This window comes from Lynx rufus, unplaced genomic scaffold (genome assembly GCF_022079265.1).
Source record: "Lynx rufus isolate CCGP_SWC_20201006 ecotype Redwood Valley unplaced genomic scaffold, mLynRuf1.p SCAF_17, whole genome shotgun sequence".
Classification (NCBI taxonomy): Eukaryota; Metazoa; Chordata; class Mammalia; order Carnivora; family Felidae; genus Lynx; species Lynx rufus.
The window spans coordinates 11,654,297-11,761,670 of NW_025814831.1; the positions used below are offsets into that span (position 1 = coordinate 11,654,297).

Sequence of the window (107,374 nt, forward strand, 5' to 3'; positions counted from 1 at the left end):
CAGAAGGCCAGTGGACTGGGGACACCAAGGACCGTCCAGGGATGGCTTAAGTACACTCTGCTTCAGGCAGGTGCACCCGCCTCCCAGTGCCCCTGCAACTAGCATTTCGTTTCCCGTAAGGAATGGAGCATTTGAGGAGGCCCGGAGAGAACGCCTGCAAGTGAAAGAAATTGACCAATCACAGTGAAGCCTGCCGTGGACAAGCTCCTCCCACCAACCCTAAGCTCCAATCAGCTTTCTAGTTCCCACTCCGAGGTAGGTGCGTCCAGCCAGTGGCCACCGGACATTTGACAGCGGCCAGAACAAACAGAAAGAAGGAAATTGGGGAAAGGAGAACCACGCAGGAGGAGAACTTTAAAAAAAAAACCACACAAATTATTATTAGCATCCTCAGAGTGATAAAAGCATGATAATAACAACCGTTGTACCCAACACACAGTAATCTTTACAAAACCCGATGAGGCAGATGTAGTGGGTACACTTGTGTCCCCACCAAAAGATACATTCAACCCCTAACTTCTTATTTGGAAATAGGGTCTTTGTAGATAGAATCACGTTAAGGTGGGGTCACATGAGAGGAGGGTGGGCCCTACTCCATGGACCGGTGTCTTTCTAAGATGAGGGAAATTTGGACTGGAAGACAGGAAGACAGGAAGGACTTCACGTGAGGGAAGTGTCTACAGGCTGAGGAATGCAGACAGCCATGAGGGGTCAGCAGGCGGCATGGAGCAGATTATCCCTTGGCCCTCTGGGAGGACCCACGCTTGATTTCAGACATCTGGCCTCCAGAAGTGAAATAATAAATTCCTGTTCATTTAAGTCATGCAGTGTGTAATACTTTGTTATGGCAGCCTTAGAAAACGAGCGCAGCAGGTACTATTGTTTTAATCCCCATTTGGTGGATAGAAAAACCAAGACCTCACGGTGCTAAGCACCTGCCCAGGGTTCTACAGCTGCTGAGTGGGAGCCCGGCTTTGTCATCCAGGTACTCTGTATCCAGAGCCACTAAAAATCCTGAAACAAGAACAGGATGCCGTCTGTTTAAAAAAAAAAAAAAAAAAAGGAACATCTGGGGATAAAGTCAGAATGCTTGGAAATAAACACATGACGGTCTTCGTGAGAATTCAACAGAAGGGTAGGAAGATTAACTGAAGGAGACGTGCATTTTATTTTTTAAAAAGTGATCTCTGCACCCAATGTGGAGCTTGAACCTACAACCCCAAGGTCAAGAGTCACACGCTGTACTGACTGAGCCAGCCAGGCACCAAGAAGATCTAGAAAGTGGAGGAAAAGGCAGAGAAATTAAAAAGAAGAAGATTGAAGTTTCAATAGCCATATAATAGGAGAGGAGGAAGAGCTAGAGAAAGCGGAAGGACAGGGCAGTGGAACGGGAGGAAGTGACAGGCATTGGGTTCTGGACTGAAAGGGTCTGTTGAGTGCCCAGGACAGCGGGCGAGAATAAACCCACTCTGGGACCCCACACGTGCTGGTGAAATTTCAGGATGCGGGGCGCAAAGAGAAGAGGTGACAAGAGAGAAAAGGATGGAAAATCCAAATGTTGGTGGGATTCTCAACAGCAGCCATGAAGCCAGGACTAGTGAAGGAATGCCTTCAAGATTCTGAAAAGTGTTCCCAGTGTAGAACTGTGTAGCTAGTGGACTATCAACTCAGTGTACTGCCAGGGAGATGCCCCGAAATGCAAGGTCTCAGAGGGTGTACCTCCTGGGCTGGCCAGTCGCCAAGATGGTCCCATGATTCCTGTCTCCTCGTATTCCACCCCCTGCTTCCACGTTGCGTCAGATCTGTGCAAAATAGCAGCAAGTCGATGGTACGTCTCTTCCAAGACTGAGTCATAGAAGACACTGTGGCTTCTGCCCTGCTCTTTCTCTCCTGGTTCGCTAGCCCTGGGGAAAGCAAGCTGCTCCGTAGTAAGGACACTCCAGCAGCCCTGAGGAGAGGCTCACACGCCGAGGAACTGAGCCAACAAAGCACTAAGGTCTTCGGTCAACAGCCATGTGAGTGAGCTGTCTCGGCAACGATCCGCCACCCCCACGACAGGCCCGCAGCTGACTGCGGCTCTGGCTGACGGCTTTACTGCCACCTCCTGAGGGACTCTGACCCAGAACCACCCAGCTAAGCCACTCCCAGGTTCCTGAAATGCAGAAGCAGCGTGACATCATGCATAGTTGCTTGAAGCTGCTACATTCGGGGGTAATTTGCTATCTGTATCGCCTTAGAGCCAATGAAATACAACGTTTGACTCTTTAGGTGCAAGGTATACGTTTGGTTGATACAAAAACGACAATGATGACAGAGAAGAAGAAGGAGAGAGAGGAGAAGTAGGAGAAGGAAGGAAGGGAAGGAGGGAGAAGGAAAAAGGGAGGAGGAGGAAGGGAGGGAGGAAGGAAGGAAAGAAGGAAGGAAGGAAGGAAGGAAGGAAGGAAGGGAAGGAGGGAGAAGGAAAAAGGGAGCGAGGGGGGAGGGAGGAAGGAAGGAAGGAAGGAAGGGAAGGAAGGAGAAGGAAAAAGGGAACAAGGTGGGGGGAGGAAGGAAGGAAGGAAGGAAGGAAGGGAAGGAGGGAGAAGAAAAAAGGGAACAAGGTGGGGGGAGGAAGGAAGGAAGGAAGGGAAGGAGGGAGAAGAAAAAAGGGAGTGAGGGGGGAGGGAGGAAGGAAGGAAGGAAGGGAAGGAGGGAGAAGGAAAAAGGGAACAAGGTGGGGGGAGGAAGGAAGGAAGGAAGGATGGAAGGGAAGGAGGGAGAAGGAAAAAGGGAGTGAGGGGGGAGGGAGGAAGGAAGGAGGAAGGAAGGAAGGAAGGGAAGGAGGGAGAAGGAAAAAGGGAACAAGGTGGGGGGAGGAAGGAAGGAAGGAAGGAAGGAAGGAAAGGAGGGAGAAGGAAAAAGGGAGGGAAGAGGGAAGGAGGGAGGAAGGAAGGAAGGAAAGAAGGAAGGAAGGAAGGGAAGAAGGAAGGAAGGAAGGGAAGGAGGGAGAAGGAAAAAGGGAGTGAGGGGGAGGGAGGAAGGAAGGAAGGATGGAAGGGAAGGAGGGAGAAGAAAAGAGGGAGCGAGGAGGGAGGGAGGGAGGAAGAAAGGAAAGGAGGAAGGAAGGCAAGGAGGGAGAAGGAAAAAGGGAGGGAGGAGAGAAAGAGGGAGGAAAGAAGAGAGAAGAAAAAGAGACGCAATGATGAAGTCTGTGTCCATAGGACAGTGGCCTCACTGCTGCATGGCCTGGACCCGCCTGGACCAGGATGGCGTAAAGACGAAACACAACCCCAGGGTAACGCGGAAGAAGCACAACTCTCTTCTTTACCACGAGCCTTTGTTCATGCTTCTGTCGTCCTTAGGGGATCTCACAATTAGCAACGAAGCAAGGACACACTTGCGAGCAACAGCGGGCCACCGCGAATGACCAACTCCCGGACAGGCAGAAGACGGGATTGTCCGAAGCAACCCGTGACATGAATGTCCACTCATAGCGTCCATCACTCACTAACAGGCTTGTCTAGTTGCAGATCTGTCTCCCCGCCCTGTGAGCTGTTTGAAGGAGGGAACTGTGCCTTTCGTCTTTGAACTTTCCGGTGTCTCGTACAGTGTTTGGTACGCAGTGGCGCTCAATAAATACTCATAGGAGGAAGACAATGACTGGGTTAATGAACTCCGGTTGAGGAATTAGTGGGGGACGGGGGCGCCTGGGTGGCTCAGTCAGGTAAGCATCTGACTCTTGATCTCAGCTCAGGTCTTCATCTCAAGGTTGTGAGTTCAAGCCCTGCATCGTGCTCTGCACTGGGCATGAAGCTACTTAAAAAAGAAAAAAAAAGAAAAAAAAAGGAATTTGTGGTCGACAATAGAATCATACTCTAGCTCTGACTTCACATCAGTTATGACTCGTAACTTGCTACATGATCGTGTTCAAGTGAACTCTCTTGAAGCATGTATAATGGGTACATTGGGTTCTTGTGAAAGTTCAGTTTTTCACGACTAACTGCCTGTGGGTCTCTTTTTCTTTTTTTTTTTTAAGTCCCTAATTAAAAAATTGCTCCCCTCCATGGAAAAAATACCTCCTGCAGTTGCCAAGCCCATTATCTAAGCTGTGAGCACATCTGGTTCTCGCAGCCGGAAGTTCAGAGGTGGCTGTTTCCAGGCTCAGTGAGTTCAGTAGCCCATCAACATTATCAAGAACCCCGACTCTTCCCACCCCTCCCCTGGGCCATGTTTGGGGCCCAGCGTCGGGCCTCAAGCTGCTACCCCGGGGACACAGACGGGAAGGCCAGGTAACAGAGCTGAGGACAGACAAGCAAATCACTGGCTCAGATCATTTTCCGTACTTGGCAGAAGCAGAAGTGGGAACACAGAGAGGTTAAGTAACATGTTCCATGTCACACAGCAGAGCCAGATCAGTCTTCTTTCCACTGAGTTATGATGTGTCCCGTCTCATACCTGTTCTCTCTCCAATAGCAGCGGTCTCACCCTACCCCTTGGCTGGGAAGGAGTAATGGAGATTTGGGAGATACCACCTTCTCGTATCACGTGACCGTCAGTTTAATGCTGGATGTTTGAAAGCCTCCCTACAGTAGCTACTTCCCCTGTGCTGAGAATGTGGCCCAAAAAAGGCCCTGGTAGACATTGACTATGAACCAAGTATCAGGCCATATTAGTGAATTATGGTTCATGATGTTCGATGTGATAATAATACTGAGGTTATGTAAGAAAACATCCCTCACACCCCTCTTTTTTGACATGCAAATGGAAGTATTTATGAGTGACGCGACATAAAGTCTGCAAATTCCTTTAAAATAGAAGGTGGGGGTGGGGTGGGATAAAACTAGGATGACAAAATTTTGACGGCTGTTACAGGTAAGGGCGGGGCACATGGTACGTCACCGTTCTCCATACTCCTAAGTGTTTGGAGATATCGTAATAAAAATTTAAAACAAGTGAAAAACAAATTTCCAAGTAAATGACAACACAGCCTCCTAGGGAAGCTGTCCAAGGTCCTGTAGAGTTAGTGATGGAAACAGAGGGTGCTAAAAATAGCTGAGAGTTATTTGGTTTCTCCACATGACATCTCTGATAATTTATCATCGAAGCTCACACTCACTCCGTTTGTTCTCTGGATGCCCTGGATGGAGCTTTGGTTTCGAGGGGAGAAGGGAATGTCCCCCAGCCCTCCATGAATACGTCCTCTTTCAAGTCGTGATGTGGCCTGGGAAGGAAGGGCTTTTCCCTGCCCCACCCCCACCCCCACTGCGGCCTCAGTTTCCCCATAGGACATTACGCATGCGGCTCCCCGCTTGGACTCCCTTATAGGGTTCTTGCCAGGGTCAAATAAGGCCTTTATTTTCTTGTTCAAAAGTGAGACATGCTCGTTGTAGGATATTTAGAAACCAAGATAATCAAAATAAAGAAAATGAAAGCCACGCACAACACTGCCCCCTCCCAGCGTAGAGCTAATGTTATTGTTTTAGTATATCGCCTTACAGATTGTTGTTCACCATACATACGTGTTTGTTGTTGCTGTTAATTTACAAAAACAGGCTCAAATTACGTAGAATTTTGCGTTTTAACTTACCACGTCGGGAACACCTTTTCCTATCATCACAAATTCTTCCACAACGTGATCGTATAGTGTAATCATCGCACTGCTTTCCGCTCTGGGACTCTACTGTAACTTATTTAATCAGGGTCCTTGCGGGAGTTTCTTAGGGCCCCATAACAAAGTGCCACCATAGGTGGCTTAAAACAAAAGACACGTATTTTCTCATGGTTCTGGACACCAGAAGTCTGAAATCAAGGGTTGGGTCCTTCTCAAGGGGTTCAAAGGGAGACTCTGGGGGGTGGGGCACAAATCAACCCACAAAACCGTGCTAGGGGGGCTCAGACACCTGATCTCTGAGGGCTCGCCATGTGCCTCATGTGCGGACTGCCAGCTGGTGCTACTCCGGAGGTCATTGCTGCTGCTGGACAGCAAAAGACAGCCCTGTGTCTTCTTGTTCTCGCGCCTTCCGTTCTCCACCTTTGCCTCCCCCTGGCCAGCTACAAGCCAACAAGGCGTCCGGAAAACGTAGTTTGCATTACAGAGCAGAAATGGGCGGAGGGGAATGGAATCGACAGGCAATAAATAAATGTCTTAAAGGCTTTCGATACGTAGTATTCTATCATCTTCTAGAAAGTTTATACCAACTCACACTACAAGTTACTGCTAACAGAGAGAGCATGGAAACATCTAGTTCCAGAGTTTTGTAACACCGGATGTTATTACTCAGAGCTTTGACCTCAAAAAATTCTTCCCTGTCTTCTTTTGCGTTTCTTGATGCTGAATATAGTTCTTATGTTTTTGGCCATCATGTTTATTGCTTGTTTTATGAATCATTGAAATATAAAGCTAAAATAATTAAAATGTCACATTTTATGCCCTTTACCCATTTTTATGACAATATGCGCTTTTTTCTTACCAATTCATAACACTGCTTTATGCATTAAGGATATTAATCCTTGCTCTACAATACATGCTGCAAATAATATTTTCTCATTATAGTTTGACATTTTGTTTTATTTATAGCATTTCTGATGTCAGGCTTTTCAATTTACACGTGGTCAAATCTATTAATCTTTTCTTTCATGCATTTGCCTTTGGTTTCATGCTTAGAAAGCTCTTCCCCAGGCCAAGATTACATAAATATTTCTATTTCCTTTATGGTTTCTACATTTGTAGCGTTAAAATTTTGTTTTACATTTCAGGTTTTACAGGAGATTTATTTGCAGATACAGTATAAAATTAGAAATTATTGAATAATGGATTTTTCCCTCTAGAATTTGGAACATCATCTTTATCCTCTGTTAAATTCATTTACAAACATACTTTTCCACATAGGTATGAATACACAGAGGTGAATCTCCCTCTATTTCCGCACTGCCACTTTGACTCCATGAGTCTATCTGATCATGACACCGTATCACATTTTCACAAAAGTGTAAACCAGGTGGCGATTGCCTCTGTACCCCCGCCAGTGCCTAGAATGGTGGCTGGCACATAGTATGTCCTCAAGAAATACATGTTGAATGACTGAATGGACTACTTCTGTGCCAGAACCATGTCTCGGTTTTGTTTTTAAGTCAGGCTTACTTAGGTATAACTCACATACGGTAAAATTCTCCCTGTTTAGTGTCCAGCGTAGTGAGTTTAACACACACATACGGTCAGGGAATCACCATCATAGTCAAGATAAACAATAGTTCCCTCACCTTCAGAAAACCTCTATCACGCCTTTGTTTAAATTAGTTTTTTATTTGAAATTGTCTTAGCCATTTTTATTAAGTTTTTAATTTAATTTAATTTTAAGTCGATTTTTATTTATTTCGAGGAAAAGATAGAGGGGCACCTGGGGGGCTCAGTAGGTTAAGCGTCCATCTTTGGCTCAGGTCATGATCTCGCAGTTCGTGAGTTCGAGTCCTGCATCGGGCTCTGTGCTGACAGCTCAGAGCCTGGGGGCTGCTTCGGATTCTGTGTCTCCCTCTCTGTCAGTCCCTCCCCCACTTACCCTGTCTGTGTCTGTGTCTCTCTCTCTCAAAAAATAAACATTAAAAAAGTTAAAAAAAAAAAAAGAAAGAAAGAAAAAGAGAGAAAGCGGGGGGAGGGGAAGAGAGAGAGAGGGAGACAGAACCCCAAGCAGGCTCTGAGCCGCCAGCGCAGAGCCCAGTGTGGGTCTCGAACTCACAAACCACGAGATCATAACCTGAGCCAAAGAGTCAGATGCTTAAGCAACAAAGTCGCCCAGGCACTCCAAGCTTTTTAATTTTAGGATAGTTAACATACACAGTTGTATTAGCTTCAGGTGCACAAAACCATGATTCAAAATTCCTTCCGTTACTCAGTGTTCATTATGGTAAGTGTGCTCTTTACATCTTAACCATTTTTAAATGTAATGCTAAGTATATTCACATCGTTGTACAGTGGATCCCAGGGCTTTTACACTTTGCGAAAGTGAAACTCTGTACCCATAAAACAGCAACTCTTTCAAAAAAAATTTTTTTAATGCTTATTTATTTTTGACAGACAGAGACAGAGCGTGCGTGGGGTAGAGGCAGAGAGAGACACACACACACAGAATCTGAAGCAGCTTCCAGGCTCTCAGCTGTCAGCACAGAGTCTCATGCAGGGCTTGAACTCATGAACCGTGAGATCATGACCTGAGCTGAAGTCCGAGGCTTAACTGACTTAGCCACCCAGGCGCCCCGGACAGCAACTCTTTTAGCCAGACCCAGCCATCGGCCATCCCCATTCTGTGTTCCGTTTCTAGGAATTTACTACTTCTGACCTCACACAAATGAGATTGCTCAGCATTTCTCTCTCTTTGTGACTGGCCTATCTCACTGAGTGTAACGTCCTTCAAGTGCATCCGTATTGTAGCACGTGTCAGACTTCCTCCCTTTTCAAGGCCGAATAATATTCCACTGTATCTATCATGATCTATCATTGCCCTTTTGTGGTCAGCTCCTAGCCCTCCCCAGAGTCCTGATGGATCTTGTCTTCTACAGTTTTGTGTTTTTCAGAATGTCATATAAATGGAATCACGTGGTATGTAGCCCTGTGAGTCTGGCCTCTCTCACTCAGTGCAACGCGTTTGAGGCTCATGCGTGTTGTTTTCAGTATTGGTAGGTCATTCATTCCTTCTTCTTGTTCCGTGATATTTCTTTGTATGGATGTATCACGGTTTACCCGTTTCCCAGCTGGAAATAAATTTGGGTTGTTCCCGATTTTTATTAAAAAGAAAAAAAGCTTCACGGAGCATTGTTATAGGGAAACCATCCAGGAAACTGCCACAGGTACACCAGTCGTGGCTGGAATGAGAGGAGCACTAGGTGTTCCTGGCACGTGGAGATAAGATTTCCCCCTGGGGGACGCCTGGGTGGCTCAGTCGGTTAAGCATCCGACTTTGGCTCAGGTCACGATTTCACTGTTCATGAGTTGGAGCCCCGCATCGGGCTCTCTGCACGGAGCCTGCGTCGGACCCTCTGTCGCCCTGTCTCTCTGCCTCTCCACCCCCCTCAAAAATAAATAAATGTTAAAAAAAAAAAAGGATTTCCCTCTGGGAGTGAGGGCAGAAGGGAGCCACACGCAGTAGATGTGGAGGCCGCATGTGGTATCTGAAGGCTTGTGGGAAGCAGCCAGGTCCTGCCCACCCAACTGGGCCGGGTGGGCTCACAGGTAGGGTCGCGGGAGGTAGGGGCATTAAGGGCATGGGCCCTGCAGACAAGGAACTCTGGGTGTGGATCTTACCTCTGAGGCTTCGTCCCTGGGTCACTGGGGCAGCCTTGAGGCCTGTTGGAAGCCTTGGTTTCCCGTCTGTAAAATGGGGGCATGAGAGCGTAATTCCTCACCTGAAGCAGTTAGCGCCGCTGCTGGCCCAAAGTAAGTGCTCAATAATTGCTACTTTTTATTAACTATCATTTCGGAAAGTGAGGCCAGACCTTGAGAAAGAAAGTGACGTATGGATGAATTCGGCTGTGTTTTTCTGAAGGAAGAGGGTACAAACAGTGCAGGTGGTTATGGTAGCTCTGAAACATGCCTGCAAATTGTCCAACATTCTTCTTTCCAAGAGATGGGCCTATATCCTCTCCCCTTGAATCTGGGTGCACTTGTAACCACTTCCACCGATAGAAGAGGGCAGAAGTGAGGCCACGTGACTTCTGAGGCCAACTCTACCTCATACGCAGGACCTCCTGCTTTCCTAGCCCTGAACCATGATTTTTGAGAGAGAGACAGAAGGAGAGTGGAGCAGGGGCAGAGAGAGAAGGAGACACAGAATCTGAAACAGACTCCAGGCTCTGAGCCGTCAGCACAGAGCCCGACACGGGGCTCAAACCCACGAACTGCGAGATCGTGACCTGAACCGAAGTCAGACGCCTAACCGACTCAGCCCCCCAGGCACCCCCCTGAAACACTATTCATTAGTAGTCTGACTATGCTGATGCTTGAAGTTCCAGTGGGGCTACCATGTGGTGAATCCCTGAGAACACACAGCAAGAAAGAGGTCCAAACAGGCATCTTGGCCGGGGTACCACAAGTATGAATAAAGAAGCTTCCAGATAATTCCAGCCCCCAGCCATGTGAGTCACCTGTAGCCTCTGGGTGTTCCTAGCTAACGTTCCCTACTGAGACATCATGGAGACAAGCCATCCCCTCTGTGCCCTGTCTAAATTCCTGACCCACAGTATTTGTGCACACACACGTACACACACACACACACACACACGCAAAAGGTGGATATTTTATGTCACTAAGGTTGGGGTTGTTTTGTTACAAAGCAATAGATAGCCAGGATGGCCATCTAGAAGGAATCAAGAGTGAGAAAGAAAAGGAAGCCAAATGGGGAAGATTCATCTGTTTCTCTAGCAGCTGGAGGGAGCCACACCCACCTCCTCCACTCAAGAGCCATGAACAGTGTTGGGAGAAGCTACCGGATGTTTCTGTAGCCTCAGTGAAATATCCCCCAAGAATGCATAAGTTTGCTTCCTCTGCTTTTGTGCCTACAGAAAACCAATGGATAACTAACACAGCCATGAAGGCCAGGAATATTCCAGACACCAGAGCAGTTATATCAATGTTGTAAACAGATAACCCAACTTTCTGGCTGGTACCTCAGTCTCTTATGACTTTGATATTTGTGACTCAAGCCCCACTGGACCTCCTTAGCAGTCCAGAGGAAAGATCTTGGGCTGAGTCTCAGTTCAGGCTCTAAGTCCCAGACACTGTAGGAACCCTGGCAAGGCATTTGGCCTCTATGAGCTCAGTTTTCCTGTCTACGAATTGGGTCAAGGATATATCCTTCACACATACTACTGTGGGGGGTTAAATGAGATAGTGTCTGTAAAGGGTCTAGCACAGTGTGTGACTCATAATAAACCCACTGCTGATATTGTTTAATTGTCTCCCTTCCCCCAGCAACATGGGGAGCAGATTCTGGGCAGAGGGATCCCCTAACCCTCCCTCCCAGACCCCAGCACCACCCTCAGAAAGCCTGGCCACGGCGGCCAGCAGAGTTGCTCTCCGACTCCCGCCCCTCCCGCTGCAGTGATGCTCGCACAAGTGGAAGCTAGCTGTTGGCCCAGCTGTCGACACCCGCTGGCTCTGCACGGACCCGTAAACGTCTCTCCACTCTGCTCCTGCCCCCACAGGCTCCGAGGCTTGAGAGGCTGAAGAGCAAATCAAATGGAAGCCGACAGAGGACGGATCTCTGGGATGATGGAGTACAGTCTCCGAAGGTAAACAGCTCTGTCCCATCAATTTGCAGGCCAGGAGAGAAGACAGAGCTTGGGAAATCACAGCCCCATCATCTCCTGCAGCTCATGAAAGTGATCAACAGCCCTTCGGCCCTCATTTTAAAGATTAAATGGGAGGAAGCGTGACTCCGTCGGATTTCAGCCCAAGCTGCTGGCGGCCCTGAATGCCAGAGAGTGTGATGGATTGAGTTCCTGAAACACAGAAAGACAACAGGAACCTCCATATTTCACTGGAAGAAGCCAGTCAGACAGACCCTTGTGCTCCCGTGGGGGCTCAGGCCCACGCTCTGGAGCCTCGGTTTCAGAACAGCAGGGAAATCTGTTTTGGTTCAGCACACATTAGGCATCCAGTAAATGAAGGAATGAATCAGTGAATGAATGCATGAATCTTTGTTCTGTCTTTCTAGCCATGAAATCTTGGGGAGGTCACTTTGGACAGGTCAAATGACCTATCTTAGCCTCAGTTTCCTTATCTGTAAAATGGGACCAGGAATATCTACCTTGCCAGGGTTGCTGTGAACGTGAAATGGCATCATACAAGGAAAACAGAGTAGCTGGCGCCTGGTACAAGGGAGAGGCAAGGGAGAGGTCAGGTGAGAGTGCCAGGTGTGAGCCACGGCCCAGAGGGGTAGGATGAGAGCCAGGAGGGCAGGCAGGGTGAGGGATGGCTCTGTGGGGCACAGTCCTGAGGTGTTCGGGGCAGCCCAGGTTCACCATTTTCATTCTTTGCCCTGCTCACTTGTCTGTGTCCCGTGGGTCCCAGAGGAATCATACAGAAGGTTGTGACCTGTGCTTAGTGCGCCCTTTACTCTCAGTGGCATGTGAATGGTACTCACAAAGGATCCGGAAATGGCAAATCGCTTTGTCGGGAATGGTTCTGAAGGTGTCATGGAGGGAAGGGCATTCGTACCAAGGCAGGATGGACAGGGCATGGCCGCTGGGGCAGGCGCCCAAGTGTGTTTATGGACATGGTACGCCTTCTATGGAGGCTCCAAAAGCCAGATGAGGACTTCACACTTAAACACCAAGGCACTGGGGAGCTATGGAAGGTTCTGGAGCAGGAGAGTGACTACCCCAAAAAAATAAAACCCTTAGCTTTGTTAAAGTGGTGTTTTGATTCTTCCACAGAAAGGGGTTAGCGGTTCAGCATTAGTCTCTAGAGCGGAAAGAGGGGAGAAAATATCAGGGACGTGGTAGGATGAGGACGAATCATGGGCTCTGGGTTCAAGCCCCCGCTCTCCTCCTCAAGGACACCAGGCCCGAGGTGAGTCACTTCACTGCTCCAAGCTTCGGCCTCCTCTGCCTGGCACCTGGAGGGCTGTGAAAGGGTCCCAGGGCAGCAATGCTAGAAGGGGCCCAGCATAGGCCCCAAAAAGCAAGTTTGAGCTGCATTCCATTCATATTTTGGGTTAAAATAGAGGAGTGGGAAACCTGGGGAAATAAGTTATTTTGAAGGGTGGGGGAGGGGAGGTGGCAGGACCGGGAAGTTCAGGCCTTTGGAGGTGGGTGTCCCCCGCCTGCCCTTGGGGAGTGTTCTGTGGGCGATGCCTCCTCATGGGGCCTAACTGGCCCTGGGTAGGCCCCAGGGTTCTTCTCTGCCCCTCCAACTTCTCCAAAGCCCCAGGGGCCTGTGGGCTGAAACAGGCTAAGTAAGGGTTTCTTCTTTCATTGGGAACGGCTTCTTCTGGGCCAAGGCTGCCTGGTTGCAGATCCAATCGGAGCCAGGGTTCCCGAGAGGCCCCCTCTGTGGCCCACGTGGCATCGGGATCGTAAAACTATTCTGTTTCCCCAAAGATGACAAGCGGACTGAGAGACAGGAGGTGAGGGTGACGCCCCAGCCTGGTGACCGGGATCTGGGATCGGGACTCGGTGTGTTGGCATAAAATCCTCGATGCAGAAGCCACGCTCCGCAGCTTGGCAGCCGCTGGCCTTGGCAGCTGTCCAACGTCCCCAGAGCCACGGAACTGACCGCCTTTCTGCTGAAATAGGCTGGGCCTTCCCGAACAGGCAGAGTACTATGAGCCCAGGGTCCACCTGTCAACACTCAGCTCAGCGGGAGGTACTAAGTCAACAGGTCCCGGCAAGATCTGTTTTAAGAAACACAGTGAGGGAAGCAAGCTCCCTCACCACTCACGGACTCTCCTTTGGACCCCCTGCGACAGCCCCCAGCTGTTTCCTCCACCTCCAGACTCCCCCTCTGCCCCGCCCAATTTAACCCTGAGCTTGCGGCCAGATTGGTCCTTCCAAACTGCAGCTCTGGCCTAGTGATTCCCCAGCTCAGAAAGTGTGCTGGGGCTGCAGGCACGGTCTCCCTGCCTCAAGGCCCATCGCAAATGCCACCTCCCCCAGAAGCCTCTCCGGATTGTATTCCGCCTTCATAACTCCTGTCATATACTGTGTCACATACCAGAACCCATCCCAAGGCCGGGGGTGTAACACACAGAGCCAAGGAAGAGAGGACACGAGGAAAAAGTGGTTCCTCCCAGGGAGAGCTGACGGCTTCCCAAGGAGCCCACACCCACCCAGCCAGGTGTCGAATAAAGGAACATAGTCTCGCGAAGGGTCACCCACCATAACTGAGAGGCCAGAGAGGCCACGTGCTGGGCAGGTGGTGTGTGTGTGTGTGTGTGTGTGTGTGTGTAAGGGAAGCCCAAGGGATGGGAATATCCCAGGTCGGCAAATTTAAATCAAATCACAGAGTATTAGAACTGAAAGAGACCTCAGACCGTCCAGTCGGACCCTTTAGACGGAAGGAGGCTCAGAGAGGGGTTGGATTGCCGGGTAGAGACGTGGGAATCATTATTTAGTACATCCGATCATTTGGTCATTTATCCTTTCAGTGATCCGCCAGCCTTCCCAGGCCCCTGTTAGATTTCAGACTTCACGCCGGATTGTGGGCACCCAGGGTTGAAGAAGAAATGGCCCCAGGTCCCGTGAGGCTGAGATTATGTGGGGAGTCGAAGGGCCAGGCTGGAGGTCAGCCTGAGTAGAGGAGGCGGGTAGAGGCCCTGCCAGGGGTGGCAAGGTAGGTGGACAAGAAGTGATCCTGGAAGGCTTCCCAGGGGAGGTGATGTCTGGTTTGGGTATGAGAAATGTGTAGGCACTTTCTGGAGGATCGAAGCAGAGTTAGCATGTCCCCTGCGTGCGGACTCCCTGCCCAGTGCTCTTCCCAAACACCTGTGCATGGCGGCATTTTACCGTCTCAGCCCGGAGGTTAATTGGAAGACATGGGCCCTCTGTCACCCCGATTTGGTCCAGCCTTCACAGAGCCACAAGCCCAAGACCACTGAGGCCCTGTGAGGATTGCATGATTGGAAAGGCCCAGTCTGACTCAGGGAGAGGCCCTGTGGGGAGACAGAGACCAAGGGTGACTCTGGGGCAGGCCTTGTGTTAAATGATTAGACCCACACGCAACTTGACTCTTGGAGTAGAGAAGACTTGAGGGTTCGCTGGGCCATTTCGCAGATGAGAAAGCTGAGGCCTAGGCCGGAAGAGCTTTCTGTTCAAGGCCACACAGCTATTCAGTGGCAGAACTGGGACCAGGCCAGTGTGCTCGCCTGGGCAGTAGTCAAAGAAAGCAAAGTTTATTCCCTCCAGAATCCTGGAGATATCACAACACGCGATTTTTTTTTTCAATATATGAAATTTATTGTCAAATTGGTTTCCATACAACACCCAGTGCTCATCCCAAAAGGTGCCCTCCTCAAAACCCATCACCCACCCTCCCCTCCCTCACACCCCCCCCCCCAATCAACCCTCAGTTTGTTCTCAGTTTTAAGAGTCTCTTATGCTTTGGCTCTCTCCCACTCTAACCTCTTTTTTTTTCTTCCCCTCCCCCATGGGTTTCTGTTAAGTTTCTCACGATCCACATAAGAGTGAAAACATATAGTATCTGTCTTTCTCTGTATGGCTTATTTCACTTAGCATCACACTCTCCAGTTCCATCCACGTGGCTACAAGGGGCCATATTTCGTTCTTTCTCATTGCCATGTAGTACTCCATTGTGTATATAAACCACAATTTCTTTATCCATTCATCAGTTGATGGACATTTAGGCTCTTTCCATAACTTGGCTATTGTTGAGAGTGCTGCTATAAACATTGGGGTACAAGTGCCCCTATGCATCAGTACTCCTGTATCCCTTGGATAAATTCCTAGCAGTGCTATTGCTGGGACATAGGGTAGGTCTATTTTTAATTTTCTGAGGAACCTCCACACTGTTTTCCAGAGCGGCTGCACCAGTTTGCATTCCCACCAACAGTGCAAGAGGGTTCCCGTGTCTCCACATCCTCTCCAGCATCTATGGTCTCCTGATTTGTTCATTTTGGCCACTCTGACTGGCGTGAGGTGATATCTGAGTGTGGTTTTGATTTGTATTTCCCTGATAAGGAGCGATGTTGAGCATCTTTTCATGTGCCTGTTGGCCATCCAGATGTCTTCTTTAGAGAAGTGTCTATTCATGTTTTCTGCCCATTTCTTCACTGGGTTATTTGTTTTTCGGGTGTGGAGTTTGGTGAGCTCTTTATAGATTTTGGATACTAGCCCTTTGTCCGATATGTCATTTGCAAATATCTTTTCCCATTCCGTTGGTTGCCTTTTAGTTTGGTTGATTGTTTCCTTTGCAGTGCAGAAGCTTTTTATCTTCATGAGGTCCCAATAGTTCATTTTTGCTCTTAATTCCCTTGCCTTTGGGGACGTGTCAAGTAAGAAATTTCTGCGGCTGAGGTCAGAGGGGTCTTTTCCTGCTTTCTCCTCTAGGGTTTTGATGGTTTCCTGTCTCACATTCAGGTCCTTTATCCATTTTGAGTTTGTTTTTGTGAATGGTGTGAGAAAGTGGTCTAGTTTCAACCTTCTGCATGTTGCTGTCCAGTTCTCCCAGCACCATTTGTTAAAGAGACTGTCTTTTTTCCACTGGATGTTCTTTCCTGCTTTGTCAAAGATTAGTTGGCCATACGTTTGTGGGTCTAGTTCTGGGGTTTCTATTCTATTCCATTGGTCTATGTGTCTGTTTTTGTGCCAACAACACGCGATTTTAAAGGTCTTTTAAAACTCACAGAAACAAGCAAAAAAGAATGAGAGCCTGATAAGACATATAATCAAGAAGAAATATAGAGGTGACCGCTTGTGAAGGTCTGCTGTTGAGCGTGTACTGCATGAGGTTCAGTTGATTCCCCTTCCTCCAGGATGGCTTCCCTGACTCCCCTCTGGCTGTCGTGGAGCCTCCGGTGAGCATCCTGGAGCTGTGTATCTTCATCTTATATCTTCATCTGTACTTGAACCTAACAGACCTCTTCTCCATGGGACTGGAAGCTCCTTGAAGGCAGACGGTGTCTCCTTTATTGCTGTGCTCCACTTACCCAGCACACGGTAGATACCCAAGAGACAGGTGTAAGTGAATGACTGCACAATGAAAGAGTGAGGCCTCTTTCTGCAGATGCAGGCAAAGGAAAAGAAAGTCTCTTTTCCTCTTCTGTGAATTGAATCTCCCTCCACCCATCCCTCCATCCATCCCTCCACCCGTCCCTCCTCCCATCCATCATCCTTCCACCCATCAACTACCATCCATCCATCCTTCTTTCCGTCCATCATTCCCTCCCTCCATCCCTCCCTTTCTTCCTCCTTCCTTGTCCCCCTCCCTCCCTCCCTCCCTCTCTCTATCGTCCATCTGTCTGTGCATCTGATAGCATTTCTAGAGGACCACCACAGGCAAGCCTCTGATTTAAACAAAGGGGAGTGGGGCCTGGTGTCTAAGTGAAGAGCCCTCTGTTGGCAGGGGCCTTCCCAGAAAATGATCATCAATGTTTTGGAGAAAACAGTGGAGTCATTTAGAGATGTGATTTAGTCAATATTTCCTGGTCCCTGAAATTTGTCTCTGTTAAATGACCAACAGAAGGCCGAGGTCAGGGAAGCACCCTGACAAGACTGGAGAAAACTCAGTGTGACATGTGATGGGGGAGAAATCCACCTGCTGGGGTGAAGCTGCCGGAACCACCAGGAACCTTTCTGTTATTAGCAATCACTGCACTGGGGCTTCTGACAGTCAGCGCACGGTCCCCCACTCCCCAAGCTCTGATGCAAGCAGGGACAACAGACCTCAGATAATGGCAGGACAAATCCCCGCTGCAGGAAGCCTTGGCCCCAGCTTGCCTCAGGTCAACTGCCACGTGGACCAATGCCCCTGAGGACCCTCCTGCCCCCGGGGAATCTGACCGAGGGCGGCAGTAAAGTCAGTAGCTACATATTCTCTGCAGAAAGACATGCCTTCAAGTTCATTGCTCCCTTGAAGATCCTGATTGCGAAGTATCATTCTTCCCCTTTCCCAGATAAGAAAACAGAGGCTCAGGAGGGTGGCCCGATTTGACAAGGTGATAAAGTTTGTAACCGTCAGCAGGAAGGGAGGCTCAGTTCCCTGACTGATCCCCTAACAAGGCCTTCTGGGGATGTGACTCAATATCAGGACATAATCAAAAATCCTAAATGGCATCTTCGAGTTTACTCCCAGAGTGAAAACAGCCCAGTGCTGCGCAAGGAATGAAGAACACACCAGGACCTAGAATGACCCCCCCCCATGGCCTTCCATTACCCGAGCCAAGGATAGGGGCAATGCCCCCTTTTCGAGGTTTTTCGAGGCTGATCGAGCCCTGTCTTCGTTCAAGTTCTGTATCACGCAACTCAAAGCAAAAAGGCATTCCCGAGGCCTGCCAGCTGTCATTTCTATAAGGAAATGAAAGGAACCAGGGATGTCAGGGGAAGACATTTAACCTGGAACAGAGATTTGCGGGGGGTGGGGGGGGGCACCTGAGACCTGTAAATACTTCAAGGGGTTGTTACGAGGGAAAGAAATTAGAATTAATTTGAACAATAGTTACTGCTCACTGAGCACCTACTATGTGTCAAGCCCCGCACTAGGGGACCTTCATCTTCATAATCAATCCTCATGGCAAACGCAATGGGGGTCCAACTTATCCTCATTTTATTTCTTTTCTTTTTTCTTTTTAATTTTTTTAATGTTTACTTATTTTTGAGAGAAAGAGACAGAGCTTGAGCAGGGGAGGGGCAGAGAGAGAGAGAGAGAGAGAGAGAGAGAGGGAGACACCGAATCGGAAGCAGGCTCCAGGCTCTGTGCTGATAGGCTCTGGGCCCACTCGGGGCCCAAACTCGTCGTGAACTGTGAGATCATGACCTGAGCCGAAGTCAGATGCTCAACCGACTGAGCCACCCAGGCGTCCCCAACTTATCCTCATTTTATAGGTGACAAAGCAGAGGCCCAGACTTGGCATCCCTTGCCTGAAGTCAGAGTTCTGATAAGGAAGGGGGTGGGATTTGAAGGCAGCTCTGTCCTAACCTCTGTATTACTCTACCTGCCAGCAGTTAAAAAATAATAGAATAAAACAAAAGGCAGGTGGCTTCCCAGGGCAGAACTGAATCCGATAGGTAGAAGTCACAGAGAGGAAGCCTCTATCTGGATTCAAGAAAGAACTGAATGCTGCCCGGTTGACCCCAAGTGGATCCACTGGTGAGACTCCCGTCCCAGGAGGTATGCAAGAAACAGCAGAAGCCGCTCACCAGGGATGACCTGATGGTCGGTTGGCTCCTGTGTCTGAAGCCAACAGAGGACCCTCCCCCCTCCCCCACCACACTCACCAGGGGTGAGCTCCCAGGAGGGGACCTCGCCCACGCCTGTCTCAGCAGCGCTCCAGAAGCAGCCACGTAACAGCCCCACCCCCGCGGGCGCCTGACCCGTGGGTAGAGAAGCCCCCCGGGCGGGGGGGGGGGGGTTCCCACGCAGGCTGCACAGTAGCTGAGTCAGGAGCTGCCTTGCTGTCACCACCGCCCCACAGCCCTGCCCACCGCCCCTGAGTGTCATTGTGTCACCCCCGCGTGCTCTTCTCCAGGCGCTGTCTTCCGCCTTCGCTGCTCTGGAGCACCTTCTGAGTGCCTACTGTGTACCAGGGCCGTGGTCAAGAAGCCGGTCTTGGAGTCCAACAGTGCTGGCTTCCCCACCCCTTTCCCGTGCCTCGGTTTCCCCATCGTCAGGACTGAGAGTACATGGCCCTGGCTGACGGGAGGACTACAGGAGCCGATGGACCTAAAGGGCATAGAAGGGTGCCTGGCACGCACCGGACGGCGGTCGCTACTGCTCAGTGAGATGGCAGAGGTGATCCCGCTTCAATAAGTGAGGAAACGGGCTCACGGTCACATGGCCGGCAAGTGGCAGAGCCTGGACTACAACGCACGAAGTTCAGACACCAAGTCCAGGTGGCTCGCCTCCCTCCTCCGCTCTTGGGGTGGGGGGGCGCCCAACCTCTGGCCCGCCCCAAACCTGACCGTGCCTCAGCCCCAGCCAGCAGCGCCCCTCACCCATGCTGTGGCTCACACCTGGGGGGTGTCCCTAACGGCCCTCCCTCCCTGCTGCCCCCACTGGGCCTTTCCAGCCAGCTGCGGGCGGGGCTCTCAAAGAAAAGACCGCAAGGTTATGATACAACCGGGCAAGGGTTGGTAATGGCAGAGAGAAGGTAACGGGAAGCCGGAGAGCCTGGGATTCTGACCTGACTAGGAACCTGCAGCTTCTCGACGGAGCCACCTTGACCCTTTCCTGCTCTGTCGGACGGGGTCATGTCACGCCATCTCCCTCGCTGGGTTACTGGAGGGATGAAATGAGATCACACGTGAGAAGTCACCCCAAGGGTTGGTAAGGACTGAGAGAAATAGGAACTCTGGTGTGTGAAATGGTGTAGCTGCTGAAGAGAGCGGTTTTTGGCTCCTCAGAAGGTTAAACACAGGATTCCGTGTGACCCGCTCTTAGGTACAACCCAAAAGGATTCAAAAGAGACTCAAACGAGTACAAATATGCACATGTTCGTAGCAGCACCGTTCACAACAGCTAAAGGGTGGACACAACCCAAATGCCCACCGAGGCATGAACGGGTCAAGAGACCGGTCTGTCCATATATAGAAGGTTATTCAGCCCCAAAAAGGAGTGAAGTTCAGATATGCTACCCCACGCAGGCACTTTGAAAACCAGGAAGCTGGACACGATAAGTCACATACGGTAGGATCCCACTTCTATGAATGTCTGAAGTAGGTAAATCTGTGAAGGCAGTAAGCAAATTCGTGGCTGCCTGGAGAGGAGAGACTGGGGGGCGGCTGCTTAATGATTTGGGGTTTCATTTGGGGGTGACGAACATGCTTTGGATCTCGTAGAGGCGGTGATTGTGCGATGCTGTAAATCAGCTAAATACCACCACATTTTTCTCTTGAAAGAGTTGATTTTAAGTTGTGTGAATCTCACCTCATTAAAAAACCAAAAAGGGGCTGAGGCTGCTGGGTGGCTCAGTCGGTTAAGTGCCGGACCCTTGGTTTCTGCTCAGGTCATGATCTCGAGGTTCGTGAGTTCAAGCCCCCAGTCGGGCTCTGTGCTGTTAGCACGGAGCCTGATGGGGATTCTCTCTCTCTGCCCTTCTCCCGACTCGTGCTCTACCTCTCTCTATCAAAATAAATAAATAAACGTAAAAAAAAAAGGCAAAAAACAACAATAACAAAAAAACAAAAAGGAGTTTGCACCAAGTGCCTGATATGACGGAGTCAGACAATTGACTTCAGGTCGCGGCTCAGCTGAGCTTTTCAGAATTTTCTGCCCTGAAGAGGAACAGAGAAATGGGTGCCCCCTGGAGGGGGTGTGGGGTGAGATGAGGACATTTTAAATCTTGGAGATCCTCACAAAGTCCTTGACAGGAGAATGGGTAGAGAACACAGCACAAGACAGGGACCCTTGCTTTGTTGTCCCTGGGGGGCAGGTGAAGCGTGTGGGCCCAAGGGCAAGACCATGAGGACAGCTGCGTCCACTTGATTCCTGGGTGAGGCAAGGCCACCAGTTGAGAGGGGGAAGCCGGGAACACGTGTGGGACCGAGGGCAAGTGTGACATTAACTCAGACAGCATAGGGAGTGTGGGAGGATTTGGGGGCAGGGCAGAGGCACCCAGGGCACCTAGAGGCTTGGGCGAGTGGCCAGGCTGTGGATCACATGGTCAGGGTGCTTCTCCAATAAATAACGCAGTTGGGGAACATCTTCCTGCACAAAGCCATGTTTACGTTGCACGCACTAGCTTCTCAGAACCGAGTTTTCGGGGTGCATGTGGATTGAGGCATTAGGAACATTTTGAAGATCTGTGACCGACGCTGAAAGCGTATTGGTAACTTGCTTTCCCCAAACCGTTCAGCTCTTGCCGCCCCAGCAACCTAAAAGAGAGGGTTCTTTGCTGTTCCACCGCCAGAAGGCCGTCCTGTCATTAAAAACCAAATCCTTGGGGCGCCTGGGTGGCGCAGTCGGTTAAGCGTCCGACTTCAGCCAGGTCGCGATCTCGCGGTCCGTGAGTTCGAGCCCCGCGTCAGGCTCTGGGCTGATGGCTCAGAGCCTGGAGCCTGTTTCTGATTCTGTGTCTCCCTCTCTCTCTGCCCCTCCCCCGTTCATGCTCTGTCTCTCTCTGTCCCAAAAAATAAATAAACGTTGAAAAAAAAAAAACAAAAACAAAAAACCAAATCCTTCCTAATTTGATAGGAAAGAGGAATATTTCACTATTGTGCTCGCAGCTGTTCCATTTCTTTGATTCATGTTGGAGTGAAACATGTTTTCATAAGCTTATTAGCTATTTGTCTTTTCTCTTAGTATAGATTGCCCTTTCGTGGCATATTTAAAGAGTCTCCAAGGCAAATCTCAGTGAAACAATGGCCACACAGCCCACGAGGAGCGAAGCTGGGAGCAAGCTTGTGGCTATTTATTTTTCCTGGCAGCTGTAATGGGCATGAATAAACAAAAAGCCAGTAAACTGAGTCAGGGCCACAAGCAGCATATTGGAAAGCTAATTTAAGATCAAAGGCTTTATTTAAACCGTCACCCCTCTCCTTATTACATACACACCGACATACGCAAACATACGCCAACAACAGTGAGGAATTATTTACGGGGTTCTCTCTCAGCTGAGCTTTTTGTGACGACTTTTATTAATTATTGAATAATCCAATAAATAATTCATGATTTTCCTGCTGGGAAAGGCATGATCAAAAACTCATGAGTACAAGTCAAGTCAACCCACGGTCTTCCTGAAGCTGGGCTAAACCCTGATCGTATTTCCAGGCAGGGGTGAAGGAAGGCATGAGCATGTGTATGTGTGTGCACATACATTTGAGAGTGTGCACACCCCTGCATGTTTGGCAACGAGTGTGGAAACCTGTGTGTAAACAGGCGTGTGAGTGAGCGTGCATATGAATGCACGTAGAGCATACTGTGTGAGTGCACGAGTGGAGGTATACATCTGGGAAAGAGTGAGTGGAAAAGGGATTTCTCTGCTGACTTCTTATTCTGCACATTGTTCTAACAGCTTTGGTCTCCGGTGGTGAGACTGGCGCATGAGTCAACTATTCTCCTGACCCAGCTAGGGTCATTACCTGCACAGATGTCACTTAATGGAAACATCCAGATTTCAAGGTAAAATAAAAACTATGCATGCACTGGGGACCGGTAAGGAGCAGGGCAGGGGACAATGGGGAAAGATAAGGAACATGGCTTCCACCTTTTCCCCCTTGATCCCCCAAGCTGGGCTTCTCAGTGCTTGGTGCCTGATGTTACTGGGTCAAAAGGTTGGAAGAATACAAAAGATAAAGAGAAGCAGCAGCTCCTTTGAAAAGGAAGGCGAAGCAGGCAATCGACCCTGACCTCTGTGGCATCAGCATGGTTTCTTTCTGAGCCCTTTGGGGAGGGGCCTGGGGCTCAGCCTGAGGATGTGATGGCGCCTGCGGCCAATCTGAATACCCTGTGTCCCGCAGTTGTTCCTTATTTAGTGTTTCTGGGCTTCTACTTACCCCATCTTCATAGGGAATCCCTGCCTGACCGTCACTGGGGGCCATCGCTAGAGCTTTGCAGAGAAGTGAGGGCTGCAGGCCTGGGGTCCCCAGGGCCTCTTGGGAGGTGGAATGAATAGGAAACAAGGGATAGATCTCAGTCCGCATCTGGTCTCTACCACTCGCTGGCTGTGCGACGGGGCCAAGTTGCTCAGTTTCCTCAAGGGGAAATGGGACACTATTAACTATGAGGTGGGAGGGGATGAACTAACAGGATTGTGTGGGGAACTAAGTGGGCTGACCCTGACACAGTGCCTGGCAGCTAGCCGGGTCAGGATAATAGTTTACTCATGCACTGCTCATCCCAAGGGGAAGCACCTGGGCATCCTCCGGTCCCCCAGTGCCCCAGGCTGGTGTCTGGTTGTATTATTGATTACTGAGAAACACGTGGTAAGAACTCCAGCTCTGGCTGCGGATACAACACTTCTCCGTCCAGTTCTCTCTTCTGGCTTCACGCATTTTGAAGCCCCCATGTGCCAGCACATTTATGATCGCTCTTTCTGTTGTATACCCCCACTTTATCGTTATGAAATGTCCCTCTTTCTCCCACATAATGGGCTTTGCTCTGAAGTTTTCTCTCTCTAATATTAAGACAGTCACACAGCCGCTTTCCTTGGGTTACCATATGTGTGGTAACCCATCTCTTCCCATCCTTTAACTTTTAACCTATGTCTTTGCAGTTAAAGTGAATTTCTTATAGACAGCATGGAGTTGGGCCTTGCCATTTTTCCAGGCTGGCAATCTCTGCTTTTTAACTGATGTGTTCAATTCATTTACATTTAGTATAATTGTTGTTACGGTTGAGTCTAAGCTTATGACCTTGCTAATTTTTTTTCTACTTATCTTAGCTTTGTTTGCTTTTCTATTTCTCTTGTACTGCTTTCTTTTGCACTCATTTTATACTTTTGCCTTCTATTTTATTTCCTCTACTGCATTTTTAGCTATACTTCTTGCTTTATTTTTACTGGCTGCTCTGCGGATTCTAATATACAACCTTAACTTCCCACAGTCCACTAAGAATCAGTATTGTACCACTTCATATTTTACTCTTCATATTTCTCAAATTTAAAAACATTACAAGAGTACAATTATATTTACTTTCTCATCCTTGATGGTATTATTGTCACAGACTTGACTTCCACATGCATGATAAACCTGAGATTACAATGATATCTTTGCTTTCAACTGTGATGCGTCTTTGAGAAAATTAAAAGAAGTAAAAGCTAGTATGTTATATTTGCCTACATCTCTACCATTTCTGATGCTGACATTTCTATCTTTAGATTTGAATTTCCCTCTAGATTCCATTCAGTCTGAAGAACTTCTTTCAGTATTAACTGTAGCATAGGTCTGACAGTGACAAACTTTCATTTATCTGAAGCTACCTTCATTTTCCCCTCATTTTTAACAGATTGACTGAGATTCAATTCACATAGCACATAATTCATCCATTTAAAGTGTACCGTAGTTTGGGGTACGTTGCATAACTGATTTTTCAAACTGTGATAAATAATTATAGAATTTTCCATTTGAACCATTTTTTTAATGTTTGTTTATTTTTGAGAGAGAGAGAGAGCGCTCCAGCAAGGAAGGGGCAGAGAGAGAGGGAGACACAATCTGAGGCAGGCTCCAGGCTCTGAGCTGTCAGCACAGAGCCCGACACGGGGCTCGAACTCACGCACCGTGAGATCATGACCTGAGCTGAAGTCGGACGCTCAACCGACTGAGCCCCCCAGGCGCCCCTCCATTTTAACCATTTTTAATGTACAATTCAGTGGCATTAATTACGTCCACAATGCTGTGCAACCATCACCACCGTTTCCAGTACTTTTTCATCACCCCAAATAAGAAATATAAGCATTAAGCAATAACTCCCCATGTCTTCCCTTCTGGTTTACGTTCTGTCTCTATGAATTTGCCTAGTGTAGGTACCTCATATAAGTGGAAGCGGGCAATATTTGTCCTTTTGTGTATGCTTTACTTCACTTAGCATATCTTTTCAAAGATCATCCTTGTTGGAGCAGGTATCAACAGTACTTCATTCCTTTTTAAGGCTGAATAATATACTCCATCGTCTGGCTATACCGCATTATCCGCATCCATCCGTTCACAACGGACGCACGGGTTGTTTCCACCTCTCGGCTATTGTAAATACTGCTGCTGTGAGCATGAGTGCACGAACATGTTTGAGTCCCTGCTTTCAATTACTTTGAGTTCATCCATATTTTTGAAAGGTATAGAATTCTATGTTGACAGTTATTATTTTTTTTTCTTTCTCTGCCTCAAAGCTCTTATTCCAGGGGCACGCGGGTGGCTCAGTCGGTTGAGGGTCCGACTTCGGCTCAGGTCATGATCTCGCGGTTTGTGAGTCGGAGCCCCACATCCGGCTCACTGCTATCAGCACAGAGCCTGCCTGGGATCCTCTGTCCCCCTCTTTGCCCCTCCCCCACTCACACACACACACTCCCTCTCTCTCTCTCTAAAAAAAATTATAAATGTTAAAAAAAAATAAAGATCTTATTCCATTTTCCTTTGGGTTTCCACTGTTTCTGATAAGATGTGAGCCCTGATTTTTGTTGTCCCTCCAAGTGTGATGTGCCGTTTTTGTCTGGCTGCTTTCAAGGTTTTGGTCTTTATATTTGATTTTCAAAAGTTTGACTAAATTGTTGTCTAGGTGTGGTTTTCAAAGGCTTGGTGAGCTTCTTGGATCTGCCAATTAACGTTTTTCATCAAATTTCATCAAATTTTCATCAACTTTTATTTCTCCAAATACTTTTCTGCCTTATTTTCTGTCTCCGTGCCTTCTAGAACTCTAATCCATGTGGGTTACACTGCTTGATATTGGCTCAGAGGTCACTGAGGTGCTGTTCATTTATTTTTAATCTTCTTTTTCTTTTCTCTGTTCTTCACATGGGATATTTTCTATGGACTGTCTTCAAGTTCACTGACTCTCCAATCTGATGTTGGAGAGTGAATGTGGATGTATCATCTCATTTTTCTGGGCTAAAACATTCATAAGGTTTCTTTGTTTCTGTTTCTGCTGTGATTCATCATCTGTTTACTCAATCAGACCATCTTTCCTTTCAAACCTTTGAAAATATTTATAATAGCTTCTTCAATGTACCTGTCGGCTAATTCTAACATCTGGGTGTCTCTGAGTTCCTACTCACTTCTTTCTTTCTTAATTATTGGACACACAGGGACTCAAATAAAATCTTCTCACTTTTTATCTGTGTGACCAGGAGTGGACCAGGCAGAGAAGGAGGCAGGAGAGAGATCTAGGCCTAGAGATAGGGAAGAGAAGGCCCATTGGGGACATGCAAATTAATGAATTCCTCTGGGTCTCAGTTCTTTCATCTGTGAAATGGGAATAATAGTTATCCCACAGGATGGCTGTGAGGACCAAGGAAGACAATGTAGGTCAATTGCTCAGTGTGTGCTCTGGCTCCAGCTGGTCCTCAACAAATGACATATGTCGTTACAATTGTTGTGTGGATTGGCCCCTGCTCCCTCAAGGTACCCTGGGTTACCCCACCCACCCTATTCACCCACTCTACCAAAGAGATCCATACCCCTTTTATAAACATCACTGTTCAGAGCTTCATGAACCATGAGCACCTTGATGTGACTGGTGGGGTGAGGCATGTGCCCCTGTCCATGGAGTCAGAGAGAACTAAGCACCATGAACAGTCAGCCGGAAGAAACACTGGCCGAAGAGTCTGCAGGACTGGGCTTTCATACGACCTTGGGCAAGTCCGTCATCTCCCTGAGCCCCCCAAATCCTCTCTTGTTAAATGAGAATAGTGACACCTACCTCTTGGGGTGATAAGGATTAAGTGGAATAACATGCTTAGTGTCTAGAACATAGTAACCCTCAGTTCATTGGCGTTGGTCTTCCTCATTCTGTTTATCATCATCTTCACCATCACCAGTATCTGCCTCCCAAGTTCACTGAAAGAAACAGTGGGCCAGGAGTCATGCATTTGAGTTAAAGGGGCTGGGGAGGACTGGGAATGACTTCAGATAGGAGAGGGCCACATGGGGAGGAAAGCCTAATGCATGAACCAGGTACTTATGGTCTTAGGGCAGAAGCAATGAGTAATAATGAGACATTGACGCCATGAAAACGAGATGTCAGTAGCACATTACAGGCAAAGTGTAACTGCAGCCTCCACGAGACCTGATACAATTCACGCTAAATGCAGTATGAGCTTCAATTACAGCCTTACAGGGCTGGAGGCACAGGGGCCCCCAGGTTTCCTGGCCTATGGAGAGTTCCCAAAACATTGCAGCTTCCTCCCCCATGTAACAAACTGTATGTAATAAGCTGTTCAGACTGTATAACTGCTCCTGGCTTCTCCAAGAAGGGCCGCTTCTGTTGACAGCAACAGGTGCACACTGAGGACCTACTGTGAGTCAGGGACACGGTAATGAACACACTTTGTCCCTACTTTGGAGACCTCACACCCTAGTAGGAGAGCCTGGGGTGAGCAGATAATACAAGAACGTGCGGTTGGGAGGTAAGCCCAAGATATTGAGGGCACAGGGAAGGGGCAACCAACTCCAGATGGAGTCATCAGAAAGAGCTTCTTGTAAGAGAGAGTTCTCATGAGCTTAATCTTGAAGGCCAATAATAGCCACCTTTCATTAAACACCTATTACGTGCCAGGCTCTTCACATACATTATCTTACTTGATCCATAGGACAATCCTGCGAAGCAGCTGTTATCATTCTTTTTATGGAAGGGGACACAACTCCAAAAGATGTTAAGTTGCTTTACATGGGTAAATATCATTTTATATGACTAGGTCCCTACATTAGTTTAGAGACCAGGGCCTGGTCCTAGAAAACCGGTTCCTTTGGTGGAGGCCCTGAGACCCCCCACTCTAGATGCAGTATACATCACGGACAGGACACCTGGGATCTTATCCAATCTGCCTTTCAAACCTGAGGCTGCCAATTTCCCAGATCCATCCACCAAGCTGAATTTTCTTAGGCATGGACACTGGCCCAAATTGGGTCCAGGTGCACTCCAATACCTGGACACTGGGTGTGGCTCATGGGATCTGCCCTTAGGGCCAGTCCAGCAGGCCAAAACAGCCTTGCCATTTTCCCCTTCCCAAGTTTATGCCCAAGTTCCCAGCCTGCTTCATGGCCAAGAGAGGGTAACAGCATGAATTCCCCATTTGGCCCACCCACAGTGACAAAGTCTACCCAATAAGTGACTAATTACGTATTTTAATTGGCTTGGTGACCACCACCATCCTGGGCTGCCTCCCCAATTCTTTTCCTCCCATCATCCTCTTTAGTTTTTATAAAAGGTGGGATTACATGGAAGCATCCAGGGTATGACTCTTATTGAGGGTGAGAAAGTCCACGTAGAGACATGGTTATCTTGTTAAGGCCATAAGAGGAAACTTATGTCCTTTAGAGCAAAGTTGAGGCTTCCCTGTGGAGAGGATGGTGTTCCCATTACTATGGCGGCAAATCAAACATGGCGGCATAAGATAGCCCTTTGCTCATCGATTCTGTAGGTCAGGGATTTGGGAAGAGCTCGGCTGCAGTTCTTGCTTGGATCCCCTGATAGGTGCAGTCAGATGTCGGTGGCAGCTGCCATGTGAAGGCTTGATGGGGGCTGGAGGATCCTCTTCCAAAGTGGATCAGTCATGTGGCTGGCACGTTGGCACTGGCTGTTGGCCAAGAGTCTTGGTTTCTTCTCCGTGAAGCTGCTTGAGTGTTGCTCTCCTGGCGTGGCAGTTGGCTTCCTCCAGAGTAAGATATCCAAGAGGCCAAGTTGGAAGCTGCAAGAAACAAGCTCCCTTTTATGGCCTAGTCTTAGAGGTCACACACTGTCACTTTCACCATATCGTAAGGGTGACCCAGGCCAGACACGATCCATTGTGGGAAGAGGCCACACAAACACATGACTACCAGGAGACAATACTCATCGGGGCCATCTTGGGTTCTGGCTTCCATAGATGTCATTCCCAAGAAGAAAGAAGGATCCCCCCCAGGTGGGAATGAAAACAATGGGACCCAAAAGGAGGTGCCACATCCCTCCCGAGGTTCTAGATTTAGAGGTGTCGAGATGTCCAGCCATGCTCTCCTAAACTGTGGGTGCCATATAGTGCTCACCGCATGAAATTAGACTATGGTCTGATGCCAGCCGCAGCTTTGGTGAACAGTTCCTGGTCACGCTGCATAGTCCCACCTACAGTGCCAGCTACATTTTGCTCTCCTGCCTGGTGCTTGCTTGGCCCCCACACGGGGCAGCCCAGAAGTACAGAAGGGTTAACCCCTACCAATGGGAGTCAATGGATCCAAGCCCTAGCCCCTCTTAATTCCCAGAAACAATTCTGAGGCTCACTCTACCCCGTTTCTTGAGGGCGTCCGGTGGACATGAGCCCCAGTTGCCCACAGCAGGCCAGTCATGCCCTCATAGCTGCCCTTGTTCTCCTTGTCTGTCTCTCCCTCCCTATTCTCTCCCTTTAAGAACCAATTCCATTCATCCAACTGCTCGACTCTACTTTCAGGGGAACCTAAACTAAGACAGCCAGCTTCCCCTCATTTCCTCGTGGGTCCCATTTTCTAAATTCATAATATTCTCAGCTGCTTCTCCTACTCAGCAGACACTTTTTAAACACTTGATCTGCACCAGGCACTGGGACTCAAAGGAAAACCAGACATGATGTCAGCCCCAAAAGACCTCAGCCTCACGCACGGCAGTCCTAGACAGGGGAGTCGAAGATTGGAGCGTGGACCCAGTGTCCCAGGCAAGGACCTCATGTCCCAGGATGTGACAGGAACCCAGAAGAGGGGTCTCAAAATCAGACAGGGGTCTGGGAAGTCTTAGATCATTTATATTTGAGCTGAGAGGTAGGGAGGATGAAAAGTCGTTAATGAAACAAAGCAAGGGGTGAGGTTCATTTGGCCCAAGGGAAATGCTCGAGAGAAACAAAAGGGAACGACATTGTCAAGAAACTACTGCTAAGGCTCGTGGCTGAACAGTTCTGGAGAGCTCTTCCAAATGCCCAGTCCTCCATGGACTATTTTATGCAATCCTCATAACAGCTTTGTGTTATATGCATAATTATCCCCATTTATTTTTTTTCAAAGTTTATTTATTTTGAGAGGGGGAAAGGGGCAGAGAGAGAGAGAATCCCAAGGAGGCTCCGCAATCACACTGAGATTGCAACATGGACTCGAACCCACGAACCCGTGAGATCATGATCTGAGCCAAAATCAGGAGTCAGAGGCTTACCTGACTGAGCCACTCAGGCACCCTGATGATCCCATTTTATAGATGGGAAAATGTAGGCAAGGGTTAAGTAGCTTGCCTGTGGTGACCCAGCTAGCAAATGGCAGACCTATAATTCAAACAAACACGGATCAATCCGACTCTACATCCCAAGGTCTTAAGCCCAGAGTGTGTCTGCCTCTCGGGTCAGTGGTGCGTGTGGAGAGGCGGGGGCGGGGTGGGGAGGCAGAGCTGGAAAACAGCAGACTCTGAGAGTCGAAATGAGGGGGTGACAAGATCACATTGGGGATTTTCCAAAGATAATTTTGGGCGTTTCTAGGACATTCCCTTCCCTGCTCCAGAGGATGAGAAAAAGGTCCTTGTCCATACCGGGCCTAGAGGGGTAAAGGGCACATAGCATCCCCAGAAGCTGGAGTGCGGGTGGCGGCCGTTATTAACATGGTCCCCCTCCCGAGCCATGGCGACTTTGTCCCAGCGAGGTTCAGCAACACCTCCCCACTCAAGCAACTGCGCCCCCCGCCATACTAACCTTCCAGGGTCTAGGATTTTATCATGGACAGTGACATGCTCTTTCAGGTTTCTCCCTCTTGGAAAGCATAACAAGCATCACCTAATGAGCAACGAGGGCCTCCAGGGTGCAATGATATACACTATGACTATTTTTGACTCACTCTGCTCTTTTCCAGAACAATCTTAATTAAGAGGAAGGTGCCAGTAGCTCTAAAAGAATTTACCAACTGCCTCTCAAAGTAACTCTGATTAATAGCAAAGGCACAAAAGTGTCACCATAACCAGGTCACATGACATAATACAAATGACTGTCTGTTGCTATTTTTAAGTAATGTTTATTAGAATCCCTCGGCGCATAATAAATTTAATTTACGGCCGCTTGCAGCCCAACTTACACATGGCCTCCTGTGGCTTAGCTCATTAACACACTCAGGGAAGAAATGAGTTTTCTCTTGAATTCTCCCGTTCTATTTCTCCTTTCTAATAAGGCCAGATTGTGAAACTCTTCGGGAGAGAATTTCTCCATCGTCCCCAGTAAAAATTGGCGTAAATGCTCAATCTCTTTAATTATCACAGAAGTACACAGCACGAATTCACGTTAGGTGGCTCAGGGCGGAGCTGGAGGAAGAGACAGTGAATCATCCGTGCCCACGTGAGGGAGTGTGAACCCTCAGAAGGGAGGGCCAGAGTGGGAGGCCTGGAGAGGACTGTGGGGACCAAGAATATTCCAGCTGGAGAGGTGGAAGCCTGTCAACAAATGCAACTATTGTCATTGGCCCTTCTAGAGAGCAGCAGGTGAGCTCTGATCTAGGAGGCCAGGGACCCAGGGTCTAATTCTGTTTCTGAGGTTGGATTAGAAGTCCTCCGAGGGCCTCCCATGCTGTTAACAGTCTGATTCTTTCCATTTCTTTTTTTTTTTTTTAAGTTTATTTATTGATTTTGACAGAGAGGATGTGTGAGCATGAGCAGGGGAGGGACAAAGAAAGGGGGAGGGAGAGAGAATCCCAAGCAGGTTCCTCACTGTCAGCACAGAGCCCGACGTGGGGTCACGACCTCAGCCGAGATCAAGAGTCAGACGCTTAACGAACAGAGCCACCCAGGCGCCCTTGATTCTTTCCATTTCTTGGCCTGAGGACCAAATTCAAAGATCAACATCTCAACCGAACTATTCTACAAGAACAGGAGTCTAGAAGCTTGTTCTGTAAAGAACCAGATAGCAAATGTTTTGGTCTTCGCAGGCCAAGAGGCTACATCAAGGATGTAACAGAGATACTTACATAGTAAGAGGGAAGACGTTTTCACAAATTATTAATGATGAAATGCAAAGTATAATATAGGAATTAAATATAATACTAATTAATTAATTATTAATTAATTAAATTATAATAGCAGACTTAGGTCTACCGAGGAGAAGGATGGGATTCCTCTTATGGGACAGCATTTGTTTAATTGGGGTTCACAGCTAATGTTTACTTACCTATCATCACCCTGATGGAAAATATTCATCTGTAATAACCGTTCTTAGCACACAGGTGCATAAATCAGGTGGTGGGCTGGATTTGGCCTCCAGGCCATAGTTTGCCAACAACTAGCCTACAATAGTATCTAAGAGTATAAGATCGCAGTCGGGCTACCTGGGTTGAACCCTGGCTGCTCCGGTGATTAGTTGGCAAGTTATGTAATCTCTCTTTCTTTTTTTTTAATGTTTATTTTGTTTTTGAGAAAGAGAGAGACAGATCGTGAGCAGGGGAGGGGTAGAGAGAGAGGGAGGCACCGAATCTGAAACGGGCTCCAGGCCCTGAGCTGTCAGCACAGAGCCCAACGTGGGGCTCGAACTCATGAACTGGAAAATCATGACCTGAGCTGAAGTCAGACGCTCAACCAACTGAGCCACCCAGCCACGCATCACTTGGTGCCCCAACTGATGTAATCTCTTGTATCAGCTATGTACCATCTCAATAAGGCTGCTAGACTTCAGTGATCGATACTGAGAAGTATTTGCTTGGCTCCTGAATCTGCCGGACCCCCTGATCTGGGCTGGGTTCTGCAGATCTAGGTGGGCTTGCTCATGCCCCCGCAGGCAGTGCCGAAGGACTAAGCAGCTTTGCTGACCTTGGCAGGGCTCGCCCACAGGCCGGAGGTTGTTGCTTTGGCTGAACTAGGGTGGCCTCGGCTGGGAGGCCTTGAGCAACTCAACTCTGTCCCATAGCTCTTTCCACCTTCTGACAGGCTAGGCAGGCGTGTTCCTACCTCCGGGACACAGCAAAGGCGGGCATAAGAGGGAAGTATATAGCAGTCCAGGCCTTTCCAAAGGAGGAAGAAAGGTCTCAGATACACAACCTAACCTTAAACCTTAAAGAGCTGGAAAAAGAACAGCAAACAAAACCCCAAACCCGCAGAAGACAGGAAAGAATAAAGATTAGAGCAGAAATCACTGCTATCGAAATCAAAACAGATCGATGAAACCAGGAGCTGGTTCTGTGAAAGAATTAACAAAATTGATAAACCACCAGCCAGTTTGATCAAAAAGAAAAAGGAAAGGACCCTAATAAATAAAATCAAGAATGAACGAGGAGAGATCACAACCAACACAGCAGAAATAAAAACAACAACAAGAGAATATTATGAGCAATTATACGCCAATGAAATGGGCAATCTGGAAGAAATGGACAAATTCCTAGAAATATATAAACTACCAAAACTGAAACAGGAAGAAATAGGCCAGGCCCTGTTCTTCATGCGGCCCCGGAAAGAGAAGCGAAAAGAAGACAGAGACAAACCCAGTGACGGGGCGCCCTCCAGGCTTCCGCTTGCCTCACACTGTCCAGTGTCCCATGGGTCCAGAGCAGGGCCCAGGGGTCCAGACTCGGAGTGGGAGGGCAGTACCAAAGTCACAGGGCAAAGGGGTGGATGCCACAAGGGGTAGAATCACTGATGCAGACTCACTGTTCTTTGCGTTTTTCCCCATCTATGAAACGGTCAGCAACAGTAGCTTCCTTAAAAGGTGCTGCGAGGGCTCTTTCCGCCATGTGAGGATATAACGAGGAGTCTGTAGCCCCCAAGAGAGCTCTCAGGAGCTGACCACGCTGCTACTGGGGTCCCAGACTGCCATCCAGCCTCCAGAACTTTTCTCAGATGACAAATGCCTCCTGATACGAGCCTTGCGCCATACAAAGATTACTAGGTGACGTGCCCAAAAACATGCTGAGAAGCGCCTGGGTGGCTCAGTCGGTTAAGCGTCTGACTTCAGCTCAGGTCATGATCTCGTGGTTTGCGAGTTCGAGCCCCGCGTCGGGCTCTGTGCTGACAGCTCGGAGCCTGGAGCCTGCTTCGGATTCTGTGTCTCCCTCTCTCTCTGCCCCTCCCCTGGCTCACACCCTGTCTCTCTCTCCCTCTCAAAAATAAATAAACATTAAAAAAAAAAACATGTTGAAATGTCAGAACTTCAAGAAAGCAACAGGTCTCTCACTTTTCAGCTTGTGAACGGTTTCCTAGGAACGCTTTGTTTCCAGAACATCCGGAGGAACCCGTATGTGAGGTTTTGCTGAGCCTCCCTATGGAGAAAGCATACGTGAACATGAAGAAGACAGAGAGGAAAACAGAGCCAAAGAATGGAGACAGACCAAGTCCTCATTTTAACCCAGGAGCCAGCCACACCTGGAGGTTGTTTTATTTTTATGAGCTCATAAATTCCCTTTTTTTTTTGGCTTAACGCAATACATTAGTGTTTCTGAAATAATTCTAATTTTCAAAAGTTTCCAGAAGCAGAATTGCATTATCAAACTGCTTTCCCAGGAAGCTGTATAAGTATCCCACCACCATCAAAGGCGTTTGAGTGCTTCTTCCATTGCGTTTCCAGCATGAAATGTTGTTACTTGGGGGGAAAAGAAAAAGGTTGCCATGAGGATAGAGGGAGTTAATATCGTAATGCCTTTAGAACACAGTCTGCCACTTAGTAAATAGCCAAGATGTCATTTTTATTGCCTGGTTTACCTACGTTTGGCATTAGCATCTTAATGCTAATAGCCTGGTAGCATCCATGCATGCTAAGGATCTAAAAATAAAAGTGCTTGAAAGAATGATTTACCCTAGGGCTCTTTCAGAGTGTCATCTATACTCAGGTAAGTGTGAACCATGGGGGCGCCTGGTGGCTCAGTCGGTGGAGCATACAACTCTTGATTTCGGCTCAGGTTATGATCCCAGGGTCGTGGGATCAAGCCCTGCGTCAGGCTCTGCACTGAGTGTGGAGCCTGCTTAAGATTCTCTCTCTTCTTCTGCCCCTCCCTTACCCCCCCTCCCGCCAACTCAATTACAAAAATTAAAAAAGAAAAATTCTTAAAAAAAAATAAAGTATGAATCACGGATGCAAGAGGAGGTCTGGTAGTACCTCGTCTCGGTTCTCTGCTCCACCCATGAAGGAAGTACAGAGGGGCTGAGAGAGGATCTCGTCTTCCAGGGACACATTCTAGGTTGTCTGGCCCCACTCCATCTCGCATGGGCTGGCTGCCTCTTCTTAGACTCCTCTTTCCCTCTCCCCAAGGTCAGTGTCTTCGTTGGTTGGCTGTATGAAGGGTTTGCCTCCCTCCCAACTGTCCTCCTGGCCAGCTGCTGCCATGGGGAACTCGCCCCCTCGCCCTGCCTCCCTGACCTGAGGCTGTTGTCTGTTCTGTTCATCATGATTGTGTCAACGCGAGGGGCTTCTCAAGCTTCCCCTAAGGAGGTAGGTGTCTCCTTCTGCTTGGAGTAGGACCCAAAAAAGGGCCCACGTTATGGGAGGAAAAGGGAAATCTTTGAGTAAGTAAGTCCCTTGTAACATATGTAAGCGTCCTTCCCTCGACACTGCCTCTGGGGTTCCTGTTTCTTGTCCTATGTCCTGTGGGTGATATATCACTTTAAAGAAACCTAGCTTATGAAACTCTATAGTGAAATCGTCAAAAAGCTGTGAGAGAATTACTCATAATGGATTTTCTGATTTTCAGCTGGGCACATGGCTACTCTAAATAGGAAATGTGTTTTCCAGCCTCCCTTGTACCTAGGCGTCGTCATGTGATTATGCCCAGGTCAGTAGGAGATAAGCAGAAGTGTCATTTGAAACTAGTGGAAAGTGACCCCAAAGGGAGGAACATAGCCTTCTTTCTCTCTTGCTTTTTCCTGCTGGCTGGAATGTGAATCTGATGGCTGGAGTTCAAGCAGCCATATTGGACCATGGGGTGAAAAGAAACCTGCATGCTGAAAATGGCAGATCAACAAGCTAGAAAGAGCCTTCACCCTGCTCTGTGGAGCACCACGATAGCCCCAAACTCCCTTTTGCCAGAAATAAACTTCTGTCATGTTTAAGCCTCTTCTGATCACTTCTAGGATTTGCATGGCACTTTAGAATCGACAAAACCCATTCCCATTTATGTTCTCTTGTGATCTCCCCAGGCAAAGAAAGTAATAGCGTTCTTCCCATTTTACAGGTGAAGAAACTGAGGTTCAGGGAGTTTTAGATGATTGCCCAAGATCATACAGCTAGGCAAAAGCTGCTATCCCAACGTAGACTGGGTAACTCTAGGTGGAGCTCTCAATCAGCACTTGGCTCCCATCTGCCCACCCCGTACGCACGTCCCCCTCCCCGGTGCTGCCAGTGTGTGTACTATGCCGTTCTCTTGCTTAAAACCATTCCGTGCTTCCCCACTGCCCCCAGAGTGAATTCCAAAATGTCTCAGCAGAGCTCAAGAGTCCCACCCTGGTGGAACCTTTCCCTTCTGCAGGCTCGTCTCTGTTCTCTCTACTCTCCCCCGAGCCAGGCCCGAGAACACAGGCAGGACACAACAGTCCTAAGATTCAAACCCAGCCCTGTTTGACACCAGAGTCAGTACGTTTTCCTCCTAAATCATGAGTCTCCCCATTGCTCATTATTCACCCAAGAGGGTAAAAGGACAGCTGGACAGGTCCCCCCTATAACGCAGACTTCAGACAGCACAGAGGATGAACGAGCTTGGCGGGGTGTGGACACAGGGGAGGGGGTTTCAGCTGGGATCTGAAGTGAGGAGGACTTTGCCAGGAAGACAGAAGGGAGGCTTCCAGGCAGAGGAAATGGCTTGTGCAAAAGCAGGGAGGCATAACCAGCAATGTGTGCGGAAAACCGGTTTAGTGAGTCTAAAGCAGAAAGTACAATGGTGCTGAGACACCGCTGCACAGATCCTTCCTGCAAGTTTGCATCCTGTACCCCCTTCTCCTTCAGTCCTTCCCACACCGTGTCTGTCATCACCTCATCCCTTCTCTGCCTCCCTGCCAGCCCGGGAGCTCCTGGAGGGAGGACAAGGATCCTGTCTTGGGCAATTCTTTTTTTTTTTTTTTTAATTTTTTTTTTCAATGTTTATTTATTTTTTTGGGACAGAGAGAGACAGAGCACGAACGGGGGAGGGGCAGAGAGAGAGGGAGACACAGAATCGGAAACAGGCTCCAGGCTCCGAGCCATCAGCCCAGAGCCCGACGCGGGGCTCGAACTCACGGACCGCGAGATCGTGACCTGGCTGAAGTCGGACGCTTAACCGACTGCGCCACCCAGGCGCCCCCTGTCTTGGGCAATTCTGATCCCCAGTGCCCGAGCCTGGGACACGACGTGCATTCTACACACGTTTGAGGAGTGTCTAAATAAGCACAGATTCTCTCAACCACATTTCAGGGACGATCAGACCAAATTAATCCTCCTACATCACACTCTGAGATAGGCGCGCTCTTAGAAAAGTTATAATGAGGGGCGCCTGGGTGGCGCAGTCGGTTGGGCATCCGACTTCAGCCAGGTCACGATCTCGCGGTCCGTGAGTTCGAGCCCCGCGTCGGGCTCTGGGCTGATGGCTCAGAGCCTGGAGCCTGTTTCCGATTCTGTGTCTCCCTCTCTCTCTGCCCCTCCCCCGTTCATGCTCTGTCTCTCTCTGTCCCAAAAATAAATAAAAACGTTGGAAAAAAAAATTAAAAAAAAAAAAAAAGAAAAGTTATAATGAGTAGCTGAGTGTTGGGCCGGTCAACTCAGGGGTTCGTAGGAGCTCTTCCGGCTCCTGGATGGCTTCTGACATTTCTGACTAAAGTAAATGGCAAAATCCTCATTCCCTGAAATATGTACAAAGCTCACAGACAGACAGGTTTCCAGTCAGAAGCCATTCTGTGAAAATCCCAGTGTAAACACCAAGAAACAGAGCTCGGCAAGCTTGCCCCACGATGAAAAATCACCCAGACGTTCCATCATAAGACGCAAAATGTAAAACTTTGTAAATCGTTTTTCTTTTCATTCACTCGTCCATTCACTCATTCGGCAAATATGTACCAGGCCAGAGTAGGTCAATGCCATTCTTTGGGGAGGTGAGGCGGCTTGGGCCTGCGGGTTTGAGGAGCAGGGAGGTGGCAGGAAGGGTAATAGGAGAAGGCGAGGTCCCTAGGCGAGGGGGACCCTTCCCCAGAGGTCCAGTGGCACATGCTTTGAGCTGTCGCTCTCCAAGATTTCCGGAGCTATTACACATGGGGCGTTATCAGGAGCCTGAACTCAAAGATGAATAAAACAGGGGCGCCTGGGTGGCTCAGCTCATTGAGTGTCTGACTCTCGATTTCAGCTCAGGTCACGGTCTCAAGGTTTGCGGGTTCAAGTCCCACATCGAGCTCTGCGTAAGCATGGAGCCTACTTGGGATCTCTCTCTCTCTCTCTCTCTCTCTCACAAAATAAATAAATAAACTTTAACAACAACAACAACAACAACAAACATGAGTAAAACACAGTCCCTGCCCCCCATGGTCCACACAATTCGGAGAGGAGGCAGCCTCAGTGAGATGGGGTTCCTATGAGGCCTGCCCTGCAAAGGCATGAGGATCAAAGCTTTACAAACTTTGTTTCTAGTATTCCCCGTTGTAGCCCAGCAAGGTGAACATCAGCATCCTTGTTTTAGAGTCAGGGAAACTGAGGCTCAGAGAGGTTAAGGGAACTTTCCAGATTCCATTCAACTGACATCAAAACCGAGGTTCTTTCCACTAAGCCCATGCTCTGCACACCCCTGACTGCATATGTCCCGATAATTAGAGTCCAGTAGGAGGGGTACCGTGATGGAGGGGTGCGTAAGACTGAGAGAAGGGAGCCCCAGGCTAAGCACATGAAAGGAGAAGGCATTCTGGGTGGAGGAAACAGTGCGAGCAGGGCAGGGAGGTGGGAGAAGGCAGTTCTGGGGAACTGCAAGGACAAAGCACAAAGGGGCGAAAGAGTGGGGAGGGGCTGGAGGGTGGTTGGGTGCTAAGATAGGGAGCCTTCTGGGGAGTTTTAATCAGGGAGGAGGGATGCCCCTATTTGTAGTTAGAACACGTGTATATTTCTCCTCCCTCTAATACAATGTGAGATCTTGGAGAATAGGACCTATCTGCTTTACTCTGTCGGCTCCTGCTTGGTGTAGCATATGTTGGAGCTCAGTTGAGTTAGCTCTCCTGGCTGCGTTGGCATTTGGATTTCACTGGCCTGCCCGAAGGGGTGGTCACCAAGTCAATCCAATCAAATGTCCTCTTGAGTCATATCTGTTTAGAGTCTCCGTTGACATAGGAAAATGGCACTGGTCCAGATAACTTTTTCCTGATAATTTTTTCCAAAATTTTAGTTTTTTCTTAGGGTTTAAGAAAAGATGACAAGGGAAAGAAGATGCAGGTGGTTTTATTTATTTTTTATTTTTTTTAATAATTTTTTTTTAACGTTTATTTATTTTTGAGACACAGAGAGACAGAGCATGAGCAGGGGAGGGGCAGAGAGAGAGGGAGACACAGAATCGGAAGCAGCCTCCAGGCTCCGGGTCGTCAGCCCAGAGCCCGACGCGGGGCTCGAATTCACGGACCGCGAGATTGTGACCTGAGCTGAAGTCGGACGCTCAACCGACTGAGCCACCCGGGCGCCCCTTTTTTTTTCTTTTTTTAATTTTTTTTTCAACGTTTTTTATTTATTTTTGGGACAGAGAGAGACAGAGCATGAATGGGGAAGGGGCAGAGAGAGAGGGAGACACAGAATCGGAAACAGGCTCCAGGCTCTGAGCCATCAGCCCAGAGCCTGACGCGGGGCTCGACCTCACGGACCGCGAGATCGTGACCTGGCTGAAGTCGGACGCTCAACCGACTGAGCCACCCGGGTGCCCCAAGATGCAGTTGGTTTTAAAGTGAAGCTTAAAGTCTGGGCTTCTTTCTGACTCTCTTCCACATCCAAACATCTAAGTTCAAAGGATTTGGACCAAAATATTCTTGGCGAACAGAGTTAACTCAGAGTTTGGGGCAAGGCAAATCTACCTACCTGGCCCCACATAATGAGTCCTGCTCAGCTTCTAGGTGACTGGCTAGGGCGTGGGACCAAGCTGGGAAGGCCAAGTATGGCTGGCCAGGTCTCAGCAAAGCCTGGAGGAGATTGGGTTCCCCTTCCCCCATACCTGGTCAATCAGGAAAATGTCCTCTCTGGACAGAGTCGCAGCTGACCCATAAAATGTGACACTGACAATTACATATTTAATTCAAGCTTAAGTAATGAACAATTTGGCCAATCCCAATGTCTTTTTCAATAATTGCATGTTTATCTGCAGCATTTCAAAACATAATTAGCCTGCATGATCTCATGGTTCAATAATGAGTACTCGTAACGCGTTTCCTTTGTTTTTTTGTGCGTGTCTCAAAAAAGATCCCTGATGTCAAGGAGCGCTCTTACAAAAGGGCAGCGTCTTTGCCCCTCTATCCTTCAAAATAATTAGGGATGGCCTTTTTTGAGCAGTTACTTTGTGCCAGGCTCAGTGTTTATATGAATTATCTGTTAATTCTTCCAAGAACGCTGAAATCTAATTACAGTTGACTGTTGAACAACATGGCTTTGAACTGCCTGGGGCCACTTATACAGATATTTTTCGATAAACACAGTACAGTACCATAAATGTATTTTCTCTCCTTTATGGTTTTCTTTTATAAACTTTTTTTTAAAGTTTATTGATTTATTTTGAGAGAGAGAGGGGGAGTGTGCATGAGTTGGGGAAGGGCAGAGAGACAGGAAGACAGAATCCCGAGCAGGCCCCTCACCGTCAGCAAAGAGCCGGACGTGGGGCGCGAACTCACGAACGGCGAGTTGAATTTAGGGGAACACACTTAGTTCGTACCACCCGGGGTACTCCGCCCTGTGCCCACTTTGTGACCGTAAGCCTCGATCCTCCTGGTAGTCAAGGATGATTGGCCTGCCAGTGCAGCAACTCTTCTCTGACTGTTGTGTCCTTAGCACGAGGAGCCCAGGGAACCCGGTAGTAGTTACAGCTTCTGGTCTAGTGGAACTCTGTGTTCAGTGCAGGGACATAAGCACGGAGTAGCACGTGGGCTCTGAGGGGCCAATCCTACTTCTACACCTAGATTTGTGTATTCTAGCTATTGGAGACACTTCTTAGTTTGTTGTTGATTTTTTTTTTTTTCAAGAGAGAGCACGCGCATGAGTGGAGGAGGGGCAGAGAGAGAGAGAGAGAGAGAGAGAACAGAAGATCTGAACTGGGCTCCGTGCTGACAGCAGAGAGTCTGATGTGGGGCTCGAACTCACGAACTATGGAATCATGACCTAAGCCAAAGTCGCAGGCTTAACTGACTGAGCCGCCCAGGCGCCCCTGGAGGCATTTCTTTTTTTTTTTTCAACGTTTATTTATTTTTGGGACAGAGAGAGACAGAGCATGAACGGGGGAGGGGCAGAGAGAGAGGGAGACACAGAATCGGAAACAGGCTCCAGGCTCTGAGCCATCAGCCCAGAGCCCGACGCGGGGCTCGAACTCCCGGACCGCGAGATCGTGACCTGGCTGAAGTCGGACGCTTAACCGACTGCGCCACCCAGGCGCCCCCCCGGAGGCATTTCTATCGACTCACGCCTCATTCGGGAGAACGTTGCCGCAAATGCCGTGAGCCTCCATCTCCAAGTTGATGCCATGGCTGTGCCTTCAGCAGACCATTCGGGAAACACAAGGCTGGCCAGAGAGAGAGGCTGGTTGACCTCCAGAGCATGGATCATCCTATCCAACTAATTGCTGAGAGCTTCCTTGGCAACGATGTTCTCTGGTGAGTATTAATATGGGACAGAAACGTGCCCGAGCTCATGACTCTACAGTTTTCCTGACCTCTATGCCCCTGGGTTTCTAGTCTCATTCTTTCCATGCTCCTAAACACTTACCCCTGCACACAGGAGCCAGTGTATGTTTGCACTTCAGGCCCCTCTCCTTCCGCCCCTGAACGCGGATGGAGGTGCCGTTCCCAACGGGCACCAACATATTGTGTTGATCTGTGTGTCGATGAGGCCCGGTGCCTTCTTGCTCCAAAAGACTATTGCACAACACTCCCCTCTGAGACTCCAGGTACGAGTTAAGGAAGAATCTCAGCAGAGTTGGGTGAGAGAAGAATCGGGGCCATCTGTCTGGGTAATGTAACTGTTCCTTCTGGACCTGTTAGAGACTGGTCCCGAGTGGACCACGTCCATCGCATGTCAGGTTGCTGCTGGTCATGACTGATCTCAGGACTCAGTGGCATTGCGTGTCCTTCAAAGGAACCCAGCCTCCCCTTCAAGCCATGGGCTTTGCGCCGTGAAAAAACTCAGAAAATTTTCCATTGCAGTAGCTGATGTCATCTTTTTGCTCTAGCGTTCTCGATTATTTTAAAGAAAATTCATACAAATTGAGCAATAACCTTGTTAACTCTCCATCGATCTCATCCCTAGTGACACTGTGATCTTCGAGCCATGGACGTAGACACCTACTGCTCAAGGCACCCTAACTGCCACTCCAGCTTTGTTTTCCATGTGGTCATCACATCCCCTTTGCCTCTCATGACCTAGAAGGCCAGCTGGCCTTGGATGCCAGGGAGTCAACTTCACCACCACTTCCGGTCATTGAACCCGGCCTTCCTTCCTTCGGAGGATCCACACCACTGAACTTCTCAAAGATGCTGCTGCTTCCCTGACTCCCACTTCCCACTGGGCTTTTCTCTCCAGCTCAGTGAAGAGAACGCCCTCAGGGCCACCCCAGGAAACTTAGCCACAGGGTAGATTCTCAGGTCTTGGGATTCTAATATTTGCAGCTCTCTGGGCCCTCTGTTGTTTTTTTCAACATTGTGCCAAAGAAGTTCTGGCATCTCGCCTTATTTCCTACAGGCTATTGTCATGAGAACCAGCACCGTGGTGCAAGGCACCTGCTGCCATTAGGTCATTGCTTGGTCTCCAGGCCAAGAGGAGCTGTTTTTTTTTTTTTTGTTTGTTTTCTGACAAAGGGAGAGAGAGATGTTTCTACCAGCCAGTAGATTTAGGGAGATCTGGGGGGGGGGTCTAAGATTTTTCAGGGCTTGTCACCCAAATGTCTCTATTCCAGATCACAAGGTCCAACTCTCTCCCCATCAGAGCCCTGACTTGGACACGGGACACCTGCGTGGTGGCACGCCAAGACTCCTTGTCAGCTCTGCCACCCCACATACCAGTTCTGGAGCCTGACCTTCACACAGTCTGTCTTGTGGATGTCAGTTGGCAAATGGCTTCCCTGAGCCTATCATTGGCTCTCCAGTGCTGTCAGAAGCCATCTAACCCCACAGTCCTTATGATTATCATTTCCCCCACATCGATCACGCACGGCAGCCATGTGACCTTCCAAAGCCTGGCTTTCTACCTGCATCTCATTCCAAGTAGCCATGGGTGAAGCTTCAGAAATTGTAGGGTCGCTCTATGCCATATACGACCCTGCTTACCATCGGTAATGGGGCTCGTATTGCTTCCAGACAGATCGCAGTCTGGCTCCAACATTCCATCCTGAAGATCGGCTTTCTAGGGTCACTTGTGGTACCAATTGTCTGTAGTTCCTGGGGAGACAGAGCATGAAGCAATGCTTGCTAATCCTTTATTGAGGGATACGACCCTCGGGCAACAGACGCGAGCGGGCGAGGGGAGTGGAACAAGCAAGGGAACACGAGGCTGTGTGCTACTGAGCTGGCCATGTCTTCAGAAGAACACACTGTCGGTTTCCCAGTCGTGCCTACTCGAATCTCCTGACAGGCCCGGTGAGACCACTACGATCCAAGCACCGGATCTTTCCTCCTTTCACTGGTCAAAATTTGCCCTGCAGTTCTGAGCAGTTGCCCGGTCCCCTGTAGGCAGATCCCAGGGACTGTGGTGTGCGGTTGCCATTTGGGTCCAGGAAGGGTGAGAGGAACCAGAGCCCCGCCTCAGCCCTGCTATGGGGGGAGGGGGCCCATGCCAGAGGCTGTTCTTTGCCATGAGGCTGTGATGCTCCACAGTGTTAGGAAGGCCAGGAGGTTACGGGCCCAGAGGTACACAGAGAGGGCCGAGCACAGGAGTCCTGAAGACCAGAATGTATAATGCAGGCCTTCCAACATATAAAACCTGCCCAGGTCCTTCCAAAGAACGGGACGACTGCCTGGGGCTCAGTCCTTCTCAATCCCAGGTGAGCGGCTGTGTGAGCCCGGACAAGTTCCTCACGTCTCTGAACCTGTCGAATGGAGCAATTACCTTCACCTCGAAGAGTTGTGAGAACGGCATTAAATGTGATACGAAGAACGTTTTTTAAGTGGTAAAGAGCTCCGTGTACAAACATGACAGGTTGCTGTCACATCGAAAGACTGGAATCACCAACTGAACAAAATACCCTGACTGGCTTAAGTAGAAAGGCATTAGCATAATCAATGTTGTTTTGACCTCAGCTGATGAATAGTGGCTCAATTTTGTGACTCATCCTTCTGCTTCAAACTATTAGTGAGAGAAAGTCACCTGGGAAGCCCCCTCTTTCAATATTTTCTTACCATCCCTCCTCCCTTCATGGTTGTCGCACAGGACAGCACCAATATCTCGTTTGTGCCCTGGTGTATACCCTTCCTCAAATGCTCCGTCTGACCTTAGTAGGCACTCAAAGACACTGTGTATGGAATGGATGAATGAGTGAGTGCATGAATGAATGAGTGAATGCACAAGTATCTCCACCGCTTTGTCCAAGGGATTCCCAACACTTGAAATACTCTCCCATTCCCAGAGGCCATTTTCCTCTGGAAGCCTCGACTGCCTTCTGCCTCATCCACATTCCTCTACCCCTGCTTACAGCAGACCCCCTCTTGCACCACAGCTGGAGGGCAGAATGGCTGATTTCATGATCTGTCTCCTTGACTGCACCCCAGGCTCGCAGGGGGGGGGGGAGGCACAGAGTCCCATTCACGTTTCTCCCCCCATGTCTCCTTGGTTCAGATGTGGCTCTAAAGAGTTTACCCGGAGAATAGTCTTGGGTGAGCACTCTGCATGCAAGAGGTCCCTAGAAAACTGGTCGGAAAACTGGTCTGCAGGGCAGTTTATACTCGGAGTGGGTGTCTATATGGGGTGATGCAGGGCGCCCACAGAGACTGTGAGAAGGAACTGAGTGAATGTTTCTTCAGTGAGTCAACTACAGTGTCTGACTCTCCACTCTTAGTCCTGGACTCTTGGTTCCCTCCTTCCCCCCCACCTAAGAATAGGATTGTCCACGCTTTGGGGGACCTTCTGGAAGGCCATCCATCAAAGCGCTTCCCAAGCGCTTACACGGGATAAACAGAGCGGCTGCGCGTACCTGCGGTGCGGTCTGGGAGGCCGGGGGCAGCGGGTTTGAACGAAACGTGGCAGGCTACTTCGCGACCGACTTGTTGATAATCTTGCCTCCAACAGAGGAGTTGGAGACGGTTGAGGAAAAGCAGTGGTGGAGAGGTCCTCCCCAGGGCCGCAGGCAACTCCCTCCAAGACGCAGCGTGTGGTTGGAGAGGTCCCTGCACTGAGACTACAGAAGGGACAACAGGGCCCTTGGCCCCGGGAGGGCCGGCTTGCCCCTTCCAGCCACGACACCCAGGGGACACCGCCGTTCCGAATGGGGCGGGGGAGGGGAGAGAGTCCGCAAGGACGGAGCGCAGGAAGGGGTCTCCGCGAGTCAGTCCTTGCCCCCTTCCCGCCGCCCCGGAGAAACTCGGGGGAAGGGCGGGCGTGGAGCCAGACCCCCCGGGGCCGGGAGTCCTCTTCCTCGCGGGTGAATAAATAAATTATTAAGCTCCCAATACACAATAGCCTCGCTAGATGGAGACGAGGAATCACTGCAGCGGCGCTGGCGGCGACGGCGGGGAGCGCGGGCGGGAGCGCAGCTCCGGGCGGGAGGCGGGCGAGGCTCTGGCGAGGCTCACGTCTGTTTTCCTTTTTCGTGCATTATTTATTTCGCCTCCGCCCGCGGCCCTGCTGCCCGAGCGGGCGCACCCGGGCAGCGCCTCCCGCGGGCCGGCGTGACGGACGAGGACGGCTCCGGCACCCCCGCGCCCCGGGCAGCCGCGCGGCGCCACCGGGAAGGGCGGGGATCCGGGGAGGCTCGCGCCGCCCGCTCCCGGCGGCTCGGAGGAGACTTTCCCCGCCCTCCCCTCCGCCTCGGCAGCCCGCCCCGGCCCCGGGCGCGGGGTGCCGCCCCTCCCGACCCGCGCGCGGCCGGGAGCAGCCCGGAGCCGCCGCGCCCTGCGCCCCGTGCGAGCGCGCCGCGCCCGGCCCCCGCTCGGCAGCCCGCGAGGCCCCAGCCGCGCGCAAACTTTTGCTCCAGTGCCCGGCGCTCCTCCCCGGCACGTGAAGCCCCCAGGCGCCCGCGCAGTCGCCAGGGTGAGGACCGAGGCCCCGCCTAGAGGGCGGGGGACCGGGGAGGCGGCTGGCTTTAAATGGGGGCCGTCCGGCGGCTCGGGGACAGTCTGCCGCGGGGGGAACGCGGACCTCCCTTCCCCGCGCCGAGGATCTGCTGGGGCCGCCGCCAGGCAAGGTGGCGTGAGGCACTGGAGGGGTGCGGGCGGAGAGGGAGGCCGGAGGGAGGCTCACGCCCTGAAGCGGGAGGCCCGGGCTGGGGAGAGCGCGCGAGGGCGAACGGGGTGCGCACGGAGGTGCCTATGTTGCAGTGTGCGCAGTGGGGGCCGGCGGGGCAGGGAGGGTGCACGCAGCGTGTGATTTCCCGGTGTTGTGCATGCAGGGTCAGCGAGTGTGCAAGCATGAGTCGGTGGGTGTGCACAGCCGTATCTGTGGGTGTGCAGGCAGGGTGAGCGGTGCCCGCCGGGTTTGAAGTGTGCTCACAGTGGGAGTGAGTTGTGCATGGCTGGGGAGGTTTCTGGGGAGATGCACTGGGCTAGGTTAAGTGTGCTTGGCTGTTTCTGGAGGTGTGCATGGAGCTAAAGTGTGCACGCAGGATTCTGGGGGTGTGCACGGGGCCAAGGTATACACAGAGGGTTCTGGGGGTGTGCGCCAGGACAGAGTGTTCTGGGATGCCGGCTTCTGTGAGTGTGCACGAAGGGTCAGCGAATGTGCAAGCTGGAGTGAAGGGGCAGGCTTGGTTTATGAGGGTGCCCCAGGGTGCCCGCCCAACCGGGACTGCTACGTGTGCGAGTGCGCGCGGGAGACGGTGCCCGCGCGGCCTCCGCCTGACCAGGGCTTTGCTCCCCTGACAGTTCGCCCCGAGTGCGCGGGTGCCGCGGGCCGAGATGCTCCTCCGGGACTTGGTGCTGCGCCGTGGCTGCTGCTGGCCTTCTCTGCTGCTGCACTGCGCGCTCCACCCGCTCTGGGGCTTCGTGCAGGTGAGCGGCGGCAGGGGGTTGTGGGCTACTAGGCAGGGAGGTGCGGGCTCCGCGGGCTGGACCGGGGTGGGGGTGGGGGGTGGCACTGTTTCCTGCAGGCGCCCTCTGGTTGCCCCCGGGGAGAGTTTAGGAAAAGAAGAGGTACAAGCCCTCCCGCTCTCCCCAGCCCTCCACACTCTTGCGGTGAAAAGATGGGGCAAAACTCCAGGGGGAGGCCTCAGTCCTGGCGCGCTAAGGCCTGCAGGACAGGGCCTGGGAACAGAAAGGGCTTGGGAGTGCCTTCTTGATGACCACATTCTGTTGCAGAAATGCGGGAAAAGAAACCGTAGAGCGCTAGCACACTTACAAAGAAAATGGTCCCAACAATATACATTCTTTATTTCCCACCAGAATCACTAGTAAACTTCCACTCGGGCTTCTTACACTGGAATTGACACTGCAGAGGCTGTGCTACTTGTAGGCGGAGGAGTTGGAGAAGTGCAGGGATGGTGCCCGGTGGCCACTGGTGGGGATGGAGGAAGGAGCTGTCTGTAAGGACTGCCTGGGGCTGGAGTCCTCACCCTGGGCCCCCCCTAGACCCCCAGGGCAGAGGCCAGGAGGCCAGCAGGTGGAGTTCTGTCAGTTGGGGTCAGGGAGAGGGTTAGATGGCATGGCCCCTAGTACCTCCCAGGATGCCCACGGTCAGTGGTACGGTGGAGTGGTGAAGTGGACTTTGGTGTCAGCGCTGAATTTGGAGCCCCGGCTTGGCCCTGGCCGGCTCAGGACCTCAGGCGATGCCTCTCGGGGGCCTCGGTTTCTTGTTCCTCTCTGTGCTGTTACAAGACTTGGATGAGATCAAGCGAGTAAAGATCGCTTAAAGCTGTGCCTGGACCATAATCAGTAATTGATACTAGTAATTGATACTAGTAATGGTAATGCTGCTCTTCCGTCTGCATGGCCGGGCACTCTGTTGATCGCGACAGAGTCTGTTGGAGATTTTTGAATTCTCAGTGGCTCAGCAGGCGCTGGAGGGCATTTTTATTGTTTTGAGCATTGAACCGCCCAACCCTGGGGTCTTTGCGGCGTCATGTTCTTCTGGTGGCATTTTGGGGGTCGAGGATCGTTCGGATGGTTGCCCTGAACAGGGAGGGAGAAATCAAAGAAAAGAGGATAGGGGGAGACCCCTTGCCAGTGTGCCGCGGTCCGTGAGCTGTCCCGAGTGATGGGGCCCCCCTGGGAGCCAGCTGTCGTCTGTCCCGCTCAGATGGTGGCCTGGGTGATTATTGGGGAGCACCAGGGGTTCTCATGCTGGAAGGAGCGTGCTGGTTGAGCGGGTGGGTCAACCAGAGTCTGCCCCCCACCCTCAGCACCAGGCTCATCTTCTCCGCTCTCTTGTCTGGCTTGCCTCTGTCTCCCTCACCATTGTTTTCCTTTTGGAATTGACAGCTTTGTTTAATGTGTGAAACAGCAGTTATTAAACTCAGCTGTGCCGCCTCGGGATTCAGGGTTTTGTCACTTGTAAACACTCGGGCGGTTTGGGACCAGCTTCCCTTGCTCAACTTTTAGTTGAACCTCAGATGTTGAGTTCACTGTGTTTTCATATTCGTTTGTTTACCGTTTTCCCTAACACTTTTTTTCAGCTGATATGTATAGACAGCCACATGATGATGTTGTCAGTCTCCAAGACTGGAATTTTGTGGTGTCGACTAGCAAGACTGAGGCAGTAGACCCCCTGTCTCCCCACCATTACCACCAAAAGAAATAATTTTGTGACAGCAGCTCAGTTTTTTTAACCACCTCTTTCAGCCAGGCCGTACTTACCCAGGCGTGTGTGTGTGTGTGTGTGTGTGTGCGCGCGCGCTTCAGATGCTGTTACTCAATACAAATCAATTTTTGTGAAAATCAATTAGAAAAGGAGTCCTCCAGACAAGTAAAATGGGTAAAATCTTGGCAGGAGGCTCTGGAAAAATTAATCTACAAATGATAAGGACCGAGAAGCCAGGGGAAGAGGGGCTTTAGAATGGATGGACCTGGTTGTCAAGCGGAAGAGCTGAATCCACGGGAACGGAGGGGAGAAGAGAAAAATACAAGTGCGCAAAGCCATGTATTTTCCTTTAAGTGGAGAGGTTAAAATCTGTCACATCATAGGAGTTCCTTGAATATAGAGAAAGAACTCAGAGCTATCTGTGTTTTCATAAGCATTTTGCCAGAAGAATCCCCCAAAGTTGTAAGCATTTGCGAGACGGAGACCGACATATCAAAGTGCTGTAATTAATAGGGTAATTGGTGAAGCAAGAGACCTGTGGTCCCCCCAAAGCACCAGGTTCCCACCTTGCAATCCGCCTGACGCCTCTGGCTGCCGCCCAGATGATAAGGAACTTAATCATTAAAGTCAGATGACATTTAAATTGCCACAAGGTTGGTGGGGGCATTCCCTAGCCTTTCCCCTTTCTTCTTTAATGTGTCTGGAATAGCGATTCTGAGCTTTTGTGATTTAGGGTTCTTCTAAGTTCACTTCCCGATGATTCCTTTTTTTTTGCAAGCAAAGAGGATGACAGGCTGGCAAATTTATTAGGTGTGACAGGAGTGTGTCTCATCAAGTTACTGTGGTGCTGGCCTGTCTCCATAAAAGATGCCAGAGCCATCATCTTTGTGGGCGTCCTCCAGGGAGACAGGCTCTGATCCGGGCCAGTGGGTCTCTGTGCGCTAAAGAGGAGCCACCAGCAAGGCTGAGCTCATTTCATCAGTAGCATTTATTGGGCACCTACTGTTTGCCAGGCCCTTTGTGAAGTGCGGGGGGCAGTCCCTGCCCTCATGGCACTGACAATCTGGCACTGGAGAGATAATTAAGTAATAATGATAGGTAAGAGAACTCAGCAGGAGCAGACAGCTTGGAGATGAGACCCGATGGAGGGGTCAGAGAAGCCTGGCAGGTGGAGGGCTTCAGCTGAGGCATGAACAAGGACAAGATAGGAGCAGGGTGCCGTGTGAAGGAAGCCTCCAGGCAGAGGGAATAACCCTGAGCCCAGAGGAGAGAATGGGGCGCTGGAAGAACCTTGGGGAGGGGAGGGAAGTCCCAGGTAAGGCTACTATTGTAAGCCGCTAACCTAGTGTCTTACAGCTTGGACTTGATCCTGAGGGCCATGGGAGCTGTCGAAGGTTTTCAGCAAGAAATGACATAATCTCAGCCTGGCATTTTAGAAATCTTGGTCCAGCCCCACTGACAAGATAGATTTGGAGAGGTGGGGGTGAGGCAAGAGGCAAGGAGGCCGCGGAGGGGAGCAGTTGCCAGATTTAGCAGGTAAAATTGCAGGACATCCAGTTAAACTTGAATTTCAAATCAACAGTGGCTCGTGCTTTTAGTGTAAGTATATCCCATACGATATTTGGGACATACTTCTACTACAAATTGCTGTTTGTCGAAAATTTCACAAGGTGTCCTATATTTTATCTCACAATCCTAAGTCAGAGGCAGGTGCTGCCCTGGGAAGATACAATGGTGTCCTGGTTTAGGGCAGTCGTAGTGGGAGTGGGGAGACATTGATGGAGTTAAGGGCTATTCAGGAGGTAACATCCACCGACCCGAAAAGCTGCGCTGATTGGCCGGGAGTGAGCGGGAACCGGCAACCACGGAGCACCGTGGCCCCCAAACCACAGTGGCAGGTACCAAATCCAGGTGACTGTGGGACTTACCTGTCCCTCAGCCCACTGTCCATGACAGCAGCATTGACAAGATTCTGGCCCCAGGGGAATGCTGCAGAGCAGGGGCAGGAAGGCAGGGGACAGCAAAACGGGACCAGAAGTGGTCACAGGAAGTAATGGTGTCAGCTTTTGTTCGGCGGGCTTTAGGCAGGTTGTTGACCTCCCTGGGCCTCTGCCCGTTTTTAGTCAAGTCCAGCCAAGAGCAGGTGACCTCAGGGGTAAGTTTCTTCTCCTTGTGGGACTCCCCACGATTCAAAGCAAGCAAGCCAGGTGTTGAGACAAGTTCCCAGTGCTGAGATTGTTTTCTCTACTGGTCTAAACACAACAACCGCCAATCTGCAGAACCCCCGAGGGGACCCAGAGTTGGGGAACAGAAGAGATCTTGTGTTTCTCCACTGGTGGGCAGACCATCCCCCAACACATCTTTTCACTGTGCACCAACTGAATGCAGGGCCCTGTGAAATCTTAGTGCGTTACTTAGCCTTTCTGGGTCTGTCGTCCCTACCTGAGCCCCCGCCCCAGCATAAGCACGGATGACACTACTTGCCTCTCTCCGTGATCTTCATGAGAGTGAAACGAGAGCCTGTTTCCCATGGCTGACACACAGTAGGGCTCAGGAAGTCTCACTTGGTCAGGACTAATAAAGCACAGACCCACCCACCACCTGCCTGCCCCAGATGCTCAAGGCTCAGTGTGGGCAGCAGACGTTACCAAACAGTGGGGAAAGTGCCCAGAGAGAAGGGTTTACGAGGTGAAGAAGCTACCCTGGGCAGATGGATCTATTTTCTGGGGTGGGGGTGGGGGACGTGGCACTCAGGAAGTTGGCAAGTAACCAGTCAAGAGAGGCTCGGTAGCCACAGGCTTGCACTGGACCACACCCCAGTGAGGGGCCCCAAGTGGGGTCCACCCCCCAGGGAGAAAGACAGACAGCCAGACACCAAGGAACCATGGATTTTTTTTAAGTGCCATGCGTTCCTTTGTTCCCTCCCCCTTCAGCCTTGAAACTTGGCCCCGGCTCCCCCACTGATAATTTCATCGCATTAAACTCTCTTATACATCCATACCCTTATATCCTCTCACAGAAAAATGGGTCATCGTGTTGGGCTGGGTTAAGCAGACGTGCTCCTCTTGAACTCTTGCATAAATTGCCCCTCGGAGAGAGGGAGAGTAATTGCTTTAGCAGTGGCATTGCTTGACGTTTGCACACTGGTGGAATCCAGCAGGGGAACACCCTCGGAGGCCAGCATTGGCAGGATGGAGCCTTCGAGCAACCCCCGTGGTCTTAGAAGGTCTTAGAAGGTCTTAGAAGGTCGGAACCAAGAGGAGGGCAGCTCAATGGCCACGGGAGAGCTGACAGGCGCACTGGTGAAGCTGCTATGCTACGAGTTAGGCATCTCCATGGACTGACTAGGAGAGGCCCACCATCTGAGGATCTGCCCTTCCCGGCGGGCGATGAGATTGCCTTTGGAGTTTGAAACTCACTCCATGGCCCTCTGAAAGCATGCACCCTCTAAACGGTCGCAAGCAGCAGCTTCTTGGCCCGGTAGATATTAAGTTAGGGCTGTAAATCAGTCCACCTCCTGCTGCCATCCCCCAGTGGTCATTACCCAGCCTGTTCAAGGCCTCCAAGTGGGAAGGGAGTGTCGGAGCCCCGTGGGGTCTCTCTGCCGGGCCGGGGACACGCACAGAGGAGGAGGCTGCCTTGGGCCTCAGGCTGCATTGCAGGTGGCTGGTTGCAGAGAACCTGGGGTTTTGGGTTTCTACTCCCCTGAGATGACAGCCAGAGAAGTTACAGTGGGCTTCGTTGAGGTGAGGGTGACCGCCAACTCTTCCCTCCAGGCCGTTGAAGCCGCTTGTTCCCTGGGACGGGCACAGAGCCGGGGGCTTATGGGTTAGGGCCCTCTACTGCAGGGAGGGACGCTGGCGGTGTGTCTAAGCCAGCAGTTCTCATGCGGGCTAAACAGTAGAAGTCTAGCCTGGGGACATTAAACAAAATAGTCATGCCCAGCTCCACCTGCAAAAATTTTGATTTAACTGGTCTTGGGAAAGGCTCCGGCACGAGTTTTTTTTTTTTTTTTTTTTTAAAGCTGCCCGGGAGGTTCTAATGTGCCATCAGGGTTTGGAACTACTGGTCCAGCACAGCCCCCGTCCTTGTTTACAAGTGACGTAATGAAGGCTGGTGTGGAAAGAGTACACACCAGGAGTCAAGAGCTATGGATTCTGGTCCAGTTTTTAATACTCATCCATTCATCCGTCCATCCATCCATTCACCAAGTATTTACTGAATGCCAGGCATTCCCTTAGTGGCAGAAAATCCAAGGCCCAGCCGCCACCTCCATAGAGCTTATAGTCCGGTGGTGAAAACAGGTGGGAACCAGGCAATCACCCAAATGTAGATTTTTGCCCCACAGAGTGGAACCTGGTACCAGGAGAGCCTATAAAAGAAGAACTGACCTGGTCAGGCATGCTTTCCTGAGGAGGTGATAGCCACTCTGAGTAATGGACAAAGCGAGAGAAAAGTGTTGGAGAACATTCCAGGACACTGGAGCCGCATATGCAAAGTGGAGGGGGAGGGGCGATGCATGGCCAGGGTCCAGGGAGTAGAAGAAGGGCATTGAAGGCAGAGCGGAAGCTGAGAGCATGGGGTGCGGTGGGGCTGGAAACGTTGTCAGGGGCCTCCTGAGCACGGCCCTGTGGCCACATGATCTCCTGAGCTGTGGGCAAGCACTCGAGGATTGCTGGGAGGATGTGGATGGTTTGGTCCTGTGTTTCCCACAAGACCCCTCCGGCTCTCTTGCTCACATGGCCTGGGAAGGTAGGCTTCCTTCCTCAAGATGGGGGCACCTTGGCCTGAGTTGACGGAGGAAGGCTGTCAGGAGCTGTGGACAGAGAGAAGGCGAGGGCTTCTGGAGACTGGAAGAACGGTTGGCTAGGGTTACTGAGGAGGTAAAATCAGTATCCTGTCACCACATGGTGTGGGAACCTTGGGCAGCCACTTCTCCTGCCTGGGTCTCGGTTTCCTCATTTGTACAGGAGGGAAATTCTGAGAGTTAACCATCAAATTCTTGTCGACCTCTCATTAATATCCAAGTTACTTGTCACGGCCTCAACGGGTCCCTGGCAGAGCTGGGAATAACACCTTGGTCTCTAAACCTGCCCGGCCAGCCTCCCACAACATCGTTCCCTTTGAGCCAAGCCCACGCCTTCATTCTTCCCCGAGGCGGTCTTCGGGGAGGATCCCGGGTTGCACCCTGGCTGGGATCGGGTGGCATGGGTCCATTTCCCTCCTGGTGGCCTCATTGTCTTCTCTCGGGCGCGTGTGCCCGTTTCTGCAGGTGACGCACGGTGAGCCCCAGAAGTCCTGCTCCAAGGTGACCGATAGCTGTCAACACATCTGCCAGTGCCGGCCCCCTCCCTTGCTGCCCCCACCGCCCCCGCCCCCACCGCCTCCCAGACTCCTCTCCGCCCCAGGTAAGTAAAGGTTTGTTTCTGGGGTTCTCTCTGTGTTTTCCGGGCCCAGAAAGGCCCCGGGAGCAGAGCAGAGGGCAGCCTTGCTTCCTTTGTAATTTTCCACTGGCCGAGCAGGAGGGAAGCCAAGGCCCAACTTTTCCCTGCAGTCTGCAGAACGCCTTTCCCACAGAATGTTCCTGCGGGATGGAGGAGGATGTCTCCATCGGTTAATCAGATAAAAGTCAATCTCCATTTGATGAGTAACTCGGCCTGGATTGTTCTGAAGGCCAGAGCTTGAGAGGGGTGCAGCCATGGGGCCAGTCTTAAATACCCTCCCCATGCGCATGCTTTCATGCCTCTATTTTAATTCGCGCTTGAGGAGGCGATTGGTTAGGAGCCCAAGCGGAGGCTCTGGGAGCGAACTTACACAGATGCCTGACAGCCAGTTGCAGCGAGTGCTGCTAGAAACCTCCCTTTCACTTGTTTGCCTTGATTTCATCTACGAACAGGTTGATTGCCTGGTCATTCAAACAAAGGAGGGTTTTTCTTTAGCCGGAAATGGCCTCATCCTGATTCTCAGGGGTTAGGTCTCCTGCTTACAATTGCTGGTTGAGAAGTTCACTAAACAGAGGTTCTGCATCTTGGATGGATCATTCCACGTGCGGCCTCTAGACCACCTGTGATCGTGTGTGGCTCTCTCTCGCTGAACACATCTCCGTTGAGTTATTCGGGGCATATGTTAAATAACCTTGACGACGCTTATTCTCCGGTAGATGGTGTCTTCAGGCTCTCGGTGTCCAGACAGTGATGCAATGTTCTAGAGGATCTTTGCAGTTCAGATGCATTTCTGAGTTTGGTCCGCTAGGCCCTTACCTGTTCCCATTCTTCCGTGACACCTGTAGCCCGGTGCTTCTCTGAGTGTGGCCCTCAACGTCACCTGAAGCATTCCTTTTAAAGTGTAGCTCAGGACCCACTTCTAACCCACCCAGTCAGTCTTTGGGTGCGGCTTAGGAATTGGCATTATAACAAGTTCAGAGATGATCCAAATATAAGTTAAGGTTGAGAACCTTGGCCTACCGGGCTCTCTGCTCCAGGCCTCCGAAGGACCCTGTAGCCCAGCATGTTCACCTCCCTCTCTCTCCTGAGGGAGCCCCTGGGCTGTACCGGGGGGGCCCAGCCTCAGGCACCTGCCTCTGCAGATCACTCCCTTCCCCCTTTGCTTCCTTTGGAAGCCCTCCTCTTTCCACTTTTTGGGCAACGAGCCTATGCCATCTCCTGTGCAAGCCTATGCTTGCATCTGATTGGTCCACGTCCCCCAGCGGGGGTCCCTTCCATCTGCCCTGCTCTAACTGAGCCTCTGTGCCAGACACAGAGGTGAAAGACCATTCTGGTCTTCGGGGGTCTCTCAGCCTCAAAGAAGAGGCTCAAAAAGTGGCCTGAGAGAGCACAGGTAGCCTTCAAATCTTTGAGTAGTTGGGCCACAGTAGACAGTAACATTGACCTGAGTCTTAACATGGATAGGGTTGTTCTAAGTTGATAAGGAAGGTGTGGGGAAAAGACATCAGACAGAAGGAACAGCGTGGGCAGAAGGTTGGAGGCATGGCTTTGTGAGACTCAATCATGGGAGTCCCAAGCCCTTCGGTGGGTTGGAAGGAGTTGTCAAGGGGCGGAACGTGAAGGGCCTTGTGTGCCTGGCTGAGGAGATCACATTTCATCCTGTGAATTGTTGTTTGCCAAACATCATTCACCATATCCAAATACATCCTGTTATTTGCCTTAGTTTTTATTTCGTTAATGTTTATTTACTCTTGAGAGAGAGAGAGAGAGAGAGAGAGAGAGACAGAGCATGAGCAGAGGAGGGACAGAGAGAGAGGGAGACACTGAACCCGAAGCAGGCTTCAGGCTCTGAGCTGTCAGCACAGAGCCCGACATGGGGCTTGAACCCACGAACCATGAGATCGTGACCTGAGCCAAAGCCCGACACTTAACCGACTGAGCCACCCAGGCGCCCCTGCCTTAGTTTTTCTTTAAATAGATTCATTTTTTTTGTTTATATTAACCAATTTCCAAAAAAAAAAATCTTTATATAACTACTGAAATGAGTCAATGAAAAACCAGTATCATTGGCATAATTAGAGGGTGACCATAAAAATAAATGCAATGAACACAAAGCAGCGTTTCAGAGTTCTAGCTTGTTGTGGAAGGTTCCGAGCTCAAGGCTCTCCCTCTTCTTGTTTAAAAGGGAGAGGGTGCGCCTGGGTGGCTCAGTCAGTTAAGCATGAGACTCTTGGTTTCGGCTCAGCTCATGATCTCACAGTTTTGTGAGTTTGAGCCCCCCTTTGGGCTCAGTGCTGACAGCACAGAGCCTGCTTAGGATTCTCTGTCCCCTTCTCTCTCTCTGCCCTTCCCACTCTCACGCTGTCTCTGGCTCTTCCAAAATAAATAAATAAACTTTAAATACATTTAAAAAAATAAAAAGGGAGAGAAGCAAGTGGTAGTAAGATAGATGTCAGAGCTCGAGCAGGGACCACGTGGAGATTTTTCTCTGTAAAGAAATCAGAAGGCTTGTAAGAGAACCCAGAGGGGCCTAAGTTTCTTGTTCCGTGTCTCAGTGTGTTGGCGTGCTGGGTCCACCTGCCATCTGCAGTCAGTTCACTTACCTGCAGGGACATGCACCCCACCCTTTAGAAAACTGCTGCGGGTAGCAGTGAGCCCACAGAGGTGTTAAGCGGGAAGGCGGCAGGATTCCGTATCGTCTTCTTCAGAAAGGTCAGCTTTCCCGACCATGTGGAGGGTGGCTTGGGGGGTGAGCTGCCGGACCGGAGTCGAGTGGGGAACTCGTCGGAGACCGCAAGCCCCAGACCACCCATCAGGGCCTGGAGCCAGGCTGGGAGCTGCAGAGAAGGGGAGGCAGGCAGAGAGTGCCTCGTGTGAGGCGAGAGAGGCCCCCTGGTGGGCTTTGGGCCTGAGGGCTTCTGGGGGCGAGGAGAGCAGATGCAGTCTGGTCCTGTGGCGGGGCTCCTTCAGTTACACATAGCTGGGATACCAAAACTGGGGAGAGAGATGTTAGTTTCTCAGTTCATGTGTCGGGACGTTCTAGAAGCAGGTCTTGTATGATGATAGCATTGGATCTCTGTCTCTGCCTCTCTGTCTTCTGATTTCTCCTGGGTTGCCTCTTCTCTCAGGCTGGCCCAGTGTCTGTGGCTCCAGGCTCTGGGATTCCATCACCCTTACAGTTAGTAATCTTCCTACAAGGGGAGCTTCACTTTCTGAATCCTTCAACTGAACTCCCGGGGCTGACTGTCATCGGACCAGCTTGGGTCACATGTCTGTCCTTGGACCAGTCACGGTGGCCTCTGATGGGATGGAATAAGCTGATTGGTCAGGCCTGGGCCATGTGACCACCCTTGGCGTTGGCATGTAGGGATAGAGGTTAAAGGACAGATGGCTTTCCAAGGGAGGAGCTAGGTAGAGGGGCTGTATACAGCCCAAGGACGAGGATGTGGACCCTGGGCAGGTCAGACAGGGGAGGCACCCCATAGCCATGGCCTCCCTGAGGGCGTGCGAGGCAGATTAGACCAGTGGCAGAGAAAATATTCTGCACAATTCGCTCTGTCCTTGTCGAGCCAGCCTAGACCTTGCACACGGTGGTGCCCAGTAAATGTCAGGCACCTATAGAGCCACATTGCAACTTCAGCCTGTTCTGTAATCCCCAAGGGAGTCGCCTCTCCCAGCAGGCACGGGGCTTCAGAGCTATGAGGCTGCTGTTGTCATTTCGTTCAGTAGGCGTACATGGGGCTCAGCAGGGCTGGGCACTGTGCCAGCGGCTGGGGAGCCAGCGGAGAGCAAGAGAGGAGCCGTTCCTGCCCTCGTGCAGCTCAGTTTGCAAGAGGTATTGGCAGGAGCGTCCTTTCCTGCTATCTTTCCGGAGACACCGCGTGTAGGCACGTGTCCCCTTTTGCCCATCGGATGTGCCTTCCGTCCCTTGTGCTGACACGGGCCTCTCCTTCACTGGCCAGCATTTGCCAAGCGCCTGCGTTGGGCACGCTGGAGGCACACAGAGGTGCACAGGGACTTGTCCTCACCGGCAGGGGCTGGGAGGGAGCATCTGGGAAAGAATTCTCCAGTAGATGTTGGATGAGGTGGAGCAGAGGGAGGCCAGCCAGTCCGTGGAGGAGGGGGAGTGGCTGAAGCCCGCAGAAGACTCCCTGCTGAAGGAATGTTTGTCTGTAGGAGTGGGGGTCTGGGGTAGAGGGAGAAAGAGGGAAGGGAGAAACCTCTGTGCGTCTTCAGGCAGACCTGTCCAGTCTCCCATGAAAGCGCCTGCCAGAAATGCGCATTGGAATTGTTGGATGTTCTCCATGTGGCCAGGCAGGCAGGCCTCCCTCTTCATCCAAACAGCACCCTGCTGCTCAAGGTGACCACCTTGTCATGTTTTGCCCAATCCTGTCCTGGTTTTACCCCTGAAAATCCTATATCCCGTGAAAGCCGCCAGTCCTGGGCTAACCGGGACAGCTGGTCTCCCTTTTGCTGAGCCACTCTCGTCTGGCAAAGGCAAGGTGGTGTGTTTGGGTGTTGATGTGTTTGGTTTTGGCATGTTTGTTTTGTTTTGTTTTGTTTTATCACGAAACTTTCAAGGACGCTGCCTCCCCCCCATCTCCATCTGGAACTCATTGCTCATGGGGGCAGCTCAGCTGTGCGTTCCTCTGTTGGGGGGGGGAGCCCAACCCTGTGCCACCCCTCCCAGCAGCCCTGAGAAGTCTGTTGAGTCCCACCTGTCACTGGAAAGGAGCGTGGAAAAGCATCTCCACTGTCTGCCCTTCGTTCCTCCGACTCTGCCTACGACCTTTTGCACTTAAAAGGGGCAGCTGGGGGGCGCCTGGGTGGCGCAGTCGGTTAAGCGTCCGACTTCAGCCAGGTCACGATCTCGCGGTCCGGGAGTTCGAGCCCCGCATCAGGCTCTGGGCTGATGGCTCAGAGCCTGGAGCCTGTTTCCGATTCTGTGTCTCCCTCTCTCTCTGCCCCTCCCCCATTCATGCTCTGTCTCTCTCTGTCCCAAAAATAAATAAACGTTGAAAAAAAAAATTAAAAAAAAAAAAAGGGGGCAGCTGGACTTCGTAAACTTTTACAAGCTGTGGGCCAGAGGGAGAGGCTTGACCAGTGGTTCCCAAACATGAGTGTGGTCAGAATCCCCTGGAGGGCTTGTTTAAACCCAGGTTGCTGGAGCCGGTCCCCAGAATTCCTGATTAGGTGGGTCTGGGGTGGGGCCTGAGATTTGCCTCATTCCCACATTCTCAGCTGTTTCTCCTGCTGGCCCGGTGCACACTCTTGAGAACCAGTGTCGGAGAGAATGGCAATCAGGGCAGGGAACCTTAGAGTCAGACCCAGCCCTTCCACTCCTCGCTCTGTGACCCTGGGCACATCCCATCCCTCTCAGAGCCTCAGTTCCCGCATCTGTAAAGTGGGGCTAGTGATACCTCCTGGAGAAGGCATTGCTGTGAAGGCTGGAAATTATATAGGCTGCACTTGGCAGACGTATGTGCTTGAAAAGCACTGTTACAGCCCAATGACTCATAGCCTGGCTTTCCTGCCCTCCAGACCTGGTGGCAAATCCTTCTCATTAGCTAAGTGATTTGGGCAAGGTACCCTTTTTCTTTTTAATTTTTTAAAGTTTATTTACTTATTTTGAGAGAGAGAGAGAGAGCGAGAGCGAGAGCATATGAGCAAGAAGGGGAGGGGCAGAGAGGGAGGGAGGGAGAGAGAGAGAATCCCAAGCAGGATCCCAAGAATCTGTCATCGCAGAACCCGATGTGGGGCTCGAACTCACGAACCGTGAGATCATGACCTGATCCAAAATCAGGAGTCGGACGCTTAACCAACTGAGCCACCCAGGCACCCCTGAATAAGGTATCCTTAACTGCTTGGGACCTCAACTTTTGCATCTGCGAAATGGGGCTAATGACGCTACCTGGGGCATGTGCGTGGTCGTGAGGCTTCGGTGACATGTGGTAACCACCTTGCGGAACCCAAGTAACACTCCATAAATGGAAGCCAATAAATAATACTGGACGTGCCTGGGTGGCTCAGTCGGTTACATGCCTGGCTCTTGGTTTCAGCTCAGGTCACGATCTCGAGGTTTTGTGAATTCGGGCCCCGCGTCGGGTTCTGTGCTGGCAGCGTGGAGCCTGCTTGGGATTCTCTCTCTCCCTCTCTCTCTGCCCCTCTGCCACTCATGCTGTCTCTGTCTCTCTCTGTCTCTCAAAATAAATAAATAAACTTTAAAAAATAAAAAAAAATAATAATACTAACAGTAACAGTCATGATAATGAAAGGTCACTGGCCTCCAGGCTGGGCTGGTGCCTCTCTATTGTCCAAGGGGCATCAGGTTAGAAGCTTGAGGATGAAGTTGGCTCTTGAAGGGTGTGTAGGCTCCCCTAGGTATTCGACAGGAAGGAAAAGGTTTCCAGAGAGTTCCGCCCATGCCCCTTGCCAGGTTCACAGTCATCCAGAGTCCTGGGTGTTTCCGGAAGGCGTGGGCAGGGGTGAATCCTGGCAAAGGTGACGGCGTGCTGGGGGCCTGAGCAGAAAGCCCACACGGCAGCCGCTGGAGTTCAGGACCTGGACTCACTTGGTGGATGTCGGCGATGCCCACTCGTCCCCGCGTGTGACTCAGACGGCGGAGGCCGCGGAAGGAGACGTGTACTAGCCCTCAAGGAAGAACACGGGCAGCCCTCCGTGCGACCTGCTTCTGAGGCTGATTGGGCCAAAAATAGCTGTGGCAGAACAGAGGCGGGCGCCTGCGTTTCCACAGTGCCTGTCTTCACGGAGTCGAGTCACCGATAGAGATTTTATTTTTGCATCTATTTTATTCTTAGAAAAACCAGAAGAGAGGTTAAGTGACTCCCCAGAGGTCACACAGCAGTGGTGGAGCTAGAATGGGGTCACCTGGTTCCCAGACCTGTGTGCCAAGGGCCAAGTTTTAACAAAGAGAAGCAAATGGGAGTGTGGGAGCTCTAGAATGCCTTTTTTTTTTTTTTTTTTCCCACTCACCCAGAACACTAGAAGGAAATCAGTGTTTGGTTCCTGGTGCTGAGGTGGAAGCTTGCTTTCCTCATCTCATTTACTCCTTAAACACTCTTTAGAGTAAGTGCTATCATCCCCAATTTCTGTGAGGAGCTTAGGGCTCAGAGAGGGTGAGTTACTTGTTCCAGGCTGCCCAGCTGGTAAGAAGGGGAGGTAATTCCTGCTTCCCGCTGCATCTTTTGCCCACCTCTGCCCCTCTGTGGCTGACCGTCAGGGTCAGGACCCCCTTTCCTTTCCTTGATCGGGCCTTACTCCCTCCTGTCTCAGAGTCTTTGCGTATGTGAGTCCTTCTGTTCCAGGCTCCCCCTCAAAGTGGTTGACCTTAACTCCCGCAGACCTCAGCCCAGGAAAATCCTCCCTGACCTCCACAGAGGTCACACCATTCCCAGGTCCATCTATGGCCAAGGAACAAATCACCCCAACAGTTAGTGTTTAAAAGCACAACACGTGCATCGTCCTTTCCTCTCACGGTGACGGGGTTGACGGGGCTCCACCAGGAGGCTCTCGCCTGAGGTCCTTCCTGTGATTTCAGTCCCTTGGCTGGGGCTGGATCCATCTTGACGGCCTCGCTGCTCATGTCTGGTGGTTGGTTCCGGCTGGTGGTTGGGTCCCCAGCTCACCGTGTCCACCTCCAGACATTTTTGAGCAGAGGTGCGGTGTGGCCTCTGCAGAGACCAGTTCCCTAGTGAGGAGGCTGTCCTTGGGTCCAGGCCAGAACCGGTGGGGGGGGGGGGGGCTGGATGTGGGGGCGATGGTGAGTGGCAGTCTTAAGCCCCGGTCCAATTTAAGATGGTTTTGGAGGACGGGGCGATAGGACTCGCCTGGTGGCCGTGGTTGTAGGGGAGGATCGGGGCCAGGGATTCTGCTGGGTTTTGTCGATGAAGGAGCAGAGAAGCCACAGGACGTCACCCACACTGCCCCCTCTCCTTGGTGCTCAGGACGTTGGTGATCTCACCAGTGGGGTCGTCGAGCAGACTCATATGGTGCCACGCAGGGGTCGGCAGAGGCTCTGATGTCCCGCAGCGTGTTTCAACAGCTGCCGTTTTAAGGACACAACCTCTGGGGCTTTAGCACAAGTCCAGGGGTTAACGACACTTCATTGCTATAAAGAAGCCAACGAGAGTTTCTTCTTGGTGGTAAGGAGTTTGGGGCAAGTGGAGGAGGAGGCCCTCAGAGGCCTCTAAAGCCGAGCGTGGGTGCCCCAGGTGAGGCCGATCCCTGGGACCGGCCTTCTCCACAGGCTCCTTACGAGAGCATGGCTGCCATGGTGCTGTCCTTGCCAAGAGTGAGACCTGATGAGGGACCGGAGGCGTCATCTAGGGCCCATGTCGCTTTGCACGTGTTTCGCTTCATGGCTGCATTGGCGAAGCTGGTCTTCACTGTCACATGCCTTTGGACCCGCATTCATCCAATTTGTGGGAGACGGTTTCCATCCTGTCACCTGTGAGGCACTTGCAGGCTTGCGCATAGGAGGACCGGGGGGCTGGGCCTGGCTCTGGCCCTTAACAGCCATGCACTGGTCACTCAGCACCTCTCTGAGCTTTATGCTTATCTCCCTCCAAAAGTGGCTGTGGAAGTGGAAATAATATGTGAGGGCCTTGCCTCGCCTCTGGCACATTCTCACTCTTAGTAGATAGGACCTCTTAGTCAACATAATCCTGGCTTGAGCAAATCTCGTATCCAAACTGGCCTTGGCTCCCCCATCCATGAAATGGGCTGGCTCTGTCTCGCATCCCACTCTGTGCTGAGCACAGTGCGTGCGTGAGCCTGATTTTTGTCTCTGGACGTGAGCGTCTGGTATCCGGAAGAGCTCTAATAGTTGCTGGCTCTTTCTTTTAAGTGATTTTATTTTTTTTTTTAAGTACTGAATTTTCTTCTCCCAATTCAATAAATGGAATTGTCTTCCATTTATTTGTTTGTATCCAGCAAATAAAATATTACACATTCATGTGGACTCTAATTTAGTCAACCAACCTTTGTTTGTTGATTTACCGAGCAAACCGAGTGCCAAGAGGTTGTGCCTTGGCAGGTCCTGGGGCTGCAGAGATGAATTACCCACAGCCCTGCGCCTCCAGTTGGATGCCGGAGCTTTGGCTGCTGGGAGGTGTTGGCATCACCTGGGAGTGTTAAAAATGACTGATGCTCGGGCCGAGCCTGGAGGGAGGTGGTTCTTGTCTGAATCGAGGTTGAGACCCTTGGCTGGAACCAGAGGCATGAGGCGGGAAGGGCTCTGTGCCAAAAGGAGAGGAACAGGTGTGTGCAATGGAGTTAGGGGCCGGAAGGCCGGTGAAACTTGCACACGAGTGAGCGACCTCCCAGCGCCACCATAGGCGCTGGGATGTCCCCAGAGTCAAGGCCAAACTGGACTCTGGGGACATCCAAGAATCCGGGATCTTAGGAGGGGTCGACTCGGCACAGGGGTGGAGATGGGGAAATATACACGTTGGCCAGTGCTCGCTTCCGGCCCCGACGTGGACCTCCAGGGTGCTCTAGATTCATATAATATAAAGTTCACCATTTTACAACATACAGTCAGTGCTGTTTTTAATATAGTCACGAGGCTGTGCAGCCATCACCCCCTATCTAATTGCAGAGCATTTTCATCACCCCACAAGGAAACCCCAAACCTCCTAAGACAGTCCCCCTCCTAGTCCCTATTCTGGACATTTCACATAAACCTGGGTGCCTCGGTTTCCTCATCTCCTAGCAGGGATGAAGCCTCCTTCCTCAGGGTGGTTGTGAGGAGGAATCCAGACACTGTGTGCGGGCTCAGCCCCCTGCCTGGCGCAGGGCAGGTGTTCGGAGAGTGTGGCCTCCATAAGGGAAAGGGATCCTGCAGGCGCACGATCCTGGCTGAAAGGCCCCGTCTGCTGCATTGGGATCAAAAGCTGGTTCTGGCTAATTCTGGCCTCGTGTGGACCTCGTGGGGCCCTTGAGTGGGTCGGCCAGGCTTGTATGCAACCATGGTTAAAACAGTGCCAGCCCCAGGTGATCACCCTGTCAATGTTAGCGACTTCATATTATGGCAGAATTCATATAGGATGTCTCACTTGTGTCCGGGACAAAGCAGCCATTCTGACCTATTAACTTTCGGGTCCGACCCCTGAGAACCAGGACTATTGAATTCATCTTCATCCGCTGAGACAGCTCAGAGCCTGACGCAGGGAAGGTGCACACTGAGTGTTTGAATAAATGAATGCGTGCGTGACTGGCATGAAGACAGAAGATAAACTCTCCAGGAGCAAGAGGGTTGAGGGGGGACTAACAGTTTTGAGCATGCCATTTGCCAGGGAGCATCTGGGACCGTGTCTTAGTTCGGGCTCCAGAAATAGATACTGAGACAAGAATTCGGGTACAGGTGGCTATTTGGGAGTTGAGCCCAGAAAACACCCATAAGGAGTGGGGGAGGGAGACAGGGCAAAGGGTGATGTCAAGACAGTTATCCCTGTGGGCAGCCCGAGGGAGCTCAGTCCTGCTGGGAAGCTCTGGGAAATGGTGTAGGACAGCACCTAAGAGGGACCCGACCTGAGGGCCGAGGTTAAGAGCTGATCCCGGAGGGAGTGGTCCCTTGGCAGTTGGAGCCGAGTCAGTGAGCCCTGGAAGGACACCAGTGTCCGCTACAGGCTGTGACCTTATTCCCCTCTTCTTGCCATGGGTGGCCTCGCCCCTGGCCAGACCCAGATGGGTCTATGCCTTCCAGGAGTCCGCACCCCACTTTCCCACAGATGAAAGCACATCAGTGCTCATTGGGATACCTAATTTACATATTTAAAGAGCCGTAAATCATTCACTGCTCATTTACTCATTCAACAAATATGTGTAGATGTCTCCATCGCGGTCAGAGCACGACTCAGTGGGTAGGGCAGGGAGAGCCCATAGGGAAGGTTCCTGGGGGGAGATCGGGGTTCCGTTTTTTCTCACGTGGAATGTGGGATGCGTGTGGAGGGCTCGAGGAGGCAGAACACGGGAATTGCGGACAAAACGGAGCGCCAAGAATCCCCAAGCAGTCAGGCTGAGTGGAAAGTGTCCCACCCGGAGCAGGTGTCCAGCAGGAGGCGGTGGGGGCGGAGCTGAGGGGGAATGATTGGCCGGGTGAAGGCTGGGCGCAGAAGTGGGGAAGAGCGGCGTGCTCCTGGCAGAAAGTTTGGCAGGGCCAAAGGATTGGAGGCCACAGAGAGTCTGTCCTTCCCAGGACTGCAAATGCGCACAGGGCTCGAGAGAGAAGCCAGAGGAACATGGGCAAGGCACAGCATGAACAAGTCCTGGACTTGAACCTCAGGCAGTGCAGAGCCCTGGACGGTGTGCGTGGAGAGTTACCAGCTGAAGGGGCTAAGTGGCAGGGACGGAAGACAGGAAGCAGGGAGGAGACGGTGGCCCAGGGGGGAGAGTGATGGTCTGGGTCAGGTGGCAGCTGTGAGCAAGGGGGTCCGGGGCTTGAGAAACTTCTGGACTAGCGACCCACATTTGTCCAGGATGAGCGGAAAGGAAGACTCCTGGATGACACTATCTGATCAGATGCCTCTCACGGAGACCGGACACAGAGGGGGAGTGTTCCAAGGGCTTAGCAGGTCCAGATTTTGTCACGTGGTGTTGGAGGTGACCTGTGATAGGAGGACGCAGTCGGCTGGTGGGTCTGGAGTTGAGGGCGAGGCCTGAGCTGGCCCTAAGGGGGAGGGGGTGGGGGCAGTGACACTGAAGCCACCAGAGGTCACCCAGAGAGAGAGTGGGGAGGACAGAGCCTGAGGTTCGGGAGGAAGAGGCTCCTGAGAAAGGGTAGCTAGAGAGAGGGGAAGAGAAAGACCAGAAGAGGTGACTCGAGAGGGGGGAAGGAGCCAGGGCTTGGCAGAGTTCACAGGATTAGTAACCAAACACTGTCTACCCTCCCCATCCACTTCTCTGTGCCTCCAGAGTAGAGAATGATGGAGTTTAAGGACTTAGAGCTCAAACAGGTGGGTGGCTCCCACTTGGGGACCATGGGGAAGCAGGTGGGGATATAAACCAGCATCCTTCAGGGGGCCCCCAGGAAGGCGTTGGAGCTCACTGTGGGCCTGGAAGGTGGGGAGAGGTCCGACTGGCCTCCCAGAGTGGGAAGGCCATGAAGAAGGTAAGGGAACCAGCTGCACGTGACTGGGAGCAACCAAGGGGCCCCAGTGGAGGTGTGGGTTGTCTCAGGAGTGTGTGCCGAGGCAGGGCGGGGGGGCAGGGGTCAGAGACTGAGTTTCCGAGACTCTGAGAGGGAAGCTGGGGGAGGTGATCACAGGGCAGGCAGACCTTTATTCATTCAAACATTTCTCGACCATTCCTACGTTCTGGGGGCTTGGGGTGCACCACAGAACAAAATAGATGCAGAGCAGAGCAAAGCGAATAGGATACACCTGTGAGCTGCATGGTGTGCTAGAAGCAGCAGGGGCTGGGGAGCTGGGGAGTGAAATAGAGCAAGTCGGGGCTGGGCCGGGGCAATCTGAACAGAGGGTGGCATTGGAGGAAAGCCTCACGGTCAGTGAGGGAATGGAGCTCGTTGGCCCCCGGGAGCTTGTCCAGGCGGAGAGCACAGCCAGGCTGGGGCCTGGGTCAGGGACTCGCCCCGGAGAGGTTGAGAAGCAGCCAGGGGCCCGTGTGGCTGGAGCAGAGTCAAGGGAAGGGGCTAAGAAATGGAAGTGAGGAGAAGCAGAGTGGATCATGTACAGGCCCACCGCGAGGGTGTCATCGGCACTGGGAGTGAAATGCGGGGCCCAGCAGGGCGTAGAGGAGGGGCGTGATCGGACTTGTTCCTGATAGGATTGCTCTGGCTGCTGTGTAGACCAGACCACGGGGGTCGGGATGGAAGCAGGGGGAGCAGTTTGGAGTCCTGCTGCAGCCATCCAGGTGAAAGGTGATGGCCACTGGGAACGGAGGGCACCAATAGGTGGTGAAAACGGTCACATTCCGGATGGGAGCCCACTGTGTTTCTGAATAAGCCAGGTTCCGAAGCGCTGCGTCCTGGGGGCCCAGGACAAGGAGCAGAGAGGGAAGGCTGGACCCTGTAGTTGCTCCAAAGCAAGTGGCCACAGTGGACTCTTCTCTGGAGCGGCCCCAGCGATGGTAGGCTGGGGCTGTCCTCGAGTCAGGACTGAGCCATTTGGTTTCGTGTCCCAGAGAGCCGCTTGACATCTCTGATTCTACCCTGATTCCCAGGGTTCTGACGAAGTGGCCTCGTGAGTGGCCTGGTGTTGGTCTAATTAAAAGGGGAAATGACTTCTGCACCTGCTGGTTTGGGGGGACTCTATCACCCAGTGCTTCCAAGAGGGAAGCCCAGAGTCCTTCATCGCTGTCATGGGTCACAGGGCCCCAGGACTGGTGTTTCGAAAACTGCCTCCATACTGGCACCCAGGCCTGGCCCAGGGCAGAGGTCCACCATGGAGGGACCGTCATGGGGGTTCTTCCTGTGGCTGTGGGAAGAGAGTCGAAACATGGGGACAGTTTCTCTGAAGTAAGTCAATGCTGACAAATGACAGTAACGATGAAGAGGCTAACTATGGTCAGAAGCAAGAAGCCAGTCTTGGTTTCTGCTAAAAAAAAAAAAAAAGTTCACAACACCAAACTCTTCTAACTTTGTTAGTCGAGAAGCAAATGAAACTAGAATTCGGATGCCCGGAGGGAGACCACTGCAGGTGTTCAAGAGGACCATTCACTCACTCACACACTCATTCACTCAACAAATCACCTCCTGAACATTTACTCTGGGCCAGATACAGTGGTAGGAGCTGGGGATGTGAGCTGTAATGGTGGTTAAAGGCAGAAATGGAGGCTACAGGGAAGGCTCTGCCTTGGACAGAAGGCCAAGGCCAAAGAAGGCCCTTCAGGCTGCCTGAAACTTGAAGGAAGAGCCTTGTGTAGACCGGGGAGGGCATGCCAGGCAGCGGGTACAGCACATACAAAGGCCCTGTGGTGGGACAGCTCTGCTGGGCTTAGTGATCAAGGGCGAGAGTGGCATTATATGAGCATGGGGGCGGGGGATAGCACCAAATCTCGCAAGGCCTCATAAACCATGCTTTCCATAGCACAAAGCTGGATTTTTTCCCCCAAAGTGCCATGGGAAGCCATTGAAGAGGCTTGGACCATGTAGGTGGCACTAATGGATTAAGTTTTTAAGGCAGTCATTGGTGGCTGAGAGGAGAACGGGTTGGAGGGGCAAGAGGACCATGGGGAAGACTCTTCAGGGAGCTACGGCAGGTGATAGAAGATGGGGGCCAGGCCTGGGGCAGTGGCTGAGGGGAACGTGATCCCAAGTGCAGTTTGGACACAGAGCCAGCAGGATGGGATGGAAGAGGATGAGGAAGGAAAGGAAGGAGTCGAAGGGAGGAGGTCCGGAGATGAGTGGGTGCCAGCCGGTGTCTGCGAAGAGTTTGGTGGCCCGGGGATCATCTGCTGATTTACCCAGCTAGTGTGAGATGAGTTTCTCCTGTGTCCTGGGCTCTGGGTCGTGTGACCCGGAGATGAGTAAGAACGGCTCCAGGCCCTGGCTGAGCTCCCTGGTCAGGGGATGGGGATGAGAAGTTGTCATCCAGCAGAGAGTACAGCGGGTACAAAGCACTGCAGAAGCCTGGAGGCCGCGGGCCCTGAGCCATCAGGGATGACTGCTTGGAGGAGGTGGCGTTGAGGTGTCTCAGAGAGCAGTTGGGATTTTGAAAGGCAGACGCAGGGAAGGATATAAAGGTGCTTCTGGTGGGAGGAACGGCCTGAGGAGAGGTGGGGAATCAAGAAGGTCCGAGGCCTTTTGGGAACCTGTGATTTTCTCTTTCAGGACTGTAGGATGCCAGGGAGGGTAATGGGAGTGGAAGTGCCTCAGGGCGGATGGCCCAAGGAGTTTGGATGTGATTCTAGAATAGCGGAAGGTTTTTGAGCAGCTGAGGTAAGCGACCGAGGTGGTGTTCGAAAACTATTCATCTTACAGAGATGGGAAGGAGGCAGGGTCCACCGCGCATTTGTGTGTCTGTGCTCAGTCCCTGGCTGTGGCAGCCATCTTTTTCCAAGATGGCACCAAGACGTTGGCCTTCACAGATCAGTTTATGGGGATTGATTTAGGCTGCCTCTCTGTCCCATTTCTCTCTCTATGGTTAGGTTGCACGTGGGGATGGTGTCTTCTAGTCCTGTAGCATGGGCCTTCCACAGTGTATCAAGACTGGGCATGACCTGGCAGTGGCATCTAGCCTGCCCTTTGGCCTCGGGAGAAGGAACTCAGTGGAAGTTCAAGGTGTCTTGGACCAGACTGTCTGCGAAGCTTCCAGACCGTGTGTTCACACCAGGGCCTCTGCTGACCTCAGAGTGGGGTGGTGACACTTAGTCCCACATGGTTGGTTGCTCGCCTTTCAGGAAGGCCTCCTCTCCTTGACGTGTGGTAGTTGAGATTATGAATGGCCTTCCAGTTGGCATGTGGGGCGGGGGGCGGGGCACAGCAGCCGCTTCCTTTCTTACTCCATCGGCTCTACCAGGAGAATTACCGGGTTTAAGAGATTCTAAACTGTGTGTTGGAAATTCAAGGCTACCTTGAGTACGTACGCAAGGAGTGTTTTAATTCTTTCTCCTTCCCCTCCCTTTCAAGCCCTTTCCCTCTTATTCCAAGTTCATACTTTTCCAAGCTCAGATGAGTCTCCTGCATGCAGCGCACACACACGCATGCGCGCGCACACACACACACACACACACACACACACACATTGGCAGGAAAACAAAAGGAAGGGATGGGGGGAGGACTGTGCTTAAGAAGACTTCAGGTCATGGGGCTGTTATCATGGCGCACTTGTCACATTTGTTCAAGATGGTGTCAATCTGGTTCACATACTCGTTCCCTCTCTCACCTTGAGTTGACTTTTATCCTACCAGTGGTTCCAAATCAGGGTTAAAACACCCCTTAGGCTAAGTACATTTGGAAATGTGGGGATATTCATTTTTTGGTTGCTATAGTGACTGGAGGGGGGGAGACGAGTGTTACCTGCCTTTAGTGGGCAGGGCTCAGGGCTGATAAATGTCATGCAAGGGACAGTTTTACACAATGAAGTCCCTCCCCTTTATACTGATAGAGACCCTGCTGAGAAAGTGCTTAGCCAGTAAGCCTTCTTTTGAACCAGCCAGGTTTCACATCCTAACCTGATGTCCCAAGGAAAGCAGATTCTTCCCATGTTTTGGAAAACTCAGTGACCCGCCTTGCTACTGTGGAAGACAGTTCCTGTCTCTTTGGATGATTCTGTTTCACCCTCGTATGATAGCATTGGGCTAGTCCACATTCATTTATGAAGTATTTACGAAACACCTTGCCAACAACAGAGAAGCAAGGTATCTAAGACCTGGTCCAGTCCTAGCAGTCTTTGAGGACCCACTAACTTGCAGGCCCCTGGAAGGCAGAGAATGGGTCCCACTTCATCCCTGCATCGACCCCATGGAGCCGACCGCATGGTGCCTTGCTCACAGAGCACTAAGTAAATTTGTGTGTGTTGAATTGACCCAAGGACTCCCGCCATGGTTGTTGATATTCTGGTTGGCTGAAGGACACGGCTCTTTGGGTCCATCACCGGGGCTCTGCTCTACTCAATGCTTTTGAATGTTAACACGTGAGACTGAACTTTTTTTTTTTTTTTTTAAATTTTTTTTTTTTTCAACGTTTTTTATTTATTTTTGGGACAGAGAGAGACAGAGCATGAACGGGGGAGGGGCAGAGAGAGAGGGAGACACAGAATCGGAAACAGGCTCCAGGCTCCGAGCCATCAGCCCAGAGCCTGACGCGGGGCTCGAACTCACAGACCGCGAGATCGTGACCTGGCTGAAGTCGGACGCTTAACCGACTGCGCCACCCAGGCGCCCCGAGACTGAACTTTTACACGTAGTCTTATGTGGTCAGCTACTTTATTAGGCTGCATCTTTATAGACTTCATGGCTTTCTTGATTTTCCTTAGCCGTCCAGCCTTAGATCAGGTGCCCTGGAAGCAGAGCCTGAGGCAGGGATTCAGGTATGTTATTAGTGAAGGTGTGCTTTCAGGAAGAAGTGGCAGGGGTGTGAGGGCAACAGGGCAAGAAAGGGGAAGGAGTCCATTAAGGGTATGGCTTCAGCTAGACTCTAACTTCAGGAGAGCCTATAGGGAGTGCTGGCTTGTGAACAGCTCCAAAGAGGAGACCATGAAGCGAGGGACAGCTGTTTATGCCACCATATCAATGAGTCAGTGGCCATTGACTGTGCCAGTGATTTGGGGGGGGGGCCAACAGCAAATACTGCACTTCCCTCTTAGAAGTGAGGAGAGGGCTGCCTGGGTGGCTTCGTCGGTTAAGCATCCAACTTCAGCTTAGGTCATGATCTCATGGTTCGTGAGTTCGAGCCCCACGTCGGGCTCTGTGCTGACAGCTCAGAGCCTGGAGACTGCTTTGGATTCTGTGTGTCTCTCTCTCTGTCTCTCTGGCCCTGTCCCTCTCATGCTGTGTCTGTCTCTCTTTCTCTTAAAAATAAATAAACATTCAAAACGAATTAAAAAGAAGTGAGGAGAGCCTCCATCCAGCTAGATGCTACACCATGTGTGCTAAATTTCTTGGCCCCAATATGGCGCATCCTGCTGCTATTAAGATGGACCAAATTTCCTCTTCCTACTTTAAAAAAATGTATATATATATATATATATATATATATTTTTTGTTTGTTTGTTTGAGAGAGTGCAATGGGGGAGGAGCAGACGGGGGTGGGGGGGGAAGAGAGAGAGAGAGGGAGAGAGAATCTCAAGCAGGCTCCACACTCAGCATGGAGCTCAACATGGGGCTCGATCCCATGACCCTGGGATTATGACCTGAGCTGAAATCAAGAGTCAGATGCCCAACCCACTGAGCCATCCAGGCACCCCTACTCTTTCTGCTTTTGAGATGGACAAGTATCTCTCTCAGCTTCTCTCCCCTCTGGTTCCTTTCATTCCTTCCTTTCCCCACTTGTGCTGAACTTCGGCTCCCAGAAGGCCAGAGCCCAGCGCCCTGAAGCGCCTTGGGGAGCCTGAAGTGCGTCCTGCGGCCTTGTGCCCTCCTGGGAACCCTGCATTCCTGCACAGTCAGAAACACACAAAAGGATTTTCGTCTCATCTCTGAGAACATTCTGGGCCTTATAGCCAGCAAAGCAGTTTATCTCCTTATTCAACTCTAAGATGCTTTCTGCCGGCCACTTAAAGCCCTGTGGGATTAGCCGGCTCTGCCGTTTCCACCAAAGTGCTGCTCTTTCCCGGACAGTTCTCAGGAGGGTGGGCAGGAGGCGGCGGTGGCTGACGTTTATTAAGCGCTGCTGCCTCTGAGGGGCGGCCACTAAGTAATACGACTAATTCCTTTCTTGCTTCTTTTTTTTTCTTTCTAACACACATCCCACAACTTATCCATCCTCCCTTTGGAAGTTATCCCACGAAGTGCTGGCTCTGGCAGTTTTGTCACTGCCTGGAAAGTTTCTAGATTCTTCCCTACAAGGGTTTGAACCGGCCAAAATGGGGAGTGAAGTTCAGCAAAGACCGTGGGGAAGAGATGGGATTTTATTCTACATTTGGTAAGAAACTGGTGAAGGGTATTGAGCAGGAGCGTGATACGATCTGATTTACATTTTATGGGGAATCTTCCAGCGGGCAGAGAATGGATTGGGGGAAGGGAGGACGTGTAGCTAGGAGGCTGTTGTAAAGGGTGGAGGAAAGGACTGGAGGGGGGGCCAAATCTGAAGGCAGAACTGATGAGAGGCATTTGCTCGAACAGAGGGGCCAGTGAGGGAGGTTGTCAGGAAGGACCCCCAAGTCTCTGAGTTGAGCCGCCGGGGAAGTGGGTGATTGGGAGGGAAGGAGGCTGAGGGGTGAAAAATGAAGAGTTCAGTCTGGGGCATATAAAATATGAGCTGGCCTGTGGACCGTCCAGGTGGAGAGACTGAGTCATGGTTGGAGGTATGAATCAGCAGCTTGAGGAAGGTGCTGGAGCTGAAGCCATAAATATGGGAGCTGTCGGCACCTGACTGGTCTTTGAAGCCAGCGGCCTGGAGAGATCTTCTGGGGAAAGAGTACAGATAGAGACAGGGGCCAGGTGCCCGCAGCTGCAGGACCTTTGCCCTCCACCCCTTGGGTAAGAAGTCAAGGTCGGCCAGGGCAAGGCCAACGGCAGCCTTAGGACCTAAGAACACTACATGAACTTTTCTTCCCATTTTTCTGGACGACAGCTTCCTTTTCCCCCTTTATTCCCCAAAGAGATGGAGTAAAGCTGACCGTTACCCTAGTCGCTGCCCCCCAAGAGGTACGGGAATGGCAGCCACGGTGGACGCCACACCAGTGGGCCGTGGCCACGCCCAGTGTTTGAAAAGAAAAAGAGAGAAATGATATTGAACCATCAAAGATGTCTCACATTCTGCAGTTCCTGATTTCTGTATTCTCTTCTAAAAATCAGCATCTTGAAATGCTTTTGAAAGGCAGTGCTTTGAAAGGAAAGGCAAGGTTGCTGGCAAAGGCCAGGAACTCAGAGTGGTGTTCCTCAAGGTGACAAGGGGGAGTTCGGGGCAGTGTTGGGTCAGGAAGGGGAAGAGCGGAGGAGGATGGCCTTTGGAAGCGGGGGAGGAGGGTAGGGTGCCTGCAGAACCAGAAAGTGTGTCTGTCCTGTGGTTTGCATGGTGGTCCCTTCCCTGCACTGGCCCCAGGACACCTTCAGCAAATGCCCGGCCCTCATCACTGCCTGAGAGTTGGCTCTGGAGGTGAGGGTAGGGGGTAGGAGGGACGCTGAGTTGGCCTCAGGGTGCATTGGGCCCTAGGAGCCCATCACCTCTGGTTGACCACACCTCCATCCAACACAAGTACTAGAAAAGCTCCACGTTGCCTGTCAGCCTGCAGCCGGGTGTATTTCCGAAATCTGAATACTTCAGATTTTAGATAAGCGGGATCGCGTACATACTGTGGATTAAGGAGCACTACCAGAAGCCCAGAGCGTTGGTGGGTATCGGGGCGTCTGGGTGGCTCAGTCAGTTAAGTGTTGGACTTCAGCTCAAGTCACGATCTCACGGTCCGTGGGTTCAAGCCCCTCATCCGGGTCTGTGCGGACAGCTCAGAGCCTGGAGCCTGCTTCCGATTCTGTGTCTCCCTCTCTCTCTCTGCCCCTGCCCTGCTCACATTCTGTCTCTGTCTCTCTGAAAAATAAATAAACATTAAAAAAATTTTTTTTAAAGAAATATGTGGGTACCGCACTAAATGAGACCATATCCCATCAAGACCATAAAGGACCCCACTTCTTGGCCCCTGAGGTTTTGCCACCAAATTTGTTTGGGCAGCAAACTACCTTTTGGGTTTGGAAATGACAAATAAGGAGTTGAGGTCCTTGAAAAACAGTTTCTCCCAAACTGGTTATATAAATCATGGCACAGCCAACAGTGACACTCCATTCAGCTCTTCAAGAAAAAAAAAAAAAGCAGTTTGGTTCATACCAATGTGAGAGCATTGCCAAAATATATTAAATGGAATGTATATTTTGTGTCACCAATGATAGCATCCCCGATGTGTATGGGTCTGTTAGAGCTGCTATAGACTGGGGAGCTTATAAACAACAGAAACTTAATTCCCATAGGTCTGGAGGCTGGGAAGTCCCAAGATCAAGGTACAGGCAGATTTGGTGTCTGGTGAGGGCCCCTTTCCTGGTTCGTAGACGTCGCCGTCTTGCTGTGCCCTCTCATGGCAGAAGGGGCGAGATCTCCCTGAGGTCTCTTTTATGAGGGCACTATCCATTTGTGGGGACCCCACCCGCATGGGCCTAATCACCTCTCAAAGACCCCACTTCCTAATCACCTTAGGGATTAGGTTTCAATGAATGAATTCTGGGGGGGGGCAAAAACGATCAGGCCCTTAGAGGGTCTCTCACACAGCCGCTCTCTCAAAGGATGCGTCAGAAATCGGTTACAGTAGTGGTGGCCTCTGGAGAGGGGAACTGCATACCTGAACTAACCCCTGGGCCTCCTTTTCCTTCACTGACCAGTTTCTGGGTATCTCGAGAACCTTCAGGGTTATTGATCCTATTTTATGGTTCAGAAGATTCCCCAGAACTGGGGAATGTCAGCATCAGAAGAGCTCTTGAGACTTCCTCCTGTCTGGACGAGGCCGTCCTCACCTCCAAGGCCCCATCGATGTCCCTGTCAAAGGAAGATGATGGGACAGTCAGTTAGGGTGACCTGTCTGGCCAGCTGTCATGAAAAATAAAGAGCAGATGGCAGTGGTGGGGTTCTTGAGATGCTCCATGCCCGCTGGGGTTTAGAACAATGTGTCCGGGGAGCCGGTGACTGTAAGGAATTCAAGTGAGGGCAGATTTCATCCTGTATGTGATATAAAAAGTTACTCTCTAATTTCTCCCTTGGGGGGAGCGTTGCTTCTATTTCTCAACACTCCTGGGGTCCGAGGTGGGCATGAGGCAAACTTTGTGCTCCTAGGCCTTCCTCCTCACAGACTCTTTTGCTGAGGATGTCCTGCCCTCAGGAGGATTAACTCAAGGGCTGGAGAAGCCTGGGGGCACGGCTAGGGACACCCTCACAGAGGCCACAGGTTAGAGGTCACAGCATCTCCAGGCAATGTTAGAATCTGTTCTCCCAGTTGGGCCAAGGTGCTCTGCCAGTAAAATCTAGTTAACGGTGGTCTTTACCAGATTTGCAGTAGGACAGGGGACAAGGAGGATGGACTTTGGCATCCGATTGCCCTGGAATGCTGGCTTCTCTGCCGACTTTTCCTCACAGAGTTTGTCCTCTCTTCTGTAAGTGGGGACAGTGACATCCACGTCTCCTGACGGAGCGGGAGACTTAAATCACGTAATACGCATGCACGCAGTGTGGCTCGACAGGTACGTAGCAAAGGGGGCTGCTGTTATTACCATTATGTTCCTATTAAGCTCCTTGAAATATTTTGAAAATAGAAAGCTATTCCTCCGTAAAGTTTTCTGGAACCTCGGGCATCTGCTTGCCTGCCCGTGGATGACAACAAACACTAGCGAAGGCTCAGAAACAGCCTGGCAGGCCCGGGCCAGAGGTGTGGCGTTTTGCATGACGTGACCGTGTAGGTAAGTGGCAGTCCTGGCGTCTTTTTACCACGGCAAAGATGTTCCCGGTTCGCACGACGGGACTGAACGCGTTTGGCCTCCTGCCCTCGCATTCGGAGCGGGTCAGAGAAGCCATGCTCCAAAGTGCTTTCCATTTATATCACGAGGGGAGAGGGCGGGACCATCCCTGCAGTCAGGCCAGGGTCGGGTCCAGGGGCCTGTGAGAAGGGCCCCTATTGTTGGGCTTCCCCCCAGGGAAAGATGATGCCGTTCTACCAGGCGGGTCAGAGGAGCGTCCTCCGAGCACGGCCCCTTCTCCCACCAAGAAAACAGGGCAATACGAGCAGTGCCTGTTCCCTGCTCCCCAGTTCTGTGTCAGCCTTGCCAGCCACCCAGGCCAAAGGCCACCGTTTCCTGGAAGAGATGTTGGCCTGCCCCCTGCCCCTCCGGAGAGTAAAAGGGCTCCTTGTTCTCGGATGGAGAATGAACTGGCCTGTGGGTGGCAAAGGCACATTGTCTCCTGCTTTGGCAGAGACAATTGTGGATGCCTACGAAATAAGGCATTCGACTCTTCTTGGACCCTGTTCCAGGCAGTTCCGCCGTGGAAACTCTGAGCAGTTGGCGGGGGTGGGGGTGGGGGGTCAGCGTGGAGGCAACTGGCCTGGAATCGTCGGTTCCAGCTGGAAGGCCGTCAAGCTTAACTCCTTGAGTCGCTGGCTGGGGTCGGTGAGGCGCACTCTGGGAGCTGAGTCAGGTCTGCACCACTGGCTGTGCGCGCGTGGGAGGCATCGTCTCTGCACCAAGTGTAGGAGCCACAGGGAGGAGCGCTGGAGACCTTCCAGGGCCCCGGTTTGCAAGTGGGAGGTTTTGCTCCCCGGGGAGCATTTGGGCACCACGGTCGGCAGAGGGGAGCTGCTGGCATCTAGTGGGTAGAAGCCAGGAATGCTGCCCGCCAGCCCACAGGGCACAGGCCAGCTGCCCACGGCAAGAATGATCCAGCCCAAAATGTCAGCAGTGCCGAGGCTGAGGGACCCCGCTGCTCTAAGGTCATCACTTTCGTTTGGCAGATGGGCATTCGAGGTCCAGATTGATGACGTGCTTGCAAAAGTTCAAAGGGTTTCCAAGACAACGCCGGAAGCCAGGTTGTGTGGCCCTTTGGAGCGAGCCGCTCGTCCAGAAAGAGAAGGAAATTCCCAGACAGGAGCTTGTTGCCAGGTCGGGACCTTCTGCCCAGTCTCAGCACGCCCCGTCCCTTGGACAGGCTTGTCCACGGGTAGCGCGGCTGCGGGGTCTCTGGGCCGCAGACTTGGCCCCATTTCGCCGCAGTGACACCCGCAGTCATCACAGGGGGTGCAGCCGGGAGCGGTCTTCTGCTTGGTTATCAGTCATCTCAGAGACACAGCGGCCACTTTTTGGATTGCAGCTGTCGGTCTACTCACCAAGCCTTGTGGCTATAAAAGGAGCGAGCCTTTGCGCCGAGCGTGGCATTAGAACTCGCCTCTGCAAACTTACAGGGTGCCCTCGGCGTTAGAACAGAACGTGCCCTGCATACTCACGGGGTGCCCGTGGTGTCATACCGTGCCCCAGCACCCTCCCGGCCGCCCCAGCAGCGGCCCCAGCAGCCTTATCGCTCACAAGCTGTGACTCTGTCCCTTCTTGGGCAGCTCGGTGACTTGGCCTCTTTGGCCCTAGGAATCCTCAGTTTCATTACCTAGAAAATGGCGCTAATAGTCCCCGCCTTGCCCTTTTTGGTGGGAGGGGATGTGAGCATAAAAGGACCTAAGAGGGAGGTGCTTTGGAAACATCTGTGTCAGCAGGTTTGTGGCTCTTGCTTCGTTTTCGGTGGGGGGGGGGGGCACCAAACTAGTCTTGCTGCCTTTTTAGAAAGGGAAGCAGAGCGTCTCCCCTCTCATCGCCTGGCCCAGCGCCATCCAAGCAACCTGCTGCGATGGTGGAAATGATCTATGTCCGTGCTGTCCCGTGTGGTAGCCGTCAGTGACATGTGGCTATTGGATTTTTAATTCAGTTTGTTTTAATTAATTTACATTTAAAGTATCGCATGTTTTATATATATCATAGTGCAGCCATGGACCGTTGGTATGGGTTTGTTTCCCTCTTTAATATATGGTTTTGTCCCGAAGCCACACACATTTCACATTCCCCTTCCTTCCTTCCTTCCTTCCTTCCTCTTTCTTTCTTTCTTTCTTTCTTTCTTTCTTTCTTTCTTTCTTTCTTTCTTTCTTTCTTTCTTTCTTTTCTCCCTTCCCTTTCTTTCTCTCCTCTCCTCTCTTTCCTTCCTTCCTTCCTGCCTTCCTCCCTCTCTCTCTCTTTCTTTCCTTCTTTTCTCCCTTCCCTTTCTCTCCTCTCCTCTCCACTCTTTCCTTCCTTCCTTCCTTCCTTCCTTCCTCCCTCCCTCCCTCCCTCCTTCCCTCCCTCCCTCCCTCTCTCTCTTTCTTTCTCTCTTTCTTTCTTAACAAAATCAACTAAGCAGTAGTGATTTTTCTCAGCTGTGTCCCCATCCCTTTTGGGTCACAACCTGGACAAAAATCATTCTTAGCTTAAGCCAGCAGGGACCTTTAAACAGGACTTAGGCTCTGTCTGGAGAGATCGCAAAAGGTGGTTCTGGGAAGGAATCTGGAACATAGAAAGCTCACAGGAACCTCATAGGGATGTAATTTCATCTATTCGATGCTTGAGAAAGCAGGGCAGGATCCTTTGCAACTTGGCGACCTGATGCCTACGGTTCTTGATGTGGAACCTGTCCTCAGAGCCAGCGATCCCAGAGGAAACTGGAAGGCAACGGAAGATATGGGACAGGGAAGGGCAGGAAGCCAAGTGAGAGTCCGGGAGGCCTGAGCGCGATCCTGGGTGGGGGGGTGGGGGGGAGTCTGGAGGACCGCTTACGCTCTACCATTGCTCCCAGCCAGCCGCAGGGAGCCAGACTGTCCCGTCTAGCCCCTGTTGGTCACTGGTCAGGGACTGTCCGAGGTATGGGGGAGTAAACTTCCAGGCTCCCCGCCTCGTGCCTATCCACTCCAGCAGCCCGGAGGCAGCCTTCCAAAGAAGGGCTCCAGGGGCCCGGGAAAGTCAAATGTAGCTGCACATTCCCTTGCAGCCCAGCACAGGTGGGAAGCACCCCACCTTACAGTGCGCACCTCCATGGCCAAGACAGAGTGGGGTAGCTGCCGAAGATGCTGTCTGAGTGCCAAACAAACAAAAAGCCCCCGGGCTGCCCCACAAGGGATCGGTGGGAGAGAGGAGGGGCCGGCGGCTCTCTCGTGTGCCTGAAACCGCCGCCCCAGGAATGGCGGGAGCTGCCTGTCCTACAGCTAAGCTTCTTATCAGATTGGGAGCCAGAAAGAGTCTTGGAGGCTGACACCAAAGCGGCGGGCTCTACCTGCCTTAGAAACCAGCCTGTTCCACTGTTGGACAGTTGAAGAGTGTAGACAGTTCCCAGGGATATCAGTCCTAAATCTGCCCAGTGTCATTGCCTCTGCCATTGGGAGAAGGCGTTCTTGTAACCCCCGGGGTGATACTTGGCGCATGACTGCCGCTGATCCTCTCCACCAATGTTCCAGGGAATGGATGGGGGGCTTGTGCAATTTCAGTGCTTTATCTACGGTCACTTGGCATGTGTGGTCTGCCCAAGTCGGGATCCAAACTCGGGTCTGTCTGTCCTCTGTGCTTCTGCTGTCTCCTCACGGTGCCATTGCTAAAATCTCAGACTGGACAGAACCTGAGGCACATGCCTCGAGACCTCCCAGCAAGCCATTGGTATGACGTTTGGAGTGAAGCGCCCTTCTGAAAAATAATAGAGAAGGAGTGAAATGTTTACTTGCAAGATGCAAACGGAGTATCCTTGCAGGATACTCTCAGGTCACTCTCCTAAGCTTGTCTAGTAATCTCAGGTTAAGATCACCCCAAGTTAGGTAGAAATAAGACACTTTGTTTCTGTAAAAGGCCAGATGATGAATAATTTAGGCTCTGCAGAACCTCGCAGCCAGAAAGCAGCCATGACCACATATGCACACGTGGGCGTGTCTGTGTTCCAACAAAACTTTATTCCCAAAGCAGGTGGTGGGCCGGGTTTGGCCTGGGGCTCAGAGTTTGTGCTGCACCCCTCTTCAACATGATTACAGCTGTTTAGACGGAGAAGGCTCTACCTGACTAGGCACTCTTGAGGCCCCATCATGTATTAAGTGCCCTCTGGAAGGGAAGAAAGGAATTCGCCATCTGATATACTGTATCAATTTAGTTGATACTCGGTATCAACGAGCTGCGGGCGCTGCTGAGCATTTAATACACGCCCTCGGGAGCTTTTTCCCATCCCAAGGTCATGAGCCTCTCACAAAGAAAGGCAAGCTCATTATTCTCAACCTGCGCTGTCTCCGTGTTTTGCTTTGTGGTGCCCTGCTCTTTGTACCTAAGGCACAGGCACGACGAAGAGCCTCGGGGAGACAGGAATCGCTGTAAGCATTTACCTAGTGATTACTGAATCCGTGTCCATTCTCCGGTAGACTGTAAGCATCGTGAGGGCAGGGTCCCTGTTCTGTTTCGCTGACCCTCTTGTCCCCAGTACCTAGGTCAGTGCAGGCGCCACACAGAGTAGGCTCTTCGCAGATACGAGTGAGCGAGTGGATGGGTCCGCGAAGGGTGAGGAGTCAGGGCCAGGGCAATGAGGGTGGGCTCCGGGGGTCACCCAGGGCTGCCCCGATGTGGCACCATCTCGTCACTTCCGCGGTGTTCCGAAGCTGGCGCGTGTGGACCGTCTGGACAGCGGTGCGTCCGCAGCCCTGGGTGGGACAGGAGGCTCGGCAGATCTGGGGAGGGTCCCCCAGAGCAAGGCACAGAGAAAGGATGGATCGCAGCAACTAAAAACGAAGGGTGCTGTTGAGTAACAAGTCCTGGCCTGAAGGAGCCTCACGAAGAGGGCTGTTTGGCCAAGGAACAAGGGGAGGGGTGTTCTGCACTCGCCGCCAGAAGCGTAATTAATGGCACCAGGCAGCGGCCTGCTGTTCTCGGCTCCTGCCCCGGCCTCTGCCCAGATCTCTCCCTCGCGTCAGGAAAAGCCGTGGCCGCCCCCACCGTGGAGACCGAAACCGATTCATAATTTTCCTTTCCTAATTAGGCACGGGAACGATGGAGACAATTATTAATAATGTATTGGGTTTTTTTTTTTTTTTTAAATGCCCCCCTCAGGAGTCGGGCCTGAGAACAGCGTCCTTGATGATAAGCAGCCACACTGCCACCACGCTGGGCTCCGTGCCCGGGATGTTAGGCAGAAATAAATAAATCAGAGAAGTGAGTGTCCCGTGGAGCTCGGGCAACAGGCTGGGAGTCACAGATGGAAAGGCGCGGAGCCCCTCACCGGGGCTGCAGCGGTGGGGGGGGGTGGGAGGTGGAGCAGGGAGGCTTGGGTGCCAACTGCCCGCACCCCCTTTCCTTCCCCGGCTGGCCTAGGCCAACCCGCGTAGGACCTTTCCGTAGGGCTGCCCCCGCTTGCCCACCCGGTAGGGCTCAGCCTAACAGAAGCTTCCCTGATGCCCAGGGTGACACCCATGATCCCTTTCTGTGCACGGCATCAATCCCTCCACGTGACCCTGTGTGTTTGTCCCAAGCGTGTCTTTCCACGGTCTGGAGCCGGGCCTGGATCTGCTTGCTTGTTTTTGTCTGTGTAGCAATTGTGTGTCGGCCCTGGGACCAGATGTCTGGGTTCAGATCCCAGCTTGACCGCCTGCCCGAGTGAAGTTGGGCACCTTCACGAATCATTTCCCCTTCCGGCCCGGCACTGCACACACCCCCTGGGCACACGGCAACGCCCTGCCCGGCCCCCGCGTCATCACACACCGTGGGGGAACCCGTCCTGCCCCCCTCGCCCGGTCCCCGGCAGCTGAAGGTGGCTGGGCTGAAAAGACTGGCCCTGGACTGGACTCACCTCAGGTTCACAGCCTCAAGCCCACTGCCCCCCATGCACCTCCCTGCCCCAGTCCATTTGCTCGCCTGCCCTCTAGAACACCAGTTCACACCTTCCCTGCCCCACGGAGGCCCAACACCTCCCCCATTCTCACTCAGCCGCTGACCTCGCTTCCTGCTTCGCTCAGACAGCTGACGCTTGTTGGAAGGAAAGAAAGAAGCAGCCACCGACCCCACCCGGTCACCCACCCACACACTCTCCTCTCACCTTTCCTACACACCGGGGGACCGTGTACGGGGACCCACCCTCTCCTGGGTCACACCCAGCATACGCGCACACTCACGTGCACAGGTGCGTGCACACACACATTCCATCTCCCGTCTTAAAATCCTTCCGTGGCCACCACCTGTCCCCTCAGCTGTGGCTCCCTGTTCTGCTCCCCTTGGCATCAAGGTTCCACCAACAAGCTGTGCGTAATTGCTGTTCTCTCTTAAACGGCCCCACTCAGACTTCCTCCACCGGTCCCCCAACACCGCCTCTGCATGGGCACTGGTGGCCACCATGTTGCTCCGTCTAGCATTGGCTCTCAGTCCTGTCGCATTTGCCCATCTGTCAGCTGCAGTGGACACAGCTGACCGCCCCCTCCTCCTCCTCCACGTTCTTCCCTGACCTGGCTACAGGACTCCCCATCACCTTGGGCCCCCCCAACCCCGCCCATCCTTGCTGGCCTCTCTTCCCAGCCTCCTCTGTCCTTGGCCTCTGCATGGAGGTGCCCCGGGGTTCAAGTCCGACCCTCTTCTCTGCTCCGTCTGTCCTCCCACACTTGATGATCTCAGGGCGGGGTGCCGACAGCTCCCAGGTTTATGCCTCCAGCTGAGGCTTGGTTCTCAACTCAGAATCTGCTGCTTGCTCGCCGTCTCTCTCGGGGTGTGATGGGACTGTCAGTCCTCACTCCCGATCTGCACACCCAGCAGGCCTGCCCTGCCTTGGCCTTCCCCATCGTTGATGGCAGCTTCATCCTTCCACCTGCTCAGAGTCACCTTTAATTCTTCTCTCTTACACACGCACACCCACATTTCCGTGCACTCGACCTTCCGGAAGTATCCAGAATCCACCCTTTCTCCCCGCTTCCGCTGCTGACCCCGATCTGAGCCATCATCCTCTCTGTCCTGGGCTACTGGCAATGACCTCGCAGCTTCCCACACTGTGCCACCCTACCACATGCATGCAAGTGTCCACTCTAAACAGAGTGATTGAGCCGACATGCAAGTCAGACCTGACCGCCCCCCTCCACACCCGCAACTGGCACCTCGTTTCTCAGTGTAAAAGCCCAAACCCTTCTCGTCTCCTCCGTCCTTCCCCTGCCTGCTTCATCCCAGCCACACAGGCCTCCTTGCTGGTCTTCAGACATGCCAAGCCCCCGCTGACCTCAGGGCCTTTGCTTCGGCTCTTCCTCCAGGTAGCTGCGTGATGAACCCCCTTATCAAGTCCCAGTCTCTGCTCACGTGTTGCCCCTTGAAGCCACACGGCTGTCCTGGTTCACACTGCAACCCACCCACCCTGCACCCCAGCACCCTCAGCCCCCCAAAGCCACTCTGTTTAGGGGTAAAGAAGCACATGGCAGTGTCCAAGAGAACAAGAGGCCTTTCTCTTCCCGTGCTTCTCCCTTAACAGCAAGGAGACCGTTCAGGAAGCCCCTGCAGACTTTTCCTCTCGTGTCTTTGGCCAGATCTGATGATGTGCCCACCTCTGAAGCAGTTAGGGGCAGGAGGGCTGGAATGACTGAGCCCGGCTCACAGCATGGAAAACATACCTCTGGGCTGGACACGCCTCCCCGGAGCCTGAGCCCTGTGGAGGGTGGGGGACATAGAGGAACCTCCGGCCTCGGGGTGGGGATTGGGAAAACTGTACCGTACCCAAAGCCTGAACCAGATTCCGGCAAAGAAAGGGGGGGAGCCCCCCCCGACCCCCTTCAATCTGAGGTGCACATGCTTGCTGTTTTCATCGGGAACAACTCCAGAGGAGACTTTTGTCTCCAGAAATGGGGGTTTATTTCAGAGGTTTGCATAGGGTGCCAAGGTCCGATCTTTTATTTGTGGCTGTAAATTCCGGCCAACACACTCTGGCACCTTCAGGGCGGGAGATGAGCGGCCCCACACCCAAGCTGGCCTGCATGGGAGGGTGGACGCCCCTGGCACAGGCCTCCCCGTGGATGCCCTGTGCCCATGAATGGATATGGCAGCGGGCTGAGTCGGCCCCTTGTGTTCCGGAGACAATGGGCTCTGTGTGGGGGCGGGGGATGGGGGAGGAGGCCGCCCCATACCCCCTCCTTCCACGGCAGGGCTGGGGACACCGAGGCAGAGGCAGGGAAAGGGCTTTCAGCCACGAAGGAACTTCTGAGAACCCGTGTCCTTCGTGGGCCCCGGGGGCAGGACCTAAGGCAGGGCTGAGGTGTGGGGACAGGTCTGCCCCTCCGTTCCTCCCCTCCTCTGAGCTCAGCACCCTCCTTTGACCACATGAAATGGATTCTGCTGCCACATGAATGTTTCAGCAAAGCTCCTGGACCCCTCACCGTCCTCACGAGCCCCATAAACTAGCGGTGCTTTACGTGAGTAGGCTGAGGCAGGGGCAGAGAGTGAGCAGCTCGGAAACACTCTCCAGAGCTTCCCGGTATGTGTATGTTCCCAGACGGCTGCACAGCGTCCTCAAGTTCCTTCCTGTGGGCGAGAGGGCGTGGTACAGAAGGGACAGAAAGGGACCCCCCTCCAGCTGTGCCAGGAGGCTGTCTGTTGGAGCGGGGCTGTGTGAGCGAGGCCCGGGCCAGCGTCTGACCAGTTCCCCGCGGTAGTGGCTGCACGTGTCCTCTGGTTGGGAAGCAAGTTCATGGACATCAGCCCCTCGGAGGAAGCGGGTCACAGCTCAGGGGACCCTTGACAAGCCTGTGCTCAGCGGTTGTGACCCACTGATGGGCTGATAGCATGGCTGCCAGCACCAGGCAGCGGAAGGCCACCGTGGGCCCCATCTCCTCCCCGACCACAACCCAGGCCAGGTCAGGAGGCTGACATTTCAGCGCCGAGGGGTCGGTCAGGAAACTGCAGAGGCAGCCTGGGCAGAGGCCCAGTGCGTGCCCATGGTATCAACAGCTGTAGCGGGCACTCAGGCTGTACTCAAGAGACAAGGAGCCATGAGGGCGAGTGGCTGGACGCCCCAGGGGGCCACATTCGGGGTCAAGAGATCGAGCCGCGGATAAATCCATAGACTCCATCTCACCATAGGTAAAGTGTCAAAACGGAGGACGTGACTATATCTCCCTTCTTCTGGGAACCGTTGGAAAATATCTTGCAAAACTGAATTGTTGCCACGCTGCTTGCTGTCCCCTTGATTCATTCACGCCCCGCTCGGTACCCTCCGGTCCCTCAGGCATCTTCTGCGTACAGCCGGCAAGGAGACAGAAGCGGCAGGTTCCCCTTGGCACGTATGCGTTGAGTTGGCCGTGAGTGCCGGCCAAGGCACATCTGCTGGCTGTGTGGCCTCGGTCTCCCCACTCCCCGAGGGGGGTATCAGTGGGCTCTGCCCTGTCGTCACTGATCGTGTACCTTGGAATCGGTGCTCAGCTGTACCCTCGGGAACCCCGCCTCCGCCGTCTCATCTGATGGTCACAAGAACCCGCAAGCAATGCAGGGAAGGCACTGGTCCCCAGAGCGCCTGGGGGGCCCCCTGGCCTCACACGGCTCCTCTGTGGCGCGGGGCCGCCAGCCCGCGGGAATCTCGTTGGTCTGCGCCTGCTCCCTGATACCATTCGGACGGGCACGTTCTCAGCTCCCCCGTCCCCAGCCGCTTCTTCTCCAGACACTTGCACAAGGTGTGGGGGCATCTCGGCCTCTTTTTCATCTCTTTCCTAGCGCTTGCCACACGTGTAATTATACACTCCCTGGTGGATTTCCTTACGTGCTATTAGCCTCCTCCCCTCCTCCGGAAGCTCCCTGCTGAGCCATCTCCCCTGTCCTGCTCACTCCCCGAACTCTCAGCTCCGTCTCCCCCACTTACCCAGTGGTCTGGGCCCTGCTGGCTTCTCCCTTCCGGTCCGCTCTTTGCAGACTCTCGGGCAGCCAGCGGGGGCAGCCACAACTCCCTTCTTTGTGTCTTGTTCTTCAGAGATCGCTGCCTTCTGTTGCCTTGATGTCCACTATTTTGAAAGCCATCGCTGTATGTATTGGTATATTTTTGAGATGTTTGTGGTGTCTGTGTAGGGGTGGGGGGCAAATCTGGCCCCGTTACTGTGTCTTGCTAGAAAGCAGAGGTCCCGAATGTAAGTTCTTAATGATGCATCTCTTGACTGAAACGACAGCGGCTCCTTTGATAAAGCAAAACGGAGCCTGGGTGGTTCTCCACTGTGCTCTCTAGTTGCCACTTTTATAATCTTTACAGGCGTCAGGAGTGGTTAATGTATGCATATAATTAATGTATACATTAATGTATACATAAGAGCTGTATACAGCAGACAGAGCCTTACTGAGTCCCAGGAGAGAGGGTATTTCGACCCCGGAGAGGTCATGACAGCTGCCGCCTTTCTGTCAGTGTTTGCAGAGTCTTGGCCACGAGCAAGGGGGCGTGTCGGAGGGGGCGGAGCTCCACAGCCTCAGGTCCTGCCTCAGCCTCCCGGGTCTGATCACCTGCTTCTCAGGGACATGGCCCTCCCCCTTAATCCTTAGCACCAAATGGCCTCCTCTCCTCAGCCACCGATCACCCTCACCTTGTGCACGTTAGCAAATCTACGTGTCTGGTCCCCTCTTGGAGCCTGCAGGCAGCCTGAGCGAGGCGACCAGGTCTCAACCAGCTCTGCAGTGACCCATGGGCGGCTCATACCAGACCTGGTAAGGGCACAGTTTCTACTGAACCCATCTTTGTGCTGCCAGCTCCTAGCATGGTGCCAGGCACAGAGGGTTGACAGCAGATGGTTGGTGGATGAACGAACGAACGAACGAACGAACGAGCACCTTCATGATGCCATCTTCTCAAATATGCACCATCAGTCTGCTGGCGTGGTAAGCTGATCACATCTGCAAAGGAGTGCTGGCCACACCAATGGGAAGGACGTTTAGGCAGGAGCAGACCTGGACTACAGCCCAGAGCCTGGTGTCCTGACCCTGGCCCCTGGGAAAGCTGCTTCTTGATCCCGAGGGTCAGTATTTCTCCCTTTGCGGAAATGATCCAGCTCTGAGAGTCCCTGATCCTTTCTAATGCAAAAAGAATGACTGGGGCAGGGATAAATAAGGGTGCATTCTTTGAACACAAGAGCTGTTTTCTTGGCAAAATCCAAGATGTATGCTTTGGACTGGATTCACAAAATACCTCCCTCTTTTTCATATCTGTTAGCTTTTTGCCTTGAGTAGTTTCCCCACGTGCCCTGCTGAAGGATATAGAGGGCCCTCCCCATAAGGACCCCCTCGAGTCTCCCTGTTTTCTGTATCAACTGTGTTTGAAAAACATAAGCAAGAAGGAAATCCCCACCTCATTACCAACGAATGTGAGGAGCATCAAAAGAGGTGCTCTGAAATTAACTCTCAAATTGCAAATGAGGTTTGGAATCAACTCTTCTGTTTCCAGTGGATGGATTTTTCTCAGCAAAGGCCCTGGTGGCATTTTTGGAGGGACAACTCTACCTTGTAGGAATTTCCAGGTCATTGTTGTTAACCTCTATAGCTCTTTGGCTCAGTTATTGTGGCAATCATCGTCACCTCCCTCCCCATATTTCCAAGTGCCCTCTGGAGGGGGGCTGCCCCCAGCTGAGAACACATTCTGGGGATGTGTGCCCCAGCCACCTGTGGGCCATTGGTGGGCAGGTGTGAGCGTCCCCTTGGGCTGTAGGCATGGCCCTTGGGACTTGCCCGGAGGTGTTACAGCCTGAAGTGGAATTGGCAGAAACCAAAATTGCTTCTCTTTGCAGTGATAACAAGGAGGCAAGCCCTTTGGGGTTGGGACTCAATGTATCTGGCCGCATTTCTGAGTGTCCTGCAGTGACCATGTAGGGAAGACCCGGCCTTGATCTGTGCTGAGTCACCCTGGGGAAGACTCAGGGACACCCCAAAATGAGGAGCTGAGTGGGGGGAAGGATTTTGTGTTTGGTACCTCACCAAAAAAGAAAAGCACTGAAGGGATTCATCATGGGAAAATGAGAATTCCATTGGATTTCCTTTCCCTTATCTTAGAGTTTATTCCTATGTTGAGTTCCATATTGTATATCTTTTCAGTGTTGGGGTTTCTAAAGGCCAGATCTCACCCTGGCTGAGGGCAGCCATGTGACTCAGTGACATTCTGGTCCCGGGCATTTCTCAGGAAGCATTTCTGAACCTGCTTGGTTGTGTGATGATCTGAGCCCCACCTCTGGGGACCTTGCAATTTGTTAAAGGCTTTAGCACCTGCTCCCTGTGAAGCACATAACGGCTTTCTGCATCTCCCCACCCAGCGGCAGCAATGCCACAATCTGATAACAATTCAGGAACCTGTAACCCCTCCTCGCTTGTTCCTCTCTCCTGGTTCAAGAGTAAAAGCACTTTGGAAAACAAGAGTGGCAGCTCCTTATAAAGTTACTCGCACGCACCATAGGACCCAGCGAGCCCACTCCCAGATATTTATCCAAGGAAAACCCGAAAACATGTCTATATCATATATGCAAGTGATTATAGCAACTTTATTTTCCAGCCCAAACCTGGAAAGAGCCTAGGAGTCCACAGCGGGTGAACAGATAAACAGATTGTGGTTTATTCCTGTAGCAGACTATCCCTCAGCCATCAAAGAGAAGGGACTACTGAAATTTGCAACAACGTGGATGAATCTCAAAAAAATTTGCTAAATAAAGGGAGCAAACACACACACACACACACACACACACACACACACACACACACTGCAGGATCCATTTTGTGACTTTCAAGAACAAGCAAATCTAATCTATGATTTTAGAAAGCAGAATAGTGGTCGGGGCACCTGGGTGGCTTAGCCGGTTAAGTGTCCGACTTCGGCTCAGGTCATGATCTCACAGTTTGTGGGTTTGAGCACCGCATTGGGCTCTGTGCTGACAGCTCAGAGCCTGGAGCCTGTTTCCAATTCTGTCTCTCTCTCTCTCTCTCTCTCTCTCTCTCTCTGCCTCTCTCTCTCTCTCTCTTTCAAAAAGAAAGATTAAAAAAAAATTTAGAAAGCAGAATAGTGGTTGCCTGCAGGGCAGGGATTGACTAGAAGGAGGCACAGGGAAACTTTCTGCAGTGATGGGAAAATTCTGCGTCACAATAGAGGTGTGGCTTACGCTGGCTAACTCATTTGTCAAAGCCAATCAGACCACACGCATCAGATGGGTAAGAGTCACCGTATGTAAATTACACCTTGATGATTATGACAACATCAGTAATAATGGTGATGATGGTGACAAAGCCATCCATGGTATCCTTTGGGAAGTCATTCACATTATTCCCCATGTAGTGTTGCACCCCTGAAGGTATCTGTTATTAAGTAGACACAGATCTAGGGCAGTGTCTTGATTCTCTTTACATTTAGTCACAGGTCTTGAAGACCTGCCCAAAGCTAGTAGTGTCCGTATATCTGTCCATCCATATGTCCCTCCCTCCCACCCTCACCAGCCCCCCTCTTTCCCTCCCTCTCTCCCTCTCCCTTCTCTTTTGCAATTTGGGGCACTTCTTTCCAGTCGTCTCTGAACCTGCCAGAGCCTCCAGGATGAGGCTGTGTGATGTCTCTGCTTTCCTCAGAAGAGCGAACCAGCTTTGCCGTGAGCCTCGTCTACACCAGTGCTGCGGTCCGCCGCACACAGCTGGTGCCAAGAGGGAGGACAGGATCACCCCCAAGGACCCCATGGATTGAGTAACGACAGAGGGGCCCCATGGCAGCCAGAGTCAGATGCTTTGTCAGTGACAGACTTTTCCAAATTTTGGCCGCCCGTGCAGATTGAGACAGCTGTAGGCGCTCACCTCATGGGCCAAATCCAAGAGGGGAGACAGCCTGCCTCTTAGAAGAAATCAGCTTACCAAACTGACATCGACGGGCCTCCTCCCACCATGTGCCCTGTGAGCCCTGCTCCCCACCCCCACCCTCAGAGCAAGCGGATTTAATGCCTCAACTGAGAGAATGAGATGCTCTGTTATTTTTCATGGGAAATTAAACCTGACCCTGCCGTCAGTTAGCTCATGCCAGGGGAGGATGGATGGCCCGGGGCTCAGCGCTTAACCCCTGCTCGGAGCACCCGCCTGGCGGGGGGCCAGCCATGATGTCACCTGCCGCCGGGGTGGGGGCAGGGACGGCAGGACAGGTCATTCCGGTGAATGAAGGATGGTGAGGCCACCATGGTGTCACCACCCCCGTCCACCTGTGACACGGCCGGCACCCGCTCATCCAGAGGACACTCAGCCTGTGCCTGTGTTTTTCAGCCCCCAACTCTACCTCGTGCCCCGCTGAGGAAAGCTGGTGGTCAGGGCTGGTGATCGTCATCGCGGTATGCTGTGCCTCCCTGGTGTTTCTCACTGTGCTTGTCATCATTTGCTACAAAGCCATCAAAAGGTGAGTGTTTACCCAGCTCTGAGCCCCAAGGGGGCGCCACCTGGGCCGGGGGCTGCTCAGCCCAGCCCCATCATGCTTTTTTTTTTAACTATAAGAATTGTCAAGCATTTAATAAGCAGAATATATGATGAATGCCCATCTTCCTTCAGCAAACATTGAATGAGCGCCCCTTGTCACGCCCAGTGTAGCATGTGTATGTGTGTGTGTGTGTGTGTGTGTGTGTGTGTGTAGTGACCCTATCTGGAAGTCACAGGCCCTGCCGTTGGGAGCTCACTCAGGGTGCCTAGGAGTAGAGTTTGGAAATGATCCTTGCAGGGTGGCTGAGGGAGGCGCCATGCTGCTTTGGAGCAGGAACTGGGTTTCGGAGTCAGATCGAAATTCAGATACCAGTCCAAACGGTGTGACCAGGAAGAAATCACTTTAACGTCTTTGGCCCTCAGTTTCCCTATTTGTAAAATGGGGGAACAGCGTGCCAACCTAATACTGTTCTGAGGAATGGTGACGTGCTTCTCTAAACAGTACGCGCGACACGTTTACTCTGCAGTGCGCGGCATATAGTAAGTGCTCACCGAGTGCTGCCCCATCGTCCCTTGTCCCGGTAATTCCAGACAGAGGAAGAAGGATGACAGAGGAGCCATGCTTCTCTGGGGGGAAGAGAGAGGTTGAGATGCCTCAGAGAAGGTTTTCAGCGAATGTGACACCGAAGCTGGGTTTTGGAGGATGAAGAGGAGTGTTCCCGGGGAGTCGTAAATGATCCAAACAGCAAACTCTCTTTCAGTAACACTCGCTGTCATTTCTGTGACTACCAACTCACTTTGCCCTTCCAAAGCGATTACCAGTCACCATCCCCTTGTCAAATTGGGGTCCTGCCGCAGAGTGTGGCTATTGTTGGGTCTGAGGAGTATTGAGGGTCCTAAGTATGGTAGAATAGGCCATTCTGTGGACGGTACCCCCTGGAGATACAGCACAGCAGCTCCAGCTAGAGCCTCCAGGCTCCAAACAAAATGCAACCCCCAGCCCCCAAGGACCTTGCGGGAAGATAGAGTTTAAAAGACAAACACAAATGTTGCAAAATGCCCAGGTGTCCGAGGCATTGTACATAGATTTCTTTTTTTTTTTTTTTAAGTTTTAAAATTTATTTTGAGAGAGACAGAGACTGTGAGCGGGGGAGGGGCAGAGAGAGCGGGAGACAGAGAATTCCAATCAGGCTCCAAACTGTCAGCACAGAGCCTAATGTGGGGCTCGAACCCATGAAATTATGAGATCAAGACCGGAGCCAAAACCAAGAGTCGGACCCTTAACCCACTGAGCCACCCGGGTGCCCCATAGATTTTTAAAAAAGGTTTTGGAAATTCCCGAAGGCCCAAAGTTAGGGGATCTATATTAAGAACAATTGTAAAACCTGAAATATTTCACCATAGCCTTTTAATCCGTTGTTCTATGTGATTTGCTTTAATAATTGAAAAGCAGAAAGAGTAAAATATCAAGTTCAAAGTCTTAAAACGAATGCATGGTCGGGCACGGAGGGTGAAGGGCTGTTTTCAGGCAACAGCCTGCGCGCGTGCCAGTGGCCTGGTGGGAGAGGCAGGACAGGGGGCCGGGTCCAGGAAGTCCACGTGGACAGGCCAAGCCCCAGGGATCTGCCTCCCAGCCAGGAGCCCCTTCTGCTCCCTGCTCTCATGTTGTGAGGTCACGTTCAAAGCGATGACCAATCACAAAGAGTAGCTGTCATCCAGTGTCTCTTCCACAGCCGGGGGGCTCATGGCCTCACCAGCATTCCCTCAGTTCATCCTTGCCACACCTTTTTCCAATCTGCTGCGTTTTATAGGCGAGGAAACTGAGATTCAAAGGGGTAAAGGGAGCTGCCCCGGATGGCATAACCAGGGAGCAATGGACTCAGAATTGGAACCCAGAACCACAGGACTCCAAAGCCCAGCCCTGACCACGGCTGGTGGCGATGAGGCTGCTGGATGTTTGCGAGGACGAGCACGCCATCCACCAGTAGACTGCCTGGGGGTGGGCACTAGTCCCCTGGAGGACGTCCCTCCTCCGCTGCCCCAAACCTCTTCTCAAAAAACATGCTGTCTGCTCCAACGTCAGGAAGGCAAGAGGGCAGCATCAGGAGAACTAACTGACATTAAGAGCTGACTGTGGCAGTGTCGGCAGCTGTAGCTGCTAGGCTTTGTTTCAGTGGAGCTAGGGGTCTCCCAGGAAGGCGTGTGGGGGCGCCTCCTCACCTCCCCTCAGAGCAGCCTGAGGGGGCCTCGTGTCTGCCCTCTGTCCCCTCCCACAGGCTCTGAGTTCTTGGGAACAGCTAAGATCTGTTCTTAGCTGAATACTTGCACACTCAATACTGTGCCTGGAGAGACACAGAACTCAAGCCACACGGCTCAGGGTATCGCTTCCGGGTGTGTGGGCGGGGCTCCTTCCAGGGGTTGTAGGCGGGGATTCCTCCAAGGTGTGGGCCGGGCTCCCCTCCAGGATGTGGGCGGGGCTCCCCTCCAGGGGCGTAGGCTGGGCTTCCCTCCAGGAGTATCTGCTGGGCTCCTTTCCAGGGAATGTGGGCAGGGCTCCCTTCCAGGAGTGTGGGCGGGGCTTCTTTCCAGGGAATGTGGGCGGGGCTCCATTCCAGGTGTGTGGGTGGGGCTCCTTCGTGGGTGTGGTGAGTTCAGGGAGCCAATGGTGCTGGTGAAGCACTCCAGGACTAGTAGCAGTGGGGGTGGTCAGCACCCCTAGGACCAGGACAAGGGGAGGAAATTGTGCCACAGGGACTAGGGAACTGGAGAGCCCAAGACTCAAAAGAGGGGCCGCTTACCAGGATCTATGCTTGGAACAGCTGGAGATGAGCCCCAAAACAGGAAAGGAAGAGGAGAAACACCCCAGATTTTCTCCACACTCCCTGGTCTCCTGAGCGTGCCTCTCATTAGCCACACCCAAGGAACAGGAGAGGCCAGGATCGGCACTGGTAGGCATCAGCCCCCAGGGCACAGAGCAGGGAGAGAGGAGGGAATGGGTGAGTGGGGGCAGTAAAGACACCAGCACAGTCCCTGTCCCATGTGCATCCGCACCGTGATCTGCATCCATCCTCTTCTGGGCAAGCCCTGGGACTTGGGGTGAAGACCCAGCCCTCTGCCCCTCCAGACCTTGTAATCCATAAAGGGCATCTGGCACACAAGGATGGATAGTCAGTGACAGGAGGGGGCTCCGTTCACAGTCAAGTGGAGACAGAAATAGAGGCCAGCACTTCCAGAACTGGCCTGGAAGGACTCCGTGGGAGAGGCTTAACCCTTTGGGGGAGGGAGAAGAAGGCAGCCCATGTTACAGCCATGGAGGAGAGCAAATGGCCCCCACTGCTGACCGAGCTGACCTCTGCCGGGGGCTGTAAGAGATAGCATCGTGCAAGCCAGCTGTCTGTCTGCATTTTTCTCCAGAGTCAATGGAGGATTTCTTGCTCACGGCCAATTCCTTTTGGTTAATAATTCATTGGAAACATGCCTTTTCTCTCAGGAAACAAAAGCATTTCATGTCACTGTAAAACCACTAAAAGGAAAAACCAGTGATAAACCCGGCTCTTTTTTTAACTCTCACAGCCTGGAGTCCCTAGGGGAGGATTTCTGAGAGATCTTTGTGAATGGCCCAACACAGCCTTTGGGAGTCAGATTGCTGGGAGGTTGGTTCTAGAATCAGCTGGGGTAGGAAGGTGGTTCTGGAGATGCCAGCTTGGCTTGGCATCTGGGGTGCAGGCCGCAGGGTCCACAGGCCTCTGCAGGGATGGGAGGAGACAGGAGCAGGTGCAGAAGCAGCACCCTGAGGTGCCCCCACTGGGCGCGACCTTGGGGGGAAGTGGGAGGTCTAATCAGCACTTCCTACACATAGACTTAGTGAATCAGACTTCGTCCTGTGACTCAACAGATGCACCTGAGGTCCCAACTCTGTGCTGGGTGAAATGGTGCTCGAGAGTGGGGTCTCCCAGGTGAGGAGCCCGAGGAGGGGCATCTCACTCAGACCTGGGGCCCTGAGAGGTTTCTTGGAAGTGGGGGGGGGGGCGGGTGTTAACCAGACCAAGATGCTGAGAAGGGGAGTTGCTCACGGTGGGACCAGCACATGCAGTGCCCTCCAGGTCCCCTGCCAGTGACCCCAAACTCTGCGGGTCCCCAGCATGGGAGCCCACACAGCTTGCATTTCGGTGGCCTCACTGCCGTGAGCTGGCTGTGAGCAGCTTTATTCATAGCTGCAGGATGATTGAGCCCCAGACCCCTTGGGTGGTCTGTACACTTGTGCCCCCCCCCCCAGGCCTCCTCCCCACCACCCCTCCCTGGGCCTGGCGTGCACATGACCTCAGACAGCCTGGGGTTGTTAAAAGAACCTGGGACTGGGAGTCCAGACCTCTGAGCCCCATTCCCAGCCTCAGCACAGCTCAGTGAGGTTGCTGTCTTCCCTTGGGCCTGTCTCCCTTACCTGTAAAATGAGGGTCCTGTAAGTCTCTGTCCAGCTCCTGAGCCTTTGTTTCCATCCCTAGATGACAAAGAGGATTGCCCCGAGGGCATTCCACGTCTCAGAGGTATGAATGCTGATGGAAATGCTTGCCAAGGGCTAGGCCAGGCGGCAGAGCCGTGCGTGCTTGGCACAGGGGCTCCCGTCGTGGGGTGGGTGCTTCAGGCACAGTCCCTGCCCTCAATGCACACACCTCCTCCTGTGGGGAGGAGAGGGTATTGATCAGACCACCCTCGGAAGGACCACGTATTACAATCAGAGAAGAGTATCTGAAGGGAAGAGAGGAGTATCTGAGGGAAGAGAGGAGTATCTGAAGGGACTACTAAGGGGTGCCTGGGTGGCTCAGTTGGTTAAGCATGCGACTTCAGCTCAGGTCATGATGTCACGGCTCGTGAGCTTGAGCCCCTCGTCTGGCTCTGTGCTGACAGCCCAGAGCCTGGAGCCTGCTTCGGAGTCTGTGTCTCCCTCTCTCTCTCTCTGCTCTCCCCTGCTCACGCTCAGTCTCTCTCTCTCAAAAATAAAAATTAAAATAATAATGATGATAATAAATGAAGGGACTACAAAGTGAAATAATGCTGTAAGCAGAAATAACAGAAGCTGTCGGCCCAGGGTGGGGTAGGAACCTCAAACGAGCAGTGATCAGTGAGAGGCATCTAGACAAAGCTCCAGGGCACAGCGTGCCCACTGCCCAGGTAGGAGGGCCAGGCCTCAGACCCCGGCCAGGCCAGGGCGAGGGAGTTCACAGGCCTGTGGACTCTTGAGAGTGACGCCACCCTCCTAGAGTGGCATTTGCAGCTTCTCTGGCAGCCACACCCTTCCTGCAGGGAACACCGTGTGTGGCAGATAGATGACGCCCACCTTGTCCAAGCCCCTCGCCTGGAGCCACCCCCGTACCCCAGGCACACGCAGAGCGCCTTTCCTCCTGGGGCCAGCCGTGGCGCGGGTCCTTCACCTTCCGCCGCTGATTTGCCGTTAAGCCACTAGACAGCCGTTTCCTTCTAATTTACAAGGTATTGGCTGAAAGACCGATCAAGGGACTGCAGAACAGTTTGGCTCATCCTGCAGACCATTAATCGCAGACAACTAGGGCGCACACTGCTCGCTGGGAGTGAGCTCAGGCGCGCATGGGCCGGAGTGAGCCTGAGCACACACGTTATTGTGGGACTCTGGTGCTCCTCGGCTTGGTCCACAAATATTGACTGAGTACCTACTATGTGTTGAGGACTCGACTAGGCTCCGGGGATGTAGAGGTCTACACCATGAGTCCAAGCCCCCTCACCAGTGGAGGAAATGGATTGAATACACACACACACCTACAAGTTAATACCTGAGGTGCTTTTAATGAGTGCTGTGAAGGAGGGGAGAAGCCCGAGAGTAATGGAGAGAGAGAGAAGGGGGTGGGAGAGGGGTTGCTCCCCTAACTCCGAGTCAGGAGCACTGTGCCCGCTTCCCGATGGGGCTTTATGGTTAGGAAGTACCGTTAGGAGGGCGCCTGGGTGGCTCAGTTGGTTAAGCATCCGACTTCGGCTCAGGTTCGTGGGTTCGACACCCATGTCGGGCTCTGTGCTGACAGCTCGGAGCCTGGAGCCTGCTTCGATTCTGTGTCTCTCTCTGTCTCTGCCCCTCCTCCGCTCTGCACTGTCTCTGTCTCTATCTCTCAAAAATGAATAAACATTAAAAAAAAAAGTAAAGTTAGGGCTTTGTACATCCACTACCACCTTTTAATTTTTATTTTTATCAAGGTAATGCGTGCACAAAGCTTAAAATATCAAATGTGGGGAACACCTGGGTGGTTCAGTTGGTAAAGCAACCGACTTCGACTTAGGTCATGATCTCACAGTTTGTGAGTTCAAGCCCTGCGTCGGGCTCTGTGCTGACAGCTCGGAGCCTGGAGCCTGCTTTGATTTTGTGTCTCCCTCTCTCTCTGCCCCTCCCTTGCTCATGCTGTCTGTCTGTCTCTCTCTCTCAAAAGTGAATGAGCATTAAAAAAAAATTTTTTTAATGTCAAATGTGCCACAAGTCTGTTAAGAAAAACAGCAGTCCCTGACTGCCCCCCCTGTTTTCTCCCCCAAGTCACATTCTTGAGAGGCAACCATTTCTGGGTGTCAGCTCTTCTTGTATTTTCTCTCCATATTCTTCCTCCTCCTCCTCCTCCTCCTTCTCTTCTTCTTCTTCTTCTTCTTCTTCTCCTTCTAAGTGTTTATTGAGAGGAAGAGAGAGCAGGGGAGGGGCAGAGAGAGAAGGAGAGAGAGAGAATCCCAAGCAGGCTCCACCCTGTAGGGCAGAGCCCTATGTGGGGCTCAACCCCATGAACCATGAGGTCATGGCCTGAGCCAAAATCAAGAGTCAGATGCTTAACTGGCTGAGCCACCCAGGCGCCCCTGTCCCCATATTCTAAGTGATAGTGTATACTGCTGTGAGAATTCTTGTTCAATTTCACACACTATCTGTTGACTTTCCAGTCTGGAAGATGCGAGTCTCAGCCTCCTAACACAGCACCCACAGACGTACAAAACCCTGCCCCTCTCCCCGTCCCCTGCCTACAGGTGTCTCCCAGGGAGGCGATCAGTGACAAGTGTCTGCCTTAGCACGATACACGTATTGTCTGCCCCTGACTCATTTCTTGTACTCTGATGTGTTTGCTGCCTTGGAGTGAGAGCTCCTCCTCTCAGTGTGGGCTAATACATCAGGTGATCTGTCCCTCAGTTCCATGTTCGCCTGGAGGCTCTGTCCTCTCCAGGAGGATGGTTGCTCCCTGGGAACTTGGCTACACTCAGTTCTCTCCCTCTCCCATCCTCCGTTCTCTCTCCAGCCTGACACCACGGTGGAATTTTTTCAGGACCTTTCCTGAATCATAGACTCCACAGCAAATCAGCCAGTGAAATTAATTTTCTTTTTAACATTGACATTCCCTTTGGAGCTTGGGGGGGTTGCCGAGAAGGGTTGGTTCTTACGGAACGGGTGGCAAGTAGAGCAGGCCTGGTGGCCTGGGGCTGTGGCATGCCACCGAGGGGTGGGAATGAGTTTCCCGTGGTGTCTGAGCCAGAGTGAACCTCCAAGGTCAGGAGGAAACTGAGGCCTGGCTGGGGAAGAGAGCCGCTCAGGTCGCAGACGTTTCTAGCCCCTCCTCTCTGACGGCTGAGCCCCTCCAGCTCCTCACTCAGGCCCCAGTTCTAAAACCACCTCCTCTGACCAGCATCCTGGCCTGGCCTAGACCCTTCTTTCCTGCCCAAGCCCCGGAGTTGTAGCTCTCCTTGATTCATGTTTCTGCTTTCTGCTCTAGGTAGGTTAACGGTGGTGTCTTTTTTTAAATGTTTTGTTTCTTTTAATTTTGAGAGAGAAAGAGTGTGAGCAGGGGAGGGGCAGAGAGAGAAAAGGGAGTCACAGAATCCAAAGAGGCTCCAGGCTCTGAGCTGTCAGCACGGAGCCCGACGCGGGGCTCAAACTCACAGACCGAGAGATCATGACTTGAGCCGAAGTCAGACCCTTAACCGACTGAGCTACCCAGGCGCCCCATAATGTTGGTGTTTACACGTGCATGTGCCCCCGCGTGTGTGAGGGGCTGTGTGCACACACACGCCCACCCTTGCACACGCATCAGAGGTGGAAAGCGGTCACGTCTTCCTCATCCCTGTCCCCAGTGCACCTGGCACGTAGTAACTGTTCCATGACTTTCTACGGCTTGAATGGAGGCTTGTTTACAGACTTGCCAGATTCTACCTTTCAACTGAGCAAACTCTATTTAGAATTTCAGTAAACTCAGTTCTGTTTTGTTTTTTTCTCTCTCTCTGGGTAAGTGGAGGAGGATCTGCTTTAGAGTACATAACAGGCGCCCAATTTTAAGTGCCAGGCCCCTCCCCTTCACCAGTTTGGGTGACCCTCTGCCAGCTGTGCTCCCCTTCCTCTGACCCTCGTGTCTTGAGCCCCTCGCTGTACTCAAGCTGGAGTACATGTGTGGTGATTCAGCAGCCCCCTCCCCACGTCCGGAGTGGCCCAGCCTCCCCACCCCCCCGCCCCCCGGGCATAACACTCTTAGAGGAGCCCCCTCCCCTTCCTCCCCAGCACACATACCACCAGCCCAGCCCTCTCCCCCTGGCTTCTGCCGACCTGCAGAATCAAGGGCAGGGCTGGGCAGGAGGAAGACAATATAGGTGGGGCCCAGGGACTGGGGACAGGAGTGGGACGTCTTTTTTTTTTTTTTTTTTAAATGTTTATTTCTTTTTGAGAGAGACAGAGACAGAATGCGAGTGGGTTAGGGGCAGAGAGAGAGGGAGACACAGAAGCAGAAGCAGGCTCCAGGCTCCGAGCTATCAGCACAGAGCCTGACACGGGGCTGAACTCACCAGCTGTGAGATCATGACCTGAGCCGAAGTCGGACGCTCAACTGACTGAGCCACCCGGGCGCCCCAGGAGTGGGACGTCTTCATCCAGCCTCATCTCGCATGAACTTCTGGGAGTGAGATATTCACCTTGAGTGCACTTTGGATTCCTGGGGTCTCGAGACTGGGGCTACCTCGTGCGCCAAAACCTCTTGGGCCATGTAGGGCCCAGTGCCAATGATTGGGCACTTGAGACCCAGCCATTCCCATCTGTCACTTCTCCCTGCTGCCCCCGTATGTTCTTGTAGCAACACCACCTCCAGGGGCCAAATCCAGCCTCTCCGGCTGGGAATCGAGCAGCACGTCTGGCTATACCATGAGTCAAGTCAAAGCCAGTGCGCTCCGAGGAGGGACCGCCTTTGGCCGAGTGCTGAGCATGGGATACGTGACCTTTGCTGCTCCGAGACCATCTGACCTCCTTCGGGACCTCGGCTGGATTCAGGGAGCTGGTGCTTGTGCTTTGTTGCAGGCCCGAGACTCAATCCTCTCACTCCGGGGCCACTGCCATCCTCCAGGTGGTCCAGGGCTCGCTGTTCCCCACCGGTGGGGTCAACACACAGGCTTCTTCTGAGTCCCCTATGCCGCAGTATCTCATTATTATCACCTCCACAACCCTTCCTCCAAAAGAAGATTGGGCCCAGAAAGGGTGGAGGCAATATGTGTCCCCACCTGCCTTGGGCTGAGACATTTATTGGGCTCATTTCTTTCTTTTTTTTTTTTTCAACGTTTTTTTTTATTTATTTTTGGGACAGAGAGAGACAGAGCATGAACGGGGGAGGGGCAGAGAGAGAGGGAGACACAGAATCGGAAACAGGCTCCAGGCTACGAGCCATCAGCCTGACGCGGGGCTCGAACTCACGGACCGCGAGATCGTGACCTGGCTGAAGTCAGACGCTTAACCGACTGCGCCACCCAGGCACCCCTATTGGGCTCATTTCTTACCACCACCCCCCCCACGCCCCCAGAAGGGACCCACCTGCTGTGGTGGGTGATGAAATCCTGTCCTGGTGGGAGGAGGTGGGCAGCAGGGATGAGCTGCTTTTTGTAGCGGGGACCACGTGGCGCTACCGGCCAGTCATTGACAGAAAGGCAGGCAGATTGTGGGCGCTCTCGGTGCCAGTGGGTAGGCCCCTGCTTCTCGGGGGCCCTTTTGTCACCAGGAAGCTGTATCCCTCTCTGAACTCATCTCTCTAGACATGCTGGTTGGAGGTCGCGAGGCAGGGTGAGGGGATAGACCGGGATCCCTGGCGTAAGGAGTCCTCCAATGGTTCCCCACGGCATGCAGAATGAGATCCAGATGCCTCGCCCTGCTGGCTGGGTCCCAGGGGCGAGCCGAAGCCTGGGAGACTCACAGACGCCAGCCTTCGACTTGCTCAGCCAGAGGTGGCTGAACAAGGAAGCCCTAGGGAGATGGTCAAACAGTGGGGCCAGCTGGAGCGTGAGGGTGCCGATGGGCTGCGTCCCTGACTCCCCTTCACCCAGGTGGTGGGGAAAAGTGTGCTGGGCTGGAAAGGAAGCCGCTGCTTCTCCTGGTCGACGACTTCCTTGGTGGCTCGGAAGGGCTTTTTTTGGCTTCTTCACCCAGGTTTGGAGAAGTCTGCAGGCCACAAAGGCATCTCATTGTGGAAGGGGGTGTGTGTTTGTGAAGGGGTATGTATGGACGTGCGTGTGTGTGTGTGTGTGTATGCACGTGTATGGGTGTGGTGTGTGTGTATATGGGTGGGGTGGGCTGTGTTTGCATATGGGTGTGTTTGTGTGTGTGTGTTTCGGGGACGATGGATGCCTTCGGAAGAAGGGAGTCTGAGACCGCTACACTTGACTGAGAGCAGCCCCTTCCGCGGGGTGCGTGAGACCAGAAGCGAGCCAGGCAGCCCTTCCTTCTTAGGGTGGGGCCTGTCATAACATTGTCAGCAGGGCTCAAGAGGGGCACCTGGGTCCTGGCCTTTCCTGTCCTGGCCCTTCCTGCCCGGCCCGGTGTGCGGGCGGAGGCGGCTCCTGCGGAGGCCATGGCTCGTGGCCCGAGCCCCCCGGAACTGTCAGCACAGCGCCCCGTGTAAAGAACGAGGAGTGCCTGCTGCTTGCCGGGATGGGGGCGGGGGGGGAAGGAGTCCCGGGGTGGAGAGCCCACCCTCCAACAAGCAGGAATCCCGGACATGGCCAGGGAAATCTCACCTCCCTTTCTCTTGGTTTTAGGAACCAGGCCTTGTAGGGAGTCGTTCGTGGCCATCTCTTCCCACACCAGGGTGCACATGCCTTACTTTGGTTTAGTGGGACCAGCCCTGGCTGGCTCACAGCGCTGCAGAGCCATGCTGGGTCCCCGTGAGCCTCTCTGGCCTTTCCTGAGCCCCACGGGCATCCATTAGGTAGGAAGTCTGTGCAGACTGGAGAGCGCTGGCCGTTGCTGGCCAACAGGACCGCTCCCCGCTGCCGCCTTTCCAACAGCAGTGCTGAGAGCTAACAAACACTTATGGAGCACTTGCTGTATGCCAGATGCTCATCTAAGTGCTCGACCTGCATTAACGTATCTAATCCTCCCAACAAGCCTATGAAATGGACACCGTTATTGTGCCCATTTTATAGACCAGGAAACTGAGGCACAGAGAGGTTAAGTGGCTTGCCCAAGGTCACATGGCTGGAAGTGGTGGGGCCTGGGTTCACTGAGGCATGACATAACAGCACTCGGGCAGCGTCACCCTGCAGCGCCCTTTAGTGGAAGGATGGTGGGGGGAGGGGGGAGGTAGAGCCATCTCCTGTTGTAGGTAAAACTCCAGATTCCACTGGGCTCCTGTGACTCCCAGACAGGCTTTGGGAGGGGGCTGGGGCAGCAGTCCAGGGAGTAGAGCGGTTGGGAGCTTAACTCTAGTAGGGGAGGGGAGCAGACTGAGCCCACTTCTCAGGAGAACCTTTGGGACACTAACCCCTCCCCTTGCCATGCCCAGGCTCCTGGAATGTTCCTGTAGGGGGCGCTGGGCCAGCCACCGGGTGCTACTTTGCTGGGTGGAGCCCCTATCCAGACGCCCTTTGTCCTGGGACAAAGCTGGTCTTTGGTGGGAAGCTGGCTGGGGCCATTGAGAAGGCCCTGGGGCTGTCTCCTGGCCTTGTCCTCAGTGTCCCTCTGGCCAGGCTTGCTTCCTGCCAGGCCCTCTGGGCCAACATTTCCCTCCAAGGCCCCAGGAACGCAAAGGGGTGTCCTAGCCAGCAGCCTGGCTTTAAGAAATTTCACCTCTTCTCCTGGCAGAAGAAGTCCTGCAGATTTCCTACCCTCACCCTGAAAAGGTGGGAACTCTGTGCCCTCCATGCTTTGCCCATTTCCATGGGAGTTCCAGACGCATCTCTCCATTATCCACTCCTGAAGGCCCTTCATTCAGCCTCATCTCCCCTGACCTGGACCCATTCCAGTTGATTTTTCAGACTAGCCCAAGATTGAATATTTATTAGGGAGAAAAGCCGTGAAGCAGTGTGGGTTTGGGCTCAGAGATTTTTGCCTGTTAATATTTTCTGGAATCCCGATCCTGATGTCCCTCTCCCCCGTCCTCATATATTGATGATGAATGTAGGAATCTCACTTAAGTCCATCGGTGGCCTCATGGCGAGAGCAACACAGGATCTCACTGTAAGAAAATATACCCTCCACCCGAGTTTCCGGGCCATGCACGCTCAGAGTCAGAAATGACGCCCCCCCAGCAGAGTCAGAGCCACTTGAAGCCCCTGGGAAGGAGTGGGCACAGGGGAGACATGAAAGAGACTAAGGGAGAAAAGGCCCAGGGACAGAGGTTGGCTCAGAAACCATACTTCCACAAGCCCATCACAAACAAGGACACTCGTCTGACCCCTACACACCTCGGGGTTCCAGAAAGTGTCTGGAGCATCTAAATTAAGCGGGGCTCTTGGGATATGCTGGGTTAAAGCAAAATGAGACGGGCTTCTTGGAGGACTCTCGAGAACTTTTGGAACTCTCCAGGAGGAGGGAGGTGGGAGGCCTTTCCAAGCTGATGGGACCATAGAGCCTGTTTGCGGAGATAATGCCCTGCTGGGAATGCTGACTTAAGGGAAAGATGTCTGGACCAGGATATGGCAGAAGCAGGTGGCGGTCCAGGCCGCAGCACCAACCAGCTGGGAACCCATGGGCAAGTCACAGCTATCCCTAAGCCTCAGTTTCCCCACGTAATGGATCTCTTAACCCCAGGCCTAGCTTCTTCAGGGGACCATCGTGAGAGGGGCCAGGAACATCTGTAGCTGAGAGTGCTTTGTCCAAAGCATAATGCGCCACGGGAGGAAGTGCTGGTTTGCATCTCACACTTCTAGAAGCCACCGTGGCTGAGCCTGACACACAGAGTCAGTGAACTTGGGTTTCTCTCTGTGGTTTGTGAGCTATTTTCTGCAGCAAGAAAAAAAGGGAAGGGAAGTTACTAGATTTGATCTCAGGGTGTTGTCTCTGAGCGGGCCTGATAATCCCACCCATGAAACTACCGATAACCACCTTGCAGACCCTGCCTCCCCTAAACTAATTCACCTCAGACTTTATTCCATAGGCAGCAGACTAGGCTCCAAGTACCAGTCCTCAGGCTGGGTTCCTAGAGGCTCCGGGGACGTTGGAGAAGGCAGAAGCAATCAATCACCAGGTTTTCAGAGATGGCCTTAGACATTCAACGGAGACAATACACAACAAAGGCCAGGTCAGGCTCAGCCCCAGCGTTCCTGGGGACAGAGGTGACTGAGCTACGGCCCCATGGGCCTCAGATTCACCCGAGAGACAGCAGTATTGTGATATGGGACTGGGCTCCACAGCATGTGTGGCCTAGATCCAGAGGCTGTCGCCAGGGGCCTGGAGGCCTCCTGAACCAGCCAGGAGAGGAGGTCAGATTGGAGCCAGGCCAGAAAGTAGTGCTGCGAATTCAGAACCTCTGCGAGTGAGCAAGAGCCTTCTCAAAGCCTCCCAGCCAGCCTTCCTGAGCCTTGTATGTATGGGAGAAATGGCTCTTGGGGTCAAATAGCCTCTGGAATGGTCTTCAAATGGCCTGACATTAAGTGCTTGAGAACCACTAGTATGCACTTAGTTTGGACACTCGCCATTACATCACCGCTGCCATTGACACAACCATAACCATCAGCATCACCACCGCCATTACCATAACCGCCGCCGTTGACACAACCATAACCACCACCACCATCACTTCCACCGCCAACTCTACCACCATTTCCACCCCCATTACTCTTCCCACCGCCCCAAGCCACCATGGCCACCACCAGGCGTCACCATCACCACCATCCTCTTTGTCACCTTTTCCATGTGCCTCTGACCACGCAGAGGCAAGGCTGCAAAATCCAACCTCTGGCGCCTCAACTCTGCACCCCCAGGTATTCATCTTCACAACTGCTTGCTCATAATCAGAGATCAACCAAAGCCTGACCGTACGTCTTACACAGGTTCTCCACTCTTGTTTGTCCCAAACAGTCCCAATTCATTATGAACAGCTGTTGTCCCCGCTTCATTATTAACAGCTCTCCTCTCTCACTCTCAATTGTGTCCTGGTGTGTACGACACACTGTGTGGTCCCCCTCATTAAGACCACCTCCAGCTCCTGATTGGCCCCCACAAGGACCAGCAGCCCAAGGATACTAACCCAGAACCGAGTCTGGTGGCCTGCCTGGAAGGACATGATGCACCTACCCCTGCCATTGGTCATTAACGGATGTCCCTGCCTCCCCTCCCAGGAAACCACTGAGAAAAGAGGAGAATGGCACCAGTGTTGCTGAGTATCCCATGACCTCCTCGCAGAGCAACAAAGGGGTGGACGTGAACAGCGCTGTGGTGTGAGTCTGCAGACCCCGGACTCGCTGGCCAGAGGGGCACATTGGTGGCATTAGTGGACACGGGAAAGCAGGAGGACACGAGCTGACTCTGGGCTTGTCCAGGATTTCCCAGGGAGAAACCATCCCGTTCCCAGCCTGCCCCTGGTCAGCTCGCGGGCCAGCTCGCCTGCGTGCAGCAGCCGGGGCCGCACCGCCACACCCACTCTTCACGTCTCTTCTCCATCTTGGATTTGATTTACTGTCTCCCAGCTGCGCTCTGACAAAGGCAGGGAGTCCGTCTGTCTGCTGGGGTAGGGGGACATCCTACCTTAGCCAAGAGAAAGGTGATCCAGGAGTCACTTGCCTGCCAGAAAACCTCTCCTCCTCCCCAGGAAGACTGCTCTCCATTCACCATGCGTCCCAGCAGAAGCCATCAGCACAGCCATGAGATGTCCCCTTCCAAAGGTGCTTCCCACACATCTGTCTGTCACCCCATCGGCGACTTGTCTTTAGTCTTCAGGGCCTGCCTCCTTTCTTCCTGTTCCCTCCCACACCCCCGGCGCCTGGCTCTTGACTTCTGACCCCTGCCACGGTGGGCTGTGAGCCCAGCCTGCAAGGTCCCCTCCTGACTGAGCAGAGGGGCTCTTTTACACCCAGAGCTAGTGTCTGACCTTCCAGGGGCAAAACAAGTCACTGAACGCCACGCCAAGGACCCGGGAAGGACAGAGCCCCCTCTACCCAGTCGCAGACTCATTTCCACCCCTGATCCTCGTAGGAACTGATGCCTCCATGTGAGCCACGCCCTGCCTTCATCCGGAGAGGCCACCACTCATGCCAAGCCCAGCACTTTGGGTTAGGCTGACCCGGCCTGGCGCTGGGTCTCCCCGATGACCCCCTAAGGCCCTTCCCAGGTACTCAGACCCTCTCCGGAGAGTCCCCAGCCTCTCTTCATCCGGAAGGAGGTGGTGTTCTCCCAGCGGCCCCCTTCGAATGTCTTGTGTTCTAAAAATGCTGAACTGTCCAGAGGGGTTGGTGGACGAAGGGAAGGAAGGGGAGGGAGGCAGGGAGAGGACCCTCCGGCCTGGTAATCTTGGTCCCCCGGCCTGTTTCCCAGGTGGCCACCCGACCTGTGGGCACATCACTAGGCCCATGGGGACAGAGGCCTGTGGTCTGGCATCGCCCGGATTGGGAGAACACTCCTGACCCCGTGGTTCCCTCACCTCCCATACACTTGCTCAGAAGGAAGTGGACACATTTAACGGTTCCGCTCTCTCTGTGTAGGAACTGAGCTAGGTGGACTCCGTCCACTTTCCAGACCACCAGTGTGGTTCTCTGAAGGGTATTTGGGCCACGGTGAGACTTTGCCATCCAGGTAAGCCTGACAAGACAGTAAACAAATCCCCGTTTGGGCTGAACCTTGGAAATCCACCTTGGGTTGGG

At 52.4% G+C, this 107,374-nt stretch overlaps 1 protein-coding gene across 1 annotated transcript; it reads left to right on the forward strand.

Moving 5' to 3' along the window:
- Positions 1-47,455: 47,455 nt before the first annotated feature.
- On the forward strand, positions 47,456-106,013 carry PRIMA1 (proline rich membrane anchor 1). Its single transcript, XM_047079986.1, has 4 exons — positions 47,456-47,548; positions 54,565-54,700; positions 91,139-91,268; positions 105,857-106,013. Exons 1-4 carry the CDS (start codon positions 47,456-47,458, stop codon positions 105,957-105,959), a joined length of 462 nt encoding a protein of 153 aa, XP_046935942.1. The 3' UTR covers positions 105,960-106,013.
- The last annotated feature ends 1,361 nt before the right edge of the window (positions 106,014-107,374 follow it).

Coding starts and splice junctions, on each gene's coding strand:
- PRIMA1 (XM_047079986.1), top strand. CDS start 47,456: ATGCTCCTCCGGGACTTGGTGCTGCGCCGTGGCTGCTGCTGGCCTTCT. Junction 54,701..91,138: donor CAGACTCCTCTCCGCCCCAG/GTAAGTAAAGGT, acceptor TGTGTTTTTCAG/CCCCCAACTCTACCTCGTGC. Junction 91,269..105,856: donor TGCTACAAAGCCATCAAAAG/GTGAGTGTTTAC, acceptor CTCCCCTCCCAG/GAAACCACTGAGAAAAGAGG.